The following is a 111,473-nucleotide window of genomic DNA, read 5'->3' as shown; positions in this document are numbered from 1 at the left end:
CTTCCCCCCCCCCTCTCCCTTCCCCCCCCCTCTCCCTTCCCCCCCCCCTCTCCCTTCCCCCCCCTCTCCCTTCCCCCCCCCTCTCCCTTCCCCCCCCTCTCCCCTCCCCCCTCTCCCTTCCCCCCCTCTCCCTTCCCCCCCTCTCCCTTCCCCCCCTCTCCCTTCCCCCCCCTCCCCTTCCCCCCTCCTCCCCCCTCTCCCTTCCCCCCCCTCTCCCTTCCCCCCCCTCTCCCTTCCCCCCCCTCTCCCTTCCCCCCCCTCCCTTCCCCCCCCTCTCCCTTCCCCCCACTCTCCCTTCCCCCCTCTCTCTCTCCCCCGCCTCTCTTCTCCCCCCCCGCGCGCTCTGTCTCTCCCCCCCCGCGCGCTCTGTCTCTCTCCCCCCCCGCGCGCTCTCTCTCCCCCCGCCGCCTCTGTCTCTCCCCCCTCTCCCCCCGCGCGCTCTGTCTCTCCCCCCCCCTCTCCCCCGCCGCTCTGTCTCTCCCCCCCCCCGCGCACTCTGTCTCTCCCCCCCCGCGCGCTCTCTCTCTCCCCCCCGCGCGCTCTCTCTCCCCCCCCCCGCGCGCTCTGTCTCTCCCCCCCCCCCCCCCGCGCGCTCTGTCTCTCCCCCCCGCCCCCCCCGCGCGCTCTGTCTCTCCCCCCCCGCGCGCTCTGTCTCTCCCCCCGCGCTCTCTCTCTTCCCCCCGCGCCGCGCCCTCTCTTCCCCCCGCGCGCGCCTCTCTCTCCCCCCGCGCGCGCCTCTCTTCCCCCGCGGCGCGCCTCTCTTCCCCGCGCGCGCCCTCTCTTCCCCCGCGCGCGCCCTCTCTTGCCCCGCGCGCGCCTCTCTTCCCCCGCGCGCGCCCTCTCTTCCCCCGCGCGCGCCCTCTCTTCCCCCGCGCGCGCCCTCTCTTCCCCCGCGCGCGCCCTCTCTTCCCCCGCGCGCGCCCTCTCTTCCCCCGCGCGCGCCCTCTCTTCCCCCGCGCGCGCCCTCTCTTCCCCCGCGCGCGCCCTCTCTTCCCCCGCGCGCGCCCTCTCTTCCCCCGCGCGCGCCCTCTCTTCCCCCGCGCCGCCCTCTCTCCCCGCGCGCGCCCTCTCTTCCCCCGCGCGCGCCCTCTCTTCCCCCGCGCGCGCCCTCTCTTCCCCGCGCGCGCCCCTCTCTTCCCCCGCGCGCGCCCTCTCTCTTCCCCACCCCTTTTCTTTTCCCACCCCCCACCCACCTAAAGGCTCTAAAGAATAAACTTCAGAGTTTAAAGGGGCGACTTAAAGCGAGGACTTACTGTGCATGAATCGCAAAAAGTTAGTATGCAGGTACAGCAAGTGATTAGGACGGTAAGTGAAATGTTGTGGGTAATTGTGTGTGGAATGGAATATGAAAATAGGCAAGTTTTGCTACAGTTGTACGGGATTTCGGTGAGACAACATCGGAGTACTATGTACAGTTTTGCTCTCCTACATCAGAAAGGATATAATTAGTAGCAATTAGCGTTAGTAGCAATTCAGAGAAGGTTCACTTGACTGATTCCTGGATTGAAAGGATTGTTTTACAAGGAAAGGCTGGGCAGGTTGGGCCTGTATCCATTAGAATTTAGAAGAATGAGAGGTGATCTTATTGAAACACACAAAATCTTGAGGGGACTTGACAGGGTGGATGCTGTGAGGATGTTTATCCTTGTGGAAGAGACTAGATCTAGAGGACATAGTTTAAAAATAAGGGGTCTCCCATTTAAGACGGAGATGAGGAGAATTTTTTTCTGAGGGTCATTAGTTATGGAATTCTCTTCCCTCGAGAGCAGTGGAGGCAAGGTCATACTTTTAAGGCTGAGTTAGATAGATTCTTGATTGACAGGAGTCAAAGGTTATAGAAGGTAGACAGGAAAGTAGAGCTGAGACCACAATCAGATCAGTCATGATCTTATCAAATAACGGAGCAGGTTTGAGGGTCCGAATGACCACCTCCTAATTTGTACGTGTAGCTACACATTCATCCAGCATTTTAAATGTTTGTGAAAAGTAGGGGCAAATCCTATGTAAAAGAAGCATTACTTGTAAGTAGATCTAGAAGAGGACCAAAGGAAACACTCTGAGAATGCCCTTACTTCTCTTTGGAATCAATTTGGGGTTTGATTTATGGATTTACATTACAAAAACAACTTCTTTATATAACAACTTTAAGGTAACAATGTCCCAAGGCGCTTCGCAGGAGCGTTATAAAACACAGTATGACACTCAGCCATAAAAAAGAGATATTAAATCAGATGACCAAAAGCTTTTTTTAAATTCACTCATGGGATGGGGACATTGCTGGCTAGGCCAGCATTTATTGCCCATCCCTAATTGCCCTTGAGAACTGAGTGGCTTGCTAGGCCATTTCAGAGGGCATTTGAGAGTCAACCACATTGCTGTGGGTCTGGAGTCACATGTAGGCCAGAAGAGATGACAGATTTCCCTCCCTAAAGGGCATTAGTGAGCCAGATGGATTTTTACAACAATGGGCAATGGCTTCATGGTTATCATCAGACTTTTAATTCCAGATTTTTATTAGATTCAAATTTTGCCATCTACCAGAGCATTACCCTGGGTATCTGGGTTACTAGTCCAGCAACAATACTACTACACCACCGCCTCCCATTGGAGAAGAATGATGTGGTCAGCTGTGTCAATGACGGCAGACAGATCAAGGCGGAAAAGTTTACCTTTGACATAGTCACTTTACTCTTGGCGAAAAGAAAAATTCACCTCTCTCCAACTTTTACATTTTAGTGAAAAGGCAGCCTAATGTTGTCTAACTTGACGCTGGTATCACCATTCCTGTATATGCAAATCTGCCTATCAGAAGCTTTTCATTTTTCAGCCCCCAAGCATTGTTCATAAACAGAATATCAATTGTTGATCAGCCCAAGTACTATTCTAGGCTATTGATTCTATTGCTATTTCTGATTGTTACGTCTGATTGCTATTTCTAGGTTGTAGGCAGTATGGATGCCCACCCTAGTCGTTACTGCGCCACTGTGCGTGTTCAGAGACCTCGACAGGAGATCATTCAAGACCTGGCTTCGATGGTTCGAGAACTTCTCATCCAGTTTTACAAATCAACTCGTTTTAAGCCCACACGAATTATATTTTACCGTGATGGTGTTTCTGAGGGGCAATTCCGTCAGGTCAGTGCAGTTTGTAGATAATCTTACTCGATTGTATCCTGTGTTCAAAGCTAATTGAATGCAAACTTCAGCATGGTAAAAATATATTCCAGTTATATTTGCAAACTTAGCTGTAACCAATTCAGGACACATTGTGCTACTTTTCTGTCACTATGTTTTGAAAATCCTGGGCTGTAGCTAGCACCAGAAGTCTGAAGATAACCTTGTGATAGCAAAGTTATACTGCATACTTCACTCTGCCAGTTTGCTGCTGGGATGAAGAAATGCAATCCTTTTTCCACCCATGGGGCTGAACCTTAACTCCCAAAAATGCAAAAAATCTGGAACAAGAACAGAACCTGCTCACATCTGGTTTTATTGGAGGTGGGACAAGGGGCAGGCCCAGCTCACAGGAATCAGTTTGCTCATTTAAATATAATGATGCTGTATGCTTTCATTAAAACGGTCATTCTAAAGTTAACAACTGATAGGGTTTCTTGGGCATTGGGAAATTCAACAGCTTAAAGGAGGGAAGAAGGATTGAATCCATGAGACAAATACCTTTTATAGAATGGGCTAAGAAGAGCAGAGGTACTTCCTCCAGGCCCAACAGGCTAGTTAATAACTCCTGCTACCCCACCAAATGCAGGTGATTTGTTTGCTTCCATCTCCTCACCCCACCCAATCCCATTTTACCCCCGCTGTTGAGAACACCCAGGCCATGAGCTACCGAGGGACCCTCTGCTCATGATCAAGACACCCCCCAACCACCATGGGACAACCCTTTGCTGCTGCAGCACAACGGTGCCTCACTTTCCCTACCTACCTTCTCTGAAAGGTTCCCACCCAAAAACTCTCCATTCTGTCAATCAGGCTGCCTATGGACAGAAACCCCACAGGAAAACAAATTTAAACTATCCCAGCAGTTCTTCCCAACCTCACAACAGCGTCACCCCAGCCCACCCCCACACCTCTTACCGAACATGCCTCCAGACTGAAATCAAGCCATGATGTTAGCTGAATGGTAGCAGCATCCTTGATCTTTATGGAGAGACTAGATTTAAATATTGCTGGAAAAGCTGATTGGTAGAGGTGTGGCCATGGAGAATGCAGCAGGGAATAGGACTGTGTTTAGAAATGCACTAACAGCCAAGATTATCAGTCGGGCTTGCAGTGTGGCTCATTTACATGTGCTTGGAGCTACATATATTCACACACAGGGCCCTGTCCTTTGCAAACAGAGAACATGTCCACGTATTGCACCTTTCTCAACTAAACAAAAGCTTGGACAGCCATACAATAAAAGCAAAATACTATAATGCTGAAGATTTGAAATAAAAACAAAGTGCTGGAAAAACTCAGCAGGTCTGTCAGCATTTGTGAAGAGAGAAACAGAGTTAATGTTTCGATTCCAATAATACTCAACTTTGAAACAAACAGCCATTCCCTGGTTCATTCCCCATGGCAATGCCTTGGCCAGTCAGACTGGAGGGTCCTCTAATTCCCTGTGGATAGAGGATCTCTCTCCTCTCGACCTGCCTGATTTGAATTTAAACAAAAGCTTAGCAGTTAATTATTCCTTGGTGCATTCTCCATGGCAATGTCTCTATTAATCAGAGTCCACTTGCCAACCAATCAGCACCCTCTTCTCATGCAGTATAAATGTTTGTTCCCTTTGAAGTTTGGTATTCTTGCAAATCTGGACTAGATTTAGCAGGACATTTCCCACCAATCATACTTTGTTTGCTTTTGTGCTGTAGGTATTGTACTGTGAGCTATTGGCAATTCGAGAAGCCTGTATCAGCCTGGAAAAGGACTATCAGCCTGGCATCACGTATATAGTCGTGCAAAAACGTCACCATACTCGACTGTTCTGTGCTGATAAGAATGAGAGGGTAAGAACTGGCACCTAAATCACCTGTGATCCATTTGGTTTGGGGAATTGTGTAACATGAGCTGTCTCTTCAAATGGCCATTAAATTCAGCAGGTTACCCTTATAGGGAACCAAATATGAACTTGTGTGTAATATTTGATGCTGCATAATGAGATTTATTTTGTTTATTCTCTCTGTCTGAAAGGTTGGGAGAAGTGGAAATATTCCAGCAGGAACAACCGTGGACACAGATATCACCCACCCATATGAATTCGATTTTTATCTCTGCAGCCATGCTGGAATACAGGTACGGAATGAAAGCTGGATAACTTAATATTTGTAATACAGGGGCGATAAGATGAGAAGCGTGTGGAAGAATTTATCTGAATTTTTCCCAGGTTTACAAGTATCTATTCAGCTAAGAGGGAGGATAAATAAATAACTAGAGAACAAAGCAGTTGACAAACACATCCTGCTGTCTATCATAAAACAGTGCAGTTGCTGCACAATAAAATTCTTCTTTCGTTTGAGTAAACTCTCGTAGTTTTCTTTTTCCCTTTGTGATCCTCAAAAGGGAACTCCTTCTGGAGTAACTTATTGAGCACTGAAGGCCAAAAGGGATTGTATCTGAGCAAAGCTTGTTACTGGGAATGTAGGAGCAGGAGTAAGCAATTGGGCCTTCAAACCTGTCCTGCCATTCAATTGGATCATGGCTGATCATCTACCTCAACGCCACTTTCCTGTGTTATCCCCATAACCCCTGGAGCTCCCTCCCTAACGGCACTGTGGGTGTACCTACACCACAGGGACTGCAGCGGTTTAAGAAGGCAGCCCACCACCACCACCTTCTCAAGGGCAATTAGGGATGGGCAATAAATGCTGGCCGAGCCAACGATGCCCACATCCTGTAAATGAATTTAAAAATACAGAAATTATTGAATTCTGTCTTAAACATGCTCAACAATCAAGCTTACACAATTCTCTGGGGTAGAGAGTTCTAAAGATTCACCACCCTCTGAATGAAAAAATTCCTTCTCAATGGCCTGCCCCTTATTCTGAGACTGTGTCCTCTGGTTCTAGATTCACCAGCCATGGGAAATATCCTTTCTACATCAATCCTGTCACACCCTGAAAGAATTTTGTAAATGTCTATAAGATCACCTCTCATTCTTCAACACCCTAGAGAATACAGGCCCAGTTTCCACAATGTCTCCTCGTGAGACAATCCTGCCATCCCAGGGATTAGTCTGGTGAACTTCAGTTGCACTCCTTCCATGGCAAGTATATCCTTCCTTAGATAAGGAACTGTACACAATACTCCAGGTGTAGTCTCACCAAGGCTCTGTACAATTGCAGCAAGACATTTGATTTATTCGTTCATAGGAATCTTTACTCCTGTACCCAAATATCTTTGCGCTGAATGCCAACATACCATTTGCCTTCCTAATTGCTTGCTGCACCTGCATGCTAGCTTTTAGTGACTCATGAACAAGGGCGACCAGGTCCTTTTGGACATTAACACTTCTCAACATCTCACCATTTAAGAAATACTCCACCTTTCTGTTTTTTCTACCAATGTGGATAACTTCTCACTTATTCACATTATATTCCATCTGCCATGTTCTTGCCCATTCACTTAGCTTGTCCAAGTCCCCTTGAAGTCTCCTTGTATCCTTCTCACAATTTACATTCCCACTTAGTTTTGTGTCATCAAATTTGGAAATATTACATTTGATCATCACATCCAAATCATTTATACAGATTGTGAATAGGCACCGATCCTTGTGGTACCCCACTAGTAACAGCCTGCCATCTTGAGAATGACCCATTTATTCCTACTCTCTGTTTTCTGTCGGTTAGCCAGTTCTCAGTCTATACCAGTATATTACCCCCAATCCCATGTGCTCGAAATTTATTTACTAACCTGCTGTGTGGGACCTTATCAAAAGCCTTCTGAAAATCCAAATATACCACTCCACTGGGTTCACCTCTATCAATGCTGCAGGTAACATCCTCAAAAAAAAACTCTGTTGGTCAAACATGATTTCCCATTCATAAATCCATGTTGACTCTGCCCAATCATATCATTACTTTCCAAGTGTCTAGTTATCACATCCTTTGTACTAGATTCTAACGTTTTCCCTACTACTGACATCAAACTAACAGGCCTGTAGTTCATTTCTCTCTCTCTCTCTCCCTTCTTAAATAGTGAGGTTACATTTGCTATTTTCCAGTCTGCAGGAACCTTTCCAGAATTTCTAGAATTTTGAAAGATAACCATCAATGCATTCAATATCTCTATAGTCACCTCCCGGGATGTAGCTCATCAGGTCCAGGCGATTTATCAAACTTTAATCCAATTAATATTTTGAGTACTACCTCTTTATTAATACTAATATCTTTCAGTTCCTAATTTCCACAAGCCCCTTGGTTCCCTAGTATTTCTGGGAGATTTTCTGTATCTTCCTCCATGAAAGCAGACACACAGTAATTGTTTAGTATCTCTGCCATTTCCCTATTGTCCATTATAAATTCTTCTGTCTCCATGTGCAATGGACCCAAAATTGTCCTTGCTAACCTTTTTGTTTTCACATACCTAAAGAAGCTTTTACAGTCTGCTTTTGTTTCTCACTAGTTTACATTCGTATTCTCTTTTCCCTTTCATTATTAGCTCCCAACCTTCAGGCTCACCAATTTTTTTTTTCTGGCAACCTTATAAGCCACTTCCTTTGACCTAATTCAATCTTTAACTTCTTTTCTTAGCCACGGTTGATTCACCTTTCCTGTTGGGTTTTTGTGTCTTAGAGGAATGTATATTTGCTGTAGATCATGTAATACTTCTTTAAATACTAGCCATTGCCTGTCTACTGTCAATTTTTTTTAGTGCATTTTCCCAACCCACCATTGCCAACTTGTCCCTCATATCCTCATAGTTTCCTGTGGATTTCCTTTAACCAAGAAAGGAAATAAGTTTTATTTATATTATCAAAAAGTGCTTTACAGCCAAATTAAATACTTTTGAACTGTAGTCACTTTTATGGCTGTAAGGAACATATCTTGTTTTTGTTGGACTGTTGTAAAGAACATATCTTTTTATTTTCTGTTGGACTGTGGATTAAAATTGCAATGGATGCAGTTTGAAAGCCATGTCCACTGGAACATGATGAGAGATATATACAATGTTGCAGTCCTGGAACAGAGTGTGCCATGAAAGACAGGATGGTGCTGGAAAGGAGTCCTGGACCAAGGGAGCTGCCTGGCAACAACATTTTAATTGGCTCCTGACCAGGTGACCAGGTTTTGTGTGAGGGCAAGTGCAGCAGAATAGCTCCTAGCTTGAAAAGAAATAGATCTAAAACCTCTTTCTCCTGTGTGTGGAAGATTACGGTAATTCCGCAATAATAGCTAGCTGGCTTTTTCTCCTCGTATCTCTATAATCTGCTCTCTCTCTGAAAACCCCTGTCAAGAGGCAAAGGAGAAAGTCACTGTTAGAGACATTGAAAGGCAAGTGCTCAACCAGTGAACTAAATACTGAAAATGCTGGAAGACCACCTCGTGTCATCAACAAGAACTGAAAGGAATTTGGAAGACATCGATCAAAATCAACCCATCAAATCCTGTCTCCAGAATCAGTGCTATTGGAACTGTTTTTATCCCATCCTTAAAATCAATGTTTTTGTGTGTCTTATGTGTCTTGTATGTGGGTGTGTATAGGGATTTAAGAAGGGGTAGAGTTTAGGTTATAGAGTTAGAAATTAGCAGTTCATATTTCTCTCTTTTGCCACTGGTTAATGGCAGTTTGGTCAACAAACAGTTATTTACTTATTAAGTTTACAAACCTGGTGCTCGTATTCTGTTAACCTAAATTAAACAATTAGGTAGAATTGGGGCAATCTGGTGGTTTGACCAAACTTTTCACATTTGTCGCAGCTTGGGAAACAATAGGGCTTGATGTTACAGTGTACTATCCCCAATGCGTCGTGACATAGTAAAGAAGTGCGGCAGCCAATTTGCACACGGCATGGTCCCACAAATGGCAATGCATTAAATAACCAGATAACCTGTTTTTAATTGCAAATATTGGCCAGGACACCAAGAGAACTCGTTGTTCTTGAAAATAGTGCTATATTCATAGTGTATTGTTCATTGAAATAACTGTCTAGGTTTATAATCCAGGACCAAATTAAACAGTCACTTGGACAAATGTGGACTGCTTAAGAGAAGCCAGCATGGATTTGTTAAAGGCAAATTATGTTTAACTAATTTGATTGAGTTTTTTGATGAAAGAACAGAGAGGGTTGAAGAGGGTAATATGGTTGATATGGTGTACATGGACTTCCAAAAGCGTTTTTTAAAGTGATGTATAACAACAGGTCAGCAAAGTTGAAGCCCATGGAATAAAAGGGACAGTGGCAGCATGGATGCAATTTTGGCAATGTAACAAGAAACAGAGTAGTGGTGGAAGATTATTTTTCAGTCTAGAAGAAAATATGCATTGGGGTTCCCCAGGGGTGGTTGGTATTAGGACATGATATGTATTAATTACTTTGACTTGGATGTACAGGGCAGAATTTCAAAATTTTCAGATTTTCAAGATTTTCACAAAACTTTTAACTACTGTGAACTGTGAGGAGGGGAGTAATATACCTCAAGAGGACTAGGCTGGTGGGAATGGGCAGACATGTCGCAGATGAAATTTAATCCATAGAAATATGAAGTGATACACTTTGGTAGGAAGAATGAGGAAAGTATAAAACGAAGGATACAATTCTAAATGGAATGCAGGAGCAGAGGAACCTAGGGATACATGTGCACAAATCGTTGAATGTTTGGTGAAGTGCCTTTGTGCAATGTGGCCATAGACTTGCCATAGTCATGTAACCTCTTAGTGTATAAAAACTTGGGAGCAGAAGCCATTTCATCCACCACTTGGAACATGATGTCAGCAGTGTGCAGCTGAAATTGAGTGGATTTTGATGACTGCAATAAACAGCAGAGAATAATTAAAACTTCAGTCTGCAACTTTGTACAGGACATTGGTCATTGGGTAAGTCAATATGGTTTGAATATTCCAGTACCTGCTTCCATGGGCATGAAGGCAGATCTGAAAATAAATTGGATATTCTTCCAGGACAGTGGAAAAACTATGAAATTGCCACAGAGTTAAACAAGAAACCTGAACAAATGAGAGTAGCAACTCGTTTATTGATGGTGGGGAAGGAGCAATACAAGCTTTATTGCAACCTAGACCTCACTAAGGAGCAGTAAAGCCAGTCTTGTGACATTTTGGAGGCCTTAAGAACCCACTTTGAGCCCTCTACCAATATTAATTATGAATGCTACATGTTCAATACAAGAACTCGGGAAGAGGGACAGAACATTGATCAGTTTGTGATTGCATTGATATGCTGAGCTGAATCTTGAGAGTTTAACAGATAGGATTGTCTTAGGAACAAGAGATCCTGCCATGAGAGCACATTTGCTGAGAGAAGTGAAATTTACTCTCAAGAAAGCTATTGACATATACAGAAGCTCTGAAGTGTTCAATCATCAGCTGCAAAGTATTAATGGGAGAACTGACAAGGCTTTGCACTCTGCTGAGAGGCAGCTCAGGCCTTCCAAACACAAAACGATGGAGAGAAGGAAGAACTATTTACAGAAGGGCAAGCAGAAAGATCAAGGCCAGAGTACTGGATATAAATATTGTGGTGTACATCTCACAGAAGAAAAGGAAATATGTCCAGCGTGCAGAAGACAGTGTTCTAACTGCAAAAAGGTGAATCACTTTGCACGCAAGTGATTTGCTGGAAAGAAAAAAAGCAAGCCTATAAAGATGGTTGCTGGAGAGATGTCAGACGATGAACCTGACGAATCGCTCTATACCCTAGAGCAGGTCAGCACCCTCGAGTCTCAAAGCAAAAAATGATTTCTGACTAATGGAATAATGACTGCAGAAGGAGAGCAGGTAGTCAATATGAAATGTCAAGATAGACACTGATGCTATGTGTAACATCATGAGCTTCGCAGACCTGTGAAGTTGCTCAAGATGGTGACCCAAAAATGAAGCCGTTGGAGGTAAAGTTGAGGCTATATGATGGAACAGTGCTCACCCCAAGAGGGCAAACGAAGCTGGGAGCCCAATGGAATGGGAAGAAAGAAGATTTTCATTCCAAACAGCAGACTCAAAGTAAAATCCACTCATCTCAGCTGAAACAAGTCAAAAGCTTGGACTAGACTAGTGAACCTCCATGTACCAGAAGAGTTTTGCAGTGTTTTTCACAGCACAAAGCCATTGACTGCTGAACAAACCCTAAAAAATTACAACAATCTTTTCACAGGTCTCGGCTGTCTTCATGGTGAATATCACCTTTAATTGTGGCTTTCAAAGGGGAATTGGATAATTATCTGAAGAGAAAGAAATTGCAGGGCTAGAGGAAAAAGGCAGAGGAGTCAGACTAGCTAAGAAGCTCTGAGAGAGAGCCAGCATGGACATGACAGGCAGAATGGCCTTCTGTGTTGTAACCATTCTGATAGATGGTGACTGGTATCTTAAGCAACCAGTTAACCCGTTATGCATTAGTTTTAGTCTTTGGATTATCTGACACCATGGATGAGACATTAATGATTAAACTTTTCACCTGCAGCTTAAATATGCCATCATACAATTTGAAGAGCAAGGAGTTCATTGGTGATTTGTCAATTATTCGTCTGAATTATAACCAAAGCAGATAAACTAGTGATCTCTTGCTGTTTGTGGGATGATTTTGTGAAAAACTACTGCCATATTTACATGTCAGTCCACTTCAAGAATAATTTATTGTACATTTGAGACATTTTAATTACATAATAAGGTGCTATATAAATGCAGACCAGCCTTACTTAAGGGTGACAATATTGTTAAGCAAACCCATGGGATGATGACAGCTGCAACAGGTTGAATATCATGTCTTATTACTGATCTGGAGTGAAGTGGATTAGGATCTCACGCAAAACTTTACCCATATCTTTGCATGCACCGAGTCCTGCTCCCCCCTCACCTCTGTGCTTGCTGGATTGTGTTGACTGCCAGTTCAGCAACTCTTTAAATTTAAAATTCTCATTCTTCTGTTCCAATCTTTCCATAGCCTAGCCCCTCCCAAGCCCTATAACCACCTACAACCCTTTGAAAACTCTGCATTCTTCCACTTCTGATATCTTGAGCATCCCCAGTTTCTCATGGCAGGCTTTCAACTTCCTAGACGCTAAGCTCTGGAATTCTCTCCCTCAACATCACCTCTGTATCTTTTAAGATGTTCCTTAAAACATACCTCTTTGACCAAGCTTTTGATCACATGTCCAAATATCTCGTAGTTTGGTGTTAAATTTTGTCTGATAACCTTGAGAACTTTTACTGTGTTAAAGACAGTAAGTGCAAGTTGTTGTTTTATAATGTAATAAAGAAATGTAATAAAGCTATGCCTACATCTGTCACAAGTTTTGCATAAGCATCTTGCTGATCATAGAATTTTGCAACATAGGAGGCCATGTGATCTATCATGGCAGTGCTGGCTCTTCGCAAAACCCAACTTACCCCTATCACGCACCCTTTTCCCATATCCTTTAAATTCTTCTCAAATTCACAGCTATTATGAGTTCTGTTTTTACCACTGTACCTAACAGCCCTCTAAAATTTCTTCAATGTACATCCTTCAGTTACTGACTAGTGTAACTATTTTCTCTGTATTTGCCTTCTCAGAATGCTTATTAATTTTGCATATACATACTGACTCTCTATCAAATCTCTTAATCATTTCTGTTATAGTGAAAAGTGCTCCAATTTCTCTCTTATCTCAGAACTTCTCTCTGGTATAAACATTTATTTTGTATCTGTTAATGGCCTTCATGCCATTCAATATGAGCACCTGGAAATTGGTTATTTTTGTTACAGTCATTTGTATATGTTTAGCATTAATGCTTTGTTTTTGTGCTTAAATTAATTTTCTCTTTATAATAGAGGATCCCATCTTTCTGGTTTTATTAACTTCTACTTTTGAATACTGTACAGTTACAACCCTAGACCTCTTGACTCTTCTTAAAAGTTTACTATTTAGTATATATAACCCCTTTTTAAAGTTTTACCAGTTTGCAACTTGAACCACACTACTATGCCAGCTAAAGGGGACTGCCTAGACGAAAGTAAGTAAATTTATGAGAGGGTGATCTAATTAAAAAGTTTTGCCAACATTATTATTTCTGTTTCAGGGTACGAGCCGTCCCTCACATTATCATGTTTTGTGGGATGACAACTGCTTCTCTGCGGATGAACTTCAGCTCCTTACCTATCAGCTATGTCACACTTATGTGCGCTGCACGCGCTCTGTTTCTATCCCAGCACCAGCCTATTATGCACATCTGGTGGCATTTAGAGCAAGGTACCACCTGGTGGACAAAGAGCATGACAGGTAAATAGGACTATATGTTGTGACTGTTTGATGAGTATTCTGCTATTGTTACCATGGTACATCAGTGTAGATTTTTCTCAGGTTGATAAAAGAAGCAGTAGGCAATAAATTCTGATTATGAAGTGGCTCGGGAGTTTTCACAAGTGTAAAACTCCCACAAGATAAAATCCACACAAACCTTTTTTAAAAAAAGGCTTTGCTGTCGCAATGTAAAATTTAGCTTAATTGTTCATCCTTCAACTGGAAGAAATTATTCATTTGAAAATGTTGTAAATTATTCCAAAAAACCCTTTTGACTACTCACCGTGGCAAAGCTCATGTAAGCAAAGACAAACTGGTGCTCAGTTGAAACAGGCATAGTGTTGAGATGAAACTAGACCAAGGTGAAGGAGGATGATATTGGAGAAGAGGAAGAAAGGGTGATGTTGTTTTCACGGTATCTTTAAACCTTTGTTTCCAATAATAATACTCAGGTCTCACATTGTCAAACAGTAAAAATCAAAGTATCATGTTTAAGACTTATGTTCAAAGAGTAAAATTAGAAAATAGAGGATATCTGAGAGACACTTCTCAAGATTTTTTTTCTACTATATGTAACTACTGTTTCTCTACACCTTACATTTTTGTTTGCAGTTCTTTTTCTTTTCATTACTATACTTTTCACCTTCCAAAAGTAACGGAAAACCTTCAGCAAAATTTTTTTTTAATGAAGTGTGATTGGGTTCATCTAATATTTCACAATACCAGTGTGAAGTCCAAAAGTATACTGATGACAAAACATGCTTCAAATGAGGAAACGCCTTGTTTATCCACACATAGTAATTATACAAAATTTTGTGGGGAGAATTAATCTTTCACAATAGATTTTTACAACACTGCTTACATAAACTGTCAACAATACCTAGATCAATAATGTACACAAGTAGACATTAGACTTTAAGACAGTAGCTATATTCTATCTGGACATGAATATTATTTATCATGTCCTATGTTAATAAATTCTAGGAAAAATACAGCTATTGAAGTCGAAGTTTGTCTGGTTCTGATCATCTTTCTCCAATTATTCACAGCGCTGAAGGCAGTCACATTTCTGGACAGAGTAATGGACGTGACCCACAGGCTCTTGCCAAGGCTGTGCAGATCCACCAGGACACCTTACGCACAATGTACTTCGCTTGAGTTTGGGAATTTCTTTCCAGAAGGAACCGAAGATTGCAGCCTACATTTCCAGTGGGGTCAGTTTACGGGCAAAGTCTCCAGCCATACTGTAACTTTCACTGTGCGGAGACAATAGTTTCATAAACTGACGGAAAAGGATTGTTTACCTACGAAGATCATAGCACTATTATGCAATATGAAACCAGCCAACTGCTCTGTGTGTGTGCGTGTATGTGTGTGCGCGCGTGTGCTCCGTCAGACCTCATGTCTGTGTCTTTCCTTTTTCCTTTTTCACTATAGTTTCCTTTTTGCCTTTACCTCAGTGTTTGGCAGCACAAAACTCATCTTTATCAAGCAACATGAAAACGGAACAAAGAAAAATGTTCCACAAACCTTGGATCTCAAAAGTAGTCACTAATTAGGTCAGAAATCCAGCCATTCACTGAGTCCTCAACTTGGGAGGGTGGGGAGGTTGGTGTGGAAGAGGAAGACATTTTGAAAAGTTATCCTCTAAGGAGTTCCTACCAGTGCTTCTTGAGATCCAAGAAGTCACACCTCCACTGTGCCACTGTTCAAATTCCGTTTACTGGTAATCAATTAAGTCAACTGACTATTGAGCATAGCTACTAGTTATGGCCAAGCTTCGTAACCAGAGCAGTGGAATTTTAAGATAAAATCCAGGACTTGGATGAGCTTAAACAATGATGGTGTGAGAGTAACTTTTGAAAATTCCAAGATTTGGGGGCTCTGTTTAATGTAGAAACTTTTTTGCTGTTTCTTTTATTGTTTACTTGCTAGCTCACAACTAAATGTGACTTCATTTTTTTTGTTTTAGCATTCTTATATTTATTAGAAAAAAATTAATGCTTAATTTAATATGAATTTACATTAAAAAAAATATAGTAGCATCAATTTTATTTAGTTCTGGAACGTAACCGTGTTGTATACTGACAGAACATTGCTACCGTTAGTGCAATAAGCGGTTGGTAAGAAAGCCCGTGTCCTACGCTGTACTGGAGCAGCAGTTGTACCACTATAACCGTGGGAGAGTGGACACCTCCGCACTTCAGAACCTTATCAGTTTTAATAAGAAAAAAAAGTTGAATGCAAAAAAAAAAGTAGGGCTGGGACGTTTTAATGTTAGTTTATTGGGACATTATTTAATTTACACATCTGATCACTGAAATGTGAATTTTTTTCAAATATTTTTGTTTTATTTCAGTCATTCCATTTTAAGATACTATACCAATTTTTTTATTTGGAGATTTTTCATAAAAGTTTGACTTGTTTCATTGATACAAATCTCATGACGTTGTTTGCACTTTGTAAAACCTCATGAACTGCATATTTTATCTAACGGTTGTCATTGCACTGGCTCGAACCGCAATATACAAAATGCTGCAGCCTTGATGGATGGGCATTGCTTGTGTCCCAGCCCTACAAAACAGCCTCTCCTCCATGTGAAAAATTTGTACTTTTACAGAATAAAAAGTAACTAGGACTTTATGGAAACAAGGAAGAAACTGCAGAATTTTCCTCCCCTTCCACAAAAAGCAGGTTCATTGTCATTTGATTTTAAAGCAAACTAAAATATTTTTCAATTTATTCCACCCTTGCCTCAAATATGATAAGGGCTAATACTCTGTCTGACATGCAAGCTTTCAATGGATACTCCAGTTTTAAAAAGGAATGTAGCGTTTTTATTTTATCAAAACTGATTCTTCAGGCATGCTCACAGTAAGGAAATATGAAAAGCCTATCAGGTTTGTCTTCATTCCTTCCACCCCTCCATTGTGATGAACTACAATCAGATTAAACCAAACTGAATTGATAGAAAACTCTTACAGTTTTATTAATTTGGAACAGCAAATTACAATTAACAGAACTCTTTTTTTAAATCGATCTTCCATTCTGGACTTTACAGGAGGGCTGCATGGTACACAGGAAAAAGCACAAATAACAAAAATAAAGTTTTGATTAGCTGTTTCCTGTGGAATAAAAAGTGCTTTGCATGAGGAGAAGCTTTAGATAGATCCATCTTTGAATTTTTTTTAAACTCTAGATTTCAATGGTGCTGATTTCACCACCAATCTCAGTGTATACAGGAGTAGTACTTAACAAAGTCAAAGGAATCTGTATTTCCTTTATACTGTCTTTCATGTGCAGATCGGTTACAGCTCTCGATGTACATAGTTGTCTGGAAGATCTTAAAAATATCAAAATATCTCACAGGGTTTCACTTTTACTGTTTCTTTTATAAATAGATGCTGTTGGTTCTTTTTTGCGAGCTCCACAAATATGTGGTCATGGCATGTTGCTCAAATAATTTTGTTTTGTGAATGAGCAGCCATATCTACTTGGGTTCTATAGATCATGTCAAGGATTGATTTTAGTCAAGGGGGTACCCAATTCAGGGGAATCTTTTTGGAAACATCTTCTGCAGAAGTCTGCTTTTGAGGACATTTTTTTTCTTTGGAACACATTTGCTGGTGTTAATATTCTTATATGAATGTGATTCTCTTCATGAAACAATGGTGGGGTGGGGGGAGGAGGGGGGTGGCAGGGCATTGTTCTGGCTAGGACTATTAAAATCATTGCCCTCACATGTCCTCCAGATGCTACATTGAATACACTGGTAACTGAAGAACTAAAGTTGTATACATGACAATTTCACTCTTGCAATGTATATAGATCCTGTCAACATTCTGCTATGGATTGCACTTCACTTTCAAATCCCTCACTAAATAGCTGAGAAACCACAAAAGCCATCAGATGATTCTAAGTCAGTAGGTGCAGGAGTATCACTATATTCATTGGAGACAGATAATACTTTATAAAATATTTCAGTACATTCTCCCTGAAAAATTGTTCAGGTGGACAAAACAATCATGTGCTGGAACATCAAGGAAAAAACAGAAAGAAACCACCCAATGTAGGCTTGTTGTGTGAACTCTATATTGACCTCTGCAGGGAGGGGTCAGCAGCTAGTTGGATGGTCAAGTAAATAATTCATCACAAAGGGAACATAAAATTTAAAATGTAAACTATTTTGGCGAATTGTGTCCACTTGTTCCAACGGTGATTAAATTGCACTGATATGTACTCTATCCAACTTCTCTTGAAATAAATCAACAATCACAAGAACTAACAGAGCATGTTCCACAATCTAGAGATTCAGTTAGAAGTAAACTTCTGTATCAGCAAATAATTTATCAAACTGTGCCAAAGCACTCCAAATGAGATGGCATCTCACTATTTTAATCCACCATTCTTAGTCTGGTGTAGGAGGTTGCTACAACCCTTCTGCTTTCGTTTACCACTCCAGCCAAGTCAAATGGTTAAAAAAAATAAATTGTTTGTTCTGATTCTCACTTCTAGCGAAGACAGACTTCATTTTGAAGTCTCTAGAATCTGACCGCAAAGAATATTTTGCTATCCCCTACCCAGCAACGTATTTTTCATTTTGAATGCAACTACTCCCCACTGCTTGATTGTAAATGAACAGTGTCCATACCTAGGATTGTCTGAATACGTATCATCACTGATCTATTCTTTTTCCCCCACCACCAAGATACATAATTATACTTGTATATAATTTGAAATGATTCGCCTTTTTTAAACTCCGACCTGACTAGCTCACCAATTCTAAGATTTAATAACACTTACTACGGCTAATCTTATCTATTTGGTGGACTCGTGCGACATATTTTAGATCAACTTATCAGTTCCCTTTAAGCTATATTTGAGGGGGAGGAGAGTTCTGCAGTCAAACCACACCAAGACTTTAATACTTGGTGCCTTTGTCATGTTCCATTTGGTCTCTATAGATGATCTAATATAATTGAGCCAATGCCAAGTCTGGATCACAATTCAAATCACCACTGTTTACTTCAGACAATGTACAATAATGGTGTACATGTAATGCTGCTCTTGCAACTTTACAAACTGATAGCATTTAAGCAGAATGCTTCCTTTTACTGCATATTTATCAGTCAGACAGATGTTTCCGTAACATCAATCTGTAAAATAGAGGTTTTCTGTGAGGAGGGGCATGTGTCCCTGTACCATACCCATCAGCTCAGTTTGTGAATGCCTGCATAAAGTGCCGACAGCATTTGCAGACTAACATCGTTATGTACCAGTGTTGGGAGGGCAGTGAGACCAATAGCTGCTATTTGTTAATCAGTGTCAGACAATAACTGCACTAGGAATTGAAGAGATGCTCACAATTCCTATTTACAAGAGTGAAGGGAAGAATGTAGTGATTGACCAGTATAAAAAAATTGAATCAGGCCAGCTTTTTCCAAGCCCCTTGTAATTTTTTTCATAATATTACCTACTGATTTAAGTTTTAGTGCTGGTGTATTGTTAACCTGTACTGGGAGCCACCACAAAAACAAAAGAATTAATGCACATGAAAACCTGATTGACTGCCTGTATCAATACCACCACGTTAAAATCGTATCAATCAGGTACAGGTTCTGGAAAGTTAGCAATACATGCTGTATCTATCCTGGTACCCCTTAGTACTTATTAGTACTTAGTACTACTTTATAGTCATATAGGGGCTTTAACTAGCGTAGCATCTGTCTTAGTGTACTGGAATGATCTCTCAATACAAACCTGGTACCACTTGATGCAATATCTACCACTACATATGTAATAAGTGCTGGAACTGATTATACTGAATATCTGTGCTGTACAGGTCTAGTATCTGTACCTGTAATGTTTTGGTATGGGCACAGACTGAGGGTGCAGATCTGGTATTTGTACTGGTCTATTGCTATAGGAAAGGGGTGGCTTCAGCATTTATGCTGATCCATTTTAATTTTTTTTTTTGAAGATCAGTCCTTAGAAAGTGCCTTTACAGAAGCTGGTGCTGTAGAATTTTTTTTTTTTTGTTCATTATGTGGCTGAAACAGTTTTATATAATGCCAAGAATATGACAGTATCCTGTAGCTGATGTATTTAATGGCAGTTTCTTCTAAGTCAGGACCAAGATGGGGACTATAATATGAAAAGCTTTGAAGAACACTCTCAATACACAACCTAACCAGAAAAGACACAGAATAAGAGCTATGATTGTTGTGAATTGACTACATTTCTTTAAACTCTGTCTCCAAGATTGAGAATATTTCCTATTTTGTAAATGTTTATACATCAATGTTGTGTTCTACCCTTTCCCCTCCAAACTTCATGTCTAGAGGGAGGGATAAGTTATACAGGCCTAATGTGTTATGAAGTGTAACTGATATGATGCAGAGTGCATGCGGTATATTATAATGGCGATTTGTCTGTAACTTTAACAAAAGCTTTGTTTTATAGGTGGCCTATTGCACTCTGCCCCTATTATTAGGCCTATATCATCTTATCTCTCAAAGTTAGAGATGGTAATATTTTCAGTAAACAAATGAAGCTCTGGGAGGCTAATTCCAGTTTCTGAAATGGTGGACGTGTATTTACATGTAAATGTATACATACATTTTGGCTCTCCTCACATTCTATATCTCTGCTGATGGATTCATAAAATAGTTTTTTATTTAAAAACAAAAAAATGTTTATTATTTGATATAATAACATGAAGGAACCCTGTTAACAAACTTGCTAAGTGTGCCTACTGGTAGAACCAGAATTTCAGGAAACCAATACTTGCTCACTAAGGATTACATATTTGTTCTTCTGCACTCTACTTAATTCTAATTGAAAGGAACAGACCTGGATGAGCCAGTGAATTGGAAGATTTACTTGTTTTTGAATAGTACATTCAAAGGCTTCCATCTTAAAGAATTTGACTGCATTTGTTTCTAACATTGATGACATACCTGTAGGAGAAATGCTATCATCTGAGGATGGTCTTGCTTATCTCAATATCTCTTGCGTTCCTCCAGTAATACAGTGAGCAGCTGAGCCATCCAGAGCAAAAGCCCTGCTTTGCCTATCTGTTGAATGGAATCAGCTGGGATATAATGGGGGTACTACAATTGGCCTCAGCATATGTGGATTAAAGAGGGGAAAATCAGGCAGGGTTACTTTTTCTGATCAATGTCCTCTGCTGTTAGTGCAAATGTGTGAATATCAGATGAGGACAGGGTCTGGCTCTGCTGTAATATTCCCAATAAATGAACAGTTTGCCAGCATCCTGTCTCCAGGTCCACACACCCATTTGAGCAAGGTACAAGTTGATGCTTTTACAGAGAGGGGTAGAAAATTGATGAGAAAAAGATTATTTGCAATACCTACTTTAATGTTTTCTACAATTTGTTCCAATTGGATTGAGTTGTGTGTTAATGAGTCCCTATAAAGTAAACTGGCAGTTTTTTTCTTCATTCCAGGGAAACAGAAGTAGTAATTGGGTAACTTTCTATCCCCCATTTGTTTCCAAATAGTTAACAAGATGTGATTATGATTAACAAAGTTTTAAACACAACATTTCAAACTGGTTTCTTACTCTGTCTGGGTACCTTTTCCACTCTGTTTTGGTATGTCCTTGGAATTGCGCTTAAGAAGTATTTTTTGAAATGATATTTTCTATTAGCAAATAGAATCTATTAGATTTTTGATGGTTTGATCATATTTTGGCTGGATTGACCCATTTTTTTAAAAAAACTATTCTAAAGTTAGTGAAAGAATCTTAACAAAAGCAAAGAATCGACTATACCAAGTTAGAGTGCAATACACTAGTATCATAGAATTGTATAGCACAGAAGGAAGCTATTTGCCCCATTATGCCTGTGTCGGCTCTTTAAAAGAGTTGTCCAATTTATTTAACGCCTCATCTTTTACCCCATAACCCTGCAAACTAGTCCTCTTCAAATATGTCTCCAGTTGCCTTTTGAAAGTTCTTATGGAATCTACTTCCACTACCCTTTCAGATAATGTATATTTCTGAGGGGGGGGTAATTCTTATTTCTCATTCTCTTGTTCATTACTTTAAACTTATGACCTCTGGTTATCGAACCACAAGAAACAAACCTTCATGATTTCGAACACACTATTAAATAGAAAATAGGAAGATTTATGGCACACGAGGGCCATGAGGTCAATTGAGTCCATGGCGGATGAAAAAGGCCTATCCAGTCTAATCCCACCTTTCAGCTTTGGTCCACAGCCTTGTATGTTATGGAACCTCAAGTGCATATCCAAATGTTTCTTAAATTTCTGTCTCTACCACCCTTTAAGGCAGTGAATTTCAGACAGACCCCCCCACCACCCTTTGAGTGAAAAAATGACTCCTCAGCTCCCCTCTACTACTTCTACCAATTACTTTAAATCTGTGCCCTCCAATTTATTTACACCTCTGTTAACAGAAGTAGGTCCTTCCAGTCCACCTCATCATTTTTATACATAAATCTCCCCTTAAGCTTTGCTCTAAGGAGAACAATCTCCAATTGCTTCTCCAATCTCTCAATGTAACTGAATTCCCTTATCCTGGTATCTAGAAAATAGAAGCAGGAGTAGGTCATTCAGCCCTTCGACCCTGCTCCACCATTCAATATGATCATGGCTGATCCTATATCTCAACGCCATACTTCCGCTCTCTCCCCATACCCCTTGACACCTTTTCTGGTGAATTTAAACCTGGTAAACCTAATCTGTATCCTCACCAATGCCTTGACATCCATTCTGAACTGTTGATTATTAAAGATAGTGAAGAGAGGTTGGATAGGACAGTCAAATAATTGTTAAAGTGCTTATTCCCATCCACATTCTTATTAGCTTATAATTTTAATCAGCTTAAAATTGGGCCAGCTTCTTATTTAATTAGTAGAGGAGGAGGAGATGTTGAATTTGTGAAAATATAAATTATGGAATTGGTGGAAAAATGAAATGTGGAATAGTAAATCAAATGGAACCAGTTAAGAGAATGTATTCATTGTACGTTGCTTGTACTAAATAGAGTAAAATGTTTTGTTAAATGAGAATTTTATGAAGAGGGATTTATTTGATGTTTTTAAAATCTTATCATAAACACTGTTCACAACCCTCTGGTGGTTTGAGTTCCAGTGTTATTTGAAACTTAAAATCACCAGCTTCACTTGCATTCAGTTTATATTAAAGAAGAATAATATCCTGGGGATGAAGAGAAAGAAAAGAAAAACTGTCTCATCTCTCAGCAAACATACCTCCTGTTAGCCTAACACAGAGCACCATTTGTGTCAAGCTCAAGGAGAACTCTTGCACAGTTTCCTTCCGAGATGAGAAGACTATATGAAGGATGAAAACTAGTAGTGGTTGGTGGTTGTGTATGGTGAGCGTTCTGTTTTAAGGAAGCTTAGGATTTTAAAAAAACACCACCTCAGTAACCTTCATATGCTGCATAAAGAAAATATTGCTTTTGGTTACATTATATCTGCTGCACATGCTTGACAGTACACTTTAAAATGTTCAAAAATTGTCTTAATAGCAGTTATCAAATTGGATTTTAATGGATAAAATGAGCCTTTATTTTGTGGTTATTTCTGAAAGTTAACTCTTATTTATTACTAATATTTAGCATACCGCTGTGTAACATATGCATTAGTGTTGCAATTATACATTTAGAGGGAGGGTCTCTGCTATCGCTTATTGCCTTTTTCTTCAGAGGAGATGAGTGTGAATTTGAAACTACAAATGTTTTGGATGTTGTACCTGTTACTGTGCTGTCGAGGTTGCTTAGAATAGATCACTGGCCTTCATTAAAAGGTTACAAGAACTTCACAAGCAAATCTTGTAAAAAATGAAATCTTAATTTAAAAATGTAAAACATTGGTTCATCGGTGCATCAATAGATAAATACATATGCTTTTATCAATGAATTCCATTAAGTGTGATTGTGGCATTAGTATGTCTAAGGGATAATGAAGATTTTGCAGTCACCATATACTAGTTTTTAACTGAAAGCCAGCAGTGATGCAGTCTCTGCAGGCAGTCATAGAACTCATTGCAGGATGTATTGTGTATTCTAAGTCACCATAATGAAGGCCACTGATTTTTTTTTTAATATTAAATCCATTATATGGTTTATTTACTTTTTATTAAACACTCTCCCACGCAAATGGCCAAATGTCAATCCATAATTTCCAAAGTGACCTCAGATGAGCTTCATGCCGTGTAACATTCTTTCTCGTTTTTATAACTAAACAGAAAGTTGACCTTTGGACCTGTCCCAAGTTCAACTTTGGTACAAGTTACTAAAACTTGGAATCTATCTTTTCCTTTACCCAATATTGGCAGCAATATGGTAGGTCAACAGTGAGGCTATGTTATATCCTGGGAATTGAGAAAGCCATACTGAGCTATGTGGGAGAGGTCAAATGACAGTATTCATTTCTCTTCCTTTATATGTCAAAGAAGTGGTAATTTAATCCATTGGATAGCTTATTCAACTGCCATCAAATATCATTTTCCTTATGATGTCATATTCAACTCTCTGGCAACGTAACAGTTTTTCATGTGAAAGCACGAAATTCCCACTTTTATGGCTCCTTGCACCATACACCATTCCCTAGCCAAAAAAAAAATGACCAGCAGAGCTCTTTCTAGATCTCTGGTCAATCTTGATCCAGATAGTTGGAGAGCAGCTCTGGTGGGTGACTTGCCAGCTGAATTTTCCCTCCCTCTGGAAAAGTGCCTGACCTTGACTGAATGCTTCCCTGACTGCATGGCTGAGTTTGAGAATTTACCATGTGGGGAATGGCAAGCCATTTATGTTTTACCAGTCCATAGCACGGTGTGTTGCAGTATCAATGCGCTTCTGTGCCATGCCATTGACGTTGTAATAAATCTTAACTGCATTGGTGCAGGTTTCCACATAATAAAAAGAAACTTTTTAATAAATATAATACTGGTTTATGTCTACATTTCTGCCTGTGGTTTAAACAGAAGCAGTGACAGAGCTGCATCAGTTACATCATAGGTCACTGGGACCCAACACACACACACACACACAAAATAATCTGGCTGCTAATGTCACCTGAAACAGCTCTGTAGGGAAGAGAGGGTATGACGATCATCCCATAGATTACCTAAGTGAAACTGATGAATTTTGGATCTTTCTTATTTGCGGAATAAACAGCATTCCTTCTGTTTCCTGTTGTGTATCTTTTACATACCAAGCCAGCTTTCATATGAAGCTGGGAAATATCTGACTCATTCAGTGCTGACTTACCAGGAGGTAATTTCTGTATTAACCCTCTTGAGTACTGAATTGTGATTTGTTTTTGTTTGCAATTGCTCACTTTTTTTTTATCCATAATGTTCAGTGTGGTATCATAGTACCCAGTACCCCTGGGGTTCCACTGCGATGTTACTGAATCATCCCATGTAATTACATTGCTGAAGCTGTGGCTGCATTTTTGTGGCTGGTGAACTTCATTAGGTTGTCAAACTCCAGATAATTGGGTATTTTATAGTTTTCACCCAGGCAGACAATGATCAACGATTCAGTTTAAAAATTCATCAACCCAACTGTGCTTTACAGCTTTCTAAGTATGCATCAATATATAATGTCTTCAAACTAGCTTTTGATGTCTGACAAGTGATGCACATTATGGTTGAGAAATACACAGAGCCTCAGAACATTTATTAAATTCAAAGTATTCTCTGAATAAGATAGATTGCAGTCTTAATATTGGTGCATAATTGTTACTGTAGTCCTCAAGAGGGTTAATATTTGCGCAACATGTTTTTGTAAATGTGTTCATAATTTGTAAGAATTTCTAACTCGGTCCATTCTTGTAACAAAAAGAATAGTGAACTTGATTTTTGTTAAAATACAAATGTATTTGCAGTTGACTTGTTGGATTTTGTTGTCCGTGGACAGTCTGATCCAAAGTTTTGTGTAATTGGGCAGATGGTTTGCCATACAAATCCTAGCAATCAATTTCAGCACTGAGGAATTTTCAAAATACCTTTTTCCCCATATACAATTAGGGAATTGAATTTTCTTGTTTTCACATGAAGCATTCAAATAAAATTCCCCAAAATTATAATTTTATATAGTAACATGCAAATCAGTTGGTCATGTGATTCTGTACAGAGGTTTTGCTGTACATTTTTAACATTGTTTGTATGACTGCTGAGTAAAACTTCTCTGAAAGTATTTTGGGACTATGTTGGCCTTATGAAATGAGAAGAAAGTGTCCTTCCTCAGCTGATAAATCTGTGATCCAGTAATATTATTGGACAATAAGTTTCAAAGTGTTCACAATGATACCTCTGTGCGTTGTTTGGCCATGTGTTACAAGTGTTTTTCTTAAAAAAAAACTAAATTTTAAAATTGGATAAACACCCGTTGTGCAATTCTAAATTCAAAGTATTCTTGGAGTAATCCCCAAAAGAGAGATTTTGATTTTGTTATAATTTTGAATTTTGCTGCAAGTCGTCTTTTGTTACTAAAAATGTTTACGATTTCTTCAATTCTTTCCCCTCCCAACTGCTTGTGCTCACAAGCCAGTAAAAAGGTATTCAGAATCATTTCCCAACAAACAGTTTTACGTTAACATTACATCATCCTGGCAACGTCTTGTGGTTTGTCCCACACTGTCAGCCAGTGGTATGTTTCCAGTCTTAATACATATTAAAATCTAATCCACAGTATCACAAAAAATACTCCGTAACAAAATCCTATAGATTCTTCGACTAAAATCTATTGTAATTTTTTATGTAACCTTTTTGTTCAGTGTTACTGTCCTCTTCAATAAAAGTTTATTTCAATTACATTAATGTTCAGACAATTCCCAATATTTCTTGCTTCTCTGGTTCAAACTGAAAATTGTCTCTCTTCAGTACTAATTTGCCATTCAGGTGCCATATGTGGTACATCTACTGGTTTTAGTGTTCTTTTTCTTCTAAATTAACATACTAACAACTTTATTTGGGCTGGTGCAGCATCTTAGACTTGGCCTTTCAGCCCTAATACCTGAAATAAAAGCAGAAAATGCTGGAAAACCTCAGGTCTAGCAGCATCTGTGGAGAGAGAAACGGAGTTAATGTTTCGAGTCCAATATGATTCTCCTCTGACTCTAGTACCTGAGTTGAATCCAGCTCAGACTGATGGGATAAATATCTTCTCTATCAGCTATAAAAATCCTATGTAAAATCTGCTTGTGCAGTCTCAATCCACCACAATATAAAGCTGATTTTGATTTAGTAATAAGGGTAATTACAACTTAGATTTATGTAATGCCTCTAACGTCGCAAAAAATTCCCAAGTGACTACACATTTGAGGATTAGACCAAAGGGTAAAACTGGTTGAGGGACAATGAGAAAATATATTTCAAGGAAACTTTTGAAGGGGAATGGGGTGCACTAACAAGCTAAATGATTTAGGGAGTGTTTCTCAAGATGATTTAAGTTTCTGCCACCAATTTTAGAGTAGAGGAAACCACAATTGGAAGTGGGAGCTGTGAACAGAATTCTAGGCTTGGAGAATGTTATTGAAGGATTTGTGAACTAGAGCAAGGAATTTGCAATCAATTTATTAACAGAATCAGTAGAGGTCAGCAAGGATAGGAGTGATAAATAAGCAGGGCTTTCTGTAGAATGGGATGAAGATGGTGGAGCTCTGGGTGAGTTGAAGTATATATCAGGTTAAGTTTGGCTGGTACAGGGGCAATGGGAAAGGGGACATGCATGACTGAGTGCTTCAGTGTCTGCATTATCTGTAATATGACAATTGGAAAATTATCTGGTGGAGAAGGGATGTGGTGGTGCCAGAGTAGAGGGAACATTAATCTATGTTAAAACAGAGGGTAGTTAATCTGTCGAATTCTTTATCGCAGAGGGCTGGGTTGTTAAGCATATTCAAGGCGGAGATAGACATTTTTAATCAGTATGGGAATCAAGGGTTATGGGGAGAAGGCAGGAAAGTGGAGTTGAGGATTATCAGATCAGCCATGATCTCATTGAATGGCGGAGCAGACTCAATGTGCCGAATGGCCTACTTCTGCTCCTATGTCTTATGGTTTTATGTTTTTTTATATTTAACTGTTATACTTGACCTGAGTCTCCGGCACAGAACAGATCAGTGACTCTCACCTTGACTAATATAAACTATCAAGTTTTCCAAATTAAAAACCCAGTGGCTGAATCATCGGTTACACTATGCCAAAGAAGAGATGATTGCCATGTTCCCTTGCAACAAATCTCTGTAATTAGGGAAGAACAGAGAGAAGACTAAATGGCTGCCCATCTGGAAAGAGGGAAAATCCACGAATGATTATACCAAGGTACTCTGGTGCACTTGGGTATTATTGGAAACTTTGTTCACTTTCTCAGCCAAGCTCTTGAAGTAGCGCGAAGTCCAGCTCAAGGGAGGACCTCTGCGACAGAATTCTTACTTAACTCGGGGAATTCGAGTGAAGGAATTTTAAGGGTTGATGACTTTCTAAAATCTAGTCCAGTTTTCATTTAGCATTTAACTAACTTGTAATATCTATCAGTCTTCGTCAGTGATAAACAAGTTGCCTGCTGGTGGCGGCAGCAGCAGTTAGTCAATTAGGTGGCAAATTAGAACTGGTGACCTAGTAGGCGGGGCCTGACTCAGGTCTTTGGCACTTCAGCTAGTATAAATACAGGAGGTTTTGCTTACGCACAAATTAAGTAGCATGAAGTCCAGCTCTCAAAGTACTGCTGTGATATATTACTTAAGCTCACAGAATTTGAATTTGGGAAGAGATGTTGTTCTGGTCTTATACAGAACAAGGAATGGTCCAAGAGATGGAGCAAGTGACCCTGAGAGCTGAAGCCCAGAGGTAAGCAGGTGGATAAATTGGTTATTTTTAAGGTTCATTTTCTCTCTCTAAACTAGGGCAGTAGTTTAAACTAGGAAAGTATATTGTATTAAATTTGTGGCTTAAGTAGTTATACTACTTGATAAGATTACAAATAATTGAATAAAGGTTAGTTAATTAAATAAAATAAGGCTTGTCTAAGATATGGCAGAGCAGGTTCTGCCTAGACTGCAGTGTGGGAGTTTGTGGACAGCAAGACCATCTCGAGCAAACAGCATCTGCAGGAAATGTCTCCAGAGTCATTGAGCTGGACTGCAAATTGGAGAGACTGACTAAGGAGGGGAAGAAGTTTCTGGACAGTTTTATTCAGAATGTAGTTGTTATAAGATTGTATGTTATCTCATGAAGAGGTCTAGAGACTTATATGGTTGAACAATAACAGTTTATTAATAATATATTAATTAGAAGGAATGTAGATACAGTCCTGACTAGGTGCTATCTTCATCCTGACTTCTACCAAACTCACTATTATACTCTACTACTCCCATATGATTCTCTGTTTCCTCAGTCCACATTAACCCTTACAGTCCTGAACACCCTAATACTACACCTCCCCCTAAGTCTTTACCCAAATGTATTTACAATAACACCTACTTGCTACCTGTTATGACACAGCAGGTGGTAAATGCTGAATTGCTCAAATCCCAGAGAGAAACTTGAAAAATTTGCCACAACTGTTTTGCAATTTGTACTTTTATTTTGAGATGCGTGCCTTGAATTCAGTAGTAATAAGACCATTGAGTTTGAGGTTTTTTTACAGAACTAAATTAAAAATTTATTAATATAAGAAATTATTTTAAGCACATACATGAATCTACAAATTACTACTATGATAACTCCTAAGTCCCCTAATTAATCTAGCTCCCAGTTACACCTCCGTTAAGGCAACAGTTAAACAACATAGATTTCAACAGGCCCTGGACAGTGACATTTAAAATGAATTCTCTTAACTTCAGTTCCTATAGGCAGCAGCTTGGTACATGGAGGCTGGAGGCTTTTCACACTCATTATATCTCAGAATACCTTCTTGCACATAACCTCATCTCCTTTATACATGTTTCTCCCTTTTTAATGTAAATCCCATTGTTCCAATATATCTTTGCAGCTTTACTTTTGCCATAATATAAATTTTTCATAGTCATTGTATCAGTAACCTTTGGGAAAAATAATCACACGATTTGTCTTTGCCTCTTATGGCTCGGTGTAACACCTTACCATCTCTTTGAAATTCACTACTCTGGTTTATCTAAAAATGCAAATGTTCTTCACACCTCACATTCTAAAACTTCAGCCATGTTTATGTTATTTAGCATTTCAAACCTAGTTTCCCTTCTGATACATCAAAGCACCCAGACCAGCTGTCTGTAATTCAATTAAAACCCACAAACAGACACACCTACACAGAAACTAATCCAAACCCTACTTTTAACCTACCTTCACAATAAATTACAATAATATTATGAAAATTATTATATTGTCATGACACTACCTCTTCCCCTCCCTCCCCCACATCTGACTTTACAGATTCAGATGGCCTAGAGGCTTTGACTCTTCCAGATCTTGCTCTTTTCAAGTTTGGAGGAGTGATTGTCTCAAATGCTTTGGGCTTACTTTGTTGGTCTAAGGTTGAAGTTGTAGTACTTGGTGTTGCAATTATTTGGGTTTCTACATCTGGTTCACTCAAATGTATGATAGCAGGCTCGCCACAAGGAATGAGGAGACTTCTCCTGTTCATCTGATTTGTGCATTCTGGGGTATGTATCAAGTAAGACCATCATTGCTCTTCATCCCTCAGGACAATGACAATTCTGCCAAGGTCCCTGATCCAAACCTTGTCACTTCGGTTTAGCCTGGGCAGGCTTCTAGTATGGTGCTTCCTATTGTAAATGGAAGTTTGTTGTTGTTTATGGAGCTGTTCTCAGCCCTGAACCTTCTGATAGTCCCTGACCGTCAACCCTTGGATTAATTTCTTTGGCAACATGGAAAATTGAGTCCTAAGTTTTCTGCACATCAACAGCTGTGATGGGATTAATCCACACTGAAATGGGGTGGATCTATATGTCAAAAGCACCATTGGAAAGTTGTCATTTTTCTTCAAGAGCATTTTAATAGTGCTGATGCCCCTTTCCACCTCATTGTTAGATTGTGGATACCTTGGGGAGTTGGCGAGGTGTTGAAATCCATAATTCCTGGCAAAATGAGTGACATGTTCATTAGTGAATTGAGGCCTGTTATCGGCCACCACCTTGTCCGGGATGTCATGGATCGCAAAGATTTCTTTCAACGACCTAATGACCAAATCTGTTGTGTGTAAGCGCTTCACTTCGATCCACCAAGTCGCCGAGAGAATGATGAGGAAGGACTTGTGCTGTTATATATGAATAGAAATGTTCCCATGGTCTGGTAGGGAACTATGTGGGGATAAGGAGTTCCCTCTGGACTGGGTTGTGCAGCACGCGCACCTGGCAGTTTACAATAAATGTTCTTGAAATTCCCAGCCACCACTCTGCAGACTGGGCTTGTGCTCTGCACTTTGTGATGTCCAAGTGGCCTTTGTGGATTCACTGTAGAATCTCTGTCCAGAGTGAAAGGGAATGACCAACCGCTCATCATACACTAGCAGATCATCAATAACAGTGAAGTGTTTCTGCTGTTCAAAGTAAATTTTCATAACATTGCCACCTGGATGCTGCAGTGACCAACCTTGTAGACAGTACTGATGGGTGTAGATGCACTCTTCATCTCGCATCTGCTCCTGGCGCATCTGCGGAAGCTTTTTGGAGTTCACCGACAGTTGTGTTGTCACAAACTGGGAATATGATTCGAGCTTGTTGACCATATTGACATTGTGTGTCACAGGATGATCGACTATGGCCCTGGAAAGTGTGTCTGCAGTCATTTGATGTTTCCGCTGGATGTACACTGTCTCGTATGCAAAGCGCATGAGACACAAGCAGAATCTCTAAATTCTGGGGGGCATCCTGGCAAGTTCTTTACTATCCAATAATGAGACCAATGGTTTGCAATCTGTCTTGATCAATTTCAGCCCAACAAAGAGAACACAGAGAACCTCTCATGACCATGTTACTGCAAGGCCCTCTTTTTCAATAACTTATACCACATCTCTGTGTCTGACTAGATGCATAATCTACTGGCTGGTGGCATCCATCCACCTGTTCTTGGAACAGAATTTTCCCTAGTCCTGTTGATGAGGCATCCACTGTGATTGTAGTTGGCAGGCATGGGTCGTAGTGAGCCAGGATATCTGGTGAGAAGCATGTCTTTGATCTGATGGAATACTCTCCTGGTGTGCATCCCATTACCATGCTTGGACCTTTCTAAGAAGATATGACAGAGGCTCTGTGACCTGCGCCAGGTTGGGCAGAAATTTCGCAATTGGCTCACTGTGTCCAGGAGTCTTTTGGGGGGTCTGGAATAGATGACGGGGTTGGAAACGTTCAAATTGACTTCATTTTGTGAGAGTCTGCTATAATGCCTTTGTTCACAATATGACCTAAGAACTCAGTGGAGATTTTGGAGAACTTGCACTTATCATTCAGCGTCAATCCTGCTTTCTGCAAGCATTTCCAGGCAGCCATAAGTCTACTGTCATGTTCCTCAACAGCCGTGCCGTGGACAAGGACATGATTCATATGGCAGATGATTCCTTTCATGTCTTGTAAAATGGCCAATACCATGTGCTGAAAAATCTCTGATGCCGAGGTAATACCGAAGGGCAAAGTATTGAAGCAGAATTTGCCAAATGCGGTGATAAAAGCTGTCAGCAGCTTAGATTTCTCGTCTAAAGCTACCTGCCAAAAGCTGTTGTTGGCATTAAGCTTTGAGAACACTGTGCTCTTGGAGAGTTTGGTCAAGCTGTTGTCTACCGAGGACATTGGGTAGATTTCCCTCGCTACTGCCTTGATGAGTTGTCATATCAACATAGATACGAATGACCAGTTTGGCTTCAGAACTGGAACCATTCTGGAACATCATTCTGTTGGCTGAGTGACAGGGAAGATGAGCCCCACCTTGGTCATCTCATCAAGGTGCTGTTGTACTCGCTTAATAAGCAGGTGCAGTATTTTTCTGGTGTAAACAAGTACCCAGGCATAGTTTCTCAGTGTTATGCGGTATTCAGTCTTCAGTCGCCCCAGCCCAATGAAAAGTTTCGGAAAATCCTTTTTAAAATCGGAACCAGATCCTTGCTAGTTAATCTCATCAATCTTTTAGATGAGGTTGAAGTTGGCACAGGCTTTCCTGCACAGGAGAGAAAATTGTTGGTTGTGAAACACATATAATGTCTCCCACATTTGTTTGTTTTTATATTGGAGCATTGCTTGCAAAGTGTCTTTTGACCTGGAGCTTGATGCCTCCAGGTCCGTATAACTGTGTTGAAGGTGGCCTCAGACATTGTTGCATTAGCCATGGTTCCTTATCCAACAGGACCATCACACTGACTCCTACGTCTAACTTGAAATTTGTGAGGTGACCATTTACAGATATGTCAGCAATCCAAAATGTGAATCTGGGATCCTTAATTTCTCCCAAGAAGCTTTGTTGGATGACTTCTTGGTGTGGCTCATTTATCTCATGGTCTCCTTTGGGATTTTCCGCACGACTACAAGAATCATAACCAGCCTAAATGTAAACAAAACAGGGCAAGAGAATAAAGGAAAGAAAAACATAAGGGAGGACGTTGATGGCAAGGGAATAAAAAGAGTTATAGAACGGAGTCATAAAGCGAAACATATAGTGAGAGGGAATACAATTAAAAATGAGTTAAAATATCTGTACTGCAATGCACACACTGTTGTAATAAAACGAGCTGGAGGAAAGCAGACATAGACATAGACTCGGACATTACTGAGACATGGCTACGGAAAATCAAGACTGGGAATTAAACTTTGCAGAGTATAACATATTTAGAAAAGATAGAGAGTAAATAGTGAGGTGGAGTTACCTGTACCTTTTCTGGATAATATAATGGCAGTAAAAGGGATGCAGCTGTCAACAAGACAAAAATGGAATGGATAAAGATAAAATATGAAAAAGAATCAATCACACTAACAGATGTAGTCCATAGTCCATCTAATAGTGGAAGAGAGGTGGAGGAAGAGATACGCAGATAAATTAGAGAATTGAGTAAAAAAGATACGTGGAATAATAATCATTTGAGGATTTCAACTACCCTGTGTTATGACTGGGCTGGGAGGAGTGTACGAATTATCAAGCCCCACTACTCTGCAGGCCTACCATTAATTTAAATGTTTAATTATCTCACCAAAAAGGCCAATTGTGTACCTATACCTCTAGTACCCAGAAGAAAAGAGATTGACCAGGCTTCTTTCAAATACTATGAATGATTAATTTATTTTAAAACAAACCTTTTAACAAGTTGCCGGTACTGGTGAACACATAATTGTAATTGGGAAGTATAACTTTCTATCTCTTCCTGAAGAATTCCCCCAGCAAACACAGAGACACAGAGAGACAAACAAAGGACAGTCTCTCTGCAGGGATGGGTTTTGGAAGATGGGCATTATAAAATAAAGGATCAAGTCCGCAGGTTCTTGACGCTGTCGACCTGAAGTTCTCTTGTGTGCAGACGGCTGCTGGTCCCAGTGGATGCCTGGAAATGCTCACCAATTGATCTGGCTTTGCAGGTCCAAATGTGGACTAGTTACACTCATGAAGGTTCTCTGGCCACACAATTTTAGGCAAGATAGAGAGAGGGAGCCAGTCAAGGTCTTTCTCAGCTTGTTTTCCAACAAGACTGCCTTCAAAACAAGTAGATTCACAACTTAAAGTTTTCTTCCTCTCTCCCATGCCTTTTTGTCTCCCAGCTTTTCATTAATTATATTTCTCGCAGCGCAACACAAACAAATAACTCCTCCTCGAGTACCATATAGGTCAGGTGATTTCCTGGAAGAAGCCTGCTTGTTTACAGTTCCAAGGTGACCTTATGACCTTTTTAAAAAAGAAAAATCCCAGGTTAGCATCCACATGTCCAGATCATGCCAAATCCTTCCATCTTGGAAAAGAAAACTTCAGTCTTGAGAGACATGATTCTAACACCTGGACAGAAAAGGTAGGTAAAGGGGGTAAGGGAGTGGAGTTACTCAATGTGTACAAGACTCCTTTCTAACCCACTATGTAAAGATTCACTAATGGATCCAATAATGGGGAATGAACCAGAGCAGATAAGAGAAGTAAAAGTACAGAAAACATCTGGATAATAGTGACCATAATATAATAGACTTCAAAATGATGACAGAGAAGGACATAAGTATAATGGAAACTAAGTTAATAGATTGGAGAAAAGCTGACTTTGAGGAGCTAAGAATAGAGCTTGAAAAATAAAATGGGCAATTATATCAGCAAACAACATGGTAGAACAATGGGAATAATGTGGTGTTCAACAGGGTGTAGGGAAAAGAAAAGAACAAACCAAGCACTAGTGGGACTCCATGGATGAATGCAAACATAAGAGAACAATTGCAGGTAGGAAAAAGAAGCACTCTATATATTTTTGAGTAATAGTCGATCTTGTGTAAAAGTCGACCCCTGGCTTTTGGCCAAAAAATCCTTAATTTTTCATACGTCGTGTATAAGTCAATCCTTGTTTTTGAGGGACAGTAGAATGACTTTTTTTGGTGTATAAAATGCTGGAAATCTGAAACAAAAACAAAACTTGTTGGAAAAACTCAGCACGTCTGACAGCATCTATGGAGAGAAAGGCGGAATTAACGTTTCAAGTCTATATGACTCTTCAGAACAAAAGAGAAGTAGAAATGTGGTGAAATATATACTGTTTTAAGGGTGGGTGGGGGGGGGCGGGGAATTGGACAGGTGAAGCTGGATAGAAGGCCAGTGGTTGGTGGAGGCAAAGGAGAGATTGCAAAAGTTGTCATAAACAAAAGGTCGAAGGGGTGTTGATGCTGGCTAAAGGAGGTGCTAATGGGTGACATTAAGAGTAGAAAGCAGGGTGAGCAAGTGACAGATGGCCCTAGTGGGGGTGGAGTGGGGGCGGGCACGGTGTGGGAGAAAAGATCAAAATAGGCTAAAAGGTGGGGATAAAACAATGAATGGAAATAAATATTAAAAATAATAATAGAAATAGGTGGGAAAAATATATATAAAAATTTAAAAATAAATTTTTGAAAAAAGGGGATCAAAAGAGGGCGAGGATGGAGGAGAGAATTTATGATCTGAAGTTGTTGAATTCAATGTTGAGTCCAGAAGGCTTAAAGTGCCTATTCGGAATATACGGTGCTGTTCCTCCAGTTTGCATTGTGCTTCACTAGAACATTGCAGCAGGCCAAGGACGGACATGTGCGCATGAGAGCAGGATGGTGTGTTGAAATGGCAAGTGACAGGAAAGTCTGGGTCATGCTTGCGGAAACACCGAAGGTGTTCCGCAAAGCGGTCACCCAGTCTGCGTTTAGTCTCTCCAATGTAGAGGAGACCGCATTGGGAGCAGCGAATGCAGTAGACTAAATTGAGGGAAATGCAAATGAAGCGCTGCTTCACTTGAAAGGAGTGTTTGGGCCCTTGGACGGTGAAGAGGGGGGAAGGGGCAGGTGTTGCACCTTCTGCAATTGCATGGGAAGGTGCCATGGGAGGGGTTGAGGCATAGGGGATGATGGAGTAGTGGACCAGGGTGTCCCGGAGGGAACAGTCCCTATGGAATGCCGACAAGGGATGAAGGGAAGATGTGTTTGGTGGTGGCATTATGCTGGAGTTGGTGGAAATGGCGGAGGATGATCCTTTGAATGTGGAGGCTGGTGGGGTGAAAAGTGAGGACAAGCGGGACCCTATCATGGTTCTGGGATGGGGAGGGAGAGGAAGGTGTGAGGGCAGAGACGCGGGAGATGGGTTGGACATGGTTGAGGGCCCTGTCAACCACCATGGGTGGGGAAACCTCGGTTAAGGAAGACATGTCAGAAGCACTGTTTTGGTGTGGGAGAAATACAAAGTGGCATCATCGGAACAGATGCGGCGAAGGAACTGACAGAATGTGATGGAGTCCTTACAGGAAGCAGAGTGTGAAGAGCTGTAGTTGAGGTAGCTGCGGGAGTCGGTGGGCTTGTAATGAATATTGGTGGACAGTCTATCACCAGAAATTGAGACAGAGAGGTAAAAAGCAAAGCTAAGGAATGCGTTTATTTTTCCCAAAGGTTACTGACAACATATAGTGGCAACATGAAAGTTTTATATTATGAGGAAGATAGAGTTTCAAAGACATATGGAACAATATAATTTATATATTAAAAAGAGAGAAACATATATAAAGGAGAATGAAAGGTTATGTGTCAGAAGGCCATGTAAGATCTAACAGGAGTGTATGAAATAGTGTTAATGAAGCTGCCAGCATTTGTGCACAAGTCTGCTATATAATGAACCTGAAGTTGGAATCCTACTATCCAGGGTATTGCGTTAGCTTGCTGAGTTTGTTTTAAATCTAAAATCCATTTTGGACCGTTGCCTTAAAGGGGGTGTAACTGGAGGGTCAGGTCAATTAGGAATTTTAGGAGTTATTATAGTAGTAATTTGTAGACTTGTGTATGTGCTTGAAATCTTCTATATTTTGTTAATAAATATTTTTATTTTTTTAAATCTCTAAAGGTCTTGGTGGACTTATTACTTCTGAATTTAGTGCACACATCTCGTAATAAATACAAATTGCAAAACCGTTGTGATAGCGCAACCAAGTTTTCCTCATGGATTTGGTCTGCCTGGGACACGTCATCTGCCACATCATAAACAGTGGGAGAAGGTGGGAAGTGGTGTTCCACAAAGATCAGTGCTGGGACAACTGCTGTTAACGATTTATATTAATAATTTGGACTTTTGAATCAAAGATATAATTTTTAAATTTACAGGTGATAACCAAATGGGGAAGGCAGGAGATGAGGGGATAGTCAATACTGAGGAGGACATTAATAAACTTTCAGAATAGGCAAATAATTGGTAAATGAAGTTAACATAGTACATTTAGGAAGAAGAGAGGGAGTCACTTATTACTTAAAAGTTGCAAGTCTAGATGGGGTAGCGGGACAAAGGGATCTTGGAGTACAAATACACCAATCACTAAAAGCTGTGCCACAAGTTAGCAAGGCCACAAAAATAGAAAACCAAGCACGAGGCTTCATATCTAGGATAAAATTGAAAGTAGGGTGGGTACGCTAAACCCTTATTGAAACTTGCTTGGGCCATATTTAGAGTGCTGCATGCAGTTCTGGTCACCATATTATAAAAAGGATGGAGAAGCACTGGAGAGGGTACAGAAAAGACTCATGAAGGATGAGACCAGAAATGCATGGCTGTAGATACCAGGAAAGGATTGACAGGCTGGCTCTTTTTTTAAAATAGAAGGCTGAGGGGTGACCTAATAGAGGTTTACAATTATGAAAGGTTTTGATAGAGTGGGTAAAGACAGAATATTTCCTCTTGTGAGGAAGAGCATAACTAGAGGCCATCAATATGATAGTCACCAAGAAGTCCAACGGGATTCAGAAGAAACTTCTTTACCCAAAGAATGATAATGTGGAACTCACTACCACATGATGCATTTAAGGGGAAGCTAGACTAGCATTTGTGAGAGAAATGAATCGATGCTTACAATAGTAGATTTAGATGAGGAAAGCTCATAAGAAGGCTTAAGTGGAGCATAAACACTGGCATGGACTGGATGGGCCGAATTGCCTGTTCCTGTGCTGTATACAATATGTAATGTAATCCTATATGAAGTTCCCTTTCCAATTTTACTGTTAAAGGTGCTGATTCCTTACTGAGTTGCCATCTTATAGACGTTTTAAAATTCATTCACGGGATTTGGGTTTCGCTGGCCGGGCCTGCATTTATTGCCCATCCCTAGTTACCCTTGAGAAGGTGGTGGTGAGTCACCTTCTTGAACCGCTGCAGTCCCTGTGGTGTAGGTACACCCACAGTGCTGTTAGGAAGGGAGTTCCAGGATTTTGACCCAGCAACAATGAAGGAACCACGACATATTTCCAAGTCAGGATGGTGAGTGACTTGGAGGGGAACTTCCAGGTGGTGGTGTTCTCATCTATCTGCTGCCCTTGTCCTTCTAGATGGTAGTGGTCATGGGTTTAGAAGTTGCTGTCTAAGGAGCCTTGGTGAATTCCTGTAGTGCATCTTGTAGATGGTACACACTGCTGCTACTGTGCGTCGGTGGTGGAGGGAGTGAATGTTTGTGGATGTGGTGCCAATCAAACTGGTTGCTTTGTCCTGGACAGTGTCAAGCTTCTTGAGTGTTGTGGAAGCTGCACTCGTCCAGGCAAGTGGGAAGTATTACATCACACTCCTAACTTGCGCCTGGTAGGCAGTAGACAGACTTTGGGGAGTCAGGAGGTGAGTTACTCGTCACAGGATTCCTAGCCTCTCACTTGCTCTTGTAGCCACAGTATTTATATGGCTAGTCCAGTTCAGTTTTTGGTCAATGGCAACCCCCAGGATGTTAATCGTGGGGGATTCAGTGATGGTAATGCCATTGAACATCAAAGGGTGATGGTTAGATTCTCTCTTGTTGGAGATGGTCATTGTCTGGCACTTGTGTGGCATGAATGTTATTTGCCAATTGTCAGCCCAAGCTGTCAGGTCTTCCTGCAGTTGGACATAGACTGCTTCAGTATCTGAGGAGTCATGAATGGTGCTGAACAACGCGCAATCATCAGCGAACATCCCACTTCTGACCTTATGATGGAAGGAAGATCATTGATGAAGCAGCTGAAGATGGTTGGGCCGAGGACACTACCTTGGGGAACACCTGCAGTGATGTCTTGGAGCTGAGATGACTAACTTCCAACAACCACAACCATCTTCCTTTGTGCTAGGTAAGGCTCCAGCCAATGGAGTTTTTCCCTGATTCTCATTGACTCCAGTTTTGCTAGGGCTCCCTGATGCCACACTTGGTCAAATACAGCCTTGATGTCAAGGGCACTCACTGACAGCATTACAGTAGGTGGCCCTTTTTATGAGAGTGTAGACGGTATCAGTAAGTTATCTGACTTAAGGTGAACATAACAAAACCTGATTTTGTCTTCTAAAATCATGTATTTTCCAGAAGGAGGTTGCTGGATAATGAATCCTGTCTGGCATTTTCCCTTACCAAAATGCAGCAACTACTAGAGAGAAAAACAGAAAATGCTGGAAAAGCTCAGGTCTGACAGCATCTGTGGCAAGAAAAACAGAGTTGATGTTTTTCCAGAATTTTCTGGTTTTCTTTCAGATTTCCAGCATCTGCAGTATTTTGTTTTTACATTTATGCAGCAACTACTACATTGCTCCCTCAGGCACGAAAGATGTAACAAAGGCTTTACAGTGAAGGAGAAAGTGATAGTGAAAACAGCATGGGAAAAAGGAAAATAAATAAGTACAAAAGAGCAATTTAAGACATGGCAAGGGCAGAGTGTTGTACGGTGAAGAGAGTTTCAGACAGTCAGCCATAGTGACTTAATTCCCACAGCGGAGGTGTGAATATGGAGTCTGTTCTTAAAAGCAGCAGAAATGCTTGTAGGCTATCATCGTTATTATGACACAGCTAATGGTAAAGGTTGAATTGTTCAAATCCCAAAGGGAAACTTGAAACAATGGTCATGACCCATTTTTGCAATTTGTACGTTTTGAGAAGCAGGCTTTGAACTCAGTAGTAATAAGACCACCAAGTGTCAAGAGGTTTTTATAAAACTAAATTAAACATTTATTAATACAAGAAATATTGTAAGCACACATATGTCTACAAAATTACTTCTATAATAACTACAAAAATCCCCTAATTGATCTGACTCTCAGTTACACCTCCGTTAAAGCAACAATAAAACAGATTTAAACAGACACCTGGCAAAGTACAGCCTTAACAGTCACATTCAAAATGAGTTCCTTTCAGCTCTGGGTCCTTGCAGACAGCAGCTTGAGGCTTACAGGCTGAAGGCTTTAGGCCTTAGAATCCCTCTACTTTTACCATCAGCCTTTTCTTCCTTTATACATATTCTCCTCTCCGATTGCAAATTCCCATCGTATCACTCGGCCCTTTTTTACCTCCTCTAACAATAAAACCCCTTTCATTGCACCAACCTTAGTAGCAAGCTTTGGGGGAAAAAAAATAACCCCATTCTTTAGCTTCTTCTGGCTAGGTGTGATATTTCACCCATTCTTTTGAATGGTTTATTTAAAAATGCAAATTGCCCCCTTGACATCTATATTTCTAAAATTCCCCATGTTTATCTAATTAATATTTCAAACCTACTTCTCTTCTATACATCAAAGCCTCTAGACCAGCTGGCTTTAATCCAATTAAGAGACACACACAAGCACAGACACAGCCACCACTAAACTCTATTTTAAAATAATTTCCAAAACATTACTATTCATTATTATATCTTCTTGACATCATGAAATAACTAAAAGTAAGGCAAAGATTTTTTAAATGGACCTACTGGAGTATGTGGAGCTTGAAGAGGCTTAGAGCATGGAACTTAGTGCTGGTGAAAACATGGGGGCTGAGAAATTCAGCTGTTTGAAAATAGGGGCACAAAGGGTAGGATGAGTCCTACACGGTTGCGGGTACCACAATAAATTGATACTGTCGGCTCATTGAGCCAGATGTGCATCCAACACATGGCTGGGCACCTGTTTGGGGTGAGGGTAGGAAACCAGGCTTCACTGATGCCGTTTAAATGCAGCAAGCACCTCTTCAAGGTGACGTCCACTCTGGTTGCTAAGGGAAAGGTTGTAAGGAGGGAAATGGCTGCAAGGCCTGCAGATCAAGCCCCAGGTTTTCTGATACTGTTTTGGAGACCCTGGTCCAGGTGGTGGACAGAAGGAGAAAGATCCAGTTTACCTGGGAATTTGTGGGGGTTACCAATGGGATGAAGTTGCAGAGGAGACTCATGCCAGGGGTTTAGTTCCTAGGACACTGCTAAATTGCATGAAAACGTATAATGGCCTCACCAGAATTGTGACTCATCTCAATTACTTTCCTCTCACCAGCACCATCTGAAGCCTCATTACGCAATACTCCCCTCACCCAATTCCCTTCACTATAACACTTTCTCCTACTCAAATGTTGCACCTCCCACTCACCCCTGTGACAACGCTCACTTTCCCACACCTTATCTCTATACAACATATAAACCATTCTACCATGATGGCCACATTCTCAAAATGCCTCACAAGGCCATCACTAACACACTGTCTCTTGCAGGAAATAATATGCAGCAGCAGTGACAGGAGGTTGAACCTATCTCTATATCCTGTTAGCTTTGGAAGTAAACATGCTGGTCTTCATGGACAGGATAAGTGTCTGGGCTCAGGAGTGGAAACTCTGCAGATGTCATGCAGGATTTCTGAATACCTTATACTTTGTTCCCATATGTTTTAAAGAAAGGCAGACTCGCAGTTATATAGTGCTTTTCATAATCGCTGCACATCTCAAAGCACTTTAAAGCTAATGGATTACTTTCTGAAGTGTAGTTACTGTTATAAAATAGGAAATGGGGCCAATTTGCATACAGCAAACTTCCACAAATAGAATATGATTATGACCAGATAATCTGTTTTTGTGATGTCGACTGAGACATAAATATTGGTCATGACACCAGGGATAATTCTCCTGCTCTTCTTTGAAATAGTGATTTGTTTCTTTTAGAAGCCATGTACCTTTCTGAAGGATTACAAATACTTTATTGCAAATTCATTCTTGGTAGAAATAACTTCTGATACTGTGCAAAATACATAACTTTTAAACTACATTTTTGAAAAGGAAAACCGAAATTATCATTCTCATTCATTGAACTTCAACATGAACTCCTTATCCAACTGTCCATGGGAATTATATTAGCAGCCGGTGTTCACTAGAGTTGATTATTGTGGTTGCAGAGAGAGATAGCTTCACATGTCCTATCCACATTCTGCTATTGCCAGTTCCAGTAAAGCAGGTCAGATCATTTATTTTAAAGTGCCTACTGATGTTCACGATAGTGGTATAATGACGATTTTAGAAGTGGTATACTGCCCAACCAGGGTTTGAGTCATGGTCCCCAAGAATGTTTTTACCTGTGATGATTCATGTGATAAAATTAATTATATTGTTTCATGTTAACACTCAAAATATATTGTCAAAATTAAACACTTACTGGGAGCAGGAAAGGGAAGCATGGTCAGGTCACCTAGACCTCTTTTGTGTGTCAACTAATAGATTATTTAATTTTAATTGTAAAAGTGGATATACTTCCACACGTTCAACCACTGCTTTATGTGTAAGATGTGTGTAGTTCGGTAGGTCTTATGAAGAGGTTCTGAGTCTTGTAAAGTTTAACAGTAAGTGTTGATTAACGATTTGAAACTTTATACATATATACAGTATCAGGTCTAAGCTAACCTTACTTGCCTCGACACACATCTCTGTGATGTAAAGGCACACATGACTTGAGGGCAGTCTTGTACAGGACAGTGTGGGTGGTACTGTATCCAGTCACACGTTAACCCTTTCTATGCCAGACCCTTGTACTACATTTTACACCTCTGAGTATGTATGGAGATCTTGTGGTGCAGTGGGTAGCGTCCCTGCCTCTGAGCCAGAAGCTCTGGGTTTGAGTCCCACTCCAGGGCTTGATGGCCATGGAAAGTGCACTCATAATAGGCCTGAAAATAGGGCTGATTAGCAACCTGCTTGTCCTTCCAATATATGCTTGCTAATAACAGGCAGTAAGAGTGGGAGAGATTCATGGTCAGCCATGTGATGGAAAGGAAGTCACCTGTAACACACCAGCACACCTGAGTGAGCAGTTGCTTGCAGAGAACTGAACTGAATCTAACCTTTCGGAAGCATTCGGAATGGCACCATAGCATCACCACCAACTGAATGGTCGGTGTAGCAGTTACTAAAACATAGGTGCAACAAACCTTCTTCCCTTTCTCGACTCATGTCGTACAGTTATAGTGGCTGAAAAGTGAACATACATTTTTCACCTGAAACATAGAAGCACCATTCATTCAGGTGTTAAAGTTTGGTGAAGGCTGCGTTTTGCACAAGTGGGTCGAAGCTATATTGGTGTTAATGCGTAAGTCATGCCTTTGTATGTGAGAGCAGGGTAAATGTAGCGCCAAGTAAAAAGCTGCAAAGCCCCAGGTGTTTAAGAGGAAGGATTTTGCATGTGCTCTCCAGGTTCCTAATATTTCGCCAGTTTTTTGTGTTGACATGAAATACGGCTTAGTCTATCGTGTGCATTTGTGTATTCCACTGACCGGACCAGATCTGTTCATACTTTCCTATCTAAATGGTAGACCAGGAATATGCATAGCGATTTCACAGGGGATAAATGCCCAATCTTAGATTCCGTTACAGAGATGTTATATTGATGTATGTTCTAATACACGGGGATGATGCTTATTCGGCGCCCCTTGTGAACAGGTTTTTACTTTGGTTGTAACAATCATTTCACGTGCCTCAGAAAGGGAAACAAAAAACAAAAACAAAAAACACCACGGTCATTGACAGGGCCCTCAACTGTGTCCGGCCTATCTCCCGCGCATCCGCCCTCACGTCTTCTCCTCCCTCCCAGAAACATGATAGGGTCCCCCTTGTCCTCACTTATCACCCCACCAGCCTCCGCATTCAAAGAATCATCCTCCGCCATTTCCGCCAACTCCAGCATGATGCCACCACCAAACACATCTTCCCTTCACCCCCCCTGGTGGCATTCCGTAGGGATCGTTCCCTCCGGGACACCCTGGTCCACTCCTCCATCATCCCCTACTCCTCAACCCCCACCTACGGCACCTCCCCATGCATACGCAAAAGATGCAACACCTGCCCCTTCACTTCCTCTCCCCTCACTGTCCAAGGGCCCAAACACTCCTTTCAAGTGAAGCAGCATTTCACTTGCATTTCCCCTAACTTAGTCTACTGCATTCGTTGCTCCCAATGCGGTCTCCTCTACATTGGAGAGACCAAACGCAAACTGGGCGACCGCTTTGCAGAACACCTGCGGTCTGTCCGCAAGAAAGACCCAAACCACCCTGTCGCTTGCCATTTTAACACTCCACCCTGCTCTCTTGCCCACGTCTGTCCTTGGCTTGCTGCATTGTTCCAGTGAAGCTCAACGCAAACTGGAGGAACAGCACCTCATCTTCCGACTAGGCACTTTACAGCCTTCCAGACTGAATATTGAATTCAACAACTTTAGATCTTGAACTCCCTCCTCCATCCCCACCCCCTTTCCGCTTCTTCCCCCTCCCTTTTGTTTTTTCCAATAATTTATATAGATTTTTCTTTTCCCACCTATTTCTGTTATTTTTAAATCTATAACTGTAATACCCTGTCAGTCTTTCCACCCCACCCCCACTAGAGCTGTACCTTGTGTGTCCTGCCATCCATTCTTAATTAGCACATTCGTTTAGATAATATCACCACCTTCAACACCTCTTTGATCCTTTTGTCTGTGACATCTTTTGATTATCTGCTCCTATCACTGCTTGCTTGTCCCGACAACCACCCCCCCGCCTGCCTTAAACCAGCTTATATTTCACCCCTCTCCTATTTTCACTCAGTTCTGTTGAAGGGTCACGAGGACTCGAAACGTCAACTTTGTTCTTCTCCTGCTGAGTTTTTCCAGGTAATTCTGTTTTTGCCCCGGAAAGGGAAAGTCTGCCTGACCTGTTGAGTGTTTCCAGCATTTTATTTTTTTTTGGTCCAAATATTTTATTAGCCATACCTTGCATGGATTGTTTTATTCGCCTCACACATCTTGCTCCGGGTTCTTCAATGTTATTTTTAGTTTAGATTGTGCTGAATTTCAAGCTCTTGTCTGAATTCGGGTCACTTCAGGTTTTAATAATTGTTGCATTTACAGCCGGCTGGGACTGGATCTAATGACCTCGCCTGAAAAATATTTTTTAAGTCTTTTGCGGATCTTGGCTAAATTTTCAAAGGCTGCCTTCTCTCATCAAAACAGCATCAACAAGTGCGGAGTTTAAGTTATCGACCCAGTGGCCCATGTGTGGCGCCGACTTATTGTCGCATTTTTCAGTTGCCATGGTTGTGTTTGTCGAAGTATCGCTTTTCTGATTGGTGCGAAGGGTCCGGTCTCCGAGCAACGGCGCTCGTGTTTGGGGGAGGAGCGGCTGGAAGGCCGGGCGGAGAATCGAGAAGGTGGCTTAATCGGGACCGTGGTCCAGAGCCCCTCAACAACAGCCCCCTCAAAGCCCGGTAAAAGTGTTGGTAAGTGCCCAAATGTACCCAAATGTGGTGCACTTTCTTAGCGTGTGCCTAAGTAATAGAAAACGTTTATTTTCGTTTCGTCGAGTCGAATCTTCAAATGATAATATTACTGCCTTCATTCAACTACTGCAGGAAGACTCAACGTTGGGAAATGTTCATCTTTTCGAGTGGCAAGGCAAAAACTCCAATAGGTTGCTCCGCAGCCGAGCAAAAAGCAGAAAGGTTCCAGATTGTCCTGAATGACCTGATCCCAACCCAGGCAGCACTAGCAGCCACTAGGGTCAGAAAGGGAAAAATCAACAAAGATTCCTGGTCTTGGTTGCTTCTAATGGCTTGTGCTGGAAAGTGTACTTGGAAGGACATTGGGTGAAAAACCAAATCTGGCTCTGTAATGGTGAGCTTCATGTAGCTAGCTTGCATGTTAATATTCAAATCCAAGATCATAATTGGAGAATATCCTATTTGGCAAATGAACCAGAGGGCTGCAGATTTCATTAGAACTATAACCCAAAAACGTTGATGAATGGGAAACAAATCTGATGGAAACTTGTAAGAAAAATCATTTTCATACCGTACTTTCTAATTTTAAAACCAGCAAAGGACAACCAAAAGATTGATAAAAAGGGAAAATAGAATGAGAGTAAACCAATCAGGAATAGAAAAAAAACTCTTGTAAGAGCTTTTTCAAGTACAAAAAATGAGTAGCTAAAGTAAATGTTTGGCCCCTGAGAGGCCGAGACAGGAGAAACTATCATGAGGAATGAGGAAATGCCAGAAACATTGAAAAAACACTTTCTGTCTGTCTTCATTGTGGAAGACATAAATTACATACCAGAAATAGAGGGTAACCAAGGGCTAATAAGAGTGTGGAACTTAAAATAATTCATATCAGCAGAGAAAAACTATTAGGGAAACTTAAGGGACTAAAACCCAATAAAATTTATAGGACCTGATGGCTTGCTTCATAGTGTTCTAAAAGAGGTAGCTGCAGTGATAGTGGATGCACTGGCTACGATCTTCCAAAATTCCCTAGATTCTAGAATGGTCCCAGAAGATTGGAAGTTAGCATATGTAGCAACTCTATTCAAGGAGAGAGAAAACAGGAAACCCAGGCACTTACCAACACTTTATCAGGCTTTGTGAGGGAACTACAGGCCAGTTAGCCTGTCATGAATCATTGTGAAAATGCTGCAATTCATTATTATGAAAGTCTTAACAATGCACTTAGAAAAATCATAATATGCTCAGACAAAGTCAACGTGGTTTTACGAAAGTGAAACTATGTTTGACAAATTTATTAGAACTTTTTCAGTATGTAACTAGTAGGGTGCAAGAAGGGGGGCCAGTAGGTGTAGTTTACTTGGATTTTGAAAACACAGTAGATAAGGTCCCACACAAGAGGTTAATATGCAAGATAAGAGTTCATGGAGTTGGGGATAATCTATTAGCATGAATGAAGGATTAGCTAATGGACAGAAAGCAGAGAGTAGGAATAAACAGAACATTTTCAAGTCGGCAGGCTGTAACTAGTGGAGTGACACAAGGATCAGTTCTAGGGCCTCAACTATTTACAACCTATGTTATGACTTAGGCAAAAAGGCCAAGAATAATGTATCCAAGTTCGCTGATGATACAAAGCTAGGTGAGATTGTAGGCTGTGAGGAGGACACAAAGAAGTTGCAAAGAGATATAGACAGGTTGATCCCGGGATTAACTTCAGACCTCATATTCGTGCCATCACTAAGATCGCCTTTTTCCACCTCCATAATATCACCCAACTTCACCCCATCTCAGCTCATCTACTGCTGATTCCCTCATTCATGACTTCATTATGTCTAGACTTGACTGTTCCAACCCAGCCCTGGCTAATTTCCCACATTCTACCCTCTGTAAACTTGAGATAATCCAAAACTCTGCTACCCTTGTCTTAACTCTCACTGTCCCTTTCACCTAACACCCCTGTGCTCACTGACCAACATTGGCTCCTGGTCAAGCAACGTTTGATTTTAAAATTCTCATCTTTGTTTTCAAATCCCTCTGTGGCCTTGCACCTCTCGATCTCTGTAATCTCTGCACTTCTATAATTCTAAACAAAAACAGAATTACCTGGAAAAACTCAGCAAGTCTGGCAGCATCGGCGGAGAAGAAATCAGTTAACGTTTCGAGCCTTCATGGCCCTTCGGCAGAACTGAAGCATAGTTAGAAGAAGGGAGAAATATAAATTGGTTTAAGGTGGGTGGGTGGGTGGGGGGTAGTGTCTTCTGGTGCCTCCCTGATTTTAATCTTTGCACAATTGGTGCCCCTGATGTCAGTTGCCTAGGCCCCAAGATCTGGAAGTCCCTCCGACATCTCCCCACTTCACGGCCTCACTTTCCTCCTTTAAGACACTCCTTAAAACTTAACTCTTTAACCAAGCTTTTGGTCATCAGACTAAATATCTCCTTATGTGGCTTGATGTCATAACTTGTTTTATAACACTCCTATGAAGCGCCTTGGTACATTTTATTACATTAAAGACACTAGATTAATATAAGTTGTTGTTAAGTGAGTGGGCAACCAGATGGCAGAAGGAGTATAATGTGGAGGAGTGTGAGGTTATTCACTTAGATAGTAAGAATAAAAAAGCAGGATGTTTTTTAAAAGGCACGAACCTTCTAAATGTCGATGTTCAGTGAGACATGGATGCGCTTGTACTAGGAACACACAAAGTTAGCATGCAGGTACAGCAAGCAATCAGGAAGGCAAATGCATGTTGGCAAGATTTACTTACATTGGAGGTGGTACAGTGAAGGTTTCACAAGATTGGTTCCTGGGTTGAGAAGGTTATCCTGTGATGAGAGGCTGAGTAAATTGGGCCTACAGTCTCCGGAGCTTAGAAGAATGGGTGGTGATCTCATTGAAACATTCAAGATTTTTAAGAGACTTAACAGGGTAGACACAGAGGTTTTTTTCCCCTGGCTGGGGTGTCTGGAGCAGGGAGGAAAGTTTCAGAAAAACGGGTTGACCATTTAGGACTAAGATGAGGTGAAATTTCTACACTCAAGAGGGTTATGAATCTATGGAATTATTTACGAACATACAAACAAGGAGCAGGAGTAGGTCATTCAACCCCTCGAGCCTGCTGTGCCATTTAATAAGATCATGGCTGATCTGATAGTAACCTGAAATCTGCATCCCACCTGCCGCTGATAACCTATCACCCTCTTGCCTATCAAGAATCTATCCACCTCTGCCTTAAAAATATTCAAAGACTGCTTCCACCATCTTTTCAGGAGGAGAGTTCTAAAGACTCACGACCCTCTGAGTGAAAAAATTTTGCCTCATTTGTTTTAAATGGGCAACCCCTTATTTTTAAACAATGACCTTTAGTTCTAGATTCTTCTGCAAGAGGAAATATTCTCTCCGCATCGACCCTGTCAAGACCCTTCAGGATCTTAAAGGTTTCAATCAAGTCGCCTCTTACTCTTCTAAATTCCAGTGGATACAAGCCTAGTCTGTCTAACCTTTCCTCATAAAACAACCCACCCATTCCAGGTATTAGCCTGGTCAACCTTCTACCCAAGAAGGTTGTGTATGCTCCATCATTGAGTATATTTAAGGCTGAGATAGATAAAACTTTGGGAACCAAGGGATATGGGGAATGGTAGGAAAGTGGTGGAGTTAAGGCAAGAGATCACCCATGATTATATTGAATGTCAGAGCAGGCTTGAGGGGCCATATGGTGTACTCCTGGTCACATGGTCAAGAGCCAAATTGCAGGACATCACCAAACTTGAAAAAAATTTGAAAGAAAACAATGTCAATCATGGAGCAGTAATTAAAGAAATTCGTTTGTGATTTTAAAAGAATCTAGCCTGAAGGATGAAGGGAAAGCTATCTCTCCCTATTTTTACAACTTCCTTCAGTTGTCGATGCCCCAAGCTCTGGAATTCTCTCCCTACACCCCTCTGCCTCTCTACCTCACTTTCCTCCTTTACGACACTTCTTAAAACCTCTCTCTATGACCAAGCTTTTGGTCATCTGACCTAATATCTCCTCATGTGACTCAGTGTCATACTTTGTTTTATAATGGTCCTTCTATAAAGCATTTTGGGACATTTCATTACATTAGTGGTGCTATATAAATATAAGTTGTTGCTGTTCCACACCCCTACATGATATTTTATGTGACCTGCCCACTGCTTTTCTGATTCTGGTCTACTGTAAGTTTGCTTCCCTCTCCAGTCCAATGCATCAGCATGGAGTCTTCATCCATCACAGCCCGTACTCTGCAATTCTCTTCATAAACCTTTTTACTTTGTCACCTCCTTCAAAGACCACCTTTACAATGACCACCTAACTAATTTATCTTCTACTTTTGTTTACATGACAACAGTGACCGTATTTCATAAGCTATTCATTGGTGGCGAAGTGCTTTGAAACATTTAGTGTGTGAAAGATGTTCTTACATGAAAGTTTATTCCTTCCTTCCTTCTCTCCCCTACTACTAACTACTGCGAGGATGCAGGGAAAAGGAAAGCCATGGGGCAATGATGTATTTACATCACAATAGGAAAGTTCAGAGGTGCACTAACTATAGAAGCATCAAAAGAGAGAGAAGAAGAATTGAAACACAGAAGCTTGAGTTTAGAGGTGAGAGAAAGCTCACTTCATGGATAAAAAATGTTGTATTCTGCCCTGCTGCATAATTGGAGTAATAATTTGAGTCTTAGATAACTATAGGTTCATGGAGAGTTTAAAAATTGCAAAACTGAAGCAGACAACCAAATATCTTGAGGCAGTTGTAGGAATAGAGGAGATGTGGAACTTCCATTTGATACCAGAAGAGATAGTGGGACCAACAATGTCACAGATAAAAGATCACTAAGGTTAGAGGTACAAAGTTGTAGCTGTTGGTTAGAGTTGTGAGAGAATAAAGAAACTGTGGCCATGAGAGTTGAAAGAAACAAAATGTATGACAGTATTACAGACAGTTATTCAGGCCTAGAGTTTATGTATTAACTATTCAAGTTTGCTTTTGTGTTCGTCATCCAAACCCTTCAATTGGATTGATACTTTGTTTTCCGGAGTATTCAGTCTGAATGCCCAATTTCATTACTATTAGAATGCGATTTGTTCTTGTCCAAAGCATCCTAAGAACAAATATACAATGTCAATAACTGAGGAGAAAGTGCTCAGTCCTAGTCAACCCTTTTAATAATTCTGAAGGTGTTTTTTTCAGTTGATTTCGCAGTGGCAAAATGGCAACGCTAAGTTTAAAGGCAGCTCAAAGGTACTCTGTTCCAGACTGGTTCTCCAACAATAACCAGATTTCAACCAATTCAGAAAGACAGCGTTATATGTCCCATCAGATACGCCAAGAAGGCAGGACCCTGCGGAATGAAACCAACAATCAGGTAAGAGTTAAGACCAGATTTAAACATACTGTTAATGAATGAGTTAATGCACAATTGCATTTTCTAATTTCTTGATGGATTGTGGGTGACCCAATGAAACAAAGATGCTCAATTTGAAGCAGTGTGGTTTACAATTACAAAAACACGGATGCTGAATAATGTGGAATTTTGAGGAAGATACAACTTTTTGAAGATAAATTCTGAGTAAACATAAGACACAGAAAGCATTTTTAAAGTTTCAACAACAGGAAGGCAGGAAGATAATGGCCCCAATTTTGTGCTAGAAATAAGTGAATTATCAGCGCTCAGTTATTAAGGAGTAAATCAGAAAGAAACATTTCGCATCCGCATATGTGCAGTTAAAGGCAGAAATCTGAACATTGCTCTGAGTTGCACTGCTCCTCTAGAAGTTTTGCTATGTAGATTTCTTGCCAAATAACTGCATGGAAACATATGGAATGGTGTGAAGTTGAGATGCTTGCGTGATAGATGCCCAGTAAACATACCAGAAAAAGTTCAAGCTTGTCCATTCTGGTGAAACTGAGTTTTTAATAGTGTGATGAGTCTTTGCTAGAGAACTTATTTGGCAGTAGCTTTGAAAATTAACATTTACAAGTGTGTAACTTCATTCCTTCAAATTTCAATTATCGCTGGAGATTTTTGAAAAAGATACTTTTTTCTCTCTCTCTCTCTATCTATACATGATTGGCCTTGCTAGCCACAGTAAGGCTTCTTCAGTATTCAGGGTTTCAATGTAAAAGCCCACAGAGAGTCTGTGGGCAAATGTAATGAACGGCTTCCATCATTTGTTCGCCACTGCCCATAAAATCAGGGCCAAAATATATTTTTATGTGTTCCCCCCTGAATTGATCAAGACATTTGGCCACAACTTCCGAGCTCCAGGTCAGTGTAATTGGGTGGTACCCCAAAGATGTGCTGGGAAACCCACCCTCCCTGCCCCGGGAAGTTCCCAGGTAAAGTTTGCATGGCAATTGCCTGGAAAGTGCAAACTTCCCTTGGGCAATTGCCCTGCACTGGGAACCATCTGGAAAACATGATTTTAACACTCAAACTTCAGATGGTTCCAACTGTGTTACATTAATAGTTACTCAGAAAAACTTAAAAGGATTAAAACCAGTTTTAACATCTGGGTAACTACTGTACAGACCCACGCTGACCCCAACGGGACAACCCCCACATCCCGAACGCCTGGAGACTTCTCCCACCCACCCACCCACCAACCAACCAACCCCCACCTGGGGACTGACCAGAGGATTGTCCCCTCCTCACAAGGGACTGGCCCCCTCCCCCACCACCGGGACTTCCCCTTACTCCCCCCAGACCCAACTCCTGATTTCCACTACCCTTCCCGACCACCCCCCCACCCCCCCCCCCCCCCCCCCCACAATGCCCCGAGGCCTGACCCAACCCAACCCCCTGCCTGAGGCACAACTCAACCTGACACCCCACCCCCAAGGTCTGACATGACTCTCCCCCACCGACACCAACGTTCCTTACATCCGACTGAACTGCCCTCAACACCAGGCGCCGGGGCATGCTACACTGCCTGAATCCCACCCAGCCTGAGTTGGAATGTCAGGCGAGATAGGATCTAAAAACATTTCAGGTAAGAAACTAGGGGCGGAGTGGCAATCCAACTTGCCACTCTGCAGAAGGTCAGGCCTATTGAGACATGTATTATACAGCTTCACTGGACTAACCATATAAATTCTGTGGCTGCAAGAGCAGGTCAGAGGCTAGGAATCCTGTGACGAGTAACTCACCTCCTGACTTCCCTTAGCCTGTCCACCATGTACAAGGCACAAGTCAGGAGTGTGATGGAATACCCTCTACCTGCCTGGATGAGTGCAGTTCCTACAACACTCAAGAAGCTTGACACCGTCCAGGACAAAGCAGCCCGCTTGATTGACACCACATCCACAAACATTCACTCCCTCCTCCACCGACGCACAGTAGCAGCAGTGTGTACCATCTACAAGATGCACTGCAGGAATTCTCCAGTGGTTCAAAAAGGAAACTCACCATCACCTTTTCAAGGGCAACTAGGGATGGGCAATAAATGCTGGCCCAGCCAGCAAAGCCCACATCCCATGAATTAATTTTTTAAGAACTGGAAACTTTAAAAATAACAATATTGCGTAACATTGTCCATGTATTCACTTAGTCTTCATCTGCATGTTGATCTTCTGGAAAGGTAACACATTACACCCCCACTGTATTTGTCCAGTAGCATGGACAGAGCTATATCCCTCAAGATCAATATATGCAATCAATAAGAACTATAGTTTTTCCTTTAATTTTATGGAAATTTTTACTTTCCATCTCTCTCTCTCACCGTATTCCAATACATTTATTTCTCAATACAAATGATGCAAGCCTTCAGCTGGGTGATCCAAAGTGATCTTTTCCCCCATTTCATGTTCTCAAGGACTACACATGAGGGAAGTTATTCAGCCCACTTACCTCATCTTTCTATAGAAACAAAACGTTTATCATGTAATTAGGGCTATGGCAAAGCAGCAGGAGAGTGAGACTAATTGAATAGTACTTTCAAAGAGCCAGCACAGACATAATAATGGGCTGAATGGTCTCCTTCTGTACCCCATTATTCTATGATTAGGTAACGCAGAAGTATTTTTTCGACTAACTGTATCAAAAGCATATAAATGCATTTGTTTCAGTGATCACACCAGCTGATTATTGTTGAAATCTTTTTACTGAACCAGAAATCAGTCTAGTTTCTTTAGTACTTAACAACTGACTAGAATTTAATTCATACATATAATCATGTTTCTAGCTTTCAAATAGTTGTAATCCTAAAACCAATTCACACGCTTTGTAGTATTTCTACAGCAATTTCCTTGCACCTCTGTTGTACATTTTTCTTGTTCCCTTTATTGTATTACCCGTGACCCAAGATTTTTGCTGGCGCCAAAGGTTTTGTGTGTAAAACGAGCAATTAGGTAACTTTGATAAGTCTTGGCTAGACTCAAAACCAGGTACTAGAGCAACAGAGCAATGTGATAATCCACTGTTCCACTCGGTGCAATATTGCTAAAGCGTTGGATTATTGGAGCTGCTGCTGTCTGGATGAGATGTTAAATCAAGACCTTATTGAGGTGTTTCAAAAGATCTTGTGGAGACATTCAAAGAAAAGCGGAGCGTTCTCCTGATATCATGGACAACAATCATTCATCAACCAACGTTACCAAAACATAAAAGAGCAAGATGTGGAATCAGTTTGGGTAGAGATAAGAATTAGAAAAGGTAAGGAGTCACTTGTGGGGGTAGTTTATAGGCCCCCTAACAGTACTTACACTGTAGGACAGAGTATACAGGAAGAATAAGTGGGGCATGCAAGAAAGGCACTGCAATAATCATGGATGACTTCAATCTACATGGAGATTATACATAGCAGATTGGCAAAAGTAGCCTGGAAAATGAGTTTGTAGAGTGTATTTGGGCCAAATTCTTAGAGCAGTATGTCCTAGATCAAACCAAGAAACAGACTATTCTAGACCTAGTAATGTGCAATGAGACAAGATTAATCAATAACCTCGTGGCAAAGGAGCTTCTTGGTGACGGCGATCATAACATGATAGAATTTCATGTTCCATTTGAAGGGGAGAAGTGTAGGTCTAAGACTAGTATTTTAAAACTAAAAAAGGCAACTATAAGGGTATGAAGGCAGAGCTGGCTGAAGTGAACTGGGAAACTGGGTTAAAAGATAGGACAATAGATATGTAGTGGCAGACTTTCAAGGAGATATTTAATAACTCTCAGCAAAGATTTATCCCAGTTAGAAAGAAAGACTCTGAGAAAATTGCAGCATCTGTGGCTAAATAAGGAAATTAAGGATTGTATCAAATTGTAGATTTGTACAGTGTTTCCTTCAAAGATTAGTGGTCGGTCAGAAGATTGGACAGATTTTAAGAACCCAACAAAGAATGACAAAAAAAAGAGGGAGAAAATAGAGTATGAGGGAAAGCTAGCTAGTAATATAAAAACAGATAGTAAGAGTTTCTACAAGTGTTTAAATAGGAAAAGAGTAACTAAAGCTAGTGTTGGCTCTCTAGCGAGTGAGTCTAAAGAATTGATAATGCAAAACAAGGAAATGGCAAAAGTGTTTAACCAGGATTTTGCGTCTGTCTTCACTGCAGAAAACTGAAAAAACTTCCAAAAGATACTAGAAAATCGAGAGGTGAAAGGGAGGCAGGAACTTAAAACAATCACCATCATCAGGAATAAGGTGCTGGGAAAACTATTGGACCTAAAGGCTGACAATTCTACAGGATCAGATGGCCTGCATCCTAGGCTCTTAAAATAAGTGTCAGCCCAGATTGTAGAGGCATTGGTTATAATCTTCCAAAATTCCTTCGATTCTGGCAGGGTCCCAGTGGGATTGAAAAATAGCAAATGCAACATCTTTATTCAAGAAAGGAGGGAGACAGAATGCAGGAAACTGTAGGCCAGTTAGCCTAACATCCGTCATAAGGAAATTGCTAGAACCCATTATTAAGGAGGTTATAGCAGGATACTTAGAAAATCAGAATAGGATCAGACAGAGTCAACATAGGTTTGTGAAAGGGAAATTGTGTTTAACTAACTTATTAGAGTTTTTTGAGGAAGTAACAAGCAATGCTGATAAAGAGGAACCTGTAGATGTGGTGTACTTGGATTTCCAAAAGGCATTTGATAAGATACCACATCAAAGGCGCTACACAAAAAAGCACATAGCGTAAGGGGTAACATATTAACATGGGTAAAGGATTGGTTAGCTAACAGAAGCAGAGAGTAGGGACAAATGGGTCTATCTTGGGTTGGCAAGCTGTAGAGTGCCACAGAAATCAGCGCTGAGGCCTTAACTATTTACAATCTATATCAATAACTTGAATTAAGAGACTGAATGTATGGTAGCTAAATTTGTCAATGACACCAAGATAGGTAGGAAAGTAAGTGGTCATGAGGAAGTAAAGAGTCTGCAAAGGGTTATAGATAGGTTAAGTGAGTGAGCAAAAAATTGGCAGAGTATAATATGGGAAAATGTGAACTTGTCCACTTTGGCAGGAAGAATAGAAAAGCAGTATACTATTTAAATGGAGAGAGATTGCAGAACTTGGTGGTATAGAGGGATCTGGGTGTCCTGGTACATGAATCACAAAGTTAGTATGCCGATACATCAAGTGATTAAGGTGGCAAATGGAATGTTGCCATTTATTACAAGGGGAATGAAATATAAAAGTAGGGAAGTTTTATTGCAGCTGTACCACAGCTGGTGAGACCAGATCTGGAATTTTGTGTACAGTTATGGTCTCTTTATTTGAAAAAGGATATAATGGTGTTAGAAGCAGTTCAGAGAAAGTTTGCTCAGCTCATTCCTAGGATGAAGGGCTTATCTTATGAAGAAAGGTTGAACAGATTGGGCCTATACCCATTGGAGTTAAGAATGAGAGGTGATCTTCTTGAAACATATAAGATCTTGAGGGCCTTGATAGGGTGGATACCAGGAGGATATTTCCTCTTGTAGGGGAGATGAGAGCTAGGTGATACAGTTTAAGAATAAGAGGTCTCCGTTTCAAAACAGACATGAGGAGAAAGTTTCTTTGTCAGAAGATCGTTAGCATGTGGAATTCTCTTCCCCAGAAAGCTGTGGGCACAGGGTCATTGAATGCATTCAACGCTGAGTTAGATATATTTTTGATAGACAATGGAGTCAATGGTTATGGGGGGTAGACAGAAAAGCGGAGTTGAAACCACAACCAGATCAGCCATGATTGTATCAAATGGTGGAGCTGGCCCCTAAGTTCCATGTTCCTATATTAAATGGCCATTTCTCATTCAATATTTGTAAGACCTCGTGCATAAGTTGTCTCCAGTAATTTACTGCCTGTTATGCAATTTGGGAATTCCCGAGCATAGGAAAGGCACTGATTGTTACTTTATTTGTTCTTTTTTTCTGCAGTCCCCTTCTGCCATTATTCGTGTAAAGATGTACAAACCAACAATGTAATTGCAAAATTCCATGCCAGGGTTTACGCTTTACTTAAGCATATCTGTTGAAACTGTGAACATTTTCATCTTTGTCACAGACTAAATGGGATCAAGAAGACAACAGCACCAGACTCGCCGAACGTATGGATGAGGTAGAGCGATGGAAAGAAGTCTTAGAGAACACTCTTGGCGACATTAACACTGAGATAGATGCTTTAAGCAAAGTAAGTTTGTACTAAAAGTTCCACAATTATGTTGAAACCAGTATCACATCCACACTCTGGGCATTATGGTAATGCAGCACACTGGGGCTTCATGTACTGTGCTGTAGAGAGGCAGAGCTTTGATTCAAATTACAATATTTGAGAGCACCCAGTGGCACGATTTGAGCATTGAGGAGGGGGTAAGTATGTAAGTTCATAAAATGGAACAAAGAGAAATTTTAAACACTTCAAATATTTTGGTACTGCAATAAAAATAATTTATAAGAATCTAATTCCAAACAAGATAGAAATGAAAATGTTCAACCTCTTGATACCACAGTGGGTAGTGCATTGCATGGCACAGCCCCAGTTGTATCAATCATGAAGATCCCAAATTTGATCTTTCCTCTTTCTGAATGGAATGGGAATCCTAGGCCTAAATTTCAACACCCGCCTTCCCCTTCAACAAGTCCTTGGGCTTCCTCGGCCTTGGCATCCCCATGGATTTTGCAGATTTTCCAGCACCAGCTTGCCCCTCCCTCTCACTGCAATTCAAAAGAATCCCCTCCATCCATTGACTGTTGAGGAACATTCCCATGTGTTACTGACAGCAACTAAATTTATATACCCGTTTCCCAACCAGGTAGTCAATCAGACTGGGTGCCATGTGGAACTCTGCAGAGTTTTATTTGCATGATGCCCTGCCTTTTAGATCAGCAGGACTTCCAAGACCCCTGCTTCTGGATTAATCACCCATTCCAGGGCTCCTCCACATCCTTCCTACTTCTCTGTTAATACCAAGGCACTATTCCCAGTCCCCTATTCTACTGAACCACAAGAAGTCAACTGTAAAGCTCTTACTACATCGTCAGTTGAGATTGACCAGTTCAACAAAGACCACATGATACATCTGAGACCCTCCTGGTCTGCATGATTCAGGGATACATTTAGTGTTTAAGTTACCTATAGAGCATATGAATATTTCTAATTCTTTCAACCTGATCAAAAATGATTGCACTATATATTTTTTAATTATGAATTTGTTTCCTATACCCACCTCTCTTGATCTCCCATTTCAACCATATACCTGGCTGAGAAAGAGGGAAGGTCACCTATTCCATGTCCTCTGCTAATGCATCCAGAAGTAACTTTTCACCCTCATTTTGTGCTCTGTGAAGAGGAGTTGCTATATTAGAATTTCCTGTGGAGGAAAGGATGTTCTATATGTACAACTGAACAGATTTAGGTCTACATGCTGATTTCTGCTTGATTTAATCTTTTCTAGAGTAAGGAGGAAGCAGAACTTGCTTTAGAAGCCAAGAATCTGAATCTGGATGTTGCCATTGAGAATCTGACTTTACGGGAAGGCCGACAGGATATTGATCTTGTGACAGATGAAGTGCATGAACAGCTTCTTAAGGAAGTTGAGGTGATCGATGGCTCAAAGAAAGCTCTTCAGCAAAAAATCACTGAAGCCTTTGAACAACTCTGGTATGTGCCACCAGTTGTGAACTATTTTCTGAGTATTTCTGATTATTAGTCACTTATCTTCCATTATTTATACCCAAAACTTCAGGTACAATAACAAATTATCCAAATCCAGAACCTAAAGGCATATCATATGTTCATTTTCATTCAGAACTCTGCAAATGCCAATCCCTAGAGAGTTACTTCTGAGATTAATTTCTTGCTTTCTCCTTTTTATTTTCCCCCCATAACCCTTTTGCAGAAGTACCTAGATTTTGCATTTTGGATTATACATACCCTTACCACCTTTAGGCTCAAATTTGCCAGTGCTTTGTTCACTTTTCTTCACACTGCATGATCTTCAACTCCTCCAAAACTCTGCTGCCCACATTTTGTCCGCTCTCAGTCTCATTGCCCTATTGGCCCTGTTCTCACCAAATACCATTTGCCCCCATTCTCATGAGTGCATTGAATTGAAATTTAAGGATAAACTCCATTACCTCACCCAACCACTGCAATTTATCCATCCCTACATTCTAGCCCATGCCCTGTGTCCTTATGACTTTGGCCTCTTTTCCAATCTCCTTCCATCCATTCCAACATAATGACCAAGCAGTCAGCTATCTGATCCTATATCCTTGAACTCTCTCCCAAAACCTATCTATCTTTTACCTCAACGACAAGCTTCCTTTAAAACCTACCTCTTTGAACAGGCTTTCAGTCACCTCCCTTAATTCCTTTGGCTGCTTGCCATCTGTTTGCACTTCTAACATAGCTTGATAAATTTCCCATATTAAAAATATTATATAAATACACTTTGGTGTCTGTCAGTACCTACTACATAACCAAATCCACGAGGTCACCCTAAAATCAGGCAGTACTTAACCAGTGATAAGGCTGTAAATAATTGCAACTGTGGGATATCCTTGATGCCTTTACATTTTAGCTTCCTCTGTTCAGCTGTCTGGGTCCTACCCTCTGGAACTCTGTAGTATTTAGCTCAGACTTTTAAATTCTCCATATGCAATACTTCTCTTTTAATTGAAGTCCTTGTCTTGCGATCTCTCTAGTGCAGTATGCAGGGGTTTATTAAATTACTCCTTTCCCTATCCACTTAAAAAACATATCTAAAAAGTATTGCTGCTGTCACACCTCTACATAGTTTTCTCCATCAACTGGTGGAGCTGGACATTATTCAGGCTAGTTTGTGTTTGGCTTAGAAACTGGTATACCTCTTGTACTAGTGCTCCCAGTAACATCCTCCTCCTCCAAAAGATGAAACACCATTTATTGCCTGACCAATTCCCAACAAAGAGTAATTGAGTCTGTCGGTCAGAGCTCAAAAGATTTGAACTCACTACCCTGCACCTGTAGATTTCTCTGTCTCTGGTTCTATCATTACTGATTTAAACTTCCTGTCAGATATTGTTCTTGAATGTTATATTATATGTATGCTTTCTTTAGCTATCTGTTTCTAATGGAGTTGCACATAGAGGATTGAAGTGGTGTAGTTAGAAGCTAATGCAGACAATGATGTAATGCCTCCTGATAGAACATCACATGATGCTACATTATGATACATGAACAGTGTTTTAGCAGCAGATTGCTCAGATGTATGTTATACAATATGCACAGAATTATTTACTGTATGTCCTTTTCTTTTTTGTAGTTTGTTGATGGAAGCACGTCAGCAGTTAATCTTTGATATCAACAATAAAAAGGATGCTTTGAATATTGATGGAGTCGCCTTGTCACTCAACAATAACTCCCCAAATATCTCCTTCAAACCGAACCCATTACGTATCCCTCCAGGGTAAGAAATGTCTTTGTATTTCCCAACTCTGATCCTTCTGGACTTTACATCTCTGCATATTTTAATCTCAGTTCTACACTCCCCTTTTCATCAAGGTGCTGACTCATATTTGGGTACAGTTCCAACATGCCATCGACCAGGAAGCACATTGCCCAAGTGGCTACTCTTTCTGTGAACTGAGATATTGACTGTCAACAGGTCATCAGCCAGAGCATCATTGCTGAGACCAATTTTATCTTCGCCTGATATCTATGCACACACACATGCATTGGTAATTGGATATTGATCAGGAGCAGGAACCCTGCTTTATGTTATTTCTTCTTTACCCCAAGGACTCGAAGACTATTTATAACATCCATAATGTTGCTTGGCTGAGATCAACTATGTCAGCACAAACTGGGGGATTGAATTTGAGACAACCACACCTGGTGCTGAATTTGCTCAATGTGCCATTGCAACTGAAGACTTACATACATAACATTGAGTTTATTATTTTTTTTTTGTTTGCTTGAAGTAAATGCTTTCGTGATATGGTTCCTTGCAACATACTAGTGAATCAGGTTTTCCCCTACCTGCTGACATGAAAGGGAATAGTTTCATGAGCAAGGGCAGCCTTTAATACGTTCCCCAAGTGAACATTTTCACATGTGTAAGCCTATAAGCAATGAATCTTGACAGGCATTATCACTATGAACATCACAGCCAAATGGATTTTGTCCTTACTCAATATTCACAGTGTGTGTTTTCCAGCACAGCTCACTAAATATTCAAATCAGAAATGAGAACCCAGATCCTGGGGCCAATTGCTAGCTGAATAACTAACTCAGCATAAACCTGTCACTGATGCTGATACTTTGCTGATCTTTGTGACCCAGTACAAAACTCTGTGTAACCATGTATTTTCCCATTGAACTGTTATGGGCATTCCAGAGTGAGAAATTTCTCATGATCTCTGAAAGGAGAAAAGAAAGATAAACTAAAATTTTGGAGGAGGGACAGATGAGCACAACTTTCAACATTATTTTTTGTTGCCCTGTTATGGGTAGCTCCACCACTAAACAGCAATGGGATATGTTCAGTCGGTACAACAAGGATCGTGCAGATGCAGAGATGAAAGCTTCGACCAGTCTCCGTGAAGCAATTTCAGCTACTATTAAACATGTAAGTTTTAATGAGAACTTGATATCACAAAAGCAGAAATGAATGCCATGGATGTCTGTCTAGTTTGCATTTTCCCATCTCACTAATGCTAAACTTGTGTAAAATAAATGTGGCATTAAGGTTGCTTTGTTCCAGTATCTTGCATTCAAGCTGCAGTAATGCTGACTGTAACTTGTAGTGTACAGGAATGCGAGTGAGAATAAGATATTTTACACTGATTGTGACATAATCACTATACTTATTCACTCAGTGCTGACCTATTGTTTTCTTTGCTAAATGCTGCGTATATAAATAGAGAAATATAAAAGAGGGAGGTTGAAAGAGAGGTTCTAAATTTAGGAGATAAAATATTCACTGTGAATTAATTCTTGCTGAAAAGCGGTGTTTGTATTAAAGGAGGGGATATTTAATGCATGGGCATGATGAGCTGTTACTATTTCTGAGAAAGCTGTCTAAAGACTGCTCACCAACCTGTCTAGGTTGAATTGGGGAGAGAGGCCTATGATCAGAAAGGAATTGCAATTCCTCAGATGGCATATCAGCCTTCCCAGATTCTTCTTCTGCAGCAAAGCCCTACACACCCATTGTCCCCCCACCTTTCTTGTCTAGTGCCAATGGCTTCCTGTACCCCAACAAATGATTGTAAACTTCAGATCTATCCATGGCCTCACCCCATCCGTAATTTCTCTACCTCACTATTTCCCTTCTGCTTTGCAAAGTCTCCTTTAAAACCTGTCTGTGCCTCACTTCTTCATCCTAGCCACTGATTTTCTCTCTTTTCTTCTTCGGTGTTCCTTTTCTCCAAAGTACTTTGAGACGTTCTCTCTGGAAGGAGCACTATATAAATTTAAGTTGTTGCTGTTCCGAGAGCACAACATAGTTTACCACAGAAAAGACACTCAGCTCTACTCATGACCACCTCTCCCATCCCTCCTCTATCTCTAAATTGTCAGATTACAGTCCAATATCCAGTATTAGATGAGTAAAATTTCTTTCAACTAAATTCCCTAGCCACTGACTCCATCCCTCTCCCTGGCAACTGTCTGAGGCTGCACTAGACCTTTCACAAATGTGGTGTCAAGTTTGAACCCAAGATGAGCTTCTGACAACATATCCATGCCATCACTAAGACTGTCTATTTCCACCTCCGTAAGATTGCATGACTCCGCCCCTGCCTCAACTCTGCTACTGAAACCACTAACCATGCCCTTTGTTAGCTCTAGATTTGACTATTCAGTGCAGTCCTGGCCAATCATCTCATGTTCTACCCCCATTGACTTGAGCTTATCCAAAACTCTGCTATCCGTATCTTAAAAGTCCTGTTCACCTATCACCACTTTGCTTGCTGATCCACATAACATTGGTCCTGGTTAAGCAATGCCTCAATTTTAAAATTCTCATATTTGTTTTCAAATTTCTCCATGGCCCCATTCCTCCCTGTCGCTGTTATCTCCTCCAGTCTGCAGGTTAGTAGCAGATCAGAGGCTAGGAATCCTGCAGCGAGTAACTCACCTCTTGACTCCCCAAAGCCTGTCCACTATCTACAAGGCACAGGTCAGGAGTGTGATGGAATACTCTCCACTTGCCTGGATTAGTGCAGCTCCAATAACACTCAAGAAGCTTGACACCATCCAGGACAAAGCAGCTTGCTTGACTTGCACCCCTTGCACAAACATTCACTCACTTGACCACCAATGAACATTGGTAGCAGTATGTACCATCTACAAGATGCACTACAGAAACTCACCAAGCCTCCTTAGACAGCACCACCCAAACCCATGACTGCTACCATCTAGAAGGATGAGGGCAGCAGACAGATGGGAACACCACCACCTGGAAGTTACCCTCCAAGCCACTCACCACCCTGACTTGGAAATACATCGCCATTCCTTCACTGTCACAAGGTCAAAATCCTGGAACTCCTTTCCTAACAGCACCTACACCACATGCACTGCAGCGGTTCAAGAAGGTAGCTCACCATCACCTTCTCAAGGGCAATTAGGGATGGGCAATAAATGATGGCCTAGCCAGTGATGTCCACATCCCATCAATTAATTTTTTAAAATTCTGCTGCTGATGGCCCGCAATGCCTCATGGTTGCCCAGTCTTGAGTTGCTGGTTCTGTTCAAAATCTATCCAATTTAACACAGTGATAGTGCCACATAACACAATGGAGGGTATCCTCAATGTGAAGATGGGACTTTCTCTCCACAAGGACTCCTACCGATACTGTCATGGACAGATGCATCTGCGGCAGGTAGGTTGGTAAGGATGAGGCCAAGAATGTTTTTCCCTCTTGCTGGTTCTCTCACCACCTGATGCAGATCCAGTCTAGCAGCTATGTCCTATATGACTCAGCCAGCGTGGTCTGCACTGGGTGCTACCAAGCCACTGTTGGTGATGGACATTGAAATCCGCCACCCAGAGTACATTCTGTGCCCTGGCCACCCTTAGTGCTTCCTCCAAGTGGTGTTCAACATGGAGGAGTACTGATTCATCAGCTGAGCAGGGGAGGGGGCAGTACGTGGTAATCAGCAGGAGGTTTCCTTGCCCATGTTTGGCCTGATGCCATGAGACTTCGTGGGGTCCGGAGTCGATGTTGGGGACTCCTAGGGCAACTCCCTCCTGACTGTATACCACTGTGCTGCCACCACCTCTGCTAGGATAGTGATGGTGGTGCCTGGGACATAATCTGTAAAGTATGATTCTGAGAGTATGACTGTGTCAGGCTGTTGTTTGACTAGACTGAGACAGTTCTCCCAATTTTGGCACAAGCCCCCAGATGTTAGTAAGGAAGACATTGCAGGGTTGACAGGACTGAGTTTGCCACTGTCATTTCTGGTGCCTAGAAACATAGAAAAGTTACGGTGCAGAAAGAGGCCATTCAGCCCATCATGTCTGTGCCACCCAGAAAAAGATGAAAAGGAACTAGCTGCTCAATTTAATCCCACTTTCCAGCACCTGGTTCGTAGCCTTGCAGGTTACAGCACTTCAGATGTAGACCCAAGTACCTTTTAAATGAGTTGAGCATTTCAGCCTCAACCACCTAAATCGTCAGTGAATTCCAGATGCCCACCACCCTCTGCGTGAAAAAGTTTTTCCTCATGTCCCCTCTAATCCTTCTCCCAATCACCTTAACTCTACACCCCCTGGTAATTGACCCCTCAGCTAGGGGAAACAGGTCTTTACTGTCTATTCTATCTAGGCCCCTCATAATTTTGTGCAACTCAATTAGGTCACTCTTCAGCCTCCTCTGTTCTAAGGAAAACAACCCTAGCCTATTCAATCTTTCCCCATAGCTGCAATTTTCAAGGCCTAGCAGCATTCTTGTAAATTTTCTCTGTACTTTCTCCAGAGCAATTATGTCCTTCCTTTAATGTAGTGGCCAGACCTGTACACAAAATTCCAGCTGTGGCCTAACCGGTATTTTATACAGTTCCATCATTACATCCCTGCTTTTGTATTCAATACCTCGTCCAGTAAAGGAAAGCATTCCATATGTTTTCTTTACCGCCTTATCGACTTGTCCTGCCACCTTCAGGGACCTGTGGACATGCACTCCAAGGTCTCTCACTTCCTCAATCTCTCTCAATACCCTCCCATTTGTTGAGTATTCTCTTGCTTTGTTTGCCCTCCCCAAATGCATTGCCTCGCATTAAGTCAATGCCGGCTAGTCCTTAAAGTTTCATTCCTTTTTTTTTAGACTTTTTAGTGGTTTGATACACTAAAGTGGCTTGCTAGGCTATTTCAGAGGGCATTTAAGAGGGCGTTGCTGGGGTCCAGATTCACATATAGGCCAGACCAGGTAAGGACGGCAGATTTCCTTCCCTAAAGAACATTAGTGAACCAGATGGGTTTTTACAACAATCAACATTTCATGGTCATGGTTTCATGGTCATCATTAGATTTTTAATTCCGGGTTTTTATTGAGTTAAAATTTCATCAGCTGCGTGGTGGGATTCAAACCTAGGTTCCCAGAACATTACCTTGGGTCTCTGGATTACTAGTCCAGTGACAGTACCACTACTCCACTGCCTCCCTTGAAAAGCTTAGACAGCATGTATCTTTTTTTTTTCAGCAATACTCAAGTCCTGTACTAGCAAACGATATTTCCCAAAATTAAGTTTAAAAATTTTTGCATGTAATTGCACTTTAAATATACATTAAGTATAATCTCTAATTAATGTTAATATCAAATAAAAGTTACAACAATATTTAGTTGTTTCTTTCTTCAAGGAAAAGAGGGTAGGAAAAGGTGACCATATTTATCAGAGAACAAAACTGTACAATGTAAAGATCATCAATAAATCCTAATTTATTTTGACAGAGTTATAACAGGACATCAAAAGTTTCAAGTTTACCCCCAGGTCTGTGTTGATCTTACCTGTGACAACAGCGAAGGTGATTTTTTTTGGACCCCAGCGTCCCTAGGCTAAGGAAAGTAAAAATCCTGGGCTCCTGCCCTTAGTGGCTAATAGATGAACCCTCACAACACACCCGCCTCATCCTCACCCCATGCTACTGGAAATTGCAACTGCATGTGGACTTCAAGGAGGAAGGACACAATATAGGCAAATACAAATCCCAACAGGGATCCAGTTCACCTTTGTTTTAATTCCTGCAGTCCATTGAACCCTTATCTATGCTGACCACAATTTCTTGTGCAACCAGCCTATTTTTATTAAGTTCTTCCCCATGACTCTACCCTCCCCTGTTTAAAAGCTTCTATTTTGTGACAAAATAAACCCCAGCTTGAAGATCAGTAATTCTGCACAGCTGGCAGTGTGTGTTAGGTATGTGTCATGATACTTCATGCTTTAAGCTGTTGATAAAAGTCTCTGCCATGTCGAGGAGGGAGAGACACTAAACTGAGTTTTCTCAGAGAAGGTTGATCAGTGAATTGCCCAAAGGTAGCCTTTCACACCCTGTTGCTGATGTCTCAACAGAAGCACTTTGATCAAATTGCAGAGACACTTTGGTGCTGGGGAATGGAAAAGGGAGAAAAAAGACTGTAGAAAATATATTTTTAGTCTAGTCCTGTTGACTTGTGATATGATGTGATGTAACCCAGAAATTTCACAAAGGTCACGTTAACGGAAGGAACCGATGTTCCAACTTGCTGTGCCATGGAGTGTAAGAAGTTGGCACATATCCATGAACCTTCATTCATTTACTAATCTGAGTCATGCCATTGTGGGAATATGCTTCACCACAGTGAGGGAGGGAAAATTAAAGGGCCAGTCATTCCATGAAGAGGAACATATTCTCAAAGCAGCACAAGATTGAACTGTAAATGTCGGGGGTGGGCGGGGGTCTTTCATAAAGGGCAAAGGATTAGCAGGTGGCAAACATCTTTTGAAATTAAGTTTACCTATTGACTCCTGATTTTTGCCTTTGCAGACTGATAACGAAATAGAGGCACAACGGGTTGCCACGGACTTTGCCTTCAGGAAGAGAATTCATGAATTTGAACAGGCGCTTAGTGAATTGAAGTGGCAGGAGAAAAATGTAATGAATTTCATTCTGCTTAGATGTACATTTTCCACATTGATTTGTATTTTAACTTTTTTTGAAAAGAAATATACATTTCTAACCCATTAAAGGACTTTTCTGTAACAAAATGATGCTTACTAGATCAAAGCTAATTCTAATGGCCCGTACTAGTACCGGAATCAAATACCAATGCTGAGCTTCTCGTTGCTATTAAAAAACTTTAGCAGTGGGAGTCTCGTTTAGTTGAACACAGTATTCCTATACAAAGATGGTACTTTGAGCCTTAAGATAGGCAAGGTGGAAAAATAATGTGACATGTTGCACCTAACTTTAGTATAATGCCCATTATGTTGTAGTTCCTTATCAAATCATAACATATACAGCAGAGATTGAAACCATTTAACCCATCATACCTGTTCCAGTGTTAGCAGTTCAACTAAAGCAACCTATTGTGATCCCATTCCCTTGCCTTTTCCTTATATTCTTTTGTATTCCTTTGTAAAATATTTATCCAGTGTTCCTCTCTCTTCCCTACATCCTCTTGAAATCAAAACTGATCATGTTAGTCTAGATTTTGCAGTAGGAGTAAATGATTGAGACTATCAGCACTCACTGCTATTCAATGAGCACAGCGGACAGTGACTTCCGGTGTCCATCCATGCACAATTAAGCATAGAAATTGGGAAATGGCTGTCTGATTTGACCTGCTCCTCCAGAAGTTTTGCTATAACAGCATCTTCTCAAGCGACCAGCATTGAACTACATGAAGGACGTGTCATGATGTTACAGTACTTACCCATTAACCCTGTCAGAAAAAGTTAGGACTTGCCCATTCAAGTGTAAGTTCATTTTTAATGGCATGATAAGTCTTAATTAATACCAAACAATCTCTCTGACGCTGAAAATTTACTTTTACAAGTATTGGGTCTCATTCAGTATTGAGTCTCATTCTTTCAAATTTTGATTATCATTGGAGATTTTAAAAAGAGCAAGTTTTTTTCAAAAAGAAAATACACTTTTCCTTTATGTCACTAATCCCATATTTCTTTCCCTCTTTATTTTAATTTCTGTACAATTTTGCAATGAATTGAATGTTCTAACTTGCATTTCCTAGTTTGGACCTCAGTAAGGATTCTTCTGACTGGTTGAAGAGGCATCCTGTTGCTTGCCTTGTTCACATAGGTCCCAGATATCCTGTAGAGGGCACCACATTTGGACTCCCAATGACCAGAAGTGGTCACGCAAAAGCCTACTAAAAATCTGTGAATAACTGTAAGCATTATGAATGGCACCAACCATTCACTGATGATTGCAAAATCCAAGTCAATGTTTATTATTCCAAATCATTTTTTCCCAATATCTCAAGACTATAGAATTCATTGTCCACTGCTTCCTTCGACAATCTTCAGGTTTTTGGAACCCTAACTTGGCATCACCCAACACTATTTCCTGATTTATCTCATCTTTTGAACTCTTTTTCACCATGGTGATGTCCTACATTAGACTCTTTATTTTGGCTTTGGAACTTAGAAAAAAATATGCCTGTAGTCTACAAAATGCCAGTTTCAAAAATTAAAGGGTTGATTATGTGAAGCCACTTTCTCTGTTTATTATGATAAAACCCTGTTATCTGTCCTTATTCTCACTCAGCTCTTGGAGGAGATCGCAGATCTTGAAGAGGATATTCGACGCCTTGAAGCAGATCTTCGAGCTAAGGCTGCCCCTTTAAAGGTGGCTCATACAAGACTCGAGACTCGCACCTACAGACCTAATGTTGATCTCACCAGAGATGATGTAAGAATAAAGGCTTATTAAGCTGTTTTATGATATTCCCAGCTCATCAAGGAAGCTTAACCAAGAATTTACAGGACTGCGAAGACTTCATGGGTTAAGGAGGCATGCTATTTTGAGCATATTGTTAAGATAATGACAGGGAACTTTGTACTGCATCTGGACAATCTTAATGCTGTCACTATACACAAAGTGAGAAAGACATGTGGAAGTAATTGAGTCGCATTTAGAAGATTAACTGTTCTTGTCCCATAATTTCCTGGTATATTAGCCCCTGTTCAAAAGACTTACTACTTAGTCATGGCATAACAAAGTGGCTAGCTTTATAGATTTTCCATGCAGCACTCGGCCCTGTTGGTTTGATTTTTCAACACCAGTTTTCTCCTCTGCTGAAAACACTAATTTATGATTTCAACAATGTCCACAATTCCCTTTATTCATGTATGAGATCAGCAGACTGTTTTGATTGTGGAAGCATGACAGCCAAGCCAGATTCTACATTTCCCAAATACCCACACACAGGACGGAATCTCCTGCCCCGTAGGAGGCGAGGAAGGAGGCAGGAGGGCATGAAAAGTAGGTGGGTTGGCTTTGGGACCGATGCCTGACACCTTCCTACCTCCAGCAGTAGTAAGTTCTGGGTGGGAAGGCCCATGGTCAACCTTCCCACCCTGCCTCTACTTGACACCCTTAAGTGACCGATTAACGAGCACTTAAGGGCCTATTCCCACCTCCCTTGCAATTTTCAGGGCTCCGGATGAGCTGCTTGCATGTGGCCTGTACCACTGGTCAAACTATGTCAGCTGGAGGGGATGGTCCCTCGATCTGCTCTACTCTGTGCATGATCAAGGGCATGGACATGGGGAAGGGGCTGCCGACCCCCATGGATCCCCTCTCCCTATGACCCCCACCACAACAGCACTTACCCTCTTACCTGGGTCACTCCGCAATCCTGGGATTCCAGGGGATTTTGTTCTGGCAGCAGCCATAGCCTCCTCCGTTAGCTCAGCACGTCTAAAGCTTGAACCTAGGACTTTGTTGAGCCATTTGGCCAGGTAATGTGCAGTTACCCAGTAAATCAGAGCTATTTGGCAAACTGTTCCACCTTTAGAAGATCAGCAAGTAAGTGGCTCTCTGACATTCATTAGACCTATAGCAGTATTTCTGGTATGTAGTCCCAACCCAGTGTTTGGTGCCTCTAACCTGCCTATCTCCTTAGTCAAATGCTGCTGCACCAGTACCCCAGCCTGGGTGTCTTTCCCCACCACAATTTCTGAGGCAAACAAACAAGTTGCAATTACAAATGAGCAAGAACAGGAAAGAGGAAAAGTGAAAAAAGGAGAGAAAAATAAAATAACAAGGAGGGAGGAGAATGGATAGAGAGAAGTGAACGAGGTCGGAAGCGTATTCGGTGACTCCAATAAGCACAAAATAAATTGGAAGTTGGGTGTGGTTTTCAAGTTGGGTGTGGATGCATTGGTAGTAATCTTCCAAGAATCCTTAGATTCTGGAAAAGTCCCAGAGGATTGGAGAATGGCCAATGTAGCACCCTTATTCAAAAAGGGAGGGAGACAAAAAACAGGTAACTATAGGCCAGTTAGCTTAACATCACACATTGGGAAAATGTTGGAGTCTATTATAAAGGATGTAATAGCAGAGCATTTAGAAATACATAATCTAATCAAGCAGAGTCAGCATGGCTTCATGAGGGGGAAATCATGCCCAACAAATTTATCAGAATTCTTTGAGGAGATAACAAGCAAGATAGATAAAGGGGGACCAGTAGATGTAATATATTTGGATTTCCAAAAGGTGTTCAATAATGCACCACACATAAGGCTACTTAATAAGATAAGAACCCATGGTGTTGGGGATAGTATATTAGCATGGAGAGAGGATTGGCTAACTAATAGAAGACAGAGAGTTGGGATAAGGGGGACATTTTCGGGATGGCAACCTGTAACTAGTGGAGTGCCATGGGGATCAGTGCTGGGGCCTCAATTATTTATGATATATATTAATGACTCAGATGAGGGAAGTGAATGTACTATCGCCAAGTTTGTGGATGACACAAAAATAGATGGGAAGGCAAGTGGTGAGGATGACACAAGTCTATAAAGGGATATAGACAGGTTATGTGAGTGGGCAAAAACTTGGCAGATGGAATATAATGTGGGAAAATGTGAGGTTATGCACTTTGGCAGGAAGAATAGAGGAGCTGAATATTATTTAAATGGAGAAAGACTGCAGAAGGCTGCAGCACAGAGGGATTTGGGAGTCTTTGTGCATGAACCCCAAAAAGCTAACATACAAGTTCAACAGGTAATAGGGAAGGCAAATGGAATGTTGGCCTTCATTTCAAAGGGAATGGAGTATAAAACTAAGTAAGTCTTACTAAAACTATACAAAGCACTAGTTAGACCACACCTAGAACACTGAACAATTTTGGTTCCCTTATCTAAGGAAAGATATACTTGCATTGTAGACAATCCAGAGAAGGTTCACTAGGTTGACCCCGGGGATGGAGGGATTTTCTTATGAGGAGAGGTTGAGTAGGTTGGGCCTATACTCAAATGGGGTTTAGAAGAATGAGAGGCAGCCTTATTGAAACATATAAGATTCTTAGGGGGCTTGACAGGGTAGATGCTGAGAGGTTGTTTCCCCTTGTGGGAGAGTCTAAGACCAGAGGGCATAATCTCAGAGTAAGGGGTCGCCCATTTAAAACAGAGATGAGAAGGAATTTCTTCTCTCAGAGGGTAGTCAATCTGTGGGATTCTTTACCTCAGAGAGCTGTAGTAGCTGGGTCATTAAGTACATTCAAGGCTGAGATAGACAGATTTTTAATCAGTAAGGGAATCAGGGGTTCTGGGGACAAGGCAGGAAAGTGGAGTTGAGGATTATCAGATCAGCCATGATCTCATTGAATGGTGGAGCAGACTCGATGGGCCCAATGGCTTACTTATGCTCCTACATCGTATGGTCTTATGATCAATTATGATACAGGCCACTGGTTTGCAATTTTCATGGAAGATGAAAGGACTAATTAAATGGGACCCCTAAGCACAAGTAAAAATTCTTAAATGCAATGTAATGGAAGCAGAATTTGATTAATTTTGTCCCATAAACTGGTGATCTTATAGATATAATGAATGTGATCCCAAACATCCATTTTTTTTTAAAAATTTCATACAACTGCATTACTCAGCCACTATAAATGAATGGCCATGATTGGAGCACTATCCAACTTAAAAGTGAGTGAATCATTTGTGACCCACTTTGCAGCACACAGAGTCTAGCCCATTGCTATAAAAGGTTTAAATTAAACTCTGCTATATTAAGCCATCAGGAGATCAGTCCATGTTTCTTTATTGCAGCTCAATTTGGTATTTTGAAAGCAGTATTAGATTGTCAAATCTTGAGCACTTCTGTGGCAGGAGAATTAAGCTGCAAAGAGAAGCTGACAAATTTGGTTTCCCCCATTTGAACTGTTGATTACTTTGGTGGTATTGATGCCAGTTCACAGTTATATCCACAGAAACACAGCTTTCAGAGTTAGAGGCGGTGGCAAGCAGCTTGCCAAGAACTGAATATGTAAAAAAAATCAAAGTTACAGTGAAAGTTATTTTTATTCAATGACAGATGTAAAATCTGAACTGTATATATGCTCAGTGTTTTAGCCCATTTCTTTCTCTGCCCACTGCCGAAAAACTTACCCACCACCACCACCCCACCCCAGCCCAGCCACCACCACCTCCCAAGTCTCTTACTCCATTTCCTTCCTGCACTTTCAAACCTCCAGCTGCCCAGTCGTTGGCAATCCATTCACAAAAATATTTCTGCAGACATTGATTTATTCAACCCCTCCACCTTTGTCCAGTAAAACGTCTCTCTTCCATCCCAATCGTTCTCCATAGTATGGTCCTCACCTTCACTCACTTAAATCCAAAGGGCAGAGACTTGAGTGTATTATTTGCACAACTGCTTTAACCATACATCACCAGGGACAGAAATTGTTGCTGAGCAGGCGGGCACACGCCCGACCCGCTCAAACGTAAAATAGCACGTGATGACATCGGGAGAGCGTCCCAATGTCATCGCGCGCTCACACGATATTTTAGCCGGCTGGCAGACGCGGGAGTCAGAGCCATGCCCGCCATCAGTTATGAGACCAGCTAAGGCCAATAAAAAGGCAATTAAGCTAGATTTTATGTTGCCTGTGCGTTTTCGTGATCACCGCACGGGTAAAATGGGCAGGCGGGCAGCCGACAATTTGCTAAACCTCATCCAACGGCAGGATAAAAAGGATCAGCAACATCGCCAACGTGAGTAGTAAGGATTTGGTAGATAGTTTGCTGCTGGTTGCTTAATGGTACTTGGCAGCTTCATCTCTGTTCAGGGCTTCGTTGTTAGCATTTCTGGGCTTCATTTCAGGACTTTTTGGTGTCTTCAAAGTCCCCGGAGGATTCAGACTGTGTGGATCCTTCCAAGCGTCAGACAGCCTTCCATTACCCTGGTAATGGGGATTGTGGTCTCCACTGGTGGCACCTTCTCTGAGGAGGAGAGAGGGGCAGAAGGGAGGGAAAGCCAGGTGTCCCAATGCAGTTTCCATGGGAGGAACTTGTGGGAGGCGAGGCGCAGGCACAAAAGGTGCAGGGCCAGCAGAAAGTCCAACGTGGAAAGGGCCACAGAAGCTATCCTGCTGCCAGGATTTATAGGCGGCGATGCAGCTACCTCAATATGTCTGAGATGCAATGCCGAAGGAGGCTCCGCCTCTCAAGGGAGACCGTTACCTCCATTTGTTAGATGATTGGGCCCAAGATCAGCTCTGACTGTGTAGGTGGACACTCCATGCCAGTGGCTCTGAAGTTCACAGCGACCTTCAACTTCTATGCCTCCGGCTCTTTCCAGGGGTCAATGGGTGATCTGTGTGGAGTCTCCCAATCGGCTGTCCACAGTTGTGTCAAGCTGGTGTCAGAAGCTCTGTTCAGGCGGTTACTGACGTTTATTCTTTACCGTATGGATGAAGCCAGCTAGGCTGAGCGAGCTGGCGGCTTTAAAGCAATTGATGGGTGCCCCTGCATCCAGGATGCCATCGACAGCACACATGTGGCCATCAAGGCACTAGCGGGTCAGCTGGGTGCCTTTGTTAACAGGAACGGATTCCACTCCATGAGCGTGCAGATAGTGTTTGACCACAGGATGCAGATTCTGGAAGTCTGTGCAAGGTACCCTGGCAGCCCCCATGACGCTTACATCCTGAGACACTTCCTAGGTGCCGAGGCTCTTCAGTGCTCCAGCCCGGCTGGATGGATGGCTGCAGGGTGACGAGGGCTAGGAAGAGGATCTTGAACATTTCAGTTAACTCATAATTCACAACCTTTGGGGAGAAAGTTTCAGATTTCTACTAACCTTTGTGTAAAGAAATGCTTCCTGATTTCACTTCTGCATGGTTGAGTTCTAATTTTAATGATCGTTCCCCACTAATGGAAATAGGATAGATATTGAGAAACTACCTAATCCCTTTATCATTTTAAACAAGGCAATTCGATCACCCCTCAGCCTTTTAAACTCCAGAGTGTAACAAGCCAGTTTTATGTAACCTGTCCTCATAATTTAATCCTTTCAGCCCCATTATCATTCTGCTGAATCTGCCCCATGCCCCACCCAAGGCCAATAGATCTTTCCCAGCATTTTGTGCCCAAAACCAAACAGTGCTCCAGATGATGTCTGACCAAGTCTCTGTATGACTGAAATGTCACTTTCTCGCTTTTGTATTTTGATCCTCTTGAGATAGAGGACATACTTTTTGATTGTTTTAATATTAAAAACACTATGCAAATGCAAGGATTTTGTTTTAAATGGAAGCAACATGGTGATTCACAAATACATTGCACAATTTCTTATCACAGCACTTACAGGAGGATATGTTTGATGTGTTGATCCTGTTTACATAATGTTGCATATTAGAACAGCAATTGTATACGCTTCAGAATCCAGGCAAGAAATGAAGGGTAGATGCGAGGCAGAAATGGGTAAAGGAAAATTGAGGGAGAGCTATCTTCATGAAATGTTATGCAAACTGATAATGATGCCATGATTCCCTCCTTAAGTATTGAATATTATTTCTCCCCCCAGGCACAGTATGGACTGATAGATGAGGTTCATCAGTTGGAGGGGACCATCGAAGCGCTCAAACAGAAACTTGCCCAATCTCAGTATGCTTTATGTTCTCTTCTTACAGATTAGCTTGCTATCTTTAAAATATTTGATTTCTATGTACAAATCAATGTACTAGTTTTCTGGTATATCAAGTGTAGACTGATGTCAAGAAAGTACTAGTCAGGTCCATATCATTCTCTTTAAAAAGGAAATATTCAGCAGTATAATTTTTTAGGGTCAACATTGCGAAGGTGTCTTAATCACAGAACTATTACAGTGTAGAAGGAGGCCATTTGGCCCATTGTGTCTGCACCAGCTCTCTGAGCATTAACTCAGTGCCAATGTCCTGCCTTTTCCCCATAACCCTGCACATTGTTTCTATTTAGATAATCATCCAGTGCCCTCTTGAATGCCTCGTTTGAACCTGCATCCACCACACTTCCAGGCAGTGCATTCCAAACCCTAACGACTCGCTGTGAAAAAGTTTTTTCTCACCTCGCATTTGCTTCTTTTGCAAAACACTTTAAAACTATGCCCTCTTGTTCTCAATCCGTTTACGAGTGGTAACAGTTTCTCCCTATCTACTCTGTCCAGACCCCTCATGATTTTAAAAACTATCAAGTCTCCTCTTAGCCTTCTCCTCTCTAAAGAAAACAGTCCCAACTTCTCCAATGTTTCCTCATAACTGAAGTGTCTCATCCCTCGAACCATTCTCGTAAACCTCTTCCGAACTCTCTCCAATGTGTTCGCATCCTTCATATAGTGTGCCCAGAAACGTACACAATACTCCAGCTGAGGTCTTACCAGTGTCTTATATAAGTTTATCCTAACCTCCCTTGTACTTTTGTACTCTACGCACCTATTAATGAAGTCTATAATGCTGTATGCTTTAGAAACAGCTCTCTCTACCGGTCCCAATACTGACCCCTGGGGAATTCCACTACAAGTCTTCTTCCAACCTGAAAAATGCCCATTAACCATTACTCTCCGTTTCTTATCCCTCAGCCAATTTTGTACCAATGTTGCTACTGTCCCTTTTATTCCCTGATCTATAACTTTCCACACAAGTTTGTTGTGTGGCTTATTGATATAAGTTGTGTGCCTTATTAATATAAGGTATATCATGCCCTTTCTCGTATTGTTAATACAAGTATGGTAAACTTAGCAATTTTTTAGTCTTCAAATGAAGTCATTATATCCCACTTGACATTTTAATGGTATTTAAATTAAATACATTTTGTATTTACATTTTTATTTAATGTTCTTGTTACTTTCTTCCTATATTTTCCATCCAAAAGGACTAACAGCCTGCTCTCTGCCAAAGTTGTTCTTAAAAAGAAATTGAGACACGTTATCTGCTCACAAGTGGTTTACATTTCTTTCAGAGACTGTTACCTGATCTTCTATCCTCATCACCTCAAAGTAACAGATTAGAAATTTGCAAATTTGAACTTGGTTTGTAATGCTCTGCCTGTCCAATATGTACCTACAAACTCCATCTTCACCGACCCTAAGACAGCATGTACCTGTGACCAGGCTCAATGTGCTCAAACACTCTTACTGTCAGAAATATTCTAATAATGTTTATTTTTAGCCTCTTGTGCAATGAATTACTTTTTTTACTTCTATTGAATAGAGAGATACAATTGGAGGAAGGATATTTAATTATTGCAGTAGGTCATTTAGTCCATCACATACATAAATGCAATGTTATACCATGTATTATGATCTCGGTAGAGACCTGTAACATTTTTGTTTCTTTTTCTGGAAATCCAAAAATGCAGATATTTAATAAAAGAATGAAGTCACAAGTTTCACTGATTAAATTAGAAGAATTTTACTACACAAAAATCAAAGAACATAAATACTAATAACTACACTATCTTAAATACCCCTGTATTAAAAGTACAATTAACACAGTTACTTATACTCTAAACCAAACATCTTAACTCAAATTTCCTCCTACACCCATTTGACTTGCACCCCCTAAAAAAACTCAAGTCAGATACTTATTAGAAGTTGGAAGATTGACCACTTGGTCTGAGTTCTGTTTCAAAGATTCATATAAGGGTTGAAACTTCTTGGGCCTTCCGTTAAGGTTGTCCCTTCAGATCTCTTCCAACCATCCCACAGTTGTAGTCTCCCAATTCAACATAGGTGTCTCCAGCATCTTAAGCACAGTCACCTTGGGTCAGAACTCTCCTAGTTCTAACATTCTTTAACTCTGAAATTTTGCATCTCAGAACTCTCTCTCCCTCTTCTTAGCATTGCTATCCTAGAAGTCCAATTCACTGTTAGTAGAGCCCTTCAGTTATTAAGAGTTTTAAACCCTGTTAGCCAGCACACAGAATTTCAACTATATTTGGCTTGAAACAAATGTTCCCTGCAGCCAGCTCGTTCTAAATTAAATTGCTTGGAAAACAGAATCCCCAACACAGAAATTTACTCTCTTCTGTAATTAACTTCTTGTTTACCCATCTTTTACTATTGTTTATCTCCCAGGCAGCTCGATCACATGATCAGTTGCTGGAAACACGTTTTTTTTAAAACAAGTAATCATCTTCCAGTGAAACCTAGTTCTTCATAAAGGGACCATCACCCAAACAGAAAATTTATGTTGCACAAGGGCTGTCACACAGAAAATTATATTTTCCATATTAAGATACCTGTATTGCTAGTGTAATTGGCTGCTGGAATACTTGCAAGTGTAGCTTGGGTTAAAGTTATCTCCTGGTGGGGAAGCACCTGGCTTTCATTTTGTCTCTCCACATGGTGGCATAACTGAGGTGAAAAGGAAACTGCAGCAAGAACTTTCATTTTCCTGCTCTAAGGGCTTCATCAATGTTCAGCTGAGAAAGGAAATTATAAATGCCCAATTCTGGAGCTTAAAATTGTGAGGTTATGTTGTAGCTGAGTGTGAAGTGTAGAGTTATTGGGATAACTGAAATACATGATGAAATTTGCTGAAGGCAGAAGAGAAAAAGTGATGACAAAGCTTTCCAATTGCTTTAATTCTGATTCCTGTGTTTCAGGGATGCTTTGACTTCTCTGTACAAGCAACTTGCACGTGTACAAGAGGATATCGGCTTCAAGACCCATTCACTCTGTCTTGATAAGCACAGCATGGATGTAAGAGCAAAACTAACAACTCCACCTGAGAAATATGCGTCAAAGATGGATAGCTTCACCCGTACACCCAACCGACAACTGTCAGAAATTAAATGCCGACAACTTGAATTATTATAATATGGGATCACGTACATCATGTACACTTTTTAATCTCATGTTGAATCTGCTACTATAAGGAATCTGTAATGATATGTTCTGTAATCATACAAAGTAATAAATGTACAACATGTCCGGCAGCGGAGTTTATGGTGTTAACAACTGAATAAAAAGAAAAGAATTGGGAGATGTAATTTGAACAGCTAAGATCATTTGATTTCTGTGTTAGAAATAAGAAAATTCTGCAAAGAACAAACACTTTCCTAATTTAAAAAAAATTGGAATTAAGGATTATTCTCATGAACTATCTAAATGGCTTAATAAATAAATAAATATGGTACAGTAGTATCTTCACATTCCAGAATCTAGCTGGCATTGGAACGGCAGGGTGGGAGAATGGGGTGTGGAAATGTCAATTGGGCATTCCTGCTTCTGAATGTTCTCTTGGGATCTTTACTGAAAATTGCATTTGGGTAAGGTACTGGAGGGCTACCAGCAACCATTGGACCGCAGCCCAGCAAACATCTACCCTGTGAAGCTTGATCGTTCTTCTAAACTCCAGAGAGTATATGACCACTCTTCTCATATGACCTTATCATATAACAACCCTCTCATCCCAGGAATCAATCAAATGAACCTTAGTTGCACCCTTCTCTAAGGCAAGTATACCTTTCCTTGGGGATGGAGACCAAAACTATACACAATACTCCAAGTGTGGTCTCACCAAAGCCTTGTACAATTGCAACAAGGGACTTCCTTACCCTTGTAACTCCAACATCTTTGCAATAAAGGCCAATATATCATTTACCTTCCTAATTGCTTGCAGTACCAGCATGTTAACTTCATGATTCATGTACAAGAACACCCAAATCCCTATGAACATCATAGTAATTTCTCATTTTAAAAGTATTCTGTTTCTCTAGTCTTCTAAACTCATATCCTTTGACAGCACCTTCCAAACCCGTGACCACTACCACCTAGAAAGACAAGGGCACTGGATACATAGGAACACCACCACCTTCAAGTTCCCCTCCAAGCCACACACCATTCTGACCTTGGAACTATATTGCTGTCCCTTCACTGTCAGTAAGTCAAAATCCTGGAACTCCCTAACAGCACTGTGGGTGTTCCTACAATACATGTTCTGCAGTGGTTCAAGAAGGCAGCTTACCACCACCTTCTCAAGGATAATTAGGGATGGGTAGTAAATGTTGGTCTGGCCAGTGATGCCAACATCTCATGAACAAATAAATAAAAACAAAATCTCCACATTATGTTCCAACTGCCACCTACTTGCCCATTCACTTAACCTGTCTAAATATTTTTGGAGCCTTTTTGTGGTTAGGTATTTATCACTGATCATGACTTGTCATAAAGTTCACCAGCCACAGCTACCAACTGCACGTTTGAACTTCCTCATTTAGGTTTCCACTCCCTACCACAGCACTGACACAGCCAAATCAAAGGTTTTTCCTTTAATGGGATGTGGGCATCACTAGCAAGGCCAATATTTGTTGCCCATCCCAAATTGAATTGAGTGACTTGCTAGGTCATTCCAGAGTCAACCACGTTGCTATGGATGTGGAGTCACATTAGCCTGAGCAGATGAAAACAGCAGCTTTAGTGGTTCGTTAGTGAACCAGATGGATTTTTACAACAATAGATGATACTTTAATGGTCACTATTATTGAGACTAGCTTTCAATTCCAGATTTATTAATTGAATTCAAATTCCACCAGCCCCCATGGTGAGATTTGAACCCATGTCTCCAGAGCATTAGTCTGGGCTTCTGCATTACTGGTCCAGTGACATTACCACTACACTACTATCTCCCCTTAAAGATAGTTACTGATTAAATAAATAAAACTGTTCTTAACACCTAAGAACATTTATTTGACACAATCTGTGTGGCCAAATGTATTTGAGTGTCTGATAGAGATTGGTTGAGTGGAGTTCCCTTGTTTTCAACTCCCTCCATAGCTTCACCCTTCCACATCTTTGTCATCTCCTCCAGCCCCACACCTCTCCATAATATTTGCAATCTTCCAATTCTGGCCTCCTGAGCATCCACAATTTTAATTACTCCACCTTTGGCAAGTGTGCTTTCAGCGGCTTGGGCCGGAAGCTCTAACATTCCTTCCCTAAACCTTCCCTCCACTCATGCTCACTTACTTCCTTTAAGACACCCCCTGAAACATGCTCCTTTGACCAAGAATATCTCCTTGTGTGACTTGGTGTGAAATTTTGTTTGACAATGCTGCTGTGAACCACCCTGGGATGTTTTACTACATTAAAGGTGCTATGTAAATACAGGTTGTTGCTGTTGTTGTTGAAATCTTTGCTAAGAAAGACTTGCATTTATATTGCACTTTGTGACCACAGGGCATCCCGAAGCACTTTACAGCCAATGTATTACTTTGAAGTGTAGGCACTGTTGTAATGTCGGAAGCACAGCTGCCAATTCCCACAAACAATGTGATAATGACCAAATAATCTTGTTTGTGATGTTGATTGATGGATAAATATTGACCAGGACAGTGGGGATAACCCCTCTCCTCTTCAAAATGGTGAGCTGGGATCTTTCACATCAACCCGAGGGCAAACATTAACAACAGCGCATCCAGCCTAGATTTTGTGTTCAAGTCCTGGGGTGGGAGTTGAACCCACAAGTGAGAATGCAACCAACTCAACCCCAGCTGACACTAGTTAAATAATACAGAAAAAAGACCTAATTCTGTGAAACAACTATGCTAAATGGCAGCCACATCAATGGATGCCTCCTCGCTAAGATTACCTCAATGCATTTTCTCCAACTAAGTAGCCAGAGTTGGAGGGCACGACCACCAATGACGGGGATTTACAATAAATTAGAATCAGAGGAGCAGCGAGTTAATTAATACAATTTGAAAAATAAAGTACAGCAGATAATTGCAGGGCTCAGTTTTGAACCCCAATCTCTCAACAGGGTGGAAGCCTTTAGACTGGGGGAAGAATGAATAGCCAGGTCTCTTGCTAATCCAACCCGCGACCCAGCAAGGTCCGGTTGAATTTGGCTGTGATACATTAACGCACTGACCCTCGCGTAGGCTTCAGTGAATCAAGAGTTTTGCAGCCGGAATGAAAACTGGAAAATAAAACCTAAAAGAATGAATTTGAAAATACTTTGAATCCCAATCTAATGTTTAGCATCCTATTTCCACCAGACGGCGTCAAGGTTCTTCCATTACCCTACCGCTCTCCACATGTTTATTAAAAATAGAGGAAGATACTTGCGATATTAATCTTGTCCCGCAGTTATCAATGATGCAATATTTAGCACGATCGATAAGTAGGGTTTATGATCTAAGAGCTGTATGGTGCAATGACCTTAAATCCTCTTTGGTCGTTTTGAATTGATTGCTGTTAAAGGAAGTACAGACGATTGACAGGTTCAGCAACCAAGAGAAAGGAAATCCTTTTACAAAGGCGGGTCGGGGCGCCAAGTGAGCCAATGGGTTGACGAGGGGGTGTGTCCCTGAGTCCCGTGTGGATACATTGTGCGAGTTACAAAGAAACAAAAGCAACTAAGAGGAGTGAGCGGTGAGACAAAGAGGTGAATTCCGCAGCAGACACGCGTTCAGCTGGCTAGTGAGTAACTCCTTACCCTCGAAGTGTGTCTATTACAAATTCTCTTCACCTGGACGCTAATCATGAGTTAATTACTGGTATATCATCAGCTCTTCTCGTGGTTTTTAACGCAATTATCTTATTGTATGAGTTGTATTTTTTTGTCTTTCCCCCCCCACCCCCACATATCCTTGATGTCAGCTATGAATAAGGACAGAGTATTTCGGAAGCTCTTCGTGGGTGGGTTACCTTATCACAGCAACGAAATATCTCTCAGGCGTTACTTCCAGCGATTCGGGGAGATTGAAGAAGCAGCGGTGATAACGGACAGGTTGACCGGACGATCTCGAGGTTATGGCTTTGTGAGTATCCAGTTTATTCACCACACCAGGGCCAAACGTCCCATTCTCGTGTTTCTGGAGAGGAAAAGAAAAGTTGAACTATTTGATGAGACGCTAGGGTTGAAATTAACCTAAAAGGGACAAGTTTGTTGGGTCAAAACTCCTTTATACTCCAATGTTGCCTAGTAGAAATTGTTGATTACCTACAGGTGTGAGAAGAGCGATACTGTTTGGCCACGTTCCTAATCTTGGTAGAAAACGCCTTACATTTCTGTTCTCAATACTATACATTTACTTAATAAATACCTATCACCACCATGGGGGGTAACTAAGGAAGTAAAGCAGCTGTAACCAACACATTGTTTTGGGTCTTGTTAATTTACCAACCAAAGCTCAAGAAGGTCAAAGAACACATGGCTCGCCATACACACGAGTATTGAGATGGTCAAGGATAATGTCTATTACTCTTTTACAGTGATATGATTCATCTAGATTTGCAATTACGTATAGCTAAAGTAATGGGCAACAGTCTAAAATTTCTCATGTACTGATTATTGTTTTATGTTGACCATAAAAAAAACTCAATTCATTGAAACAGTCCCTTTTTTTTAATAAGTAAGCAAGTTATTGTCTATTAGCAAATAGCAATGAGATGAATGACCTACTTATTTTTGATGGCTTGAACGGGGACATTAATCGAAACACTATAAGAGTTCCCTATTGGTTCAAGTGTTTTATGGCCTTTTGTATCCACATGAACATATGTAATGTTTGTTGTCAATTCAACTGAACACTGAAGATTCTTTGATAAAAGCAAAATACTGTGGATGCTGGAAATCTGAAACAAAATGCTGGAAAAAAACTCAGGTCTAGCAGCGTTGGTGGAAAGAGAAAGAGAGTTAACATTTCAAGTCCGTATGACCCTCCTTCAGAGTTCTGCTGAGGTTTTCCAGCATTTTGTGTCTTTGTTTGTGATTGAAGATCTTTAGTACTCAAAGAAAAACAAGGATGAGATCTTGGGGTGTCAATATTACTGGCTTTCATTCTTAAGGTTATGATGCGATGATAATGCCACCCACCTGTACAATGTGTACAGGTGACATTATCATTATAACAAGTGTAATGTATGGCTCTTGTTCCTCCCAAAGTAATATAGTGGCTAACACTTTTTACCCACCTGTGATGTTGCCCTCTTGCCATATGCTGACTCCATTATTATGGTAGCTACATTTGATTCTTGAGTTTCTAGTGCTGAGCTAACATTTTTCTCTCTGAAACCAAGGTGTTATACGCATCCACCTGTAGGGAAAATCAAGCTGACCTTGGTTGAAAATATGTCATGCATATCTAAAGTACAGCCTTACTCGGTGACATGAACACTGGAGGCAGAAGCAACAACAGTTTTGATAGCATGACAGTAAATTGGAACTTTGAAAGCCAGGTAACTTAAAAACAAACATCTCCCAGGAAGAACTCTGTTTGGCCCAACTGGAAGTAGTTCCCACTGGTCTGGTACAAGTCTGAGCTAATGCCTTTGTTTCGGTGTACCTTTTATGATTTTTCAATTCTAACTTGTGACTTGGGCCAGATTCAGACCAACTTCATACAATTTTGGGTTGGGGACAAATACAACATGATACTGACTGCAATGTGCTATTCCAAATAGAGTTCAGCTTTTATTTTCTTCCCGATACAAATGTCTCATCTGTCTCTCTATCCCTCATTTGAGCTCTCATACCCACATTCAGGACCAGCCTTTGAACAAAATATTAGAAAAACTCAGATCTGGCATCATCCGTGGAGAGCGAAAGAGTTAATGTTTCAAGTCTAATATGACTCTTCATCAGAATTGGAGAGAGGGGTAGAAATGTAATGGGTTTTATGCTGTTGAAAAAGGGATGAGGGGCAGGTGGAGCAAATAGAAGGTCGGAGATAGGTTGGAGGTCAGGAGAGATTAAATGAGAGGTTGGAGGTCAGGAGAGATTAAATGAGAGGTTGGAGGTCAGGAGAGATTAAATGAGAGGTTGGAGGTCAGGAGAGATTAAATGAGAGGTTGGAGGTCAGGAGAGATTAAATGAGAGGTTGGAGGTCAGGAGAGATTAAATGAGAGGTTGGAGGTCAGGAGAGATTAAATGAGAGGTTGGAGGTCAGGAGAGATTAAATGAGAGGTTGGAGGTCAGGAGAGATTAAATGAGAGGTTGGAGGTCAGGAGAGATTAAATGAGAGGTTGGAGGTCAGGAGAGATTAAATGAGAGGTTGGAGGTCAGGAGAGATTAAATGAGAGGTTGGAGGTCAGGAGAGATTAAATGAGAGGTTGGAGGTCAGGAGAGATTAAATGAGAGGTTGGAGGTCAGGAGAGATTAAATGAGAGGTTGGAGGTCAGGAGAGATTAAATGAGAGGTTGGAGGTCAGGAGAGATTAAATGAGAGGTTGGAGGTCAGGAGAGATTAAATGAGAGGTTGGAGGTCAGGAGAGATTAAATGAGAGGTTGGAGGTCAGGAGAGATTAAATGAGAAAGACGTCATGGAACACAAGACAAAGGGAGTGGTAATGATAAAACTAAAGCAGGTGTTAATGGTGGAATAAAGGTCAGTGATGACTGAAAGGAAAACATGAGAACAAGATGCAGAGTGGCACTTGGGGGGGGAATTAAAATGGTGGACAGAGTTTGCGGGCTGAAGCTGTTGAACTCAGTCCAGAAGACTGTAAAAGTGCCTAATCAGAAGATGAGGTGCTGTTCTCCAACTTGCATTGGGCTTCACTGAAACATTGTAGCAGGCTGAGGACACATATGTGAGCAAGATGGTGAACAAGATGGTGAATTGAAATGGTAAGCAACAGTAAGGTCAGAGTCATGCTTGTTGACTGAGCAAAGGTATTCTGCAAAGCAGTCACCCAGTCTGTTTAGTCTTCCCAGTGTAGAGCCGACTGCATTGTGAGCAGTGAATACAGTAGACTAAATTGAAAAGTGCAATTAAATCACAGCTTCATCTGGGAGTGTTTGGGGGCCTTGGACAATGAGGTGGTAAAGGGGCATGTGTTTCACCTTCTGTGAGTGGGAAGGGGATGAGGTGTTGGGGGTGATAAAGGAGTAGACCAGGGTGTCAGAACAGTCCCTTTGGAATGCTGACAGACGAGGTGAGGGGAAGATCTTTTTGGTGGTGGTAACATGCTGGAGTTGATGGAAATGGTGGAGGATGATCCTTTTGAATGCTGAGGCTGGTGGGGTGAAAAGTGAGGACAAGGTTCTGGGAGGGAGGGCAGAAATGTAGGAAATGGGTTGGATACAATTGAGGGCCTTGTCAGCAAGTTCAGAGACAGCTTAAGAGTGGATAAGAGGAGCAGAGAAATTAAGATGGACAATGTCTCACTGACAGTTCTCAATGAAGAGGGTAAGAGCAGATAAAAGGCCAGAGGGAGAGGTCCAAGTAGAGGGAGAGTACTGGAGGTGGGTGCAAGAGTTTGTCGAAGGTGGGGGAGGCCTCCTGCCTGAAGAAGTGAGCAAGTAGGTGAAGATGACCAAAGAAGAATGCAAAGTCGTGCCGAGCCCAAAATTCATTGAGGTGAGGGTGTAAGAGGATGAAGCTGAGTCCTTTGAGCATAGATTGCTAAAGGTTGGAGGGTATAGTGAATGGGGTCAGGGGGATGGGAAGGGGAGGAAGGATCCAGGGGGGGCGTCAGTACCAATAAATTGGAGCCTTTGATCTTGCCATCTCGCCTAGTCTCCTATGCCCATCATGTCAATCACAGATGAATCCACCTCTGATCATTCCATGTAAAGGAAGACTTATTAATTTAGGGCCTTTCACAGCCAATACTTTTAAGTGTAGTTGCTGTTGTGATGTGACCTCCTTCCTCCTCCCAACCCTATTTTCATCTGTATTTGCTCCTGGAAAACCTCCCCCCACCAGCTCACTCAAAATATATTTTCAAATTTCTAACTTTGTGTGTGCTTTGACCTTTCATTCACCGCAATACTCAACCCATCTGCTGTCTGATCTATCATGAAGCTTGTCTGCAGTCCAATATTAAATGAGCATAAATTTCCTCCAGTTCAATATCTGTAAGATCAAAGACATTGTTTTCTGTCTTTGACCATAAACTCTGTTCCCTAGCCATGGACTTTATCCCTATACCTGACAACTGAATCTGAACCAACATATTTGTGACCTTGGCATTCTATTCAACCCTGAAATGAGCTTCCAATGTTGTACCCCCTCCCATCACAAAGGTTGCCTACTTCCACTTCCATAACATTTCCTGGCTGTGCAACTGCTTAAGCTAATCTATACCTTTGTTGCCACTAGATTTGACTGTTGGTTGGAATGCTGTCCTGAATCTCTGCCCTTTTGTAAACTTGAGCTCATCCCAAAACTCTGCTGCCATGTCCTCTTTGTCCATCACCCCATGCTTGCTGATTTACATTGGCTGTAAGTCTGTCATATTGTTTTTCAATTCTTATCCTTGTTTTCAAATCTCTTCATGGCCTTGTCCATCCCTGTCTTTGTAACCACCAGCCCAACAACCCACCAAGTGGCTGTACTCTTCTAATTCTGGCCTTGTGTACATCCCTGATTTTTTTTTCATTCCTTCACTGTTGGTGACCGTGCCTTCAGCTACCTAAGCCCTAAGTTCTGCAATTTCCTCCCTAACCATCTGACTCTACTCTTTCTTGTTTAAAATGCTCCTTTAAAGCCTGCAAGTATGACCGGCCCTAAAGTGTGGTGCCCAAAATTGAATATAATGTTTCCGCTGAGTTATAACCAATGTTTTTATAAAGATTTACTTTTGTGTTCATCTATTACTAAAGCTAAGGATTGCATTGCTTTTTAAGTGTTCTCCATCTGTCCTGCCACCTTTGAAAGACTTGTGCACACATTTCCAAGCGGCCTCTGTTCTTGTAACCCCTTTAAAAGGCATCGTCATTTAGCACATATGCCTCTTTTCATTCTTCCTATCAAAATGCATCACATCACACTTGTCAAATTTCAGCTGCCATGTGTTTTCCCATTTCACCAAAGTCCTCCTGAGGTTGGTTTCTATTCGGTTTGAGCTTCATGACTTTGAAATTTTCTATTCACGTTGCCATTGTCCCTTTAATTCCATGTACTTCAATTTTTTTTTATTTGACAAAATAAGTCCAATTTTAGTGTTTTCAAGAGGATTAGTCTGCTTTCAACCATGAGATCGTACGTAACATCCATGGTTTGGCAAAGCTTACTGAACAGTAGTTAATCGAGGATGGCAACCTAACAATTAAGAGTAAGATAATTGCAAAAATAGATCATTTTTAAAGTTTGCCTGGGGTTGTTCTTGCAGAGGCTTATGGAAAAACAGCATTGCAATGGTTGATTACTGATGGCAGCTACATTGCTTTTCCACAGGTGGTGATCTTCTATGAGGAGTAAACTTCACAGACAGACTAGTGATCCAGTAGCCTAGTTGTTGCACAATTCTCAAGATAATTGTATTGTCATTTGCGTCATTGTAACTATGACAAGGTCAAATAACCATGTTCTTGGAGCACTAGAAACATTGAGTCTTGCAGCATCTGCAGTATGTTCTCCTCGCTAAGCCCGCATTGTTGTTTTTCTCCGAACCAGCAAGTCTAATCTCTCCCGTTTCCAAAGCATTTCTTTTTTTTAATATATAAAAGAAATTATGAACTGTTTTAACAGCAGTTTGTCTCTGAATGACAAAATTCAACTACCCACTGCATAAAAGACACTTTTCTAATCTCTCATTTAAAGATGATTGGAAAGAATTAAATTGGTACTCTTTCATTATTTCCACTGCTTGAAAAGACCGTAATGATTATTTACCATGTATAACCCTTTATGATCTTGAAGACTACCAGAGCGCATCTCAGCATATTCACATTCTCCATCCTAGCACGTGGAGGTTGGGGGTGGCGAGGGAAGTCCAATCTATTCAAGTCTACTTTTAGAACTGGTACCACTTATTCCCAAGTGAATATATGGTGTGCATTGTCCAAAACGCCCCACAATATGCCAACTGCAGTCAAACAGGCTCAATGTCACCTTGCTTCTGTATTCTATGCCTCATGTCTTTCATAGGACATTGAAAATGGCAGTGAAGCTACGCATTACCTGTGAATTTTCTGCCAAGGTCCCTTGACTTCACTTTTTTTAAAAATGTAAATAGGATTAGATCTTAATGTTACCAAAATGAAGTGAAGCTGCCACCCCTGAGCCCATCTATCTCCTCATGCAGTCTTCATAACCTGTGTCACAAATTGTTATCAACCCCAATTTAGTGTGATCATCTAATTGCAATTTTGTTGCCTCAATGAACTGTTGAGCCATTGTAGATTGGCTCCATGTATTGCAAACTGAATTATCTTGAATTGTTAACGCATTTCAAAAAATTAAAAATAAAGTGGTGCTTCACTTGTGCAAGAATGGACTGGATTAAATTGAGTTATGACTGGGTGAGGAGGGGGAGAATGGTTCCTGTCTTTACCCTCTCCTTGTTTGACTGCAATAGGTCTTTTGCTTAAAGGATAGAGTTGCCAATTCATTGGGTACTTAATTATGTATGCACTATAATCGTAAAAGAACCAATAGGACAGGTTTTCTTGACTTTAACAAAGGAAGACGTTACCTTTTTATTATACTTAAACTGATCTAAGTAAAATAATAAAACATGCCAACTTTCTGTCTCAAACACTTGAAGTTCACATACACAAATACAGATTAGTGTGGGGAAAGATAAGTTGGCCAAATTAGAGTCTATTTTTAAAAAAAGTATACAGTCTGTAGTTTGCTGACTCAACTGGTTTCAGACTGAATTAGCTTCCGGTGTAAAGATGTGGAAAACTGAATTGGTTGTTCTTTGGGAGACGACAATGCTGGGGTTGGATTCTTTTAAGAAATCTTTGTCTGTAGCAGGGTATCCCTGATGATCACAGCCAGCAAACAGGACTCGAAGCTTAGGAGGTGGGCTGGAGGAAAAAAAGGAGGGACCCCACTTGGGTCTTCTCCCTAAGTTGCTTTTCCTCCGTTATGCTGAGAAAACGTGTGCTTAAAGCATTCAAAGGATTGGCTTGTCGTGTGACCTTCCTTATCCAATTGCCAGATGGATTTCAATCTTTGTATTCCAAAAGTGACTTGATTAGCTCATGTCTGGAAGTTAATTTGGCTAGGGTCCTGTTGTCCAAGCAATTCCTTTTAATGGCCCATCACCAACAGTTGAATATCTCAAGTGATTGCCAAAGATCCCTTGTAAATTGGACAGAATATGTGAGTTTTTCACAGTCCCCTGAAGTCATTGCCTTTGGGTTTTACAGACAGACTGACTCCAGTCCATTGAATTGGAATGTGGAACATGCAGTGATGCAAATTGGGGTTAGCCATCTTAGGGCTGAGAGTTCACACCACTTTAGTCTCTGTTTTTCAAAATGTCTGTTTGTAAAAGTTTTCAATTTGGGTTTCCAGCTGGTGGATTAAAAATCATGATTTGGCATAAAATCTTCATGACAGTGCAGAGCAAAAGTATTTTCAACCATGGAATCTGAAGGATAATTATCTAGACAGCCAGTTGGCATATGACATTACTGGACCAATGCACTATGCCATGATGTGCCCTCATGCTAAGATAGTGATAATCTTCAATGATCAATTTAATGGTTCTTAAGATTACAGTTAAGATTAGTGTGCTACTGAGCAATGGTTTGATATGAAGGAATGTACAGGATTACAAGAACATTCACACCCTCTGCCACAAACCTCAGTGGCAGCAGTGTGCACGATCTACAAGATGCACTGCAACAACTAGCCAAGGCTCCTTCGATAGCACCTTCCGAACCAGTGATCTCTACCACCTAGCTTCAAGGACTAGGGCAGCAGATGCGTGGGAACACGACCACCTGTAAGTTCCTCTCCAAGCCACACCATCCTGACTTGGAACTATATTGCCATTCCTTCACTGTCGCTGGGTCAAAATCCTGGACCTCATTTCCTAACAGCACTGTGGGTGTACCTACAGCATATGACCTGCAGCAGTTCATGAAAGTGGCTCACCACCACCTTGAGGGTAATTAGGGATGGGCAATAAATGCTGGCCTAGCCAGTAACACCCACATCCCATTAAAGAATATCTTTTTTAATAAAAATGACAGCATAAGAGTAAAATTACTTTTGGCGTGTGCTAGGAAGAAGCTGGTGGTCATGTTGTGCTGGTCATGTTGTGCTAGATGACCTGTTTATGCTGTAAACTTCCCTGATTCACTAAGGGCTTGGAAAATCTTTGATCTATGTTGCCTTGGTCATTGTCAGCTAGAGGTTTGCAATTGGCCACAGTCATGATGTTACTCCATGATGAAAGTCAACTAGAATCCCTACACTTGATCACTTTCTTCATGGGCCACTTGCTTGTGTTGAATTCTGTGGTTGTACTAATTATAAGACTGCTTATCTGACCAAGTACTGGAAGAGCAGAAATTTCTTCCAATTAAATATTGGGAAGGCTGAAACCATTGTTTTGGTTCTCATTCCAAACCAATTTTCCCTCCTTCCCCTGGCAATTGTCTGGGACACAACTAAACTGTTCACAACTTGGTGTCTTGTTTGACCCTGAAATGAGGTTCCAGCCACACACTTGTAGCATCGCTAAGACTGCCTATTTTCAATTCTGTAGCTTGGTCCATGCCTCAGCTCATCTGCTGAGACCATCGCTCATGCCCTTATTTATTACATTTTATACTTGACTAGTCTAATGCACTCGTGGCTGGTCTCCCACATTCTACCCTCTTGTAAATTTGAGGTTATCCAAGACCTCTGCTGCTCATGTCTTGATTTGTACCAAGTCCTGTTCCCCTATCACCCATGTGCTCATTAATCCACATTGGCTCCCCATCATGCAAACATTTTGATTTTTTAAATTCTCATCCTTGTTTTCAAGTCCCTTGATGGCTTCACCCTTCCCTATCTCTATCTCCTCCAGCCTCTCCAATATTTGCGCTCCTCTAATTCTGGCTTCTTTGGCATCCCTGATAATTGCTGCATCATTTGGTGGCTGTGCCTTCACCTTGCCCAGGCAACTGGAATTCCCTCCCTTCACCTCTTGTGGCTGTTTCTTGTTTTCCTCCTTTAAGAAACTCTTTAAACTAATGCTTTGAACCAAGCTTTGATCATCTGGCCTAATCTTTTCCATGTGGCTCAATATCATATTTTTGGATTGCTCCTGGGAAGCCCTTGATACCTTTTTACATTAAAGGTGTTATATAAATGATTGAATCAGCTTGGATGTCCACTGATTGAATATTCAGCAGGTGCTCCCTCCAGGTTTGCACATGAATAGCCACTTGTATGAAGCATGGACGACAGCTGCTGCTCATTGAACTCCTGCCTCAGTGTGAATTGCAGTTATCAAAAAGCCAAATAGTTCAATCTTGAATACTGAATTTTTAACCACCGCTATCACCAAATAATTGCTGTTGCATGATTTTTGGCTTTTGAAAACTAATCACTGAATCTTAAACCCATACTCCTTTTGGTATTGCTTTCTTACATAATCATTTTCTCTTGTGTCGGTTAAATTGCAGGTCACCATGGCAGATTGGGCTGCAGCAGACAGGGCATGTAAAGATCCTAATCCCATCATTGATGGAAGAAAAACTAATGTGAACCTTGCCTTTCTTGGGGCCAAACCCCGCATGGTACATTCAGGTATGTTTTAATCCTTGGGTGCTAACGCTTCTCTCTCTCTCTCTCGCTCTCTCTTCCTCCCTCACACACACACACACACACACCCCCCCCCCCCTCAAAAGAAAAAAATTGCTGTGATTTGACTTGTTCAAGGTCTGGGGGCCAACCTTAAAGCTGTAGAGGCAGGAAAAAAATGTATCCAGATGACCACCAGTTTTAAATACTCATTTGTGTGAATGAAGCACCTTTTCCTACATTAAAAGCTCTATATAAATGCAAGTTGTTGATCTCCCATGCAGTTGTTCATTGTTAGTCTTGAGCATGGTTGTAATGTTTAAATGTAACCTGACAATTTATATATTCCTCAAGGAAGTAGATAGTCCAAAGTCCTGACATCCAGTTGTTTAATTCCCATTTGGTCAAGATCTTTGAAGATTGCTTACAAGCTCTGATCCAGGTAGCACCTTTGTTTAAAGGTTGGCAGTGCTTTTTAGTGGTTAACACTCAGCATTTGACGACCTCAGTTTGTTCTAAAAGCCAAATATAGAAGAAGTTAAGGAGGTGCATGAGATGCCAGTTTGTCACATTTGTCATAAAGTTTGCTAAAACAGTTTGTGTAAAGGTAAAAGTTCAGGAAAGTTGGTGTACATATTAAAGGCAACAATTGATTAAAACCTGATCTTGGAAATAACTGGAATTGCCTAGTGCTAGTGGTAAGATATGTTTTTTAATTATTTGTTTCTCAAACTGAGTGGGCAAACAACCTGCTTGCAGATCTCTAAGCGCTCCACTGAACAACGTGTGATTGTTGAGGATATGGTGTCAGCTCAAATGAATATAATAGGTAGTGAAGTGCAGTAGATGCCAATGTTCCCTCTAATTTTTCCTTCATTGCAGATGGCCTATTTCTCATACTGTGCAGATTGCTTTAAGATTGCTGTGCATGTGCACATCTTAAAGGGACTGCTAGTTGTGTGCAGCTTGTTTATCCCCTGCATGACATTTTGTGGTTGCTGTGCACCAGTGCATCTTGGGGGGGTACATTAGTAAATGTCATGCTTTCACTGTTTAACTTTATTTCGCAGGAGTCAAAATAATACGCAGTAAATTCTGGACCATTGTTAAGAACAGTGAGAATTGACACTTGGCATTATGCACAAATTGGGCAGCAGATTCAGGTGAATGCAGATGTGCAATGAAAATCTGGAAGTTACTGTCCAGGAACGCCATATTGCACCAAGGAATCATAAGAGCAGGGAAAATTGACAATAGGGCAAGCATAAAGGCTTTGTATCTGAATGCGTGTAAGCATTCAGAATAAAACTAATGAGTTAACAGCGCAAATAGAGAGAAATAGGTATGATTTGGTGATGATTACTGAGATGTGGTTACAGGGAGAACAGGTTTGGGAGTTGAATATCCAAGGGTACTCAATGTTTTGGAAGGATAGGCAGGAAAGAGAAGGAGGTGGTGTAGCTTTGTTAGTAAAGGAAGAGATCAGTGCTATAGTGAGGGATGATATAGGCACTGGAGAGCAAGACGTAGAGTCAGTCTGGGTTGAAATAAGAAATAGCAAGGGAAAGAAGTCCCTGGGTGGAAGTAATCTATAGGTCCCCAAACAGTAGTTCAGCAGTAGGCACAGTATAAACCAGGAAATACTGGGAGCATGTAAGAAAGGCACGGCAATAATCATGGGTGATTTTAATATGCATATAGACTGGACTAATCAAATTGGCAAGGGTAACTTTGAGGGAGAGTTCACAGAGTGTATAAGAGCTTGTTTTTTGGAGCAATATGTTGTGGAACCAACTAGGGAGCAGGCTATTCTGGATTTGGTTTTGTGTAATGAGATGGGATTAATTAATGATCTCATAGTAAAGAATCCTCTAGGGAAGAGTGATCATAGCATACTAGAATTTCAAGTTCAGTTTGAGAGTGAGAAACTTGAGTCCCACGTTCATGTTCTGGAGTTAACAAAGGTGAATACATAGGCATGAGGGCAGATTTGGCCCTAGTGGACTGGGCAGGAAGACTACAAGGTAGGACAGTTGATGAACAGTGGTAGATATTTAAGGAGATATTCAATTCCTCCCAAGTAAAATATATTCCAAAGAGGAAGAAAGATGGTAAGAGTGGGGAAAAAGCATCCATGGCTAAGCAAGGAAGTTAAAGATAACAAAAGGCATACCAAATTGCAAAGGTCAGTGGCAGGCTGGAAGATTGGGAAACTTTTAAAGATCAACAAAGGGAAAGGGCACCTGGGTGTCCTCGGGCTGGCATGGACAAGATGGGCCAAATGGCCTCCTTCTGTGCTGTAACTTTTCTATGGTTCTATGTGTCACTGCTCCTAAGTTGTGGGAGAACGGCATTTTGTTTTCTGGCTCCCCATTCAAATGTATTGAACAGACTGAAGTTCCTCTACTTGCATGGTAGAAACATACTGAGCTACTGAAAACAAAGTTGGTGCTTGTCCTTTTCAGTCTAGCTGCCCAATGGGGTTAGCTGCAATCCAGTATCTTAACCAAGTGTCAGTTGAATTCCGTTCTCTTATAGCTAATATCTAACAGGAGGACATTGGATAGTGATTGGGCACTGAATATCCATGCACTTAGTATGTCGAAGGCTGACAAAATCCAGCTTAGCTGAGATATTTGTTTATGCTTTGGTTGGATCCTCTTGGGCCTAAAATCTGAATCTCTGTGCAAGATAATAAATGTCCTTATCAATATTATTTAAATCTAAATCTACTCTAACATTATTTTTTCCCTTTTACTTAAATGGCAGGAGGTCTAGGCCTGCAACAAGTTCATTCAACTCTGATGCAGAGACCATATGGGTAAGTTAGATGTTTCCTTTTATGCGTTTGTCATTTCAAAGTTATGATCCTTACAGTAGTGTGTTTGTGTGAGAACTGAATCTCTTTTGGTTTCTTGCCTGTTACATGTTTGTTTGGGCTGCTTAGAAAATTTTGTTTGGTCTTGCTTGTAATGAATAATATTAGAGGTGCATTATTCTGCGTATGTCCTCCACCCCTGGCTCCCCTGTAAGTTTTCTTTTAAATTGACTTCAGCCTAGTAGAAGACTTGGTCATTTCCTCCTGTGGACTATTTAAGGTTCAGAGGATCACCTGGCTGATGCCAAGCCCCAACTCTTTCAATTAATCCAGAACAAGTATGGGAGTTTAGCCGGGACCCTGTGCTGATGCGTTCTCTTCCTCCTTTTTTGGATCTCCCTCCTGTATTTTGACCACCTTTTAGGAAAATGTAACCCGCTCACAGGCCACGTAAACTGCAATTTGTAAACCAGTTGCTAGGAAGTGTGCAAAAAGGGTTTGGAAATACTTTTCCTGGCTCCCTTCTCCTCTTTGTGAGGAAGAGTCTGACCTGTACTCTGCATCTCCTCTCAGCAGGTGAGCTTATGTCCTACCGTTCTGCTACAATGTGGTAGCAGGTAAGCCTTGGAGTTCCATACTAGTTGTTTTAAAGAATAAATATTTTTAATATAAAACTCCCTCGGAAACAAAAAGTTCTTTAATCTTTTGGAAGATAGTAGAGTTGGATAATGCTGTTGAAACTGGTACAGCCTATGCATCCAGGGAGCTGCTTAAAAATTATGCCTGTTGTTCCAAACTATTTTGTTGTGGACTGCACCTCATTCCCAGCATTAATTAACTTTTTTCAGTTACTGTGAGAAAATTGGTTTTAAATTTGGAGAGTTAATATAACGTTTTGCTGTTTGATACAGAGGTGATGTGGCAGGTTCTGTTCAGCTGTGGGAGAGAAAAAGTGATGGTTTTGTTGATCCAGACTTTTTTCATTTTTCTAAACATTCTTGTCTCGGTGGTGCAGTCTGAAAAGCTAATCTTTGTTGTTAGTTTGAATCTTGGAATTGGCACCCATGTTAGAGAAGGGAAACATCATTGCTCCTGATTGCTGTTCACTGACTTGTACGACGAGTGTGTCAGGGAAGAGGAGGATCGGGTTCAAGGATTGTTTCCTCTGTTAGTTACCTGCCTGCTGATATTTAGGCACAGCATCAAATAATAGGCCTGTTTATCAGGCCAAAAGTGGTTATCAAAGTATTCAATATGGTGGGGAATGCACAAGTACGTTTTGCACTAGAAGTATAGAAATTCAGGGCCTCTGTCTGAAATGGGCATTGGGCCCCCTATTTCAATATGTAAATGTGTTTGAGACATTCTTCCTGAAATTGGGCTGCTTGAATGCAGTCACACTGAGCCTTCAAGATAATCATGTCTTCAATCTAAGTGTGGCAGCTGGGTAATGTGTTTTGATGGTGTTGGTTGAAGGATAAATATTGGCCAGGACACCAGGAGAACTCCCCTGTTCTTAAAATAGTGCAATGGAATCCCTTGTGTCCACGTCAACAGGCAGATGGGTTCTTGATTTAAATACTGATTTGAAAGACAGCGCCTGCAACAGAGCAGTGCACACTCAATGCTGAACAGCATAGGTTGTGTACTCATTCATATCCTGGACTGGGATTTGAAGCCATTGCCTTCTGACGCCAGTGAGAGTGCTGGCACTGAGCCTAACTGACAATGTATAACAAGTGGTGCTGTGGCAATGCTGACAGATTATTACATTGTCTGCCAATAATTTTGTAAAAAGCTCCTGATGAATCTTGGGCAATACCTTCTCGGCAATTAGGGATGGCCAACAAATCTTGGCCTTGCCAGTGGTACGCTCATCCCGTGAAAGAGTATCTTTGCTTTATTGTCCTGTACTTCCATAACTTCAGGAGTTTACAGAAAATAGCTTCTGAGTTTTGCATGGTGCACATAAATTCAATGTTTCCTTCGTACTGTGTGGTCAAGTAGCAACCTGAAAGCTCCTGCACGGGCCAAGCACAAGTCAGTCCCATTAAATCAATGTGAGTACATAGTTGTGCAAAAAAAAAATTAAAGGCTCCATGCACTTAAACGAGTTGGGCCAAGCAACACACACAAAATATTAGAGGGTGTATTGGATGCACAGTCATGGAAAAGACTATTGGCACTTAACCTTTTTTGACTTTTTTTCCAGTGTCGCACCATACCTGATCCCACAGACCATCCTTCAACCCGGCCTGGTCCTGCCTTCCACCTCGTACCTGGACCCCAGTGTTGCATTGTATACACAGTATCCTGCCTATGAACATTTTTACCCAGCCTCCCCTCAGTACCCCAACCTTGGCTACACCTACACAATACAGCTTCCATTACAGACTGGAATTCCAAACCTGAGTCAAGGCCAACATGAGCCAACAACATTGCACACAGCCGGACTTCAGAGACGATAGCCTTGTGCCTGCTTTTGTTAACGCTGTTGAAATCTTGAATGCTGACTCAAAGGAAATTCTAATACTGCTGGGTTCATATATCAACAGTACCATTTGAAGCTACAACTATTGAATTCTCAATACAAATACAACTTTTAAAAATTTTCTTTAAAAAAAATTTCATCCAAGATGGAGGAAAATGCAGAATCTAATGTTGTACTTCCTGGGTCATTTTCTTCTTTCCCACCCCTCCTTCCAGGATTCCTGGAATTTATAATACTTGTGATTCTGTTCTTTAGTTTTCTTTCTTACCTCGGAAGGCATAAGTCAGTATGCAAGTATTTTGAATTTGCAAATGTGAATTTATTATCTAACAGATTAATTCAAGAAATGGCAGGATGGTGTGCTTGACTGGGGGTGGTGGGAAGAAGGGGCGATTGAGGCTAACCACCCAGTTGCTACACCAGTGTCTGCCAAGGCCAGCTCAACATTTCTCTTAAACTGAATATCAGCCACTGTCAACTGGGAAGATGTAATTTCTGCTACAAATTTCTAATCTGGCTATAAATGCTTACATACAGATCAAGACTTCTATATAAAGGGATTGTTGCATTGCAATTCCATGCTCAGCTCAGGATTTTTATATAATTGTACCTATAATTTGAACATATATTGTGGGAGTAGTACATTTGGGGATTATTTTGCTTGAATCTGCTATGCATCTATCCACTTGTACCTGGGGAAACAATGCTGAAGTAATTTATGAAATTGTAATCAGTCAAGAGTGTTTATTGTGAGGACTTGTACTGCGAGTACTTGTACCATGAATTGCTGAAATTAACCTATTTGAATGCTGAGATGTTACCTTTTTTGCTCCGTAAGCAGTAAATTAAATTAGTATTTATAAACACAAATGTTGAATTGTCATATTTGTATTTAATGCTAAGAATGTACAAATTATATGTAATGCATTTCCTTTTAACTAACTACAGCTGATGTTGCAAGTTAGTTCTAAGAAATGTGTGACTGGTTCTGATGTGAGGGAAATTTAAAACTTAGTCCTGTTTGCCATGGTGCAATGTGTATCAATGTATTTGCTGATAGCAATTGAATGTGGCTTTGTGCCCACTGTTTCTGAGCCAGTTGTTTGGAAGAGGTGAGAAGATGATGCCTACAAGCAGTTGAGAAATCCAATGCATTGTCCTTGTATTATCTGTCATTGTGATGTTCTGAGATAAGGTCTGTTGGCTAACAACTGTACCAAGCAATACAATTGCCAAAGGCAAAACAAGAGTTTTTAACTGTGTTCCTCTCTGCAGATGCTGTCAGACCTGAGTTTTTCCAGGTATTTTTATTTTTGTTTAAGAGTTTTTATATATCTCTCTTGGTAAATGTTTAATTGAACCATAGAACAGCAGGAGGACCCAAACTGAATTAGCTGACCTTAATAAAAACAAAAAACTACTGCGGATGCTGGAAATCCAAAACAAAAACAGAATTGCTCTGCTCTTCCGCCTTAGCTGACCTTAGTTGGTCCTTTCACAATTGAATGCCTTGCAAATGCGCTCTCACCATGAATGACCTCTTGGGTAGGGTTGGGGTAACTAAGAGATGCGACCAGCACCTACGAAACTGAATGCCCAGTCCCTGGCTGATCTTGTGACTTATGGTCCTCTGCCTTTTGATTACTCCCACCAACAAAAATAACTATCTGATGAATTTTTGATTTTAAAAAAACAATCTATTCAGCACCCACAAGAGAATCTGACTTCCACTCCCACATGCAGCAGCACTAGCATCTCTTGCACCATGCTCAATTTATCTAGTTTTGTACATCTTTAAAGCCCCAGGCTATTGGTTCTTGATACTCTGAGTTGCAGAGAGAGAGTAGTAATATAGAAAGATAAGTATGGGTGGATTGCGGAGGAATAAAAATGGGTGGGGAAGGACTTGGAGGAGTGGATGAGGTAATTTAGATTACATTTACAACACAACTTTAGCATCACTATCTAGTCCATTGCTCCAAAATGTTAGTCACTCCTGCTTTGGCATAATTCACTACCTTTAGGAGGAGGAAAGAAAGATCCATATTCATTTGCAAAATATGGAAACTGACCTTATGCCCACAATTCTGGAACATGTGATGTGCAATAGACCCTTCACAATCTCATCAATATAGCTTTGTACTTCGAATTAGAGTCATAGAGTTATACAGCACAGAAACAGGCCCTTTAGCCCATCATGTCCATGCCAGCCATCAAGCACCTATTTATTCTAATCCCATTTTCAGCACTTGGCCTGCAGCCTTATGTGCTATGGTGTTTCAAGTGCTCATTTAAATACTTCTTAAATGTTGAGGGTTCCTGCCTCTACCACCCCCTTGGGCAGTGTTCCAGATTACAGCCACCCTCCGGGTGAAATTTTTTTTCTTAAATCGCCCCCCCTCAACCTCCTGCCCCTTAAATCAATGCCCCCTGGTTATTGACACCTCCACTAAGAGGAAAAGTTTCTTCCTATCTATGCCCCTCAATTTTATATTCCTCTATCAGGTCCCCCCTCAGCCTCCTCTGCTCTAAGGAAAACAACCCTAGTCTATCCAGTCACTCTTCATAGCTGAAATGCTCCAGCCCAGGTAACATCCTATTGAGTCTCCTCTGCACCCTCTCCAGTGCAATCTCATCCTTTCCATATTGTGGCAACCAGAACTGCACACAGTACCCCAGCTGTGGCCTTACTAGCGTTTTATACAGCTCCAACATAACCTCCCTGTTCTTATCCTATGCCTCAGCTAATAGAGACAAGTATCCCGTAGGCCACCTTATCTTTCTGTCCTGCTGCCTTCGGGGATCTATGGATATGTACATCAAGGTCCCTCTGATCCTCTGTACTTCCTAGGGTCCTACCATTCATTATGTATTCTCTTGCCATGTTAGTCCTCCCAAAATGCATCACCTCAAACTTCTCAGGATTAAATTCCATTTGCCACTGTTCTGACCATCTATCTCGTCCTGTAATCTAATCTAAGGCTTTCCTCCTCACTATTTATGACACCACCAATTTTCGTGTCATCTGCAAACTTACGGATCATACCTCCTATATTCACGTCTAAATCATTAATGTACATTACAAACAGCAAGAGTCTCGGCACCAATCCCTGTGTGGTGCATCACTTGTCACAGGCTTCCAATCGCAAAAACAACCTTCAACCATCACTCTTTGCCTCCTGTCACTGAGCCAATTTTTGATCCAATTTGCCAAACTACCCTGGATTACTTGGGCTCTTACCACCTTGACCATTCTCCCATGCAGGACCTTGTCAAAAGCCTTACTGAAGTCCATGTAGACTACATCAACTGCACTACCCTCATCTACACAACTAGCCTGGGCTGCATCTCATCTGTGCCTGGGGATTTATCCACTTTTATGCCTGCTAAAACTGCTAATACCTCCTCCCTTTCAATGCTAGTTTGTTCAAGTATATCACAGTCATCCTCCCTGATTTCTACGCCTACATTGTCCTTCTCCATAGTGAACACAGATGAAAAGTGATCATTCGAAACCTCACCTATGTTCTCTGGCCCCATGCGCAGATTGCCACTTTGGTCTTTAATGGGCCCTACTCTTTCCCTGGTTACCCTCTTGTCTTTAATATATTTATAAAATACCTTGGGATTTTCCTTTATCTTGCCCGCCAGTGTCTTTTCATGTCCCCTCTTTAATTACTTTTAAGTACTCCACGCCCCCACACTTTCTATACTCCTCTAGGTCTTCCTCTGTTTTCAGACTTCTACATCTGCCATAAGCCTCTTTTTTTCCCTTATCCAATCCTCTATCTCCTTTGACATCCAGGGTTCCCTGGACTTGTTGGTCCTACCCTTCATCTTTATGGGAACATGTTGGCCCTGCGCTCACTATTTCCTTTTTGAATGACTCCCACTGTCTGATGTAGACTTTCCTACAAGTAGCTGCTCCCAGTCCATTGACCCAGATCCTGTCTTGTCTTAAATTGAAATTGGCCTTCCCCGATTCAGGGCCTTTATTTCAGGGTCTATCTTTGCCCTTTTCCATAACTCCCTTAAATCTTAGAGTTATGGTCGCTATCCCTGAAACACTCCCCCATTGACACTTCTACCACTTGGCCTGGCTTCATTCCCTAAGATTAGGTCCAGCACTGCCCCTTCTCTTGTGGGACTTTCTATGTGCTAGCACAAAAAGATCTGCTGGATGCACTAAGAATTCCACTCCCTCTAAACCTTTTGCAGTAAGACTACCCCAGTTAATATTGGGGACATTGAAATCCCCTACTATTATTACTCTATTATTTTAGCACTTGCCTACATATCTGCTCATCTCTCTCCCCCTGACTGTTTGGAGGCCTATAGTACACTCAGTAAAGTGATTGCCCCCTTTTTGTTTTTAAGTTCTACCCATATGGCCTCATTTGAGCAACCTTCTAAGATACCATCCCTCCCTACTGCAGTAATTAACTCCTTGACCAATAGTGCAATGCTGCCACCTCTTTTACAAATCCCCCTGCCCTGCCTCCACTGTAACACCTGAAGATTCAATACCCTGGAATATTGAGCTGCCAGTCCTGCCCTTCCCTCAACCATGTCTCTATGATAGCAACACTATCATATTCCCATGTGTTAATCAACGCCTTCAATTCATCTGCCTTACTTGTAAGACTCCTTGCATTAAAATAAAATAGATGCAATCCAGCCTTGCATTATTCCCTTGTGCCTTAACAGGGCTATATTTGTTCTGCCTTCCAGGCTGACTTAGTTTCTCTTTGATATTTGGCTGTGCATCACCCATTACTGTACCTCCACTCTGTATCCCATCCACACCAAATTAATTTAAACTTTCTCCACATCAGGAGCAAGCCTCCCCGCAAGGATGTTGGTCCCATTCCGGTTCAGCTGCAACCTGTCCAACTTGTACAAGACCCACCTTCACCAGAAACAAACCCAGTGATCCAGGAAACTAAAGCTCTCCCTCCTGCACCATCTCTTCAGCCACGTATTCATCTTCTCTATCCTCCAATTCTGTACTCACTATGTGGCATAGGGAGTAATCCAGAGATGACAAGCTTTGAGGTCCTGCTTTTAATCGGCTACCTAGCTCCCCAAATTCTTGTTGGAGGACCTCATCCTTTTTTCTACCTATGTTGTTGGTACCAATGTGAACCACGCCCTCTGATTGTTCACCCTCCGCCTTCAGAATGCCCTGCAGCAGTTCTATGACATCCTTGACGCTGGCACCAGGAAGGTAACACATCCTAGAGTCATGCCTATGGCTGCAGAAGCGCATGTCTGCACCCTTCACTATTGAGTCTCCTATTGCTCTTGCACTCTTACTCCCACCTTGTGCAGCTGAGCCACTCACAGTGCTGTGAACTTGGCTCTGGCTGCACTCCCCAGAGGAACCTTCACCCTCACCATTCTCTAACAGAAAAACGGTTCTTGAGTGAGATGCACTCTGGGGCTTTCCTGACTACCTGCCTCCCTTCTTCTGACTGGTCACCCATTCCCTCGCTGACTGCACTTCCTTAAGCTGTGGAATGACCACATCTAAAAACGTGCTATCCATGTAACCCTTGGCCTCTCAGTTGCACCGCTGTGTCTCCAGCTGATGGTCAAGCCAGTGGCACTTCCTGCACATGTGGTCATCCAGACTGCAAGGAGTGTCTAAGAATTCCCACATGCTGCAGGCTGTACAACACACGGGACTGAGCTCCCTTGCCATACTTTTTGTTTGTTTTTAATTAAAAGACTATTTCCTTAAATTTAAGCCCTGCTCAGTGAAATCTTGCACTTTACAGCCCCGCTTGGCTCACTGAAGTCTCACTCTTTACAGCTCCACTCTGCTCGCTCGTTATTACGCCTATTTTTGAAACCATGTGAAATGTATGTGTTTTTCCTTTTTACTTTTCTCAATGGTTAGCTCTCTCAATCATGCTCTTATCCCTTATTTACTTTGTAATCTGGCTTTCTGTCATTTATCAAGCATGTAAGAAACAGGAACAGGAGGAAGCCATATGGCCTGTCAAGCATCCTCTGCCATTCAATATGATCATGACTGATTGTGGGCTTCAAATCCACCTTCCTGCCCACTCCCCATATCCCTTGGTTCCCTGAGAGAGGAAAAATATGTATATCCCAGCCTTGAACAATGCAGCATCCACAACCCTTTAGGGTAGAGAATTCCAACAATTCACAATCCTTTGAGTGAAGTCATTTCTCCTCCTCTCAGTTCTAAATGATCAGTGCCCAGTTCCTGAGACTGTGGGCCCCCTAGCATCCCACCCTGTTTTACTTTCTGCTGGTCAGGGAATCTATCTCCAATCTCTCTGTATCTACCCTCTTAAACCCCTTCAGAATCTTGCATGTTTCAATGACATTGGCTTCTCACTCTTCTAAACTCGAGAGAATATAGGCCCCATTTACTTCGCCTCTCATCACAGGACAACCCCATCATCCCTGTCACCAATTTAATGAACCTTCACTGTATTGCTTCCAAAGCAAATATATACTTCCTTAACTATGAAGACCAAAACTGCCTGCGCTATTCCAGATATGATCCTTTTACCAGTCCGAGCTGGGTCAGAGGTGGTTGGGATGAGAGATTTTTGAAGTTCATGGTGTGATGTAAATTTTAGGTTTGGGAGACAGATTAACCAAAAAGGTCAGACGTGATTTTTAAAATAGTTTACTAAGAAGCAATAGTTTAAATGATTCAAACTAAAAAGAGGGAAAAAACATGTGACCTGTGACAGGTGAGAGCAGTTTTGGTGCCAGTCTGGCTGTTTACAGCAGGTGCCTTTTTTTGGTCTTTGTCTCCTCGAGCTGGCAGAGGTGTTAGGAAGCTCTTTCTTGGTTATCGTCATTAGGTGAGGGCAGTTCCCATTACCCCTGAGCATCTTTAATATACTTTATTTCTAGAGCTGGTTGTTTATCCTCTGTCAATCACTGGATTGAATAGCTCTGGCCAAAGACCAAAGGACAGGTACCCAAGGTGTCAGCTCCCCTTTGTCCATCACTTCGGCTGAGGTCATCATTTAGCTGGTCTCATGCTGGGTGCTATTTGTTAACTCCTGCCAGACACTTGCACAGATAAGAGGGTGGGTACACAAGGTGCCATAAAACTCCCTAACAGCACCATTCTCCTTGGCTACTATCTTTGTTTTACTTCAGTCCCAACTGCTTGGGATGGTTTGTTTTTTCCAGGGAGAGAAGAGAAAGTCTTCTGCCACAAAGCAGGCATGGTAGGAGGCCAATTCAATGAGACTTCCGTAATAATATGAAAAGTACAATTTCTTATTAAATTTTTGTGCTTGGACACTGAGTGGGGGGAAGAAGGGTGGGGTGGAGGGAGAATAACCGGAAATAAAAACACACACACTTCCAAAATAGATCCGTGGGTTGAGCAAGGTTTGATCCACAATTGTGTCAACAAATCTTGGCTACAGTGGGAGAAGAGATGCTGCAATTAGTTTTAATATGACAGGAGGGGGGGAAATGGCCCATGTTGCCTCATGATGGCTATCCACCAATGCCTGCTGAAGTGCACGTTTATCAATGTTGGGTTGGGATAGTCTGTTTGAAATGGATATTACGTTTTACATGTCTGTAATGACCCTTTGATGACATAACAGCTTTGTACTTGGACTGTATCACAGCAAGGAAGTTAAAGCTTTCAATGGGAATATTTAAGGGAATTAAAAAGAAAGTGAATGTGTACATGCTTCTAACAAGTGAATTAAACTGTACAATAAATGTATTGAAGTTAGCAGCAACTGGCTTGTAAAAATTTGCCCTGTTCGCAAATTGAGAGCTGGGATTCAAATCAGTTTGGCCTGACTGACCGAAGATAATGGCGGTTGGCAAATTTGTACTAATTGAATTTAACCAACATATGAATTAGGTTATGAAATCTATGGAGATTACCTACCTTTAGGATGGCGATCTGCATTTTTAAAATCTGATTAATGGGTTCTTCCAGGTTGAGTGCACAGCTGCACCATATGGTGTGATACAGAGCAAGAAGTTTTCTTGGACATAATCCTTGGTCTCTTCGTTGAGTTGACTACAGAATGAACAGAAATGAGGAGCTAACATTGCACCTAGTGCCCCAACTTCAGGGTGGGGGGAAAAACCTCTCACTGTCATGTCATAAGTGCTGCTGGAAAGTGAATGCGGATGGAGTTTGGGCAAGGGCTAAGGAAAAGAAAGAGTTGCTTTTATGAAGCATCTTTCAGTTTCAGGATAACCCAAAGCACTTTACAACCAATGAAGTACTTCTGAAATGTAGTCACTCGTAGCTCAGTAGCTGATGTACACAGTAGACTCTCCGAAACAGCAATGTGATAATGACCAGGTAATTTGTGTTGGTGAAGTTGGTTGAGGGCTAAATATTGGCTGTAACACCAGGGATAACTTCTTTGCTGTTCTTAGAAATAGTGCCATGAGAACAGGATCTTTTGCATCCACCTTAGTGTGCAAGCAGGGCCTTGGTTTACCATCTCATCTGAAAGATGGCGCCTCTAACAGTGCAGCACTCCCTCAGTACTGTACTGAAGCATCAGCATGGATTACATGTTCATGGCTCGGGAATGGGACTCAAACCTATAGCCTTCTGATTCAGAGGCAAGATTGCTATCAACTGGGCCACAGCTAACTTTGGGTTTTGTCAACAGTGACATACACCACGACTGTGCAGCAGCCTCTTGAATGCTCCTAGGTGCACAGTTATGGCTTCGTGTCTCGGTGAGGTATATGAAGACTGACCGATCCCATGGAAAACTCTGACGTGAGCCTGTGACAAAGAGGGAAGAAAAAGTGTAATCTCATCTATAAACGAGGATAACAGGAAACTGCATCCTTTAGTCCTTGCGCTTGGAGTAGTAATACAATCTTTTCCAGCATTTATTGTGATAAAAACAGGAGAGACTGATGCAAAAGGCACCCCTTGTACTGTTAGTCTTTTAATATTCTTCAGAAATATACACACAACTTATGTTTTCAGTCTGTTGTTACAAGCAAATCAAAAGGCCAAACAAAACTACATTTAAGTTGTTCCCTACAAATGAGAAATGGCAGTTTTAAACACATTGCATGCTATCTCAGCACATTCCAACCCTTTGATTCAAATTTAGAGTATTTGAAAAGGGGAAAGTGCATGCAAGTTCAACTTCTCAGTCTGTTAATATCCAATCAGATTGAGAAAAAGGAAGAATGTTCAAAGTAAACTAGTTGCAACAACAGTGAACTGCAATAAAAAAATACAACCAGACCAAGAGTTTTGAATACCGAATATCTTTTGAAACTTGTCACATTTGTTAAAAATTATTTGTTAAAAATTACTTTTCTTTTAGCTCATTCAAAACCCACCCATTTGCCCAAAATTAAAATTGGGCCCAAAATTGCAAATCGACATTCACAAATTGTTATGCTCCAGGTCAACAATAGAGGTAAAGGCTCAGGGCAAGGAGATTTGTACAATTAAACTACATCTAAAGAATGAAGCAGACCATATTGAGGTAAGTAAACTAACATTGTCCCAATGGTTCATTTTTTACATACTAATAAATTAAAAGAAATGAATACATCAACTAATAAATATTTAACACAAACACTGAAAATGCTGGAGAAACTCAGCAGGTCTGACAGCATCTGTGAAGAGAGGAAAAAAACAAAGTTAACATTTTGAGTCCTTATGACCCTTCTTCAGAGCTGAAGAGAAGTGGAAATGTGATGAAATTTATACTGTTTAAGGGGGTGGGGCAGGTGGAGCTGGATAGAAGGCCATCAATAGGTGGGGACAAAGGAGGGGTTGACAAAGATGTCATGAACTGAAAGGCAAAGGGATTGTTAATGGCCGTTAGTTCTAAAAAAGGTGCTAATAGAGGCGTAAAGGTGAGAAAACAAAATCTGATTATAGCAGAACAATTATAGCATTGTGTGAAAGAATGACATGGAACAAGTGACAGATGGCCCTGTGGGGGATGGGGTGGGGTGAAAAAGGGATAAAACTATGTTTAAATAAATAAAAATAAAACAAGTGGGTAAAAAATGAATGTAGAAGAAAGTGGATGAAAAAAGGGGTTGAGGATGGAGGAAAGAGTTCATAGTCTGAAGTTGTTGAACTCAGTGTTAAGTCCAGAAGGCTGTAAGGTGCCTAGTTGGAAGATGGGGTGCTGTTCCTCCGGTTTGCGTTGGGCTTCACTGGAACATTGCAGCAGGCCAAGGACAGACATGTGGGCATGAGAGCAGGGTGGTGTGTTAAAATGGCAAGTGACCAGAAGGTCTGGGTCATGCTTGCAGGCAGATCGGAGGTGTTCCGCAAAGCGGTCATCCAGTCTGTGTTTGGTCTCCCCGATGTAGAGGAGACCACATTGGGAGCAGCGAATGCAGTAGACCTAATTGAAGAAGGTGCAAGTGAAGCACTGCTTCACCTGAAAGGAGCATTTGGGCCCTTGGACGGTGAGGAGGGAGGAGGTAAAGGAGTAGGTATTGCACCTTCTGTGATTGCATGGGAAGGTGCCGTGGGAAGGGAATGAAGTGTTGGGGGTGACGAAGGAGTGGACCAGGGTGTCCTGGAGGGAACGGTCCCTACAGAATGCTGACCGGGGGGTGAGGGGAAGATGTGTTTGGTGGTGGCATCAGGCTGGAGTTGGTGGAAATGGCGGCGGATAAGCCTTTGAATGCGGAGGCTGGTGGGGTGAAAAGTGAGGACAAGGAGGACCCTATCATGGTTCTGGGAGGGATGGGAAGGCGTAAGGGCAGAGGCGTGGGAGATGGGTCGGACACAGCTGAGGGCCCTGTCAACCACAGTGGGGGGAATCCTGGTTAAGGAAGAAGGCAGACATGCCAAAAGTGCCATTTTGGAAAGTGGCATCATCAGAACAGATATGACGGAGGCAAAGGAACTGAAAGAATTTGTTGGAGTCCTTACAGGAAGCAGGGTGTGAGGAGCTGTAGTCAAGGTAGCTGTGGGGTCGTTGGGCTTGTAATGAATATTGGTGGGCAGTCTATCACCGGAAATGGAGACAGAGAGGTCAAGGAAGGGAAGGGAAGTGGCAGAGATGGACCATGTGAAGGTGATTGAGGGGTGGAAATTGGAAGCAAAATTGATAAATTTTTCCAGGTCCAGACGAGAGAATGAAGCGGCACCAAAACAGTCATCGATGTACCGAATAAAGAGTTGTGAAAGGGGGCCTGAGTAGGATTGGAACAAGGAATGTTCCACATACCCAATAAAGAGACAGGCATAACTGGGACCCATCAGGGTACCCATAGCCACACCTTTTATTTGGAGAAAGTGAGACAAGTTTAGGGAGAAATTGTTCAGTGAGAGAATATGTTCAGCCAGGCGGAGGAGATCTTCCCTTCACAGCTTCCAACCTCATAGTCTCCCATCCCCGGACAGCCCACTTCTACCTACTTCCCAAAATCCACAAACTGGGCAGTCCTGGTAGACCGATCATGTCAGCCTGTTCCTGCCCCAAGGAACTCATTTCTTCCTATCTTGACTCCATTCTCTCTCCCCTCGTCCAGTCTCTTCCCACCTACATCCACGATTCCTCTGATGCCCTACGTCATATCAACAATTTCCAATTCCCTGGCCCTAACCACCTCCTCTTCACCATGGACGTCCAATCCCTCTACACTTCCATCCCCCACCAGGATGGCCTGAGGGCTCTCCGCTTCTTCCTTGAACAAAGGCCCGAACAATCACCATCCACCACCACTCTCCTCCACCTGGCTGAATTTGTTCTCTCACTGAACAATTTCTCCCTAAACTTGTCTCACTTTCTTCAAATAAAATGTATCATAATTGTATTGAAGCACCTCAGAGTGCAACATGATCTATGTAGACAACTTGAATACCATTGCACTGTCTGACTGTCTGTAATTACCATGTTGAGATATCTGTAATGTTCATTGATTGATTTGAAGCACCTCATGATCTATGTGGAAAAGTTGAATATGATTGCACTTTTTGTGATGGCCATTTTGAAATGTTTTGTAATATTCCTTCAGATATTTTATGCATGAATTATATATTTTTTAAAAACTTTGTTTTTTTCTCTCTCCACAGATGCTGTCAGACCTGCTGAGTTTTCCCAGCATTTTCTGTTTTTGTTTCAGATTTCCAGCATCCGCAGTATGTTGCTTTTATCTCAGTAATAAATATTTAAAGCTGGGCAGGAACATTGCTATCAAATTCCCTTTATTTAGGTTTAGATCATAAAAGTTTAGTACTGAATAGTGTGACTGAAATATAGCATACTGTCACCAGGAAACAGGACTCAGCTACTCTAATAGTACTATGGAAAGCTCTACCATGGTTCAGCAAGATTTTCCAGTGAATAGCTGAACTATAGAAACATAAAGCTTCAAATAGTATTTTGAGCAATGTGTGGTAACAACTAATTGACTACAATCGCTTCATGCTTGGCTGGGTAAAGGCACTGTCCAGGAAGTAGCTGATTCACCTAGACAAGAACTGCGTCAGATTGAAGCCCTATTCAATAGGGAGTTTGCTGATCTTAACCAGGGTGTAACATTGGTCCTGGTGTCAACAACACCAAAAATGTGCATTTAAATAACACTTTTTACATCGTAAAACACCCCAAATGCTTCACAGGAGTGTTACCAAACAAAATTTGACGCTCAGCTACATGCAGAGACATTAGGACAAGTATAAAACATAGGTTTTAAGTCTCAGCTTAAAAGAGGAGAGGCAGAGATGTAGAACTGAGGACCCAGACAGCTGAAGGTATGACTACCAATGTGAGCAATTAAAATCAGGGGTGCACAAGAGGTTAGATTGGATGAGTGCTGAGATCTCAGAGGGTTGCAGGGTTGCAAGAGGTTTCAGAAATAGGAAGGGATGAGGCAATGGGAGGGATTTTAAAATAAAGATGTGCCACATCAGGAGCCACAATGTAGGTCAGTGAGTACAGAGGGAGTGGGTGAGTTAGACAGTGCAAGTTAGGATATGGGTCGTAGAATTTTGGCTATTTATTTAGAGAAAATTTCTGCCCATCCAGGATACCGTGTCGGATATGGAGCACGACAAATCAAACAGTGGAGGTGTTGAGAGAGCTGGTGGTGAGGTAGAACTGGGTGTACTCAAAATAGTAGTTTATAAACTGGTAACATTCCCCTCCCTCAACTTCTCTCCTCCCCCCACCTTAAACCAGCTTATATTTCACCCCTCTCCTAACTATACTCAGTTCTGTTGAAGGATCGTGAGGACTCGAAACGTCGACTCTTTTCTTCTCCACCGATGCTGCCAGACTGCTGAGTTTTTCCAGGTAATTCTGTTTTTGTTTTGAGTGTCTGATTATCAGTACTTTGATCTTTTTACTACAACCACCCCGCCCCCCCCCCTTCAACTTCTCTCCCCCCACCACCTTAAACCAGTTTATATTTCACCCCTCTCCTAAGTATACTCAGTTCTGTTGAAGGGTCGTGAGGACTCGAAACGTCGACTCTTTTCTTCTCCACCGATGCTGCCAGACCTGCTGAGTTTTTCCAGGTAATTCTGTTTTTGTTTCGAGTGTCTGATTATCAGTACTTTGATCTTTTTATCGTGCATATCAGACAGATTGATCATTTATATTGTCTCTATGTTTATGGTTATCTTTACATTTCCCTTTGGTTGTCAACTGTAAAGAAAAAATCCAAAACGTTGTTTCTTTAGAATTTTCTCTAAATCTTTTCCTTTAGCAGCGACTTTGTGCCATAATTATGCCCGTGAAACTAGCTATTTGATACACAGGGGCAACCTGAATCATTCGCGTAAATGTATTTTTTGTATAAATGCGCTATTCAAACAATGAACCTGATCTCTCCTTAAACTTTTGGGATGAGGTTTGTAAAAAAAAAGTTGGTCTATCACCAGGCGTTATTTAATATGCCATCAGAGGAAGCTAGAGCTTTTAGTCCTCCAAATATACTGTTTTGGATTTCCAGCATCCGCAGTTTTTTGCTTTTTATACTTTAGTAGGTTCTTGCTTCTAAGTAATGAAAAAGAAGCCAGCTTGGTAGTGGGCACGAACGCTTTATGTATACTTTTATTTCATGATAGAAATTCTGAATAAATGGTGAATAATCAACAATTCGCAAAGCAGTACTTGGCAAAAAAGTCGCCAACGTGACAACATTCTGTGGTTGCATTTAACCCTCTGCAGTGCGCAAGCAATCTTTAAACAGGAATGGGTGAGAGTTAGGAGCAGGAGAAA

General features: G+C 41.3%; 3 protein-coding genes across 6 annotated transcripts in view; all 3 read left to right on the top strand.

The window, feature by feature from the left end:
• LOC144695953 (protein argonaute-3) overlaps positions 1 to 24,407 on the top strand; it is a 163,748-nt gene extending 139,341 nt beyond the window's left edge. For all 4 annotated transcript variants that reach the window (XM_078567064.1, XM_078567063.1, XM_078567066.1 and 1 more), the window contains 5 exons: positions 2,940 to 3,134; positions 4,874 to 5,008; positions 5,193 to 5,294; positions 13,229 to 13,428; positions 14,499 to 24,407. In XM_078567064.1, the coding sequence (XP_078423190.1) occupies positions 2,940 to 3,134; positions 4,874 to 5,008; positions 5,193 to 5,294; positions 13,229 to 13,428; positions 14,499 to 14,607 (741 nt within the window). In that variant the 3' untranslated portion in view covers positions 14,608 to 24,407. The remainder of the gene's footprint in view (positions 1 to 2,939; positions 3,135 to 4,873; positions 5,009 to 5,192; positions 5,295 to 13,228; positions 13,429 to 14,498) is intronic.
• A 21,098-nt stretch (positions 24,408 to 45,505) lies between these two features.
• tekt2 (tektin 2 (testicular)) lies at positions 45,506 to 78,516 on the top strand. Its single transcript, XM_078566288.1, has 10 exons — positions 45,506 to 45,604; positions 50,826 to 51,000; positions 57,111 to 57,236; positions 58,501 to 58,706; positions 60,352 to 60,495; positions 61,542 to 61,656; positions 67,057 to 67,164; positions 68,800 to 68,943; positions 75,076 to 75,155; positions 78,132 to 78,516. The coding sequence occupies exons 2-10, from the start codon at positions 50,845 to 50,847 to the stop codon at positions 78,343 to 78,345; spliced, it is 1,293 nt and encodes a 430-aa protein (XP_078422414.1). The 5' UTR covers positions 45,506 to 45,604; positions 50,826 to 50,844; the 3' UTR covers positions 78,346 to 78,516.
• A 3,348-nt stretch (positions 78,517 to 81,864) lies between these two features.
• LOC144695397 (RNA-binding protein 24-like) lies at positions 81,865 to 98,329 on the top strand. The gene is made up of 5 exons (XM_078566287.1): positions 81,865 to 81,951; positions 82,132 to 82,292; positions 91,837 to 91,960; positions 94,724 to 94,775; positions 96,985 to 98,329. Exons 2-5 carry the CDS (start codon positions 82,134 to 82,136, stop codon positions 97,238 to 97,240), a joined length of 591 nt encoding a protein of 196 aa, XP_078422413.1. The 5' UTR covers positions 81,865 to 81,951; positions 82,132 to 82,133; the 3' UTR covers positions 97,241 to 98,329.
• The last annotated feature ends 13,144 nt before the right edge of the window (positions 98,330 to 111,473 follow it).

The sequence above is a fragment of the Cetorhinus maximus genome, chromosome 21 (assembly GCF_964194155.1).
Source record: "Cetorhinus maximus chromosome 21, sCetMax3.hap1.1, whole genome shotgun sequence".
NCBI lineage: Eukaryota > Metazoa > Chordata > Chondrichthyes > Lamniformes > Cetorhinidae > Cetorhinus > Cetorhinus maximus.
The sequence above is the reverse complement of the archived record's forward strand: the minus strand, read 5'-3'. Positions and strand labels throughout refer to the sequence as shown.

Bases quoted from the DNA above. Each gene is read 5' to 3' on its own strand.
- LOC144695397 (XM_078566287.1), top strand. From the start codon at position 82,134: ATGAATAAGGACAGAGTATTTCGGAAGCTCTTCGTGGGTGGGTTACCT. The intron at 91,961-94,723 runs GTATGTTTTAAT...CTTAAATGGCAG, and splicing joins ACCCCGCATGGTACATTCAG to GAGGTCTAGGCCTGCAACAA. The intron at 94,776-96,984 runs GTAAGTTAGATG...CTTTTTTTCCAG, and splicing joins CTGATGCAGAGACCATATGG to TGTCGCACCATACCTGATCC.
- tekt2 (XM_078566288.1), top strand. From the start codon at position 50,845: ATGGCAACGCTAAGTTTAAAGGCAGCTCAAAGGTACTCTGTTCCAGAC. The intron at 51,001-57,110 runs GTAAGAGTTAAG...TCTTTGTCACAG, and splicing joins GGAATGAAACCAACAATCAG to ACTAAATGGGATCAAGAAGA. The intron at 60,496-61,541 runs GTAAGAAATGTC...TGTTATGGGTAG, and splicing joins CCATTACGTATCCCTCCAGG to CTCCACCACTAAACAGCAAT.